Source organism: Helianthus annuus, chromosome 4 (assembly GCF_002127325.2).
Source record: "Helianthus annuus cultivar XRQ/B chromosome 4, HanXRQr2.0-SUNRISE, whole genome shotgun sequence".
NCBI lineage: Eukaryota > Viridiplantae > Streptophyta > Magnoliopsida > Asterales > Asteraceae > Helianthus > Helianthus annuus.
Window position 1 is genome coordinate 73,193,125 of NC_035436.2, and position 144,179 is coordinate 73,337,303.

A 144,179-nucleotide genomic window follows, 5' to 3' on the forward strand; every position below is an offset into this window, starting at 1 on the left:
AAAAATTAGGCATAACTATATTCGAGCTAATTGAGCGAGTTAACAAGTGAGCCATGAGTCAAGCTTACTTTGGCTTGGGCTTGGCTTGTTTACAAACTTAGTCGGGCCAGGCTAGATCGTTTAAAAACCGGGTCAATTTCGAGCGGGCTTTTTTTAGCGTATTTCGAACGAGCTTTGAGCAAGCCACGAAGCGTGGACTTTTTGAACAACCCACTTAAAAGAAGCTGGAACAAAGCATTTATGAAAATGAGAAATTTCTTATGAAACATTTAGTAAGTATTAGTTCTAATACAACTTTTTTTAATATAATATAGAAAAAATTACATAAATGATTATGGCATGTTCAAATTACGGGTTTATTCCTAGTTTTTAGAAATTACATGTTTGATCCTTGTTTACCAATTTTTAACACTTTTGGTCTTTGGTACTTAACTCATGACCTCAAAAGCTTTAAATAGGTTATGTTCGGATTGATCACAATTTATATGTGTGTGAATTAATCCTGAAATTTTTTATAGGAACATTAATATCTTATTATCTAGTCATGTCACATCAGATTTTAAATTTAAATATAGTTAACAAACATAAACATAAGTCGTTAGTTGTTGTTCATGTTATTATCCATATTATTATGAGCTATTTACAAAAATAGTCATTGACTCACACTATTTACGAAAATAGCCACTTAAAGCGTTCATATACAGACTCATCAAGTATTTGATGCGTCTCCCAATAAAAAATAGACAAGTGGCATTTCAATAAATGAGACTTGCAGCTTTTTCTTGTGTGCAGCTTTTAATAAAGGAATGCATTCCCAATAAAACCATATCCTTTCACCTTCATATTTGTCGTTCAAAAAAAATTTGAATTCAACTGGTTTTTCATATCCTCTCACCATATCCTTTCAACATGACTTAAAAACTCAAACTTAAATTTAAATTTTAAAGGGTGGTAGCCTCAAACACAACAAATGCCGGAAAAAAAAAATGGCGAAAACATCCAACTCGCCGGAAAAAATGGCGAAAACCTGCAACTCGCCGGAAAAAAATGGCGAAAACCTGCAACTCGCCGGAGAAAATGGCGGAAACCTGCAACTCAACGGAAAACATCCCCGGAAACTTGCCCGACGCATCCCGTGCATGATGCCTCGCTCCAAGGACGCATCCCGTGGCACGTGTCCATTTTTTATTGGATTTTTGCTCCAAAGACGCATCCCGTGCTTGAAGGACGCATCCCACTCCAAGACGCATCCCACATCCCATCTTCATATCAGACGCATCCCATCTTCATCTCAGACGCTTCAAGTTTTCAAGACGCATCCCGCGCACTTTCAGACGCATCCCGTGCACTTTCAGACGCATCGTCAGTGAATTATTTTCAAAGACGCATCCCGTGGACTTTAGACGCATCCCGCGCATTTGAATCCGTGATGCGCCTCTCCAAAGACGCATGAGGTGGCCAATTTCGTAAGTCAACACTATTCTTGGCCAATTTCGTAAGTTTCTCTATTATTATTATATGAAACTGTATTACATGTAAGACCATCAACTCTTTTTTTAATTAGTTTACCACTCCTATATAGTATCTATAGAATGACAAAAATAATGTATATTTAAGGTAACAAATATGTAGATGTTATCAATAAACAAGAACTTTGAAATATTCAAAGTCGACTTGCGTGACATTGGGGGTGTTTGGGATTCCTTTTCAACTTCTCCTTCTCAAGAAGTCCTCAAATTCAATAAGTCAGAAATTCTAACTTCTCAAAATCTCCTTTTTGAAGACATAATCTGCTCTAAAAGTCCTTTTTTTCATGGTGTTTGGGATTGCTTCTACTTCAAAAGTGCTTCTCAGATTGTGTTTGGGATTCCTTGTCTTCTTAAATGTCCTTCTTAGCTCAAAAAGTCACTTTTAAAAGGAATCCCAAACACCCCTATTGCTTCTTATTACATAAACAATCAAAATTATTATATTGGAAAATATAAAAATATAATATCTTTCATTATACAAATTGACAAGGAAACGAACTTGTTTATGAAACCAATGCTAAGTAAGGTGAATTTGAAAAGATACAAAGTATACATGGCTAGACGATTGGATCGATGTGGAAGAGACCACAAGGGATACTTGTGTAGTTGTGTGTAGTTAAATCCATATTGACCTTTAAGGATCGATCTACAACTAAAAATCTTTAGAGCTCTAATTAAGTTTTGTGGTGTGGTTTTGTTAGATCATCAAAACTATGTCTCATCTAAAACAATTTGAACACCTCAAAATGCATCTTGAAGGTATAAAGTCAATAACCAACAACTTTGCTGACGAAAATTACATTGGGATGGGAGGATTCGGGAGAGTGTATAAGGGAGAGATTGTCCATTCTATAGGGCTGCGGAGCCAGAAATTTTTTCTTATGCTGTCATTTTTTATGGATACCCCGGTTTATAGTAACCCAGAGTTGAACCTCTTGGATCGGTTGAGATCTAGTCGGGTCAAATCACATAATAAAAACAAATATTACAGTAAAAGTACAATGTCATTGAATAAAAACGCATAATAAAATTACAAAGTCATTTGAAATATATAAAAAATGAATTTAATAGTTGCTCTGTATGCATTTTCATGTTTTGAAAACGATTCCTAATGTTTTCAATGGCAACTTGCAAAAAAATAACCTCTTTTTCATTATAACAAAGTAACAAACAAGTGCATGCATCATTCAAATGATTATCAAATATCCTGTTAGGTTAAACAATTGAAACAAAACCAATAGACATTGGGCTATAACGCTTACTGGATTAGAAAAAAAATAAAAATTTAGCATGGACCTTTAATGATTTAAAATATACTAATTAAATTCAAGTAACTGGGCTTAATTTTTGAAATATAAATTTGTTTATTATGTAATTCTTTTAGAAGAAAACAAAACAATTGTATCATTTGTAAAAAGACAATGGTGTCGCTCGTAAAAAAACAATGGTGTCGGTCAAATTTTTCCTATTATACGTTGTATTTGCTACACAAAATTCAATGGTGTCGGACGACACCGTTATTCAAAGTGTGGCTCCGCCACTACGAGCACCATTAAATCAAAGTAGACCAGGAGATAGGTCAACAAAGTCGTTGATGGGGAAATATGAATCAATAACAATTGTATCATTTGTAAAAAGACAATGGTGTCGCTCGTAAAAAAACAATGGTGTCGGTCAAATTTTTCCTATTATACGTTGTATTTGCTACACAAAATTCAATGGTGTCGGACGACACCGTTATTCAAAGTGTGGCTCCGCCACTGACAGGGCAGATAATGGTTGCCGTGAAGCGTTTAGATCGTACATTTGGTCAAGGAGATCCAGAATTTTGGAAGGAGATCATGACACTGTCTCTTTACAAACATGAAAATATTCTCTCTCTCGTAGGGTATTGTGATGATAATGGCGAGAAGATCCTTGTTTACGAGTATGCACATAACGGTAGCCTTGACATGTATCTCAATAGTACTGAGCTAACATGGATTCAACGCCTCAAGATTTGCATTGGAGCGGCTCGTGGACTTGCATACCTTCATAATTCAGTTGGAACCCATCAAAGGGTATTGCACCGCGATATCAAAAGTTCCAACATCCTTCTAGATGAAAACTAGAAGGCCAAAATCTTAGATTTTGGCCTATCCAAATTTGCTCCCGTCAATCAAAAATATTCATTTATTTACTCCAACGTTGTAGGTACTTTTGGGTATTGTGACCCACTCTACATAGAGACGGGGTTATTAACAAAAGAGTCTGATGTTTATTCTTTTGGTGTCGTGTTATTCGAAGTATTATGCGGGAGGTTGTGTATGGACAATAACAACGCTGAGCATCGACCTTTAATAGGATTGGCACGTCAATCCTACGAACAAAATACGATAGACGATATTGTTTTTGAAAGAATTAAGGATGAAGTAGATCCCGAGGCTTTGAAGGTTTTTATGACAATCTCTTATCAATGTTTGAATAGGGACCGTGAACAACGTCCATTAGTGACCAACATTGTGAGCGCACTTGAAACTGCACTTCAGTGTCAAGTAAGCTTAGTTTTCAAAAACAAAAGGAAGATTGGATTTTAATAGTCTCAACTATTCGTCGTTGGCCGCCAACAGTCCCAACTTTAAAAATAACCACTGCCAGTCCTAACTTTTAACATATTAGCCTCCAATGGACCCTGACTAACAGACCATGACGCCGTTAGTCTCCGTTCCCGGAAAAAGGTTTTTTGGCCGGAAAACTCAACATTTTTTTCCCGAACCTTTTTTGTAACCTTATTATGGACCTTTGGTAACCTTTTTATAGTAAAAGCCCAATTATTAAAGTCACCGGAAAACTTTTTTTTCGCCGGAAAACTTTTTTTACTCAACTTTTTGGCCGGAGAACTCAACATTTTCGTCCCAAGCCTCTTTGTAACCTTAGATCGGACCTTTAGAAACCCTTTCCTGGACAAAAGCGGTTTTCCGGCGACCGGAGACTAACGACGTTATAAGGTTCTGTTAGTCAGGGTCCATTGGGGTCAATATATCAATAGTTGGGACTGCCAGTGGTTATTCTTGAAGTTGAGACAGTTGGCGGCCAATGGCGAATAGTTGGGATTATTAAAATCCAATATTCCAAAACAAAATACTAACTGGTTTTCTGTAGAACTTTGCTTCAAGAAAATTAATTGCAGTTTGACCTATCTTATTGCAGTTAAACAAGCTGAAGCTTGCTATTTTTAGGTCCGGTGACTTCCAACCACTCGGTCGGAAATCTCAAGCTTCGTCACTCCTATCAATCTTGCCAAACAAGGAAACGTTGCTGCTTCAAGGAAATATTAAAAATAATCTCAATAGAGCCTTATTTAGATATTTAAGTAAGTAGGTGGCATGATGTGGCCGAGTATGCTTTTCCCAGTCCCATTCTTATACAACAGCTTCAGCAATCATTAGTAGGATGCATGTTTCTTCTTTCTAAGTGTTTTTCTGCAGAGTAAAACAAAAAGAACGTATATGATTTGTTGAAAACTTGTTGCCCGTTTACATTCTATCTCTCGATGTAATTTTTTATTTAATATTTTTTAATAAAAGTGGAACAGGTCGAATGGTTTTAAAGATAGTTTATTTGTAGTTTTTACTTTAGACCATCCATCGATTCAACTTGTTTATTGTCGTTATGCAGTTATTACTAGTGTTTGGGCTGTGTTAATCTTACATGAGTTACAAGAATTTTGGATGTGTTTTTACCAAAACTTTCACCGTATAATTGCGCAAGTCATGATAGTTATTTACATTACATATACATGCATTACACATAAAGTGAATAAGAATAAAATACAAACAACCAAAATTGTTGGAAATCAGACCCTTGATCAAACATGCAAAACACAAGATTGAACGAACTGTTCGACTCTTCATATCATACTTAATAGTTAATATATACCCACTTAAAAAGAGCTTTACCCTTACTATTCCTACCTGGAGATTTTGTCCTACACATGATTACTTCCCATATTCGCTACCACTGTCATATTAATAGGATGCATGCACATTAATACACATTTCGATTACGATCAATTCATGACTGACTTGACCGTTAGAGGGCGGTCTCAAAAGGCCCTTTCTAACGTGCTTTTCCATGGTGTTTTAAAACCTTAATAGAAGACGAAGTATGTCTGGTCCATATTGGCGCAATGATAATTTTCCTTCTTTTATTTTCTGAAAGTTACATGTTGATATTTCGACCACTAAACATATACAATTAGGTGGTGTTTTCGCCATTTTGACGGAATATGGTTATATGGTGTAGCAACACCGGTTTAGAAGTTTTAGTTAGGGGCTGTTTGGCAACCTCTGACTGGGTAAGTGTTGAACCAATAAGAGGTATGAATTGTTAAGAGACTCTGAGTCAGTAAGTGCTGTTTGGTTGGACCTCTGAATGACAATTTTACACCTATGAACTATTTATTATGTGTTAAATGAAATGTATATGTTTGGTCAGAAATCTGAATGATTGTAGAGAATGATTAATAATTATAAAAGGAAAAATACAAAATCCATGAGAAATACTAAAATACAAAACAAAATTAATACTTTGCGTACAGTTTTAATCGAAATCATGCTGCTTATTCTTTCTTCTAAAAAAATTAAAAGGATTTATTTTTATTTAACCCAAAGCCTATGGGATTTATTTATTGGAACCAATTTGTATCAACCAAAACGATTCTTTTTTTGTTCGGATATTATACTAATAACTTGTAGGGGGAGTTCATAAACCGTTAAAACTGCCCAATGTTAAGTATAAAAATTAAGCACAACATAGTGATCATGATCAACTCACACAATCAACTAATCAAGAGTCACATAGGTAATTCTAATGAAGATAATAAAATTATTATGTGCATATATTAACTATCTCTTCTTCTATTATCTTCAGCCATTTTTTAAAATAAAAAAAATAGCGAAGGTTTCAAATGAGGAAAATACCAGCCATGGAGATTGGTATGGTTGTGTGTGTTGCACATGCTTGTGCAAAAAACTTGAATTTGCATTCCCTAAAAAATAGTCAACTCCATTTGTATATGATAAAACTCCATTCTTACATACCAAAAGCTACACCAACAGTTTCAGCTACCCCAAAGAATCATAAAAACAGTTGCTTTCATTGAGAGTCGAACTCAAGACCTCCCGCTTACTAAACTAAACGGGTGCTCTGAATGTTTTAAAATGACCGAGATATGGTTTCTTAAAGTCGGCTTTAAATTCTGCCAGCATCGTTTAAAACCTTGTTGTGTCCTCTTTTGACGTGATGTTACTCATGGATTTTAGTTAAAACGACGACACACATGATAATGAGTGAAAATGGCACAAACCCAATCAACTACAAGAAAACTAAAGAATTGAACACATTTTTAATCCAATCAAACTCAAAGATTGCAGCAGGAACATGTATAACAAAACCAATCCCTAGATGTTGAATTTGACCTTAAAACCTCCTAGACAAGTGAATAAATCCAATCCAATAAATGTTTAGTTAGACTCTTGACATAGAGAAGAAACAAAACAAATACGTACTCTTTTGCACTGATGAAACAATTTTCATCCTAACTTATCACTATCACTCTGAAAATCATGGTACATAGTTCAATCATCAGGGTTAATTAGATAAAACAAATTATACAAATTTGCATCAGAAACAAAACTAGGTGCAATGAATGGCAGAGATTAATTAGGGTTTGAAAGGGTATGGTCCCAAAAAGCCGCGCAAACCTCCGCTCAGGTTGCGCGTGAGACCATACTCCTTATTTCAGTAAACTTATTAATAAGACCCTCGCGCGGCTTACACAGCGTTCTGATCTATCCCGTGCAAGGCACCGCCCACAAGAGGCCTAGATATCAGCACTTAGCATGAAACGTTGGAACAAATGAGCATACTAACCCCGCGCGGGTTAGTTTGCTGTCCAACAAGAACCACACAGTAAGGAAGCGCACAGCTACCTACAGTGGTACACAAGGTACAAGTGGCAGTAAAAGGAGCCAATGAGCGTCCAGCAGACTCTGGTCAATCGTGCGCCACGATCGTCTGACGAGAAGTACACAAGGACGCCTATGTGGCACCAATCAGAGGACGGAGACAACTGTCCCACGATCTCCATTTGTCTGCTGATGGCAGAAGGACAACAAGGCCGACAACAATGACACGTGGCTCCAATCAAGGTGCGCCAGCACCGAGGAACGTCTAGAAGCCACTAAGCGGTCGACGCCAGTGAGACAAAGAGCATATCCGTTATGTTGTCCGTTTCCGGCCCAAGGCCCATCAGCCCATAACCCCTTACACCTCTCCGGCTATAAATAGAGACCTCATTCCACAGGTTAAACATTCTATTCCCTCTACTCTCACTCTTAGCACTTAATTACTCTCAAAGTAGTCGCTTATTCTCACGCCGGAGCCTGGTTAAGAGGGAAACCCCCACATTCCCCTCTTAACGAGTAACGGTGTTCTGTTTTGCAGGATCAAACCATTCAGGTCGGAGCTCAAATATCCATAAGAAGATTAACCACTATGATAGAAACATAAACCAATCTAAATTAATTCCCTAATTAGATCAGTGTTTCTTCATTGGCGCCCACCGATTTTCTCTATAACCACCCTCATCTTCTTTTATTTGAGCCTTTGACATCTTTTTTATCCTTCGACTATGGCTGGTCAAGGAACCATTCCAGAGTTCGGTTTCGGAACCAACTCTAACGCGGCGTTGGGTGAAGGAATCCAAAACTTCCAAGCCCAACAAATCGAAGAAATCGGCGAAGTTGAAATCACCAATACTGGGGGTCCGCGCGGGAGCATCACCCGCATCACCCAAGTGGTCACCCCAGGGAACAACGGAGAAGGACCTTCGAACACAGCGCCAGTTCAAAATGTATCGGCATTACTAGGCTTACCAGAAGGCGAAACCCCAGCCTCGTGGTATGCTAAGAACATCGCCACCATCAATGCAGCATACCAATCGCTGATCGCGCAGCAAGCAGTTTTGACGGCAGAATCGTCCTTGGTCACCCCTCAGAGTCAGGGGGTGCGCCAAATGCCCCCGCCAGCCAATCTACAAGGCAGAATCAACAGGCCTCCCCCTACAAGACGTTTAAGCGTACAAGACACGCGCGATACAAGAGGGTAAACGGATAGTTACTACGACTACCCGTCGAACCTTCAACGAGGCCCTGTTCACAGCCGGCTCACGCCGCGCAACATGAACAACGAATGGGAAGAAACGGACCCATATGATCCCACATGGGAAGGTGACGAGGAATCGTCAGTCTTTAATCGTTTACCAAAAAACCATGAGTACTACAAGCCAAGACAACACATTGGCTACACAGAAGAAGCTGAAAGAGATTTCCGCCTGGCATACCGACCAGCGGAAGCTGCGGAGCACTCCAAGTTCATCCCGAAAATTGCACTCGCGCCGCTTTCACGAGAGAAGCTACCCCCGACTGTTGGGAAATTCAATGGATTGACTGATCCAAACGATCACGTCAGAACGTTCACGAGTGTGGGCTGCATGGGAGGTTGGAACATGCCCATGTGGTGTCATTTGTTCATTCAAACTCTTACCGGGGCGGCTCGCGCCTGGTTCGACAGCCTTCCGCCTGGAAAGATCAAATCATGGACAGATTTCAAGACGCAATTCCTGAGCTACTTTAGCCAACAACGTCGCTACCAGCGCGACACAGCCGAAGTAGAAGATATTTGGCGAAGAGATGGTGAAGGTCTTGACGACTTCATCACCCGGTTTAACAAAGAATGTCTGGAAATAGGCGGCGTCAGTGAACAACTGATGCGTTGTCACTTCAAGAAGGCCATACGCTGCGATAGTCTCATTAGAACTATCACAGGTAAAGATGGAATGCCGAAGGAGTGGGATAAACTAATGGAGGCCGCAAAAATCGTCGCGCAAACTGAGGAGTCCCTTGCTGGTGGCAAGGGTTACTATTCTGAAGATCGATTCTCCAGACAAAACACGCGCGACAACAACAACAAGCGTAACAAATACAAGAGTAATGACTGGAAATCTGGGAGATCAAGAGGCCACGACGACAGGCCGCGCTACAGAGAAGATGCGCGAGAAACAATTGACCGAATTGGTTACAAGAAAACGGTCAGAGACGACAATCGTGACAAGCACTGGACTCCGCTCACAAAAACACCAAAGGAGGTATTGATGACGGAGAATCACGATTTCAAGGCTCCCAGGCCAATGACAAACAAGAAAGGGCAAGACCCCAACTTGTACTGCGATTTTCACAAAGATTCAGGGCACCTGACCGACGACTGTTATAGCTTGCGCCAAGAAATCGAGAGAGCGCTCAAAAGCGGTAAGCTAAGCCATTTGGTGAAGAATGTACGCAAGGAAACCCGTCAACTCCAGCGCCACGATGAAGGGAACCACAAAAAGGTCCGACGACTAGAGACTCACATGGTCAACGGACCCAGGTATAGCGCGAAAGAGAAAGGCAAACGCCCCTATGAACCTTCTTGGCAAGAGCAGCAGGTTATATTTCCGGTAGTGCGCGGCGGACCTCGCGCCACACGTCCCGTCGTCATTACCGGTATAATCGGGCATTATGAAACTGACTACATATTCATCGACCCGGGAAGTACAGCCGACATCATTTACGAACAGTGTTTCAATCAGTTGGATGAGGAGGATAAAGCGAGACTCGAGCCAGTCGATTATCCTTTGTCTGGATTTTGCAACGAGATGGTTTTTCCACTCGGCCAGATCAGTTTCCCCGTCACGTTTTCTGACGGGAAACATTCAAGAACGACGAATGTGAATTTCATGGTGATGCCGGTAAAATCAAGGCATGATGTGCTAATTGGGAGGGAAACCCAGGGCGAGTTAAACATGGTAACCTCAACGCCCCATTCTGCGATAGGGTTCCCAACCAAAACAGGAGTGGCAATCATCTATGCGAAGAAGGAAGTGATGTCAACCGAAGAAATGCGCCCAACGAAAGCGGCGAAGGTCTCCACGACCGAGCCAGAGAAATGGGTTTTAAACCGCAAATACCCAGAGAAGACTGTGACAATTGGCCACGCCATTTCGTCAGACATCCGAACGCGTTTAAAGCAATTATTGTTTCGAAACATGGATATATTTGCCTGGACCCCGGCAGACATGACCGGTGTCCCGCGCAACATCACCGAGCATTGCTTAAACACGTACCCCTCTGTCGAGCCAAAGGTCCAAAGAAGGCGCAGCCTAGGAGCAGACAAGACGAAAGCAATGAACGAGCAAGTATGTGAGCTGCTCAAAGCCGGGATCTTGCGAGAGGTAAGATATCAGAGTTGGGTTGCGAACCCAGTGATGGTTGAAAAGTCAAACGGCGGATGGCGCATGTGCGTAGATTACACCGATCTCAACAAGGCGTGCCCAAAGGATTGCTATTCCTTGCCTGAGATCGATAAAAAAATAGATTCTCTCGCGCCATACCGATGGAAGTGCTTTTTGGATTGCTACAAAGGATACCATCAAGTTCAGATGAAGCTAGAAGATGAAGACAAGACAGCGTTCAGAACTGATCTCGGAATCTTCTGCTACACAAAGATGCCTTTCGGCCTGAAGAATGCGGGCGCGACATATCAACGCTTGATGGACAAGACCTTCGCAGGTGACATCGGAAAGCATATTGAGGTTTACATCGATGATCTAGTGGTTAAAAGTCCCGAGGAGGACCAAATGTTGAAAGACATCGAAAAAACGTTCAACTCATTGCGCAGCGTAAATATGAAGCTAAATCCAGCCAAGTGTTCTTTTGGCATGGAAGAAGGGAAGTTTCTAGGCTTCATTGTCACAAACGGCGGTTTCAAGGTGAATCCAGAGAAAGTACAAGCTATAGAACGAATGCCCTCACCGCGAAACATCAAAGAAATGCAACGACTGGCCGGCCGACTGGCCGCGCTTAATCGTTTTCTCTCCAATCACGCCGCAAAGTCGTATCCCTTCATTAGCACGTTGCGCAATTGTGTGAAGAAACAAGAGTTCAAATGGACCCCGGAGGCCGAAACAGCTTTTCAACAAATGAAAGCGTGTCTGATTGAACTCCCTACCCTGACTGCACCATTTGAAAAAGAGCCTCTCGTACTGTACTTGTCCTCCTCGGATAAGGCAGTAGGGTCAGTATTGTTGGTCGACAGAAACGGAGTGCAAACCCCGATCTACTATGTCAGCAGGGTACTCACTGACCCCGAGACAAGATATTCCACAATGGAAAAACTGGTTCTTGCGCTACTACACGCCTCCCGAAGGCTGCGCCGATACTTCACAGGCCATGTGATAACTGTGCTTACAAACTTCCACATCGGCACTATACTACAGAAGCCTGAGACATCAGGCAGGTTGGCAAAATGGGCCATTGAACTGGGAGGCCATAACATCTTGTACAGGCCGCGCCCAGCCATTAAGGGTCAGGTCCTAGCCGACTTCATCACAGAAGTGCCGGCCGATAAAATTAAAGAGTGCGAGCTGATAGAAACTCCCGAGAAAGATGCAACGGATGAGACTTGGATGCTTTACACCGATGGGGCATCAAATGAAGATGGCGCGGGGGCAGGATTGCGCCTAGTAAGCCCAGAGAACCACGAGTTTACTTACGCCATTAAGTTGGACTTCAAAAACACCAACAACGAGGCGGAGTATGAAGCTTTTTTGGCAGGCTTACGCCTCGCCATCAAAATGGGAGCCAAAAGCTTGCGCGCACATGTTGACTCACTCCTGATAGCCAGTCAAGTCAATGGCATATACGATACGAAGGGAGAAGTCATGGCTTTGTACCTGGAGCAAGCAAGAGAATTGCTTCAACAATTCAAATCGCACAAGGTTATCCACATCAATCGCTCCGAAAACAAGCCAGCTGATGCCTTGAGCAAACTTGCCTCGACTTCTTTTCAACATCTTGCCAAGGATGTAAGGATAGAGGTGCTCAAGAATCCATCCGTGCTATTGCGACAAGTAAACGTGATCGAAACGGGGCAACCATCGTGGATGACCCCAATAATCCAGTACTTGCAAGAAGGGGTACTCCCTGAAAACAGAGCGGAAGCGAGAAAGATCCAAAACAAAGCCCTACACTATGAAATGAACGGTGGTATTTTGTACCGAAAATCCTTCCTGGGGCCACTACTGCGCTGTGTGGACCCCCAGGATGCGAACTACCTAATAAGGGAGATCCATGAGGGGATCTGCGGCATTCACTCCGGACCACGGATGGTTGTCGCGAAGATCATGAGCGCCGGTTACTACTGGCCTGGTATGCATGTCGACGCACTGAAAGAGATTCGCAAATGTGACTCTTGTCAGAGACATTCTCCAAAAACACTGCGCCCTAAGAACGATCTTATCCCTGTATCCACTGCATGGCCTTTCCAACAGTGGGGAATCGACATGGTGGGACCCTTCCCGGATGCTCCCGGCGCCGTCAAGTTCATCATAGTGGCCGTTGATTACTTCACAAAGTGGGTGGAGGCCAAAGCCCTTGCTTCAACCACAGCTATGATGGTGCGCAAGTTCATCTGGGAGCACATCATATGCAGATTTGGCCTCCCGCTCAAGATTGTAACTGACAATGGCACCAACTTTGCTTCGGAAGACCTCAAGAAGTGGATGAAGGAGATGAAAATTGAACACACTTTCACATCTGTTGCGCACCCCCAAGGCAACGGACAAGTGGAAAGCGTGAACAAATGCATTGTCGAGGGAATAAAGGCCAGACTGGGCACAAGGCGACGAGGCTGGGTAGATGAGCTCCCTAGCATCCTATGGGCTCACCGAACCATGCCTAAAACGAGTACCGGCGAGACCCCTTTTAGCCTAGTCTATGTTTCAGAGGCGGTTATCCCGGCGGAGATTGGCCTACCCTCACCACGCATGACAGCGGTCAACACAGTCGACAATGAAACGGAGAGACGCCTTGACTTGGACCTGTTAGAAGAAAGGCGCGAAATCGCGCGAATCAGAGAAGCCAAGTACAAGACCCAGCTGGAAAGGTACTACAACACAAGGGTCCGCATTTGTACCTTCACTCCAGGGGAATACGTCTTTCGCGACAATGAAGCGTCAAATGCAGAGCGCCCAGGGAAGTTGGCACCCAAATGGGAAGGCCCGTATCTGGTCCACGAGGTGCTGGGCAAAGGGGCCTACAAGTTACGTACCTTAGATGGCCACATCTTACCGCGAACATGGAACGCGCAATAACTGCGCAAATGTTATATGTAATCTACTTCGGCCTTGCGCCCCCTTTACTTTCCTACGTCGGCTATACGCCATTAGCAATCAATGTATGAAGGCCTAAGCGCCAATTTCTGATTTAATGAAAGCATACGACATGTTTTCTATTACATTTTTTCGTTACAAATGCATGCTAAACTTTTGATTAGCGCGAAAACACTCCAGCATTTCAGAGTTTGTGAAACAAGAACCGCCTCCAAGGTCCTCCGCGAACAAAGCGCGAGACCGGGCGGTCACCTTTTACTTAAAAGACACTTCCATTTATTCGAGCTAATTTAACCTAAGTTTTGACAGCAATGCAATAATTGCAACGGAAAAAACGAAAACGATTCATATAATGTAAACATGCGCAACAGCGCAGCATTTTACAATCAAAGTTGCAAAAGAAAATTACAAGGCATAAACGCCTATCAACAGCCTACTCTATTCATCGCGTCGATCACCATCATCATCTCCGTCATCATCGCCATCATCATCGTTGCCATCATCATCACCATCTCCACCGTCATCACCAGCCGGCTCTTCATCGGACAATTCGACGGTAACTGGTGGATCGAGAACTGCTTTAAGACGCTGACACCAGTCGTCTTTCTTCAAAGATTCCACAACTAGATCCATAACAGGCAAAGTAAGGTTGTCATATGAGTTTTCAGCATGCGCAAGCGCAGCATCAGCCTGTTCAGTCACCGAGCAATGGCTCACATCAAATTCTTGCCCAAGCATCTGCTCAACATGACTGGCACATTCCAGGTAGCCCCCTCGATGACCCACCGCACGCGCGGCATCCGTGAGTGCAGCAACGGCGCAATCTAATTCCCCAGTATTAAGAATGGAGTTGGCAACCTTCAACAAAAGCGGAACATCAGAGGCAACTCAGACGAAAGTAGAAAGCACATAACAAAATTACAAACTTACCAGCACTACTCCACGAGTGCGCATCCACTCCGCCTCAGACACAAGCGTGTCAACGATGCCTTGGGCCTCGGAGTAGTTGGTCTGGGCCACATTAAGCGCGGCAGTGCTAACATCACGCGCCTCTTCAGCTGTGGCAGCCTTAACCTTCTCGGCCCCCAGGTCGATCTCCAAAGACTCACATTTGTCAATCTGCTCATTCAAGCGACGTTTGAGCTCAGCAATCTCAATGTCCTTAGCTTGGAGATCTTTATCCTTGCGGGACAACTGCACCTTCGCCTCAGACAACTCAACCTGGAAATTGACAAACGACTTATGCCATTTTGTAAACAACATAGCAAGAAAAAGTGTTTTAAATAAACTAACCTCCATCTGCTGCTTGGCAGCCTTCTCACCATGCGCCTCTTCAACCTTCGATGTCAACTCAGCAACCTTCGCTTCGAGGTCAACAATCTTCTGTCGAGCCGCGTAGGCGCGCTCGTTATCCTGGGCACAAATGCGCTTGAACTCGGCCTTCTCCTTGGCCAGTTGCTGTTCAGCATTTTGGAGTTTATTTTTCAGGCCCTCGCGCCCCCATTCTTCGGCCTTCTTATCAGCATCAAATTTGGCCTTCTCCTCATCTAAGGCAGCTTTCGATTTGTCAAAATCAGCAATGCGCTTTATCATGCGCTCGCGATAACCCTCCCAGTCTGCTCGCTCCCTAACCATCGTTCGCCACTCGCGAACTATCTGATGATTGGCAGCGCGAGCATTGGCCTCTCCAAGCACAAAGGTTCAATACAACAATTCATGAGGTTTCGCCCTTTGCCGGTTAACCTCTGCAGGGGTGAACGAGTTCAAGAACCACTCGCGGCAAGGGACGAATTCCGAAAAAGTATCCTTTTGCTTCAAGCTCCAGGGAGCTCGGTGAGGGGCGTCACCGCGTTCTTCTTCGGTATAAGTTTTGTAATATATGTCACCAACAGTGTCCTTCGCCCCAATCACGTTTGGGTTATAACCCCCAGCTCCACCAGAGCTCGCGCCGCTAGAAGTAAACCGACCCGACCCCTTAGAAGTAGTGACCTTGGATCGATCATGGGTCTCGACATGCGCGGAGTGGGTAGGTTTGGCGACCTCAGGCCCCTGAACATTGACAGGCTGATCCATAGCCTTCTTCTGTGCCAGCTCCTTCTCCAAGGCCTTCTTCTTCGCCTCTTCGGCTGCCTTCTCCTCCTCCGCCTTCTTCTTTCTCTCTTCTTCATCTTTCCTCCTCTTCTCCTCCTCAATTTTCTTTTTCCTTTCTTCTTCTCTCTTCTGACTCTCCTCTGCCTTTCGCTGCGCCTCGGCAGCCTTCGCAGCGTCCTGAGCAGCAGTATCAGAAGACTTGATGGTAATCTTCGGCCTCTTCGACCCCGGCTCACTGAACTTGACACCCTTCTCAGGGGTCTTCTTCTTGATCTCTGTGAAAATAATACAAGTACATTAAGCAAGGAAGGTAAAAAGTAAGGAGAAGCAAAAAACATACCAGGAGAAAACTTATACAACGAGCGCAGGTTGCTCGTTTTCCTAACCACGGGAATCACAACAGCAGTAGCCGCGGAAGCCACACCAGTCGTGGCCTCGCTTCTACCCCTTTTCCTGCCAATCAACTGGGCAGCAGCATCTTCTTCTTCAGCCTCATCATCTTCAGGCACAGATGGGGTCGCGCCAGCATCAGGGTTACGAGAACCCACGCTCCCAGAACTCTTTGAGCCGCCCGCTCTAGTTTTTGTTTTAGCTGTGCGCGATAAGCCTTCAAGTGAGTCACTGACTATAACAAAATCGTCTAAGTCACTTTGTCGAAGGCGAAGAGTACCTTTATCAGCAGCAGCGGTTGCGCGACTAGTGCCAGTCCCCTTGCTGGTCACTTCAGAATCTACCTTCGTCTTCTTCTTCTTCGGAGGTTTCTTCTTCTTCTCTTCTGGGTCAATCCCCAGGTCGCGCAACACACCTGCAAAGATGTTAGACCACGAACTTAGCTTGCCGCTGGAAGACCCTACTGACTCCTCGCTGGAAAGATAGAGAATCTCTTTCCCAGCAGAAGTCACAGAGCGCAAAGGACGAGGTTTAGGAAATTGCGCACCTTCAGTCGTGGTTGGCGGCGAAGCAAAGGCACCATCAACCGGATGCATGAAGTTGCCCTTGATCTGGTCATACCAGCTCTCTTCATCATCGCGCAATGGACGCACGCCCATAGAACCACCAAACGTGGCGAAGGCAGCTTGATACAGTTGCGCCTCTAAACATGAATGTAAATAAGTAACAATTAAAGCAAAGCACTTGGAAAAAGAAAAAGGAGATAACTGACCTTGATCGCCGATCTTCAACACCGGAACCTCCCTGCTGTTGGGTGACCACTGGTCACTCATCTTAGCCGCTACTAACACGTTTTCCCCAAACACCCGATTTGGGGTTGGGTTCAACTGCTGATACCACCGGGCATTCTTAGGAATCGGAAGGTCTTCCTTCGGTATTGCTTCAGTCCAATCCCTGAAGGGCATGGCAATCGGCAACACCTCTTCACGGATGAAGAAGAACTTGGGTTTCCAGTCATGGAAACTCTTAGGGGGGTTTAGCAGAATTTTCTTCGCCGCACCACGGCTTGCAAAAGAGAAGAAACCCATCGTCCTCTGCAACTGGTAGAAGGCCCGGAACTTATCCACAGATGGCTCGATGCCATGAGAATGACACAAGAACTCGAAGTGACGAACCCTAACCATCCCAGGTGGGCTCATCTGTGACAGATGGAAGTTGTAATTGTCACACCCCCAAAATCCCACCTGCGGAGTACTACCGCTTGGAGGCGTGACTGCCCAGGATCCAGCCACCAATCATACTGAACAAGCATATAAATAGTTATAAAAGTTTAACCATTCACGATTGGTGTTCCAAAACAAATAAGTTTAAGTTGCAAGCGGAAGCATAAGTTTAAAGTATAACATAAGTTCCAAAAGTTTCAAGTTTAACATAGTCTTGTAGCAATCCCTGTCCCACAACGATCTTCCTCCATGCAAGCTCCCACTGAGTACCTATGGTCCTGCAAAGCATGTAGTAACGAGTCAACAACTAGTTGAGTGAGTTCACGGGTGGGCGTTCGTTTTAGTTGTTTCGAAAACAGTTTACTTTATCTGGCATCCTGCCGTGGGGGTTACCCCATAGTTTTAAAAACGTGACCAGTTCGTTCCCAGTTACTCCGGCACTCCGGCCGTGGGGGCTACCCCATGTAGTTATCAGGCATTTCGGCCGTGGGGGCTACCCCATGTACATCATCTGGCTCTCCAGCCGTGGGGGCTACCCCATGTGTATACTAGACTCGTTACCGTATCGATTGCTGACTGTAGTCATGTTTATGTGCCCTGAAAACATCAATGTCTATCATCATTGACGTGCCACAGATCCATTAGTTCACGCCCGTCCTCTGCGGCACGGTGTGAGGCTTGTCAGACCTAAATAGCGCTATCTAACTAATGACCCGCTCGCCATTGGCCCGGCGATTAGTCGATACAAAAAGGAGGGACTTCGTGATAGAGTTTTAGTCTAGTACGTTTATCTGTCCATCCGGACGAGGAATCACATTCCTGAACCACTGACGTCCTACCCAAGGTAGACGAGGAACCCACGTTCCTGAATCCCGTTCCCAACCCAGGGAATCCCATGCTTTGTAAAGGGTGTGAACTCACCTTGGTTTGCTCGGCAGTCAAACACAGAAAGTCAATCAAGTCGCAAGTAGTCAATAACGTCCTAACACGGATATCACATATAATCAGATTCGAACCAAGTAGTGCACAAATGTTCAACACGTTTGGCAAGCACGTTTAGCAGTAACAGTTAACAGTCAACAGTAGCACATACGGTTCATAGGTTCAGCCCAACTACTTAGGCCCAAACACGTAAAAGCAGTTAACACAGAAGCCCATCAGTCTGGCCCATTAACTAAGGCCCAAAAAGTGTGGTCTCGAGTCGCAACCGGACTCGCAAGCATGGTCTCGAGTCATGCTGTGTGTGTTGATCTCAGGTGGTTGCGAGTCGCAACCGGTGTCGCAACCGTAGTCTCGGTTCATCATGCTAAGGTCTCGAGTCGCAACCGGACTCGTAACCTGTGGTTTCGGCTTGTCCTGTTATGGTTGCGAGTCGCAACCGCGTGGTCTCGAGTCATCACGCTGTGGTTGCGAGTCGCAACGGGTGATTGCGAGTCGGTAAGCTGTCATTTTCAAGTTCACGTGTTGATGCAGATATGGTCAGATTAATGGTACATTATAATCAGGCCCAAATCAGGAAACTACCAATAGCATTCCACTAACAGTTTTCCTAATCAGGTTACTAGTCAAAGATGGATCAAAATCACAAGGGTTTTCACATTCTTAACTATCATTCAAAGTGTTCTTCAAATGTTCAAACTCATATTCATCAAGTTCATAGCATATTTAACACTTATTTCAACCACAACTATGAACAATCATCAAGACATGATTTACTAGCATGCATTCTAACATGACAAACATACTCCTTAGCCGATTTGTTTAGTTTAAACACCCATTTTTTCGGATCCAAACCCAAGTGTAACCAATATCATTATTCACCTTTTTTTAACATACAATGAACCCATTTTTAACATCAAGCATTTATGCAAATTTTCAACACATAACAAGAACATTCATGAACCGATTTCTATGTATAACTCAACAACTTAACATATTGTCACATAATCTCATACAAACATAACATGAACACACTAACATTCAACAAAACATTAAGAACACTAACCGGTTATGGGTTTCGAGGGTGTGTGAAAAGCTTCCAACCGGGTGTGTGTGTGAGCCGATCCAAGTCCAAAGATCCAAGAATGATGGAGTGTGTTTGTGTTCTAGAGTTTAGGTGAGAGAGAGAAGTAGGAGAGTGTGTGGGTGTAATGTTTCAACAAAATGGCAAAGTTAACTAAGGATGGTGTATTTATAGTCAAGTTCCAAATGGTGCACCCTTAGTGGGTTTCGAGTGGGGTTCACGGCCCAAAGGCCTAACCGGCCAAAGGTTCTCGGCCCAAGGTCCAAAACCGATTACTAGTCACTCGAGACCTCATGGTCTCGAGTCGGGTTCCTTGTTGTTTCGTGTCGGGTTCTCGGTTCACATTTAACACGTACACATATATACACAATACACACATAACAAAGCACTTATCACATAAAAAGGTTCACGTTATCATTTTAACTAGTCACATAACGTTCAAGCAAGTTACAACGAAAGGTTCTAAATTTCGAGTTGTCACATCATCCCCAAGTTGAAAGAAATTTCGTCCCGAAATTTGATGGCACTCACTGAGGAAGCTAGTCAAGTTGTAAGGTTTTCCCGGTTATCCTGGGGTGTCACATCCACCCCCCGTTGATCTGGAATTTCGTCCCGAAATTCCGTAGCTTCAGCCTCAGTAGCGTTTGTACTGTTCTCAAACAGTTGGGGATACTTTTGTTTCATCCGATCTTCGCGCTCCCAGGTAAACTCTGGGCCGCGACGTGAGTTCCAACGAACTCGAACAAGAGGTATTCTAGTGTTCTTGAGGACCTTAACATCCCGGTCCGTGATCTCGACAGGTTCTTCGACGAATTTCAACTGTTCGTCGATCGTAAGTTCCTTCAGAGGAACTACGTGCGTCTCATCTGACAGACACTTCTTCAGATTCGACACATGGAAAACGTTGTGAACTGCACCGAGTTCTGTTGGTAATTTCAGTCGGTAGGCCACCTTGCCTATTTTCTCAAGAATCTCAAAAGGTCCAACGTACCGTGGGTTGAGTTTCCCTCGTTTACCAAAACGAACCACACCCTTCCAGGGTGAAACTTTGAGTAATACCCGCTCCCCAACCTGGAGCTCAAGTGGTTTCCTGCCCTTATCGGCGTATGCCTTCTGACGGTCACGAGCGGCCGCCATGCGTTGTCGTATTTGAGCGATCCGCTCAGTAGTGTCTACCACATGTTCTGGACCAGTGATTTGACTATCCCCCACCTCTGCCCAACAGAGGGGTGACCGGCATTTACGTCCGTACAATGCCTCAAACGGAGCAGCTTTAATGCTGGTGTGGTAGCTGTTATTGTACGAGAATTCTACGAGTGGCAGATGCTTTTCCCAGCTGTTGCCAAAGTCGATTACACAAGCGCGAAGCATGTCTTCTAGTGTTTGGATAGTACGCTCGGACTGCCCGTCCGTCTGCGGGTGGTACGCTGTGCTCATATCAAGACGTGAGCCAAAAGACTTGTGCATTGCCTGCCACAGTTCCGAAGTAAAACGTGCATCTCGATCAGAGATAATAGAAGTGGGCACCCCGTGCCTCGAAACAACTTCCTTGAGGTATATTTCTGCTAAAGTGGAGAATTTATCCGTCTCCTTGATTGCCAAAAAGTGTGCGGATTTTGTGAGTCGATCCACGATCACCCAAATAGTATCGTTCCCGCGCTGTGATCTAGGTAAGCCAGTAACGAAATCCATGGAAATTTGCTCCCATTTCCATTGTGGTATCTCTGGTTGCTGAAGTAGGCCTGAAGGTTTCTGATATTCCGTCTTGACTCGCGCACAAGTCAAACACTTGCTGACGTAAGTTGCTATGTGGGCCTTCATGCTAGGCCACCAATACGTGGTTTTAATATCGTGGTACATCTTGTCCGAACCAGGGTGTACCGAGTAGCGAGATTTGTGCGCTTCATCCATCACAAGTTCTCGTAATTTGCCATAGAGTGGGACCCAAATGCGTCCTGTTACATAATAAGCACCGTCTTCCTTCTGTTCTAAGCGTTGCCTTGACCCGCGTAGAGCTTCGGCTCTAATGTTTTCTGGTTTCAGTGCTTCTATCTGAGCAGCTCGTATTTGCGAAGGTAGACTAGAATGGATCGTGAGTTGTAGAGCTCTTACGCGCTTAGGCGTAGTGTCCTTTCGACTGAGGGCGTCCGCCACTACATTGGCCTTGCCCGGGTGATACCTGATAGAGCACTCGTAATCATTCAGCAGCTCGACCCATCGTCGCTGCCGCATATTCAGTTCCTTCTGCTTGAATATGTGTTCTAAACTTCTGTGGTCGGTGTAGATGGCGCACTTGGTTCCGTACAGGTAATGCCGCCATAGTTTAAGTGCGAAAACAACAGCTCCCAGCTCTAAATCATGTGTCGTGTAGTTCTTCTCGTGAACTTTAAGTTGTCGTGAGGCGTAAGCTATGACTTTATCTCGTTGCATCAATACACAACCAAGACCTTGAATTGATGCATCACAGTAAACCACAAAATCTTCTGTGCCCTCTGGCAGTGAAAGGATAGGTGCACTGCAAAGTCTATCCTTTAGATGCTGAAAAGCTAACTCTTGAGCATTTCCCCAATGATAAACAACGCCTTTCTGCGTTAGTAAGGTGAGAGGCTGCGCAATCTTAGAGAAATCCTTAATGAATCTCCTGTAGTAACCTGCCAATCCCAAAAATTGGCGAATTTCCTTCGGCGTACGAGGTGCAGGCCAGTTCTTAATAGATTCCACTTTGGATGGATCAACGTGAATCCCATCCTTGTTCACCACATGCCCTAGGAAATGGACTTCACGAAGCCAGAAGTCGCATTTCGAGAACTTTGCGTAAAGCTGTTCCTTCCGAAGGAGTTCCAAAATAAGTCGTAGATGCTGTTCGTGCTCTTCTTTGCTCTTAGAATAGATCAGGATGTCGTCGATAAAGACTATAACAAACTTGTCCAGGTACGGTTTGCACACTCGATTCATCAAATCCATAAATACTGCCGGTGCGTTCGTCAGCCCAAACGGCATGACCAGAAACTCATAGTGCCCATAACGAGTTCTAAAGGCCGTCTTAGAGACATCCTCTTCCCGAACTCTCAGCTGGTGATATCCCGATCTCAGATCGATCTTTGAATAGTAGCTCGACCCCTGCAACTGGTCGAACAAGTCGTCAATACGCGGTAGAGGATAACGATTCTTCACAGTCACCTTGTTGAGTTCGCGATAGTCGATACACATTCTGAAGGTACCATCCTTCTTTTTCACAAAAAGTACTGGAGCTCCCCAAGGCGATGAGCTAGGACGAATAAAACCCTTATCCAAGAGTTCTTGTAGTTGCGTGGAGAGTTCTTCCAACTCTGATGGCGCTAAACGATAAGGTGCACGGGCTACAGGCGCGGCTCCAGGAGCTAAATCAATCTGAAACTCGACTTGGCGATGGGGCGGAAGACCAGGTAATTCCTCAGGGAATACCTCAGGATAGTCGCGTACAACGGGAAAATCTTCTAACTTCTTCTCCTTTTCTGTGGTATCAGTAACTAAAGCCAAAATCGCAGTGTGGCCCTTTCGTAAGCATTTCTGAGCCTTAAGAAGAGAGATGATGTTCTCAACAGCACTTCTCTTGTCGCCACGAATCATGAGAGGTTCACTACCTAAACCAGGAATACGAACGATCTTCTCGTTGCAAAGAATCTCTGCTCGGTGTTGGGATAACCAATCCATCCCAATGACAACGTCGAAACTACCCAAGATAATAGGAATAAGATCGATAGAGAAGGTCTGGTTAGCGAGAATAAGCTGACAACCCTTGACTACGTGCGAGGCTTCCAAACTCTTACCATTAGCTAGCTCTACGGTGTGCTTGTCGCTCAGGGGTGTAGGAATACGCTTAAGCATCTTACTAACTTCTAGTGACACATAGCTAGTATCGGCACCCGAATCAAATAAGACTGTAACATAAAAGTCGTCGAGAAGGAACTTACCCGTCACCACGTTGGGATCATTCCTTGCTTCACCTTGACCAATCACGAACACACGTCCCCTAGCACCATTGTTGTTGTTGTTCCCATTGTTACCATTCCCCTGATTGTTGTTGTTCTGGTTCAGTTGGGGACAATCCTTCTTGAAGTGGCCTTCAGCTCCACACTGAAAGCACCCTTTGTTGTTACCCTGCTGCTGTCGCTGGTTCTGCTGAGGTTGCTGACGATTCTGGTTGACGGGGTATGCGCTTCTGCAATCCTTTGCAACATGACCAGGCTTGTTGCATCGATGACAGTTGCCCCTGGTGCATGGCCCACTGTGGTGTAGGCTGCAGCGATTGCACTTGGGGTGATTCCCCTTGTATCCACCATGACTTTGACCACCAGACGACTGCTGACTGGGGGCTCTTGTGATCGTCCGTCTTTCTCTGCTGAGACTGAGTTTGCACTGAAGTTGAACCCCTGCTTGAAGTTCCATCCCATTTCCGTTTATCCCCACTAGAAGTACCAGAAGTAGTTGCAGCACCTATACGCTTCGGTAACTTGTTCTGCTCCACCGCTTGGTCAGTGAGACGGTGAGCCAACTGTACAACCTGCTGGATAGTAGTCAACCTCGCTGAAGTCACATGACTTTGGATCTCTGGCACCAAGCCCTTGAGATAGAGTTCAATTCGCTTATACGGAGGATCCACCATAGTAGGACACAACAAGGCAAGCTCATGCGATCTCTTAGTGTATGCCTCAATCTCCGATCCCGACATCTTAAGATTGTAGAACTCATCTTCCAGTTTGTGAATGTCGTCACGACTGCAGTATTCCTCCCTGATCATTTCCTTGAAGTTTTCCCATGGGGTGGCGTTGGCAGCAACCAACCCTAACATTTGTACTTGAGCATTCCACCACGTGAGAGCCAAACCCTCGAGAGTGCCAGTAGCATACTTCACCCTGCGCGCTTCAGGGCATTCGCACATTTCGAACACAGACTCCAGTTTCTCAAACCAGTGTAGGAGACCTACTGCTCCTTCAGTGCCGCTAAAAGTTGTGGGTCGACAGTCCATAAAGGTCTTAAAAGTGCACACCGGTGCCTGAGCATACTGACCTAAGGTATGTGAAAGAAAAGACAGAGATTATCACAAAGGTTGGTTCACGAGAGTAGGATCCAAATGATCCTAGAACAATTTCGGACTGCAGGATATACCTCCTGCGTGTGCAGCTGCGAGCGCTGCGGCAACTCGTTCGTTGATCAAAGCCGTCAACTGGGCTTGTGTCATGTTAACGCGTCCAGACATGGTTCTTCATAACAAGAGTAACACGTGTGAGAGAGGTTCGCGAAAGCACGATAGTAGGACAGAGTAAGCACGCACGTGTTCAAACAACAGTAGCTATACTAATCAAGCATACCATGAGCAGTGTACTACGCAACTAACAAGTAGGCAATATACATACATCATATTACCTAGAACGTCGAGCCTTGCATGAGGAGCGAAGTGTCGTTGTGGACCGTCGAGCGCTATACCGGTTATAGTCTGGTTTTAACAAAAACGTTTCTCCTTTATTAAAACCAAGTTCACTATAACCAATGGCTCTGATACCAATCTGTCACACCCCCAAAATCCCACCTGCGGAGTACTACCGCTTGGAGGCGTGACTGCCCAGGATCCAGCCACCAATCATACTGAACAAGCATATAAATAGTTATAAAAGTTTAACCATTCACGATTGGTGTTCCAAAACAAATAAGTTTAAGTTGCAAGCGGAAGCATAAGTTTAAAGTATAACATAAGTTCCAAAAGTTTCAAGTTTAACATAGTCTTGTAGCAATCCCTGTCCCACAACGATCTTCCTCCATGCAAGCTCCCACTGAGTACCTATGGTCCTGCAAAGCATGTAGTAACGAGTCAACAACTAGTTGAGTGAGTTCACGGGTGGGCGTTCGTTTTAGTTGTTTCGAAAACAGTTTACTTTATCTGGCATCCTGCCGTGGGGGTTACCCCATAGTTTTAAAAACGTGACCAGTTCGTTCCCAGTTACTCCGGCACTCCGGCCGTGGGGGCTACCCCATGTAGTTATCAGGCATTTCGGCCGTGGGGGCTACCCCATGTACATCATCTGGCTCTCCAGCCGTGGGGGCTACCCCATGTGTATACTAGACTCGTTACCGTATCGATTGCTGACTGTAGTCATGTTTATGTGCCCTGAAAACATCAATGTCTATCATCATTGACGTGCCACAGATCCATTAGTTCACGCCCGTCCTCTGCGGCACGGTGTGAGGCTTGTCAGACCTAAATAGCGCTATCTAACTAATGACCCGCTCGCCATTGGCCCGGCGATTAGTCGATACAAAAAGGAGGGACTTCGTGATAGAGTTTTAGTCTAGTACGTTTATCTGTCCATCCGGACGAGGAATCACATTCCTGAACCACTGACGTCCTACCCAAGGTAGACGAGGAACCCACGTTCCTGAATCCCGTTCCCAACCCAGGGAATCCCATGCTTTGTAAAGGGTGTGAACTCACCTTGGTTTGCTCGGCAGTCAAACACAGAAAGTCAATCAAGTCGCAAGTAGTCAATAACGTCCTAACACGGATATCACATATAATCAGATTCGAACCAAGTAGTGCACAAATGTTCAACACGTTTGGCAAGCACGTTTAGCAGTAACAGTTAACAGTCAACAGTAGCACATACGGTTCATAGGTTCAGCCCAACTACTTAGGCCCAAACACGTAAAAGCAGTTAACACAGAAGCCCATCAGTCTGGCCCATTAACTAAGGCCCAAAAAGTGTGGTCTCGAGTCGCAACCGGACTCGCAAGCATGGTCTCGAGTCATGCTGTGTGTGTTGATCTCAGGTGGTTGCGAGTCGCAACCGGTGTCGCAACCGTAGTCTCGGTTCATCATGCTAAGGTCTCGAGTCGCAACCGGACTCGTAACCTGTGGTTTCGGCTTGTCCTGTTATGGTTGCGAGTCGCAACCGCGTGGTCTCGAGTCATCACGCTGTGGTTGCGAGTCGCAACGGGTGATTGCGAGTCGGTAAGCTGTCATTTTCAAGTTCACGTGTTGATGCAGATATGGTCAGATTAATGGTACATTATAATCAGGCCCAAATCAGGAAACTACCAATAGCATTCCACTAACAGTTTTCCTAATCAGGTTACTAGTCAAAGATGGATCAAAATCACAAGGGTTTTCACATTCTTAACTATCATTCAAAGTGTTCTTCAAATGTTCAAACTCATATTCATCAAGTTCATAGCATATTTAACACTTATTTCAACCACAACTATGAACAATCATCAAGACATGATTTACTAGCATGCATTCTAACATGACAAACATACTCCTTAGCCGATTTGTTTAGTTTAAACACCCATTTTTTCGGATCCAAACCCAAGTGTAACCAATATCATTATTCACCTTTTTTTAACATACAATGAACCCATTTTTAACATCAAGCATTTATGCAAATTTTCAACACATAACAAGAACATTCATGAACCGATTTCTATGTATAACTCAACAACTTAACATATTGTCACATAATCTCATACAAACATAACATGAACACACTAACATTCAACAAAACATTAAGAACACTAACCGGTTATGGGTTTCGAGGGTGTGTGAAAAGCTTCCAACCGGGTGTGTGTGTGAGCCGATCCAAGTCCAAAGATCCAAGAATGATGGAGTGTGTTTGTGTTCTAGAGTTTAGGTGAGAGAGAGAAGTAGGAGAGTGTGTGGGTGTAATGTTTCAACAAAATGGCAAAGTTAACTAAGGATGGTGTATTTATAGTCAAGTTCCAAATGGTGCACCCTTAGTGGGTTTCGAGTGGGGTTCACGGCCCAAAGGCCTAACCGGCCAAAGGTTCTCGGCCCAAGGTCCAAAACCGATTACTAGTCACTCGAGACCTCATGGTCTCGAGTCGGGTTCCTTGTTGTTTCGTGTCGGGTTCTCGGTTCACATTTAACACGTACACATATATACACAATACACACATAACAAAGCACTTATCACATAAAAAGGTTCACGTTATCATTTTAACTAGTCACATAACGTTCAAGCAAGTTACAACGAAAGGTTCTAAATTTCGAGTTGTCACAGTAATGATGAAGAATATGCCCCATAAAGTTTGTAGCCGGTAACCTAAAGTTACCTTGGAGAAAGAAATCCTCATATAAGGTAATATAACCAGGTGGTGCATCAGCCGCGGTCTGGCCCTGAGCCGGATACCGGGCATCCCACTCTGGTGGGAATCGGAAACTCCGAACAATCTGTTCGAAGAGCCCGAGATCCCATTTGAGGACAGGAACTGGACCTTCCTCAGCAGCAGCAACTTCTTGATGTTCTTCACTCATATCGGAAAAGAATTTCTGGAAAAAACTTGAAGGTTTGAAGAAATCTTGAAGATGTGAAGAACAACTTTGAAGATTCAAAGAAGGAAGTTTGAGAGAGAGTAAGAAAGCAACGAAGAGAAGTGAGGATCTCTCACATCTCTTCGGATATATATACCCATCGCATTTAATGCGATGGGTAACCGTGCCGCTTTCGCCGCTAGGCTAGCCAACGAGAGGCTGCCACGTCAAGCGGAAAACCAGGGGTGACGGTTACCACGCGCGCGTGGGCCTCACTCTCCTGACACGAAGTGCAACCGTCGCAGTCGGCATGACGACATCCGTGCCAGGGGTCAACTCAAACGTCGCACTCAACGACTTATCCCACCAACTTGTCAGGGTTCAAATTTCGAAGTTTCCCGCCATAAAAAGTATAAGTAACTTTAGGCAGAAGTTACATGAGCCGCGCAAGCTAAACGTCCCCTTTAATAGCCTTGCGCGCTTGATCAGACAAACAAAAAAGTTCCTCAAGACCCGCCTTGGTAGCGGCGCAATTGGAACCAACAATTTCCACATGCGCCACACCAATCAAGATCAAAGGAACATTTCCCCTTTACTCTTATTTCTCTTATTTTTATTAAGTCCAGAGCTCCAACCACTTGCGTTGCGCATGGTGCAGCACTGGACTGGGGGGACTTGAAGGGGTATGGTCCCAAAAAGCTGCGCAAACCTCCGCTCAGGTTGCGCGTGAGACCATACTCCTTATTTCAGTAAACTTATTAATAAGACCCTCGCGCGGCTTACACAGCGTTCTGATCTATCCCGCGCAAGGCACCGCCCACAAGAGGCCCAGATATCAGCACTTAGCATGAAACGTTGGAACAAATGAGCATACTAACCCCGCGCGGGTTAGTTTGCTGTCCAACAAGAACCACACAGTAAGGAAGCGCACAGCTACCTACAGTGGTACACAAGGTACAAGTGGCAGTAAAAGGAGCCAATGAGCGTCCAGCAGACTCTGGTCAATCGTGCGCCACGATCGTCTGACGAGAAGTACACAAGGACGCCTACGTGGCACCAATCAGAGGACGGAGACAACTGTCCCACGATCTCCATTTGTTTGCTGATGGCAGAAGGACAACAAGGCCGACAACAATGACACGTGGCTCCAATCAAGGTGCGCCAGCACCGAGGAACGTCTAGAAGCCACTAAGCGGTCGACGCCAGTGAGACAAAGAGCATATCCATTATGTTGTCCGTTTCCGGCCCAAGGCCCATCAGCCCATAACCCCTTACACCTCTCCGGCTATAAATAGAGACCTCATTCCACAGGTTAAACATTCTATTCCCTCTACTCTCACTCTTAGCACTTAATTACTCTCAAAGCAGTCGCTTATTCTCACGCCGGAGCCTGGTTAAGAGGGAAACCCCCACATTCCCCTCTTAACGAGTAACGGTGTTCTGTTTTGCAGGATCAAACCATTCAGGTCGGAGCTCAAATATCCATAAGAAGATTAACCACTATGATAGAAACATAAACCAATCTAAATTAATTCCCTAATTAGATCAGTGTTTCTTCAGGGTTTGAAAACCGTTTAGGGCTGAAAACAGAGATGGGGAGAAGATTGTACATACCTGCGTGAGTGGCTGGCGCCAGATTAGCAGTGGTGACGAGTGATTAGGGCTATAACTTGTCATCGAGCAGTGTTGATGTGTTTGAGAGAAGGCGTGCTGAGTTACAGGGTAAAGTAAAGGTATGCATGTCTAATTTTTCATTCAGACTTTTTAAAACTGAACCGTTAAAGAGGTTACTGAACCATTAAGTTGTTTTTTTAATTTATTGAACTAAACACTCTTAACTCTCACTCATTAAGAGAGAGCCTTTTAATGGAATCATTAAGTGGCCATCAAACAGCCCCTTACTATTTAGTAGGGTTATAAATGAATCGAACAAACACAAACGAGACAATGTTCGTGTTCGTTCGTTAAGGAAATTAACATATTCGCGAACTGTTCACGAACGGCTATCGAACATAAGTTTATGTCCGTGTTCATTTGTTAGGGAAATTTAGTTGTTCACGAACAGTTCGTGAACACTGGTCTCCAACACAAACGAACGCAAGTAAATAAAAACGAACGTAAAGGAATATTCAGCTTGAAAATGAAAACAAAAACATTGTTATCCTTAAACATTGGACATAAGTAGTTAAATACAACCATCAAATGATAAATTAAAACACAAGAGTCTACTACAACCACCAAACGATGAATCAAATTTAACTAACTTAAACATTATTATTCAAAGTTTAACTAACCTAGACATAATTATCCCAAAAAATGTCTTAGAATGTCGAAATTTTAGCCAACTCATAAAAAATAGGGTTTCAAGTTTTTAATATGTTTAAATGATAGGCTTATTTTTATTTTTTTAATATAAACGAACGTAAAACATAACACCGAACGTTCACGAACGCAGTCGAACGAATGAGACATGTGTTCGTGTTTGTTCGCTAAGCTAACCGGACCAAATTTTTTGTTTGTGTTCATTGTTTAAGCTAGTCGAACAAAAATAAACGAACTTCTCACCGAACGGTTCACGAACTGTTCGCTGAACGTTCGGTTCATTTACAACCCTACTATTTAGTCCATGGCATTATAGTCTAGTGACATGTTGGGGGTTGGATAAGACTTATGGACCATGAGGTCTTGGGTTCGATTCCCACAACGGGGTTTTCCCAGATTGAGTTTACTCATGAATTTGTGTATATGTATTATAGCCTAGTGGAGATGAATATGATTGGGTGGTTCAACTAGTGGCACGATGATAGTATGATACTCCAGTGGTCCGTCAGTGATCCAAAGTTACCATTTAATATATAAAAAGGAAGTTTTATACTATTTAACAAGCTACTTGTCTTTTCCATAAATATTTACAAGTTAATAGTTCACTACTTCAATTCAATCCAACTCACTTGGGTTACAAAAATAGATGACATAGAAGGATTTAAAAAGCCCAATTTCAAAAGGCTCACATACATACTTTTCGGTTTAATCAATGTTAGGCCCATATACATATTTCCAAATTTGTCAAAATTGGCTTATGAAACAGCTAAATTGTAAACTGAATTCATGAACTTCAACAGCTTTGGCTTTGATTTTAGTGGCAAATCTGAACTTTCCCATTGCAACTCCACATGAATCCGAGTATTTCCAATGTTGTACATATTGTTCATCTGTTTTTCTTTTACCACGTCAGCAAGACTTATATCCACATCACCCAAAATGTCCTAATCAAAAATTGAAAATCATATTCTATTAATTATTATTCACAATAATTAAAAACCAAAGATAATAATATACATGGTGTAAATCGTGCCGGGTTAGCAGGTTGACATGACAAAGATTTTATCTAGACCGGTTACATAGCTGAACCCGAACACGACTCATATATTATTATTTGTGTCAAAAGAAAAGACGGTGTCAATTTTCATGTTTAGGATTTGATGTACCTTTTTACTCCACGAGTCAGAACAAACTACCAAATGCAATATTGCTTTTGTAGGCTTTTCTAAGGTAAACTTCCATACCGGATTTTGATTGTTCTTCATAGTCTGCAAAACCCAAAAATTCACAAAAATGTAGTAAAACTTTTGAAACAATAATATTGTCACCAAAAACATTATATATAGTTAGTTCAGAACACAAACCGTAGTTCGTTTAATGTCATGTCCAACAACACGCAATATGACGAATGGATGTTTCCCTTTTACTAGATCATTTCCTTGTAACCACAAGCAACCCTCCACCCTCGGAGCTAGCATACTCTTCGATATCTATGGGATGCGTAGCCCTAACAATTCGATGTTTGAATGGTTTGTTACAAATGTCTTCATGCAACAAAAATAAATACAGGGGGATACTTACTTCCCACGATCCGGTTGAGGGTGATTTTGGCGGTAAGTAAGTGTTTGCATCTTGATCACTTTTGGGTTCCTGAAAGTGTTAGAAAGTAATCAATGATACTATCAACAATTCTGTCAAAAACCAAATTGTTTTGCTAAAAAAAAAAAAAAAACAAGTTACTTGATAACTAAGTGCGGTTGTTTCTAGTGCCCGCACAACGTCACTCATTAATGGGTGTTCCTCACGTTTCATCTTTAAACATTGGTAGGCGATCTTAACATACACCTGCAAAGATTCAGGATTTATTTCTTCTTTTATACTACCATAAACGATTTCCTCTATTGTGTTGTTTTCGCACTAATCTTATTAAAGCTGGTTGTCCAGCGTCTTTGTTTTCGATCCCACACAATACTACTTCAAACAATACAACACCAAAAGAGTAAACATCTGACTCTTCTTTTGTTAATAACCCAGCCTCCTCTGCGTAAAGTGGATCGAGATATCCAAGCGTGCCTACAGCATTAGAGTAATAAAATGTGTACTTGTGATTGGCAGATACGAACTTGGCGAGACCAAAATCTGAGATCTTGGCGTTCCAATCTTGATCTAATAAAATATTAGAACTCTTGATATCCCGATGCAATACTCTTTCTTGGACTATGAAGGTACGCCAATCCACGAGCCGCCCCAATGCATATCTTAAGGCGTCTAATCCATCTTAGATTATCACTCGCGAGATAATAGTCAAGACTTTTGTTGGGTACATACAAGGATCTTCTCGCCACAATCATCACAAAACCCTAAGAGAGACACAATATTATCATGTTTGTATAGTGGAAGCATCATGATCTCCTTCCAAAACTCGATATCAGTTAGACGGCGATCTAAACGCTTCAAAGCAACCATCGAAACCCGCAATCGTTCCCTTGTACACCCTTCCGAATCCCCCACTCCCAATGCAACTTTCATCGGCGAAGTTGTTGGTTGCGGATATTATAGCATCCAATTGTATTTAGAGGTTTTTCAAGTGAGCCATTTTTTAATGGATTGAACTCCAAATTAGTCTTGTTAAAGAAGATCTACTTGAAAGAGGGATGAATTTAACAATAGGAAGGCAACCCTACCAGCCCACTAGTCAATTGTCATGGACACTTACATTTACAATAATCCAAATCGTATGTCAACTTGACACAACTTTTTTTTTATTCTCATATGAATAGCTTTAAATGTTTTTTTTTTTTTTTTTTTTTTTGAAACGTATACTTCATTAACGGAACCACCGACCCAAATCGGGCCGGCAAAAACAAACAAAACAAAGAGAACTTACATATTTACAAACGAGCACCACTCCCCCCAATCAATCCCTTTGAATCTCGATCTATTCGAAAACCAAAAAAAACCTAACGCCTTAACTTCACTTATAATGCTATCTATTTTGATCGGGACGTTGGAGAACTTGAAATTATTCCTCGCACGCCAAATACACCAACACACTAACAAAATAATACCTTGAACCGCGACCATCTTCCTCTCCTATGACCTTAACGTCTCGTGAAAATCCAAAAGATCCTTGACTGAAAAGGCATAAATATTGGGGATCTTGCACCACACACTTACACCATTCCAAATAATCGCAGCCATTCTACACGAGATAAAAAGGTGCTCCGTTGTCTCGTCTTCCGAGCCACAGAAAGGGCATGAAATGTCTTCAATCGCAACGTTTCTTCTTCTTAGCGCATCACCTGTAGGAATTCGATCCATTTCCATCCGCCACGCGTGAATATTACACTTGTTCAGGATCCATCGGCACCAATCCAACACAAATTCTGGGCCGACAGCAAGGTCCCCACGCAGAAGCGTCTTGACTTCTTTGACCGAGAAAGAACCATTTGAACCGGGTTGCCACTTCCAACTGTCAGCAGCGTCGCTGATCCGGACACCATCAAGCAGCGAACACAGCTGCTGGAGATCACTAGCCGCCTCCGCAGAAAGATCCGAAACACTCCAGTCCCACTTCGACGTTGAAACAGAACCATGTCTCACAAACCTTTCAGCAACCTTGCATTTCTTGGCCCTTTCCAGCGCAAACAAAACCGGGAACTTCAATTTGAGCGGCTCTTCGATAATCCAGGAATCCAGCCAGAAGGCGATGTCTTCACCATTACCCACCATACCTCTAAGAAAGTTTCGCAACGGAACACCACCTGCCTTAGTGTTAATAAACACCTTGGCGATATTACTCCAAGTTCCACTAAGCGTCTTCTTGAAGCTAATTCCTTCCCAGCAGACTCTACTATAATGAAGGGCATCAACCACTTTTTTCCAAAGGTTACCGCTTTCCGTCTTGTACCTCCATCCCCATTTGGACAGAAGAGAGATATTGACCTCTCCTAATTTACTGAGCCCCAAGCCACCATCCTTCTTCTGGCGAGCCACCCGATCCCATTTGACCCAGTGCATTTTCCTTTCCTCCACCGAACCGCCCCACAGATAGGGGTGAGCAAGAAAACCGAAATAACCGAACCGTAACCGAATAACCGAAATAACTGAACCGAAAAAACCGAACCGAAACAAAAACCGACGGTTCGGTTTTCGGATTTTTAATAACCGAAAATTTCGGTTCGGTTTTCGGATAAACCTTTTCAATAACCGAAAAAAACCGAACCAAACCGATAAGTTACAATCCATATATTTTTAGTTTAAGTTTAAATTAAGTGTTTAACCCAATGCTAGTAGAAAATGTTAATTTTATTCTTGAATGTTAAGTGTTTATAATATAAACATTATAACTGAAATGATTTATTATTACCTATAAGATATAACAAAATTTAATAAAAACTTTGAAGAAACATAAAAAATATTAGAAGGTTAGGTTTATGTAAACAATATTAATTAAAGAGGTTAACTATAATAATTTAAATGTAAACATATAAAAAGATTGTTATAATATAAATTATACTTTTTATTTTTTGAATCTTACATAATTTTGTTCCAAAAACCGAAATAACCGAAAAACCGAACCGAACCGACGTAAAAACCGAAAAACCGAAACCGAAAAAAATCGAAACCGAACGGTTTTGAAAACCCGAAAACCGACATTTCGGTTTCGGTTTTGATTTTACCCAAAAACCGAACCGAACCGAACCGTGCACACCCCTACCCACAGGAACCTCTTAATCATCTTCTCCAAGTCCGATGACCTTCTTGGGAGCCTTATATAAAGAGAAATAAAAGGAAGGTAGACTCTCCAGGACCGACTTGATGAGAACAACTCTTCCCCCAATCGATAAAAGATGACCTTTCCAACTGGAGAGACGACTCCGGAACGCCTCATACACCGGTTGCCAATTGGAGATCCGATTCATGTTAGCTCCAACTTTTAACCCAAGGTAAATAAACGGGAGCGAGTCCGGTTTACAACCAAACTCAAAGGCCATCTCCTTGGTATCGTCCGAATTCACCCCAATGCCGAATAAGCTGGATTTGTCTAGATTTATCTTGAGCCCCGAACAAAGAAAGAAACATCTCAGAATCCTCAAGACATTCCCCAACTCCTCCCTACACCACTCCCCTAAGACGATGGCGTCGTCCGCATAGAGAAGGTGAGAAATGACCGGCCCATTATTGGGAGTAGGGATTCCCTTAATAATACCCGCCTCCTTCGCCCGAGATAGCATACGAGAAAGAGCTTCCATAACAACAAGGAACAAGAACGGGGAGAGCGGATCGCCTTGTCTCATCCCTTTCTCGCAACGGAACTGGAAAGTAGTTGCTCCGTTAACTAAGACAGAAGATCTGGCCGACTTGAGAATACCCGAAATCCATTTAACCCAAGTGCTCGGGAAGCCCATCTGATGGAGAACATTGACCACAAAAGACCATCTAACATTATCGAAAGCTTTTTCAAAGTCTATCTTGAACAAAAACGCTCTATCTTTCCTCTTCTTGACCCAAGTAATAAGTTCGTTAACAATGAGAGGCCCATCAAGAATGTATCTACCGGAAAGAAAAGCCGACTGAGAATTAGATATAACCCCATCCAGAACTTTTCTAAACCGATTCGCTATGACTTTCGAAATCACTTTGCTGATGACTCCCACCAGGCTAATAGGTCTAAAATTGCCAAGCGACACCGGGTCTTTAACCTTTGGGATGAGAGCGATAAAAGACGAGCTACTCCCATTACTTATTTCTCCATTCTCATGGAACCAAGAGAAAATTCTGGAAAAAATCATCTTCAAAAAGGTCCCAGAAATGTTTAATGAACTTAAAGTTCATACCATCCGGGCCCGGGGCACGATCGTCCCCACACTGAAAAACCGCTTCTTTTATTTCTGGAACCGAGAACTCTTCCACCAACATATTGCTTTCCCATTCAGAGATTTTACTAAAGTTGACCTCCGACAACTCAGGCATGGTCGAATTAACTTCTTTGAAACGGTCACGAAAAAAAGAGAAAATCTCCTTCTTGACTTTAGACGGCTTGGTGCACCATTCTCCATTAACGTTAAGACCATGGATAGAGTTCGCTGCCCTTCTACTATTAACAATAGCATGGAAGTACTTAGAGTTTTCATCGCCCTCCACGGCCCACTTGGACCGCGATCTCTGAAGAAGATCCAAATTCCTCCTGAATTCCACATCTTTTAATATTTTTAAGTTCTCCGCCACAATCCAATCTTCCTCTTCGGAGAGGTCCCTATTTTCTCTTTCCACTTCCAAAAGCTCTAACTCAGCCAGCGCCCCTAGCTCGGTTTCGCGCTCCTTAGATAAAAATGCATCTCTCCAAACTTTCACAGAAGACCTAATTATGGCGAACTTGTGTGACAAGCACGAGTCTGGGGGGTCAAAACTCACGAACCCATCTAAGGGGGACCGAACCGCGGACTCGAACCCATCCTTACCAATCCACGAGCTAAATATACGAAAAGGACGAGGCCCAAAGTTCATATCCACCGTCTCTAAGATGATAGGGCAGTGATCGGAGATGCAACACGGGATCACTCTCACGCAAGCCGAAGGCCATTTGTTAAAAAACTCGCTACAAACCAAGAACCGGTCCAACTTACTGAGCTTTTTGCCCCCGTCCCTGACACACGTAAAACGCCTCCCCTGCAGAGGATACTCCACCAACCCGTTATTGAAAATGAACTCGTTGAAGTTATTTGCACATACCGGTTTGAAGTTCGAGTGTCTCCTTTCTTCGGTGGACCTAACTGCGTTGAAATCCCCGGCCAAGACCCAAAAACCAACATCCGGGTCCAGAATGCTAGATAATTCCTCCCATAAATTCTTCTTTGCAGCGGTACTTTGCGGAGCGTAGACGTTCAGCAAATTAATTGGGACCCCACTGCCAACAACAGAACCCTTTTATGAGCAGATAATGCCTGTTTTTGGACACTGAATCAATCTTCAGAATTTTCGGATCCCACACCCACAATAATCCCCCCGAGTGACCAACTGAGTCAACACAAGCATGAACAAAATTATTGTCACCCCAAACTTTAGTTAGCACATCCGTCGGAATCGACTCGGCCAACGTCTCCTGTAAGGCTAAAATACCGATGTTGTTCCTTTTTCTAATATCCTTAACCCAAGAGGCCTTACCAATACCTCTAATACCCCTGATGTTGAAAGACATAATATTCATTTAAACACCCCATTAATACCTTCACCGCTGACGACGTTCCGGACAATCTGTTCATGATTGGTCAAGTTGACTCCAATCACCTTCCCTATAGTGATAGTGGCGTCAACCTCTTTCCTGATCCGAGATTCCCCTGAATCGCCCGCTTCTACATCCTTAGACAAACCGACCTCAGCTGACCCGCCCACGGCCTCAACCTCTGAGAGCGCCCGAACCGGAGAAGACGAAGGAACATCAGAAGTTCCAGCCGGTTCTGAATCCAGGTTAAGATCGAGATAGCTCCCATCCTCGGGGATATCAGAAGATAGGACAGCCACTTGTTCATTAAGATCAAAAAGGAACTCACCGGTTTCTCTGTTTCTTTTCCTTGGTCTTTCTCCCGAGATAGGGCTAGGGAAACCCTTGCGTCCGGGCCTCACAGATCTGGGCCTCAGCCTTATCGCTTTCTTATTGGGCCTATTCTTGCTCACATCCTCAGAGTGGAAAAAAAACACTCCAGAAGTGTTAACCGGACCGGGCCCACTAACCTTCTTCACTCCAGAAACATTACCACATTGCACGTGATCCTCCTGTGACAGAGGGAAAAAGGGGGACCCACTAGCCAATCTTCTATTTCCAGAACCAGCACCGCCATCGTCTTTTAGATTCCCTAATCCATCTCTCTCCTCCATCTGGCATTCCGCCACCTCAAAAACATTCAAGCCAACATTTTCTCTTACCTCATGCATGGGAAAAGGAACTGCATGGGAAGAATTAACTCCTAGCGTCCCGCCGTCTTCCTCCCCTCCTACCTTCTCCTGCACCCCTTCGTTACCCATCTCCCCGGAGCTTTGCAAGTCCACCACCGGAGACGACATCGTGGACTTCCGATCATCCGATCCCTTGGAGGCCAGGCAATCCGGAACCCAAACCTCCAACTCCTCCTCAACCCAAACTCTGAAAGATCTATTGTTCCACCTTAAAGAAACGGAATCCATGATCCTCCCAGACTCACCACAAAGCACCCCTATCCTACAGAAGGACAGGTCAGCATCATCTTCGACAACTTTTGGAACGTGCAGGACTTTCCCAAAGATCTCCCCGACAAGAGTCATGACTTCCGGATCGTAGAGGTGCAAGGGGATTTCGTTCAGCCGAAGCCAAGCCATTCTTTCAAAGGGGAGCGTCTGGCCGCTCCATGGATCGAGCTTGGAAAACCACAGGCCCCAGATGCCCTTCGAGTCAAAAAACTTTCTAGCCGAGTCACCATCATGGAAGGAAATTAGAAGAGACAGACCTCCAAGATATTGAAAGTTTGCAACTGGAATTATAGCAATGGCAATCAGCTTGTCAAAATCCACCAATGTTTCAAGGTCCACAGTTCTCCCAATAAAAGCCACACCGAACAAACTCCTGAGCGCTCCAGCTCTGTCCGGCACCACGACATACTTCCTCGAATCCTGCAAACCGACTGACTTAGGCACGTCGGGGACCAAACCGAAACCACCCGCTGCACAAGACTTCCCCACCACATCACTGTAACTCCTAGCACCCCTGAGGTTAAAAACTCTCCCAGAATGATCCTGGCCAGAGGCCTTATGAGAATTCTTCATGACTTCCGGCCGATCATCAGAACCCGAGTTTTCCACCGCATACCTTGCAATGTTGACCTTCAACTTGAAATCTCCCATCTTGACCCCTGTGAGACTCTTCAGCAGTTCCTTCCTATCTTTAACCTCTTTGAAACTAGCAAACCCGAATCTGCAACCGTCTTTATCTCTTTTCTTCGCCACATACGTGCCTGCGATCTCCCCGTAGTCTTCCATACACTTCCTCAATTCCCATGGGGTACAACCTTCAGGAAGGTTAGAGACGAACAACTTTGTGATAACACTTTGGGCAAGAACCATGGCGGCCGAAACACAGGACTCCCAGCCAATGACACAACTTCAAAGGAGTGTTAATGGGATTCGAATCGGTCAAGCGGGCTTACCAGAAGCAGCAACCAATATCAGACCCACTAAGCCAACTTGAAGAAGATCCGGCAGGGAGAATGGATCAGAGACCGCAACGAAGAGCAACGGAGCACACCCCTCCCGGAAAGCGAATGGAAGATGCAAGGAGCAAAGAATTAGGATGAAAGGTCAAGCCCACAAACGGCGACCTCGCACACTAATCCCGGCAACTGCCTTCGTCGAGCCTCCGGCGAGACGGAATCCTCCGGCGAAAACGGGAGAGAAAAAAGGACTAGAAAGTAAAAACCTAATAATAATAAGGTTGTTGTTAATGTAACTTGCTTGTTGCTAATGTCACATGCCACAACGTCAAATGTGTTGTTATCTTGTGTTGAAACTTGTTAATAGCTTTAAATGTTACAATTAATTATATTTGGTAGGTTGTGGTGTAAGAAGAAGCAATTTTTTAATTTTTTTTTTATTTTCATATGAATAGCTTTAAATGTTTGCTCGCACAATTAATTATATTTGGTAGGTAGTGGGCGGTGTAAGAAGAAGCAATGTAGGTTCATTGATCACACCAACTATGTTAAGAGGAAGCAACCTTGAATATGCAAAGAAAGTTGGATAATTCGAGTGATCTATAAGCGTTTTCCATGGTGAGTTCCCTTTGATGTGTGTGTGAATGCAACACAAGAAGATTCAAGAAAAATATTATCATAGTGTTAAACGGGTTGTGGACTTGTGGACAACTTTTAGGTGGTGTGTGGTATTTTGGAATGAAAATCAGGATGAAATGTAACGTTGTTTTTTTTAATGGCCAACTAAATCAACGGATAAATATTTTGGGATGCTCTCAATCGAGCAAATATATCCCCTCCTTCATAACGTTCAGAGTTGGATGCATACCCGAGCCACAAAATCACCAGTTTCGAGGAAAATCCGCCCACCCAAAGGCCCACTGCGGTAAAACCCAGTTCGGCTCGGTTTCGAACTGCCAACCTCCAAAGTGGCATAGTTCTAAACTTCATTGTCACCACCAATGTCCTTCAAAGTGATGCTAGTGGGAGTTGAACTTGGGAGCTTAAGTAGAGAAACCAAATGACTAACCACTAGATCAACTTGTCAGGACCATATGGTGAGGTATACCGCCCCTGCCAAATCAGCTAAAATGGCGCCCTATAGCGCCCGTCCCCCATTTTCTAGGCGCCAAAGGGGGGCGTTATGGAGGGGGCTCCATCCCAGTAACGAGCGCCAATTGAATGTGCAGGTGGGGCTCAATGATTCCAACCAATCAATTTTTTCCATCTTTAATTTTCTTCTTTTTATATTTTGTTTAATAGAGGGCTTTAAATGGGCACTATCCCACACCGTGCAAGTTAACGATAAAGACCCTGGCTTATGTGGTGCATACGTGGCACTATAAAGCCCCTGTGAGCTTTATATCACACCACCCAGCCTTAATAGAATGGAATCACGTGTTGCGTATGGTTATTATAAGTTAAATTTGTTCTATGATAATTCTATATAATACAATTACCAACCACTCTGAACAGTGGTTTGACCATTTTTTTTATTTGTCCTTTTGTATGTTTGTATATTTTTACTCCTTAAATTTTAGCATTAACACGTATAACCCTTTAATTTCCTTAAGACTATGTAGGCGAGTTTTACGTGTTTATTTTTATGTACGTATGGGTATAAAAATTCAAGTTGATTTACGTTTCGACGAAAAATTTTCCAGAAATGAGTCGGGTCAAATATAATACGTTTTCGTGTTTTTTTTATGTACGTTTTCTGTTGGTCCATATTTTAACGTAATTTTTTTACGAAACGCCGCAGCAACGCACGGGGCAATTTACTAGTTTTATACATTTATAACTTCTTTTTATTCTTTTTCTTTTTGCTTTGTAAACTTATTGATTTATATGTGTGCTATGTTACATTGTTTAAAACTAGTTCTATATAAAACTTTGCAGTGTTGCGATAATGAAATCTGTCATTTATATCACCAAGATGCCCCTTTGGAAGCTTAGCAAATTTAGTATTCACATTTCTGAACATAGCTTGAACCTCAATATCATATTATAAATATCTTTCACGCATTATAAAAGTTTTCTTGGTTTCTTTTTAAGATTTGAAGTATTGATTAAGATCTGTTGAACATAGCTATTTAATGAGTGGTTAGTTAAACCATTACACTCTTGTGAATGTGTGGTTTAGCTATAGCCTCAAGGCCAATAATGAAGGCCTATGTAATAATGACGTAACAATAGCTTTTGCACTTTTTAGTTATTCTACTACAAATGGTCGAACAGTAGTCAAGCAAAGCTTGATTATCAATGCAAGCAATCTGTTTTTTTTTTTTCCGGTTATTCCTTTTGTCAATCTACAAGTAACCAAGGATGATTAAATTAAAGATTACAACAGTCCTATTTTAATTCATTTTAATATTATTAACAATGGTTTGAGAAAGCGTAAATTATGAACCTATGTTAAATGAATGGTAAGCAGGCCCAGAATAGGCCCAAACAGGCGGGTTAGGCACTAGGAGGGTCCTATACTTGACCTCTAATTGATGGGCCAAAACAATTAGCAAATAAGAATCCATATTTTTTCAAACTCATAGTGAAGTATTAGAAGTTGACGGTGTGGAGCTTCTGTAATTTGAAGTTGACTTTAAATAACAAATCTATGTATAGACTATTTTAGATTTGTTAATTAAATATTATTGCTGCTTACAAATAATGGTTGGTTTTATTAGGGATTAGTAATGGTTGGTTTTATTTGGGATGAGCCATAGCTACAAGGTACCAAAAAATATTCGGTACCGATTGCATTTTGGTACCTAATTTTTTTTTGGCGTTTTTTTAGAATTGGTACTTTTGTTTGGTACAGTACAATATTTTATCTTCGAATGTCGTACCATATCGAGCACTTTTGGTATCGGTAGCGGCATCAATTTTTGGCAATTTTCAGGATCAGTATTTTCAGTACCAATACTGTGAGCACTTTCGGTATCGATAGCGGTATCCATTTTTGGCAATTTTCAGGATCAGTATTTTCAGTACTAATACTCTACCGAGCTCATCCTTAGTTTTGTAAATACAAGTATTAAATGAAGTTTTTAATAGAAAAAGACAGGAATGTATTAAAATATTAAGGTTTTCTTATGTAAATAATTAATATATCTAAATAAAATAGTTTTATTGAATAGTAAAAGCCACATAAAGTTAGATTTACAAATGTGCTTTTTTTATTTAAAAAAGGTTAAATTTGGTGGTTCAAGAGAAAATTGCGAAACCTTATTTTTCAATGCGTTAATAAAGCATACAACTTTTTTTATTTAAAAAAGGTTAAATTGGATTGTATCGTAAATCTACTTTTCCTTTAATATCCGACTTAAATCGTCCTAATTTTTTATTTTATTTTTTTACTGGCTAATCCATACATCACTCGTTAATTCTATTTATAAATTTATATAGTTGCAAAATGTGGGAGTTAAACTTTCAACCTTATAGAGAGTGTCACATTTTCTTTAGAACCTTATACCGCTAGGCTACAACCCGTTTAGTTGAATACATGTTTATATTCACGTAAATTGTATTCCCTGTATCATAGATGAATCTAGGATTAAGATCAAATACAAAGGACAAAATAAATAAGAAGAAGAGATGGATTCCAATCCATTGATCTTAGATTTGGAGAGTTGAGATTAATTTTAGGGAAATAAATAATAGTGTAAGGGTATAAAAGGCCACCCGTAGTCGGGCTTGATCCGGCGCCATACATCACCATAGCGCGGGGGTACACCGCCCCCCGAGCGCTATGAGGTGAAAATTTTGAGTCCCGCGATGTGTATAACAACGCCAAACAAGAAACATCTCTCACACACACATATATACATACATATATAACCCCACATCTTCATAATCCCCCACTACACACTCAAGTTATATAACCTTCATTTTTACACATTTTGTCACTTGTAACACAAACCCCCATTGAGGGCTCCATAAGGCTTGACCACTACACATGATCTAATCTAATCGTAAAACTTGTAACTTGCAACATCACCAAACATGAATTTTAACTTTGGATTTTATACATAACAGCAACTCACATTAAACTATCAAATTTTCATATAACCATGAACCATACAAATCAAGTAAAGATTAAACATCATAAATATCAACGACAACTTAAACATTTAAACATCTAGCAAAAACAATCCAAGAGTCGTAAACAATAACATCTGGGCCAACCCGAACGAGTAACGGTAACTCGCGTTAATAAACGTTTGCTCCATTGGTTTCATACCGTACAAATGTACAGCACATCCAATATCATCATCATTAAGCTCAACTTTCCGAACACCCGAAGGCATCGTCGGAAACATAACCGCATCTTCCACCGACGAGTGACCGAGCCCTAACACATGCCCGATCTCATGCACCACAACAGTTTCCAAATCGATTGCTGTTCCAGACCCTGAACCAGAAGCAAAATCACCGTCAATGATCCATTGTTCAGCATTATCCAGATGCAACACACAACTCTTTGCATCCGCGTGGGCTAAGGTTCCCAACACTCCGTCAAACGGTTCACTGTCTCCATGATCACTAGCGTAAAATCCGATCTTAATATCAGCACCAAAGTAGGAACTGTCTTCTATAAACATTAACTGAGACCACTTCGACCACTGCTTGAATGCGTTAGCGAAAACTTGCTTGATGTCATTGGAAAGTTTATTTTTCGGCTCGAAAGCGTAAGTGAAATTTCTCGCTTCCGGAATTTCAGGATAAATACATGAGCGCGGTTCCATTAACAATGTCAGGCACTCCGCATCTCGGTTTAACCATCTGGTTAATCGTTGAGCTGTCGAGTATGCCTGTGGTGTTTAAGTTGAAGCTTTTTTGGTAAATTTTTATGGCGTGTTCAAGCGCGTCATCAAAGTAATCGTTGAATTTGGTGGGCTGATTGTTACTGTTATTGTTAGTGATGTATCCGAACTGATTGAGGTAGGATTTCAGCTTAGAGATGCCAGCAACTTCTTGACCGGAGTGGCTGCCGGAGAGGTTGTATAACGTATTCCAGTCACTGGTGGGGCTGTTGGGTAAAGCATTGCTTGAAAGTGAGAAGACTGCAACAATGATGAGAAGTATGACACAATGCAGAGGACTGGCGTTCAACACCTGAAGCAAACGCATCAAAAGCAGCAACAACGATACAACTAAAATAAACAACAAAACAAACACATAACATATTTCAAATTTCATACATACCTGACCAGATGATGCCATCTAAATAAATACCTGAAACATAGATGCAAAAACCATTAGCATAGAGCATCCAGCGCATACGGAATTGAATATACGTCTAAATATAAAAAGACTGTATAAACCAAATTTTCATTTTCAATACATACAATTCCAAGATGATTACGTCATCCGGACCCCAATCGGGTGAAATGGGCGGCAGATGCCTGGCACTCCCTTATTGGCCAAACAAATTTACGATTTTGTCCCATCTTAAAATTACGACTTTGTCATCAGTATAAAATTATGTTTTTGCCCCCACTTAAAAATAAAATTGCGCTTTTACTCTTAGCTAAAAATTTCGATTTCGCCCTCGGTTAAAAATTACGATTTTACCCCGTTTAGTTTTACACTTTTGCCATTAGTTTTTTCCCCTTAAAATTACGATTTTGCCATCAGTTCAAAATTATGTTCTTACCCCCACTTAAAAAAAATTCCCTTTTACTCCCAGCTAAAAATTTTGATTTTGCTCTCGGTTCAAAATTACGATTTTGCCCCGTATAAATTTATAGTTTTACCATTAGTTTTTTTTCTCACAGCCAAGTTACGATTTTACCCTCAACTTAACTTTACATTTTCCCAATCGTTTTTGTTTGTTTTCCCGGTGACATTACAATTTTGCCCCCAGTGTAAAATTACAGTCGTGCCGATAATTTCCTGGCACTCCCCCGTTGGTCCATTTAGTTTACAATTTATCCCCGAATCAAATTTATGATTTGGCCCTGAGTTAAAAATTACGTTTTTCCCATCGTTTTAGTTTTTTTTTTTACCAAAATTATAAAGGTTTTTTGTTTTAATTGGTTTACTACGGTCTTATCATCGTTTTTGGTTCTTTTTCCTAGGAAAATTATAGTAGTCTTTTTTTAATTGGTTGAAAATTATTCGGCACTCGCCCCGCAACGCGGGCGGGGCATCTACTAGTATATATACATAGGATGTTGCAGCTTTAACTTATCTTATCTTATGGTGATTAACTTTAACAATCCAACGAACGTGTTAGTTATCGCCCAAGCAATAGCTTAGCTTGGGGGAGGTTTACAACCAACAACGCCTAGGTGCGGATGCAACGTTCAGCGGTTTTCTCAGAGCTCATGTAATAGTTTTGTTTTGTGGTGTTTGTAGACAACTTTCCATTTTGCCATATAATATATAGAGTTAAATGTCCGGTTTGGGCTATTTTGACAGTTTAGTCTAAACGTTTCATTTTTCATCTTTGGGTTCAGAAAGGTTTCACCGTTATCATTTTAGTCCACTGGATTAACTTCATCCATTTTTTCTGTTAAGAAGAAGGGCAATTTGGTCATTTTATATGGTCAAATTGCCCTCCTAGTTAACAAAATTACATATAAAATGGCCGAATTATCCTTCTTGTTAACATAAAAAATGTATGATGTTAACCGAATGGACTAAAATGACAACGGTAAAACCTTTTTTGACTCACATACGAAAAATGAAACATTTAGACTAAACTAATAAAATAACCCAAATCACAAGACTAAATTGGCATTTAACTCTAATACATAGGTAACATGTTTCAGTTTTTCCCCTTAGTTTTAGATGGTTTAATATATAAACCTTATAGTTTGATACAATTTTGAATACCTACCCAAATAATAATTAGGTTACTTATAATAAGTGGGTTAACTGATCTAAATAGTTTTTGATTAAATCTTTTAATAATAGTTTATAATTAATTATCTTTGTTGTTTTCTTTGACTCGGTCTTAACTTTTGCTAGTTTTAATGTAAATAACCCACCTCAAAAGCCCATAGTTAAATGTAATGTTAAGAGCACCCGGGCTCGTACGTTAATGTATCACGGGAACATATTATAACGCGTTATACACGGCCGCCGGTCACCACCATCACGCGTTAACTTGACAACGCGTGGCCACTATCACGCGTTGTATATTGAACTTGTTTGTGGTTTTGTGAGTGGATTTGTTGGTTGGGGGAAATTGTTGGGTGTGGTGATGAGTGATGACCACCCCCACTTAAAAATGGTTGTGAGTGATGGAAAAATGGTCGATAACATGGCGAAACTTGATTGGTGCTTGTGAGTGATAAATTCTATCACTAGTGAACCACCCCCCCTCCCCTAATAGCCCACCTCATAAGGCATAGGCAGTTGGACCTAGAGGTGCACAAACTGGTTAATTTTAATAACCGGTTATACAAGTTAATTTGACTTTAATTGGTTAGTACTTTAACTGGTTATTACTTTTATCAGCTAATTACTTTAACCGGTTCGGTTAATTAACCGGTTATTTTGTTTTTTTTTCGGTGAACCGGGTCTATCGGATAAAAAACCGGTTCCTATACCAAATACTCATAACCGCTTACTAACTTATGGTTAAAAATAACCACTAACCAGTTATTTCTAAATCAGTTATTAACAGGTTACGGTTTCGGTTAATAACCGATTACAGTTAATTAACCGGTTATTTTTTGCACCTCTAGTTGGACCCGGTCCAACCTTATAAATTTACTATTTTAATTTTTATATTATTTTATTCCAAAATATTTATAAGAAAAAGGTGATTTTAATATATTTGCCAAACTGTTTCTTTTCAATCCACTATATTTTCAGTAGGGCTGTAAACGAGCCAAGTCGAGCCGAGCTTGACCCAGCTCGAGCTCGGCTCGAGCTCGAATTTTAAATCGAGCTGAGATTTGAGGCTCGAGCTCGACTCAATTAGAATTCGAGCTAGCTCGGCTCGGCTCGATCTAGCTCGAACTAACAAAAAACCGCAAAATTTACTACTTAAAAAGCATTTAAAAATGAATTTCTTCATAGACTAAGGGCCATAATTGCCATTTAATTTAACCATATGGCTAAATATGCAAGTATAAATAGTTAATTCACTTTGTACATTGTCTTTATCTTCTTTTATAGGGGGAATACTCTCTTAGTTATTGTTTTTTAAGCGATGTGGGACAAAAAATGAAGGATGTAAACCTTATCGAGCCAGCTCACGAGCCGAGCCAGACCAAGCTCGAGCTCGGCTCGTTTACAAACCGAGCCGAGCCGAGCTGGCTCGTTAACAGCCGAGCCAATTTCGAGCCGAGCTTTCTTCGAGCGAGTTCGAGCGAGCTGCGAGTCACGAGTTTTTTGAACACCCCTAATTTTCAGTAATCACGTTTCAACTGCACGACTCTACTTTTATTTCAAATATTTATAAGAAAAAGGTGATTTTAATATATTTGCCCAACTGTTTCTTTTCAATCCAATATATTTTCAGTAATCACGTTTCAACTACACGAGTCTATAACAAAAACTAGAGCTACACGTATAAAAACAATTTTCCATTGTCATATCATGACAATGAATCTACTCAATATATTTTATAGAAATCCAAATGACGATCTGGATAGTCACTAATTCATATTTGTCATACTAATTATGAACATAAGCTTCATCGTGACAAATTAATAAGTGATGGAACCAAAAGTAAAGTTGTGATTTGAACTTTAAGTAAAAGCGCTAAAATATTTATCAAATACATATACTAAACCTGGCTTTGTGTACCTTTAAGTTCTTATAGATGTTATTCCCTTGCTAAAAATGATCTTACGTGATTGGTTTATGACTTGTAAAGTGTTCTTATGATACTCTTGAATTTGTATATCAATGGAACTCACTCGATTTATAACATAGTGGCATTTTGGGGTGTGATAAAACTTAGAGATCATGAGGTCCTGGTTTGATTCTCACAAGGTGGTTTTTCTGAGATTTTTAGGTTTTCTCCTGAATTAGTGTATATGAATTATAGCCTAGTGGAGATGGACATGATTGGTTGACTCCCTTTGTTTTACAACCACTTAAGCACAACTTACAACCTATTTAATCTGTGTAATACACATGGTTTTTTAAAGATATAACTCTTTTTTAGATCTATTCAATATGTGTAATATTACGGGATTTTTAAAGGATATAATTTTTTTTTATCATTTGGTAGATTTATTCAACCCGATTATGCAAGGGTTTTTTAAAGATACGCTGTTTTTAGTATTTGGTATACAAAATTACATTTATTTAATTTGTGTAATACACATGGTTTTTAAATATATAACTTTTTTTTATTATTTGATATATAAAATTACATTTATTTAACCCGTACAATATACGAGATTCATAAAGATATTACTTTTTATTATTTAATATATAAAATTACATTTATTCAACCCGTGTAATACACGGGGTTTGAACCTAGTAATACTAATATTCAAATTATGACAAGTAGATAAACATCTAGAAAAAATAGGGATATTTCCTAATACAAATTTTCAAAAAATAGAAAATACAAGGGTTGATTGTATTTATTTACAAACTTCAAAGGGGGGGGGTACAATCAGTAAAATTAAAAAAAAATGCATTTAGCAACACCCTTTTATAACAGTATTAATAATAACAAAATCGACAGTTGTTGACAGTGAAAAAATCGACAGTTGTTGAAAGTGATTAAATTGATATCATTTTGACTCTACGTACCAATCTAGGTGATTAAACTTTTTTTCACTTATTTACAAGATGAGTTCTTTTTCTCAAGCATATAACTTTATATGCTTTACTTTAGATTTTATACAATGAATCTACTTTGATAGTTGTTGCACCCACTGGATTAGATATGCTATGGAAATGTATATTTCTATAAATATATGTTTCTTAGGCTATAGGGTGTGGTCATGACCCTCATGACCATCATGACCCTCCATGTTAGTGTCATGTAACTCATCTTTAATCCACCATCCAAAACCACTACCCTAAGGGTATGGTCATGACCCAAACCATTAGCCCCTTATTTATTATCTTTGTCTAAACAAAAAGAAAATGATTTGTTGAAAAATGGAAATGAGGACCATGGTTGCCATGGTTTAATCCATGCAAACCATGGTGGATCAATCAAGGAGGTGGTGTAGCCTTCCATTCATGTTCCTAGGTGGCAAATCATGTCTCAACCATGATCCCCACACCCTATAGCCTTATCCTAAACAAACATATATATAGAGAGAGAAAAAAAGATTGATTTAAGATCTTGACCATTTTTATATAAGTATATGGATGTTTTTACCCATCGTATCACATAAATCTTTTATATTACTAAAGAAAAGAAATAATATATATTTCCTTGACTTTAAGTTAAAATTTATTCTTTTTTATCTTTAAATAATTAAAACAAGATATCGTTCTTCATACAATAAATTATTTACTTTATTAAAAATATCATGTGACATTACATGATGCCTTTACTTATAAATTGAATTACAACTTATATATGAGTCTTTTAATTTTTTAAAGTTTGAGTTTGAGAATTCGTGAATAGGTAAAAGAAACCTTTGTTGCTTGTGTGCGTAGGGAAGAATCCATGCTTTCAAATTCAAAGTGAAGTAAATTCATAAGTCCTTTTTAGCAATTAAGAATCCATACTTTTTTCATACTCAAAGTGAAGTAACTAAAACACTAACTAAAAGGTTAAAAGACATTTAAAATATGTATATAATATCATTAATTTTATTATGTAGTTACTAGGTTATCTATAATTTTAAAACTTAATAAACATTTAGAATCATATTCTAAAACCTCAAATGCCTCACAACCTTTGTTAAACAACTATAATCATACCTTAATGACGAAAGAGATAACTATAGAAGATCGTAAGGTTAACTAACCGTAGAAGATCGTAAGATTGAGCCAACCGTCACGAAAACCTACACCATCATCATGTTTTAATTTATGAGTTTAAACGGTCAAAACAACAAAGCCTTTCAAGGAATTACTGGTGTCATTAACCATCTAGATTAAGATCTTATCCCCAAATTAAACTTAATATTTACTAAATAAAAGAAATGTTTATTCTAATATTTTCTATAGAGATGACATATATCGTCTCTATAGGTTCTTTTTAAAAAAATTAAAAAAAAAAACAATTAAGCCCTATAGAGACGACTTGTCGTTTCTGTAGGTTTTTCTTTATAATAAATAAAAAAATATTTTTACTTATAGAGACGACATGTCGTCTCTATAAATTCTCTTTAAAAAATAAAAATAACAATATATAAGCCATATAGAGACGACTTACTATTTCTATATGTTTTTCTTTATAAAAATTAAAAAAAAAAAGATTTTCACCTATAGAGACGAGTTGTTGGGGTTGTTATTATTATTATTATTATTATTATTATTATTATTATTATTATTATTATTATTATTATTATTATTATTATTATTATTATTATTGAATCATAACAAGGTGGAACAGGGTTAGAACATGCACAACGATATTATATATGCCTAACAAATGCAGCAACTGTAGATCCGACCAGAAATGTTGGTGGATTTTACAAGAAACAGAGCAAAATATGAAGATCAGTTTACCACTGTTTCAATAACTACCGATTCAACTACACAGCGATGTTCATAAGTTACATGACTTAGAACGTTTTGAACACAGTTTCAACAACATATATACATACAACACGAAACGAAACGTATCATATTCATCAGAAATTTCATTCGAATGCAAGCGAAGTAAGTTAAAGCAAAATATGAAGAAGATCAGTTTACCACTGTTAGAGCTTGTGAAGAGAGAATTTGAACCTTTGAAGGTGTGTGTGAGAATGAAGAATGAATGAGTTAAGTAGCCCGAGACGTTGAGTTTATATAGCGTTCAGTAGACCTAACCATGGTTAAATAAGGTCTTAACTGGCTGGGGTTAGTGTACCATCTAGAAGACGTTAGTGAAGGGTTAAACTATGTCATGCATAGCTAATTGCACCTTTTCTTGTACATAATAATAACTAGGATTAAGCTCCCCCGCGTTGCGGGGGGGGGGGGGGGGGGCGTGAAACTGTGCCAACACGTACTTTGTGAAGGATAAATACAAAGCGTAGTTTAATTTAGTGTTAAAATAACCGTCTTGGCATGTCTATCTTCCAATAAGCTGAACTAAAGCACGAATTAGTCTCTTGACACCTTTTCCAACCTACATGACAAGAAATTCTTGCTTGATGTTGGAATCATGTGCCTAGAAAACTATTTGCAAAAAGCACTTGTTAGCTTTGCCACATGCAGAAGCCATCTGATCTGATCCATCACCCCACATGCCTACATGTAAAATAAGGTTCATTAAGATAAAAATTGTACAAACCTATAAGTGAAGGTTGTTTACAAAGCAGTTAAAAAACAAAAAGAAAAAAGAAAAGATCCATATTAGATTTGTCTTTTTACCTGTTATAGGTTATTTTATCATCATCAGCGGACATACACATACCAATAACCCTAACACTATAAACCGTCTCTTAACTTGATGACCCTTTTGTTATGACCCGTTGACAGAGAAGGTGGACCTGAAAAACAAAAAAGAAAAAAACCAAAATGTGTCAACTGTTCATATAATTTGCCATCATTGTCTAAAACGTTACCTATATACATATAGTGTAACTCAAACACACCAAATTGACATATTTAAGATTGGAAAGATAACTATGCGGAGTTATGAACATTGGTAACCCACCTAATAAGTCAGTACGTTAAGGTAATAGAACAGTTTTGACACTCCTATTGTTCATGTAACATGTGAATTAAAAATAAAGAACCAAACCTTGTATTACTAAAGAAGTCGAAGTCAAACTTAGATATTTTAGTTTAACGGTTAATACTTGCAGGAGGATACTTCGATGAATAATTAATGGATTTAAATAATATCCCCAGATTTACAAAATATCCTCATATAGGCTGTGTTCTTCCATGAAAACAATGATGAAATTCCGATTAAAATTTTTTTCCTCGTTTGGATACAAAGTTGTGTGTTGGTGTATTGATTGGTCTTTTAGCTTTCCTTACATCTGATGTGTGGGCCGAGGGATTGAGTCTTGGCCCACTCGTTTTTTTCTCTTTTTTCGCCTCAACTAATAAGAAATCCAAAAGGCTAACCACTACACCAATGCACAACTTTGTATCCAAATGTGGAAAAATATATATAAAACATCGACTTTAAATGGGTTTGATAAATACCCAACTACCTAACATAATATCCAAATCTGCAGCAGCACAGTTTGATGGGTTCCACTCCTCATCTAAATGATAAATATTTGACACAATCATTAAAAATTGGCGTTAAGTTGATAAAGCTTGGCTAGTCGAACACCTCAACTTCATCAAGTTTGCCTAGTGGCATTAAGTTGATAAAGCCTTTTATTTCACACAAAATGGTAGAAAGATACTGAGATTAACGCCACTACTCACTCACGCATAGTCCTCTTCGCATCAATTTTATTATCTAAATAACTTGGAACCCAGAAATCAGCATTCTTACCTTGATTTTCATTGGATTTGAAGTCCGAAACAACCATGTTAGACACCAGCTCTTAGTCAGACTCGGATGATCAGTCCAAACCAGTCTCTTAAACAGCCTCAAAACACATGCATGTTCCTACAATCACAAAAATCTAAATATGTAAACAAAACCAACAATCAACTTGTATGACAAACAGGGGCTGGATTCAGATAATTCATCACTGATTCATTAATTTTGTATCAAATTCCAATACAGTACGTAGCTAGTTGTATCCAACAATATTTCAATCCAAAGACAGTCCAAGCCAAAATCAATCTAAAATCGAGAATAGTTGATGAGATGAAGATTCGCACCCTATCTACACACTGGTTAAACTGAAAAAAGTGTCGACCATTGTTGCATTTATCCATGTGGAACCTGTTTTAAGCTCAAAAACACAAATACATAAATAAATAAATAGCTCAATTTATAAAAAAAAATAATAAACCATAAATTCAATTCTAACACATAGGAATGCAAATTAATTCCGAAAATCTCAGGACCCGATGGAGATCGATCAAGCCAACAATAATAAACCATAAAGTCAATTTTAACACAGTGGTTTTTTTCAGGGTAATCGGGTTTCTTGAGTCTTTTCAGGTTGGGCATTGGGGTAGGACCAAAACCAAATAAGAGGGAAAATGAGAACCAAGAACCGAACTGACAAAAAGTATTAGTGGTTTCACGGGTCGGTCCTGGTCTGTTTCACTGACAGAACCTCAACCCAGATCTTGCTCACCCCCACGTACCCCAGTGAATTTGATTGTTTACTTATTGAAGTTTAAAAGGAAAGGGAGTTTGGTAGTCATGCAAGATTTTAAGTTATTTGCAAAATACTAAACGATCTTAATTTAAGAGGAAAAGAATATAGACGGGGTTGCAGTCCCTTATTGGACCTGGTTTTGATACACTTATATTTCTTCTAAGAAAACAAATGAACTTAGTGCCCGCCACCTCTTTTTCTTCTAAAAGAAACCACGGTCCAGTAATCTGCATCAATAGTCGTTGTGTGTGCCTATGGTGGTTCACTAAGAGTCATTCATACCAGAGAGGTTTGAAGATGGGTCTAGTTCATCCGCCATCTCCATTGATTCATCTTCTGAACAGGAATCGTCATCACAGCCTGTAGATTGCTTTATAAATTCCAATGGGCTAGTCCTCTTTTTGAAAAATTAACAAAGTGAAATGGATATTTGGATTTGCTCAAGTGATTTGTAACGATGATAATGCTCAAATATGTAATTATAAAATCTATGACAATTTAAATTGGTCTTATATAGATCAATAACTACACTATAACTATAAATTTTCAAATCATTATCATATACCAAAAACAAAGCCATCCATCAGAATATAAATTCCAATAAAATTATAACTATAAATTTTCCTTTGCCTCGTTTAATCTTGGATATAACACCTGGTGATTAAAAGCAAAAATATATGAATTCCAATAAAATGAAAGCTAATTGCATAACATCGACAAAACAAAAGGTTTCAAAACAAATCCCTAACATCTACTGTAATCACGAAAACACAAACACTTATTGAACAGATATTATCAACCAGGGGAAAGAAAATTTGAAATGTTATATGCCTGCAATGTGTTTAAAGAACACCACCGCCACTTCTCAACAAAAAAACACCATCGGCTGCGTGGTGGAGAAGGAGGAGACGACGTCGCTGATTCAATTCCAAACCGCCATCGCCGGAGTGAAGTCAGTGGCGTGGTGGAGAGGGAGGAGGAAGCAGTGGCAGTGCAAGGACACGCTGTCCCTGGTTCAGGTCCAAACCGCCATCGCCGGAGTGCTCACCAACGTGTTCTGTCGCTCCTTATTTTTGCTGTGCAAATCTAGGGCTCATATTTGTATTGTCTATGTCAAAGCACCAGCGGTGGTTTTTGGTGGGTATTGTCGGATATCCCCGTTAACTGACCGACCACCATGGAGAAGCCACAACCGGCGACCAATTGAGAGATCGGGACTCTAGAACTCGCCATCGTCATCACAGACTCTGGTTCAGTCGGTGGCGGTTGGTGACGTCGGAACAACAGTTCCCGCTTCCTCGATGGCGGTTGGCGCCGGTTCCTCCATCACAGTCGCTCAGTTCTCTCTACCTCTCTACTTTGTCTCTCTTACTCCTCTCTCTATCTCCCTGCTGTGTGTTGATGTGGAGGCAACAACAACAACTATCAAGACATGTGGGGAAAAGTGAAAAATCAATTTTTTAAAACACTCCCAAAGCCAAATGTACAACATGCACATGCATTACCAGGTTGCTGATTCATAATTCATAATTCATAATTCCAACATTATATTAAAAAACCAACATAATCTTAAAAAAATTATAAAAACTACTAGTCTTCATCCGGCGTCATTAGGTTCGTTTTATGCGTTGTTCCAAATGTACTCCACTAAGTCCGCTTGTAGGTTTTAATGTGTGTACTCGTTACGTGAAACAGACAGACCAAAAAAAACATGCCAAATCCAGAGATTCTGTGACGCAACAACCTCTAGTATTATAGTGGGATGACCATGATCGCCCCGAGTATATTGACCTTGCCAGACCGTAGGGCAGTTCTGCCACGACCAGTGCATGCAACCAAAGCTTCCGAGCATTCCTGGAAAACCATGTCTTTCTTCGTGTGCTTGATATAATTTTTGGACGTCGTTTGCGTTTGGTTTCCGCAGGTATTTCTTTCTATATAACTTCACGATCTATTCGCATAACATGTGCAAACATTCATGTGAAGTTCTTTCGGACATCCTTAAATACTCGTCCAACGAATCGGGTGTCGTCCCGTATGCCATTTGACGAATGGCCGACGTACATTTCTGTAAAGTGATGAATCCCTTACGGCCCCTAGCGTCGTATCGTAGTGTGAAAAACGAATCAGACTGCGCCAAGTTGTGTCAGCGATACGTAAGAACAGTCGACGACTCACTCGGAACCGACGTCTAAACATCACGTCCTTGTACACAGGTTTGTCGGCAAAATAATCGGCCACTAAATTATCATGGCCGGCTATATATTAACAACGAAAAATAGATTAAATTCATTATTAATACCGAAAAAATTAAAAACATTATTAAATTTAAATAAAGATACATTAAAAAAAATAAAATAACTTCTCGATCTCGTTTTAAGGCGGCTGCCCTAGTTTGCGGTTGTGACGACGTTTCTGCCTCCTCCATGATCATATGCACTGCGTGCATAATGAAGTTTGCAAAAAATAATTCGCCCTTACCCGCAAATGACGAACACCACGATGAAGAAGAAGAAAACATGCCTATATTTTTATAAAAGTATGATATTGTATAAAGAAATGAGAGAGATTGAGAGAATAAAGGTGTATATTTATAAAGTATGATTGAAAAACTAATTTTTTTATCACAGCTAGTAGCATAAAACGGTCAAAATTTTTGTCATTTAATGCCCGTCCTCATACGTCGACAATGCTAGGGGGAAATGGTGTTGAGACTCGACGACGGGCCAGGATGGACCAAGCCGAGTGGCCTTACGCCCGCCACTAAGACTAGAGGGTATGGTTCGGCTCATCCCCACGGGGATGAGCCTCCACGTAGGCGCCACGTAGGCGGCTCGTGAGGGATGAGCCAAATGAAGGATGGAGGGGGATGGAGGATGGGCCCCACCTCATTATTTTATAATTTCTTTTGTTTTAATTTAATAACCCAAGTTAATAAAAACTTTATAAAATTTTAAAAACACAACATAAAACAACATAAATAATTTCATTTCATAACATAAATAAAAATTACATTTCCTAAAAAAAGAAAATACCGAAAATAAAAATAAAAAATTACGTTTCCTAAAAAAAATACCGAAAATAAAAATTAAAAATAAACCTACGACGTCCATTTTTTTTTCACCTCTTCCTTCATCCTCCGATAAACCTCGCGTTCATCCTCCGGAACCGAGTCGAGATCCAACCTCATTATCCTAAAATCTTCCGCTCGAGCATAGTCGGACGACACGGTTTTCTTGTGAGTATACTTTTCAGCCGCGAACTCTTTGAACGAACGGAATTCGTTTATCAAGTCGTCCATTTTTGACGATGCCTTCTCGCCCCTACCTCCACTCGAGCCGCCACCTCCACTCGAGCCGGCCACTTTTCGCTTTCCGGCCGCTTCTTTTTTTGCTTTGTCCCTCCCGGGGGGACGTTCCGACTCGTGAACGGGCAACACATCCTCGTTATCTTCCGGGTCGTCGTTTATGTCGATTTGACAACGAGCGGTGGAGCCTCCCGCACTATAACTTCCGGACTCGGAAGTTTTAGTGCGTTTGGCCGTTGCGACCTCATTTGGAACCGGCCTCCATTTTTGTTCTTTCCTTACAACGTTCCATGCTCGGAAGTGCGGGAAAGGCGTTGGATTTTGAGAGTCCCACTTGGCGATAGCAAGGTTAAGAATGTCATCGTCGTTACTCCCGCTAGGAGGAGAAAGGTAAATTTGGTTATAAATTTGGTTAAAAGCGTTGACGACCTTGATCATTTTTCGCCACTTGCCCGAGACGGATTCGACATCACGAGCCGGACCATGCTCCATAATCGCGTTAAATCTATCCGTTGTCTTCTTCCAAAAACTACTACGCGATTGGTTGTTTCCTAAATTTTAAAAAATAGTGCATTAGTAAAAAAAAATTAAATTTCCTAAAAAAAAAGAAACCGAAAATAAAAATAAAAAAATTATACCGACTATCGGGCAAGTAGAGGCCTTAACATACGCCATAGCTAGCGCCTCCTCTTCTACTTTCGTCCAAGGTCTCCCCTTTGCTCTCGGTTTTGGCGCGGTTTCGGGTTCAACCTTCTTTCCCTTCCCCTTGTTTTTTTTTTGCGCGTGAGCTCTTGCGGTGGTGATTCGGGGACGACTTCTTCATCATCATCTTCAAGTTGAACCGGGGGTTGCGATTGCGATTGGAGTTGTTCAAACGTGTTGCGTTGCATGATTTGTTGGAGCGCTTGATATTGTTGAACTTGTTGAAGTTGAGACATTTGTGAGAAGGCGTTGGGTGTTTGTTGGAAACCCGAAAACGGAAATTGTGAAGCCCCCCACGAAGGATCCATAGTCGGAGTGTAAGCGGGACTCGAAAAAAAATTAGGTTGGTTCGGATTGGGATTATTCGGGTTGGGGTTGTTTGGGTTGAATGGATTCATGATTGGGAGAGAATGGTATAAAAATTATAGAGTGTTTTTATAAAAAAGGAAGAGAATTGGAGAAGAATGGGAGTAGAATGAGAGAGAATGGTATAAAAATGGATTAGATTGTGGTATTTATTTAAAATGAAAATGATTTTTTTTTATTAAAACTGCCGTTGAATAACGGCTATTTTTTGAAAGCGTGGAGCGGCAACCCCGGTTGTGTGGTGCCGGGTTGGACCAGCCGAACCCAGGGGGGCGGTGTGGGGGTCCGGCGCCGGGCCAAGCCGGGCATCAGCCGGCCCCCATACCTTCCAGTCTAACCAAACCAAAAGGGCCACTAATGAAACTTACATTTCCCATGCAAACTTCATCATATATATGGACTGTTTACAGAAAACTTTTCGAAACTCAACAAACAATGGGCGGCATCAACGAATCGGAAAAGTATCTACTCAACCGGCACAAGGAGCACCACTTCACCGCCGGTGAAATCGTCCGTGACGTCATCATCGGTGTCTCTGACGGCCTCACCGTCCCGTTCGCGCTTGCCGCTGGTCTTTCCGGTGCTAACGTTTCGTCTTCCATCATCCTCACCGCCGGTATAGCGGAGGTTGCTGCCGGTGCTATCTCTATGGGACTCGGAGGGTAATTTAACCGATTTTTGTTAGTTCGCTTGCTTTTTTAGGTTTAATTTGTTGATTTTGTAGTTATATTCTGGTTTTGAATTTGCGATAGGATTGTAATACTAATTGTTACAAGTTTACGATGCTTCGTTGAGATTTGCATGTGATTGTTGTTAGGTTGTAGGATTTAGGTTTTGGTTGTACCTAGTGTTATTGATTTTCACTATTTGATATGGATTTGTGATGAATTTAGCTTTAATAACTTGTTACTTTTCGTTTTTGTTAATAACTCGAATGATTCGATTTTGAGATAGAATTATAATACTACTCACATTGTGAATTTACGATACTCCGTTTCGAATTGCTTTTGAGGTCAAACCTAGTGTTATTTGTGACAACTGGCAAATAACTGGTAATTCCGTACAAACTAATCACTATTTATTTACAAAATCGCATGCATTTAGCGTAATTTAATTACGTAACTGTGTCGTATACTGAATATCAGTGTTAGGACAAGAAAACGAAGCTAAAACATATGCTGGTTTTCGTTATATTTCGAAACCAGTCAAACAATGTCCTAAAAGTGTTGGTAAAAAGTGTTGCGTGCACTATTCACGGTCACACTATTCATGCCAGCAAAACCCTGAAAACAGATCGAAACTATGAAAAACGACACACGAACAACATGACTGGGTCCATTTATATAAGAAAACATTATTATGAAAACACATCTTGCAAATAAACAAGACTTTTCGGTATAACGCCCAAATCTCAAAAATGTCTATTTCGGCTAAAAATATAGCACTTTTAACTTGTCCGAACCTATAACAAAGCATTTCCGGGACTTCAGAATTATGTCACTTGATGAAAAATACACTAAAACATTTTAAGGATATCAATGAGATGACCAGAATCATAAGCTTCCGATATTATATCGCTATGCATTAAACTAGTCCGTTAGCGAACCGACGAACTAGTAAGCAATTTTTCCAACGCCAAAACAACCAAACGGACAACATGGCGAACTAGTTAAGCTTAATTTGGAACTCAAAATCACTTCGTACATCATTTGGTTGCGGGATAACAACTTGCGGCAAACCTACGTCGGTACGAAATAAAAGTTTCATTAACTAGCCGACGCCTAAACGGAAAGCGTTTAAGGTATCCAAATACAACTTACACTAGTCCAGCGAGCTAGTTAACCATATTTTGGCATCATAAACGCCTTAAATAGATGCCATAACATCGATGGTAAAATAAAACCATAGCTCCCGGTACTACACTACAACTTTCGTATATCACCCGATATCGAATGGGTGAGCGAACTAGCGGTATTTTTTACCATCCAAAACTTATACCTACTAATTTAATAAACTAATTGGACTTCATTTAACACCCTAAACTAATATTAGTGGGCTAATGGCACAAGACTTCTAGTAAATGCCTAAACATCCAAATTAACATTTATGTTTAAACATGTTATTTTTTTTATTAAAAATATATATATATCTTTCTATGCTACATCAACAAAACAATCGGCTCACATGGGGGCCCACCCAAATCAACTCAAAACTTGAAAGATGATAGAAAATGATGGATTCAAGTATGGCTAGGAGAAATCTTTCTTGACTTTGTTGACATGCAAATCTTCTACAATAATAACTACAACACCTCCACTATGATTTGCAAAATCTCACAAACCAAACACTTTTCTTTCCCTTCCTCACCTCACGGATCACACATACACACACATAACACCCACTTTGATTTAAAGAACACGACATTTTAGGCATCAAAATCCCATTTCAAGAACATCTCAATATAGTTTAAGCAATGGAGGATCACTAGGAGCACTTTGGAGCTTAATCTTCTTCTTATTTCCTTATCTTGTCTTGTGCAAAGTTGTAAGATTTCTTAAACCCATATTTAAGCTTCTTATTATGTATAGATTATGGAAGTACAAGTTGATCATCAAAAAGACTAATAAAAATCACACCAAAAACCCTAATCTCAAAGCTAATAATCTACTAATCTAAACTTATTATGTGGTTATTTGTGTAGATTAGTGCAACTAGTTAGTGTAATCTTGTTGATTATGTTGATTACGTCAAGATTAGTTATTTAAAGATGAGATTTATGATGATCTTCATGTTTATTTGTTGTAGTATTTCATAGATATGTTAATCTAGCCATAATAAACTTGAAAATGTGATTTAAACATATATATGTTTAAATCCTACAAGATCATCACCTTCAAATTCATGAGTATTACATACATGAAGCTTTGATTAGTGTTCTTGAAAGATAGAACATGAGAATGAACTTGAATCAAGACTTTTAAAACACTAGTAACTTGGTTTTTACATAAAACAAGTTTATATAAAATTGTTTATAAAAGGTGTTACATAAAAAGTCTTGGTATTCTTAATAAACTTGAAATATGTAAGACTTGGGGATTTCTAAAAGCATAAAACAAGCATAATCAAGTTTATGTGAAGGATTAACTTGAAAAGTGATTAACTTTAAAGTCTTGAAATTTAACATAAGTAATGCTCATGAGAAATTTGAAGGAAAGAGTGTTGACTAATGTTGTAAAAATGATATTTGGTGAAACTTGGTAAATTGTGGTGATTTAGAAACTTGATTTGGTGATTTAAATGCGTTTTTATAACGTGGGAAAACGTCATAGTTTAGGGGAAACTATGGCGAATTTTTCTAAAAATCTAATCGCGATTAAAGAGGGGATTAAAAGGTGATTAACAAGGTTAAACGCGATTAGTGGTCTTAAACGTCATTATGGAAACTTTGATGGGAATATTTAAGGTTTAAATATTCAAGAAGTTCTTATGAACGTAAACTTATATTTTTACAAAAATAAATGGGTAAAAATATAACAATGTGTGAGTATAATTTTTGGTAAGAAAAATTATATATTTTGAGACATATCAAGTATGTGTATATGTGCTATATATGTGTATGTATTAGATACCTATAGGGCGATCAAAATAAATACATAAACATGTTCCTACATGGTCCAAGAAATGCTAGTAAAATCGGACAATTAAATAAAATGGCCGAAATGGAAATACATAACACTTGATGATGACAATTTGGGCGTATCGACACCGTAAACAAGTTACTGCAAAGTCGAGTCTAAAATAACATATTTTGGACGTTTAAACGAGCACATATGTAAGTGACCTATAACAAGAATCCGGAAAGTCGAAAACTATAAAAATTACCAAGTATTTTTCACAGGAAAAATGAACTTATTTAAAGTTTGCTACTTGGTAACATTTTGGTAAAAATTGCAAGATTTTGTTAATGGACTCATAAAGTTAGAATTAGACCTATCAAAGTTAGTAATGGGCTAGGCCCAAATTCCTTAATACATGGGCTAGGGCCCAATGGCAATATAACATGGGCTCGGCCCAATAACAATAAAACATGGGTTAGGCCCGATAACATAGATAACATGGGCTCGGCCCAATGACATGGGCTCGGCCCAATAACATTAAAACATGGGTTAGATATGATAACGTAGATGACATGGGCTCAGCCCAATGACATGGGCTCGGCCCAATGACATGAGCAAAGGCTCAATGGCATGCGTGCACTGCATGAGGACGTGTGAAGAACGAAGTCGATCACACATAAGTCAATACACATAGAATACATGAATACGCTTATGAACTCTATACGAATAGAATACATGTATACACATAACAATCGAGCGAGTAAACTATCAACGCTCTAAAATACAAAGTTGTTCCAAAGATAACAAATGAGAACATAATAAAGAATTCAAGATGAACAACTTGTACGAGGTCCGAAAGACCTAGTGTCTAACGAGATCGGTACACATGTAGGTTATTGACACGTACGGACGCTCACTTCGATATCATAACACAGGAACGCAAACTTGTGAGTTCATGTCCCTCCTTTCACTGTTTTCAATGTTTTGTTTTCAAAAACATCGAGGGGAAATACATGCTAAAACTATTGGTATGTTAGTTACGGAGTAGTAGATAACATGATCAATGTGCATAAGTAAGGAGATAACATTAGTAACCATTAATCACTTAGTGACCAAGGTGCAAAAGGTGTAGATCTATTGGGCTTGAGGCACGCCCCACTCCTGGTTGGTATACCCTGGAGTGCTTTTGTGATCCCAAATGATGACAAAGTGTTCTCGGTTTGGTTATTTACTTATGGTACATTATGTCAGGGGCTCGCTACCCACTGATAGATCCTTAACAGACTCCATGTATGAATCAGAACATACCATGATGACAAGATTTCATTTTCATGAATACTATGATTACAAGATTTCATTTTCATGAATACTACGATTACATATGATAACAAAAACTACATGAACTCGCTCAACTTTTGTTGACTTTTTAAAACTACATGTATTTCAGGAAACAAGTCTTGAGCCAGTGATACATGATTGGATGCAATGATTACCTTTCTTACGTCACACGCAACACGCTTCCGCAACTAGCAGGGTGTGACAGATTGGTATCAGAGCTCCGATTGTAGTGAACCGGGGACAAACTTTTATAAAGTTTGGTCTACAATCACCAAGGGCTCTCACATGAAAACAAATTTGATAACATTACAAAGATGATTTCAAAAAGTATGACAAAATGACAAAAGGTTTTCATTGTGTCACTATAACATGAGGATCTATCACGTGGGCTTAATCATAAGTAACTGATATGGTTGAATACGTGTTTAGTCTATAAGGAATAGACTTGAAAACACTAAGGCTTACATGTGAAACACGAGAACAAAAAAAAAATAGCATGAGATTTAGTGATTATATAGATACATATATATTTATATATGTGTTGTACGGAATATTTTGCCATGAACGAAAATACCTTTGACTACGAATTCTATTATTACACTTGACCCACGCGATGAGAATGATGACCTCGCGTCTATTACGAAGCTTATGGCGGTCGTGGTCCCTAAGCGAGACCCTAAAGAATTGATCCCGTGGAAGATGTTTATTTTCCCTTGGATGGGTATAAGTCTGGCTTCGATAGTGACAAAGACAATAACTCTACTTGTGGGATGAGGTCCATGAGGCTCATACTAATCGTGATTGATGACACTCTTGTCCAGAAAAGGAAGATGAAGTACTCATCTTAAAGTTGCCCCTCAAGTTGCTATTGTTACGGATTCTCTATATTTCTATTCTGTCTTACGTTGTGCCCTTTCACGAGTAATGATAAGGGGCATTGGCACGTGGACCAACACGAAGGTCCCATCTATGTTGAAGGTATGTAGACAATATACTCCTTTCTCTGACTGTTCGTCTGCTTTGAACGAGAGACACTGGGGTGACCATGCAAGGCAATTTATTATTACGGGGGCCCACGTAATAACAACTTGTAGTGCATGGGAATCCTGGTGGGCTCTGCGGGTCAAACCAAGAGATCACTATCCATTCGAAATTCTTAAGTTGTTCAAATTTCTATCTAGTGGAACACTAACCAGAACGGTTACTATAACACTCTACAATACAGGAAGACTATACGTATTGTTTGCACTTAACATTCGATCTATAACACGAGTCGTCTGAGACTAGTCATCGAAAGCAAACAAAACTCGTTAGCCACTCATGGAGGATTTTTCCTTAACATTCTTGAAATTCTTGTACATGGGCTGGTTCTTTGGTGTCTATGACACCTTACCTTATCTTAGTTATCAGAGATGATTACACTAAACTCCACCAATTGATATTTATCTTATTCCAAGGGATAATATGGCATGAGCCAAGCTACAACCCCTTCATTGTATTATTCGACATCTACGGAAATTATAACAATTTTGTCGAAGCTCGTGGAGCTCAAGGAGTATCAACGTATTCGTCACACGGGCTAGTGCGGCGAAGGATTTTTCCTACTTTGGGCGATCGAGATCCATGAAGTATGGGATACACGTTGTAAAAATTGGAGACGACCGTTTGGTTTCTCCATCTCAACGAATTACTTCTTTTCCCATTTAGGCACATGGCTAATACACTCAAGAGGTACTATGCATTTTGGAATGCATTTATTCATGTATATCATTTTTCAAACACACTAGAGCAACGCTGTCTTGAGTTTTCCATGACCAATCACATTCTTAATTCTTAGGCGCATGATAGGCTATATCTATCCAAATAAAGGCCTAGACCCAATGATACTATGTATCGGAAACAACGTGGCATCGACAAGAAAATCTACGCCTAGAAGAGGGTCAGTTAATCAGCGCCCTACTATTAAAGTTGAACTAGAGGTCATATGGAACAACATGAGGTTGTCGAGTCAACACTAGTGATGGTACTGATGGTACCGGTAGTTCAAGTGGTTCAAATCCCGATGGGACGAGAATGAGTGGCAGTGCCACACTTGGAGATGCAGTCACACCAGATTTTAATCCTAAGGCTTTTTCGGATTTTAAGCCGCTAGACCTCATTGATACGGAAGGTGCGGTGAGTTCTATCCGCTAGATAAAGACAAGGAAGTCAGTTAATCTTGCTAATAAATGTACTCCTAAGTAAACGTTTTGGTAAACGAATAGCCTTCTGTTGAATGAGGCGTTAACTTGGTGGAATCTCCAAGTGCAAACTATAGGGAGTAATACAACAAAGAGGTTATTGTGGGAAGAACTCAAGAATCTTAAGCGAGAAGAGTATTGCTCGCTAGTGGAAAAATTCCAAGTTTGGGAACCGAGCTTTAGAACTCGATCATGATTAGAACTTTTGTTGTTAGTTACCCCCACGCCTCTACAATCTGTCAAGGATTGACTGCATATTGGACAACACTCGAATCCAAACGCACTGAGCACTACATTTGGGGTTTAGCCCTGAGATCCGAATCATGATCACTTCATGTCACCCTACCTAGATTTATTTTCAAGTAACTCTCTCAGTTAGTCTCGCCAAGGGTATGGTGAGGATGGGGGACTGCCCAAGGAGGGTATTAAGAGAAAGAGAAATCCCGTGACACGCAAAGTGAAGGCGATTACTGCCATAATCGATGATCGCATTAGAAGTATGCTAATAACTTGTCAAAATTCGGAATGAGATAGGTGAAACTTTCATCATGAGGGCACTTGCAAAAGTGACAAGAGTAGCAGTGTGGTGAGACTTGGCACAAAACAGAAACTAATGAGTTAGCTATATTTAAGAATGAACGAGGTGGTTTTTACTGTGGCAAGGAGGTGACTACGAGCATGGATGGTTAAGGATGAATCAAGCTAGTGAGTAAGCAAGTCTAGGGGTATGCTCTACTCTACAACCATCATGTATCAATTCTTTGGATACCAACGTCGGCTTAACTTAGTGTCTTTAGATACTAAGCATATACACGAATTAGAGTCATGTAGGTTAAACATGTCTTGCTCTATCAACTTAGCTAATGAGGAATTAGCGAAGTCATGTGAAGTCATTAAGGGTCACGGATACGTTCCTATCAACCGACCTGTTGCATCCGTGTTGTTTAACACCGGTGTCGGTATTAGCTTCATCCCCATAAAATTCAAAGTATGCTTGGCCGAGTCAAGTAAACAAGACGTCATCCCATTCAATAGGATTGACCAATGGTAAATTATTCAAGTCAGGAATGACATCAAAGGATGCACACTCGAACTTGGAGCACGAAAATTCAGTAACGACTTTTTACTCATTCAATTAGGTTGTTACGACTTAACTTCTGGCATAGACTGGTTGGCCGACAACCGAGCAGAAGTAGTTGTCCTGCGAAAACTATTATTCTTTTCCCCCCTGTCTGACGAGAGAACATCTTTTGGTTCACAGAGAAAAACACGACCGACGGTTGCTGACCAACAACTGTATGAAGGCTCGGAAGAGTCTGAAAACAGGATGCATCGCCTTTTCTGTCCATGTGGTCTACAAGAAGGCCGAGTAGCGCAAGGTGGAGGACATCCCTGTGGTAAGGGAATACCGTGAAGTTTTTTCCAGAAGACTTGTCGGGACTACCTCCGCAGCGACAAGTCGAATTCAGTATCGATCTTGTGCCAGGAGCTGCACCGGTGGTGAAAGCTTAATATAGACTCGCACCCTCGGAGATGCAGGAATTATCTACTCAGCTTCAGGAATTGTTTGATAAAGGATTCAATAGACCAAGTTTCTCACCTTGGGGAGCTCCGGTGCTATTTGTCAAGAAGAAAGACGGAACCTTTCGGATGTGTATAGATTACCGAGAACTGAACAAGTTAACCATAAAGAACCGCTATCCTTTACCAAGGATTGACGACTTGTTTGATCAGTTACAATTTTCTAGCTTCTATTCCAAAATTGATCTAAGATTCGGACATCATCAGCTGAGGATTCAAGAGGAAAGCATTACTAAGACAGTATTTAGGACTCGCTATGGGCATTACGAGTTACTTGTTATGCCTTTCGGCTTAACAAACGCCCCCATCATGTTCATGGATTTGATGAACCAGGTATGTGAGCCATACCTTGACAGGTTCGTGATCATATTCATTAAGGACATATTAATATATTTACGAACCGAGGTAGAACATGAACAACATTTGAGAACTATTCCGAAGCTGCTTAAGAAAGAACAATTGTATGTCAAATTCTCAAAATACGAATTTTGGATTCGCGAGGTACCATTTCTCGGTCACGTGGTGAACGAGAACGGAATACATGTTGATCCAGCTAAGATAGAGGCCATAAAGAACTGGAACACTCCAAAGACCCCAACGGAAGTAAGACAATTACTGGGTTTAGTGGGATACTATCGAAGATTCATTGAGAATTTTTCTAAAATTTCTCAACTGCTAACCTCACTCACTCAAAAGGATAAAAAGTTTGATTGGGGTGAAAAACAAGAAATGGCATTCCAAACGCTCAAAGATAAACTATGCCAAGCGCCAATCTTATCACTCCCTGACGGCACCGATGGCTTTGTGGTGTATTGTGATGCATCGCACCAAGGCTTGGGTTGTGTATTGATGCAACGTGAAAAAGTCATCGCGTACACATCACGACAGTTGAAAGTTCATGAAAAGAATCATACCACTCACGACCTAGAGTTGGGCGCAGTGGTATTCGCTTTAAAGATTTGGCGTCACTATCTCTATGGCACTAAGTGTACCATATTCACTGATCATAGAAGGCTTCAACATATATTCAATCAAAAAGAATTAAACATGCGCCAGTGGCGATGGGTAGAATTGTTGAATGACTATGACTGTGAAATCAGGTACCACCCGGGCAAAGCAAACGTTGTAGCGGATGCTTTGAGCCAGCAAGAAAGAGTTAAAACATTACGAGTACGGGCTTTAGAGTTGACAATCCAGACAAACTTTACAACTCGAGTGCGCGACGCACAACGGGAAGCCCTAAATCCAGGAAATATTCGAGCAGAATACTTGCGAGGAGCAAGGAAACACATGGAAACAAACAAAGATGACACTTTATATTTCAGGGGAAGGATCTGGATTCCCTATTTTGGTGGCTTACGAGACTTAGTGCTGGATGAAGCACACAAGTCCAGATATTCAATACACCCAGGATCTGATAAGATGTACCAGGATCTGAGAGAATATTATTGGTGGCCTAAACTCAAGAAAGATATTGGGATCTACGTGGGGAATTGCCTAACTTGTGCAAAGGTCAAGGCCGAATACCAAAAGCCATCTAGGTTATTACAACAACCCGTGATTCCTGGTTGGAAATGGGAGCAGATATCAATGGATTTCGTTACAGGACTCCCATGAACCTCTCGAGGTCATGACATGATATGGGTTATCATTGATCGATTAACTAAGTCAGCTCACTTCCTACCTATTCGTGAAAAAGACAGTACCGCGAAGTTAGCCGAAATCTACCTCAACGAGATTGTGGCACGTCATGGAGTGCCTACTTCGATAATCTCGGATCGTGATGGTCGCTTTGTATCAAGAATATGGCAATCATTTCAAGAATCACTTGGATCTCGTCTGGATCTGAGCACCGCTTTTCATCCGCAAACCGATGGGCAAAGTGAGCGAACCATCCAAACGATGGAAGACATGCTTCGCGCCTGTGTGATGGACTTGGGCGGAAATTGGGATAAGCATTTACCGCTGGTAGAGTTCTCATATAATAACAGTTATCACACAAGCATTAAAGCCGCCCCATTCGAAGCACTATACGGACGGAAGTGCCGATCACCACTGTGTTGGGCGGAAGTCGGAGACAGACAACTCGTTGGCCCTGAACTAGTCCAAGAGACTACTGACAAGATAGCAAAGATACGAGACCGTATCAAAGCGGCTCGTGACAGACAAAAGAGCTATGCGGACAGAAGACGCAAACCATTATCCTTCGAGGTCGGAGACAAAGTCTTACTGAAAGTCTCGCCTTGGAAAGGCGTAGCTAGATTCAGGAAACGCGGAAAGCTAAACCCGAGATACATTGGGCCATTTGAGATTCTGGAAAAGATCGGTACCGTTGCGTACAAGTTGAAACTGCCAGAGGAACTCAGCAACATACATGACACATTTAATGTGTCGAACCTCAGGAAAAGTCCTACCGTTGATACAGTTATCATTCCAGCGGATGAAATTCATGTAGACGACACGCTCCAGTTTACCAAAGAACCCGTAGAGATTATGGACCGGAAGGTCCACAAGACAAGGAGAAGTAATATCGAACTAATCAAGGTCCGCTGGAATTCACGTCACGGACCCGAGTACACATGGGAACGTGAAGATCAGATTAAAGCAAAGTATCCCCATCTGTTTAAGAAGACCCCTGCAAAGGGTGGCTCAACTTGAATTTCGGGACGAAATTCTTTTTAACAGGGGGAGAATGTGACAAATGGCAAATAACTGGTAATTCCGTACAAACTAATCACTATTTATTTACAAAATCGCATGCATTTAGCGTAATTTAATTACGTAACTGTGTCGTATACTGAATATCAGTGTTAGGACAAGAAAACGAAGCTAAAACATATGCTGGTTTTCGTTATATTTCGAAACCAGTCAAACAATGTCCTAAAAGTGTTGGTAAAAAGTGTTGCGTGCACTATTCACGGTCACACTATTCATGCCAGCAAAACCCTGAAAACAGATCGAAACTATGAAAAACGACACACGAACAACATGACTGGGTCCATTTATATAAGAAAACATTATTATGAAAACACATCTTGCAAATAAACAAGACTTTTCGGTATAACGCCCAAATCTCAAAAATGTCTATTTCGGCTAAAAATATAGCACTTTTAACTTGTCCGAACCTATAACAAAGCATTTCCGGGACTTCAGAATTATGTCACTTGATGAAAAATACACTAAAACATTTTAAGGATATCAATGAGATGACCAGAATCATAAGCTTCCGATATTATATCGCTATGCATTAAACTAGTCCGTTAGCGAACCGACGAACTAGTAAGCAATTTTTCCAACGCCAAAACAACCAAACGGACAACATGGCGAACTAGTTAAGCTTAATTTGGAACTCAAAATCACTTCGTACATCATTTGGTTGCGGGATAACAACTTGCGGCAAACCTACGTCGGTACGAAATAAAAGTGTCATTAACTAGCCGACGCCTAAACGGAAAGCGTTTAAGGTATCCAAATACAACTTACACTAGTCCAACGAGCTAGTTAACCATATTTTGGCATCATAAACGCCTTAAATAGATGCCATAACATCGATGGTAAAATAAAACCATAGCTCCCGGTACTACACTACAACTTTCGTATATCACCCGATATCGAATGGGTGAGCGAACTAGCGGTATTTTTTACCATCCAAAACTTATACCTACTAATTTAATAAACTAATTGGACTTCATTTAACACCCTAAACTAATATTAGTGGGCTAATGGCACAAGACTTCTAGTAAATGCCTAAACATCCAAATTAACATTTATGTTTAAACATGTTATTTTTTTTATTAAAAATATATATATATATATCTTTCTATGCTACATCAACAAAACAATCGGCTCACATGGGGGCCCACCCAAATCAACTCAAAACTTGAAAGATGATAGAAAATGATGGATTCAAGTATGGCTAGGAGAAATCTTTCTTGACTTTGTTGACATGCAAATCTTCTACAATAATAACTACAACACCTCCACTATGATTTGCAAAATCTCACAAACCAAACACTTTTCTTTCCCTTCCTCACCTCACGGATCACACATACACACACATAACACCCACTTTGATTTAAAGAACACGACATTTTAGGCATCAAAATCCCATTTCAAGAACATCTCAATATAGTTTAAGCAATGGAGGATCACTAGGAGCACTTTGGAGCTTAATCTTCTTCTTATTTCCTTATCTTGTCTTGTGCAAAGTTGTAAGATTTCTTAAACCCATATTTAAGCTTCTTATTATGTATAGATTATGGAAGTACAAGTTGATCATCAAAAAGACTAATAAAAATCACACCAAAAACCCTAATCTCAAAGCTAATAATCTACTAATCTAAACTTATTATGTGGTTATTTGTGTAGATTAGTGCAACTAGTTAGTGTAATCTTGTTGATTATGTTGATTACGTCAAGATTAGTTATTTAAAGATGAGATTTATGATGATCTTCATGTTTATTTGTTGTAGTATTTCATAGATATGTTAATCTAGCCATAATAAACTTGAAAATGTGATTTAAACATATATATGTTTAAATCCTACAAGATCATCACCTTCAAATTCATGAGTATTACATACATGAAGCTTTGATTAGTGTTCTTGAAAGATAGAACATGAGAATGAACTTGAATCAAGACTTTTAAAACACTACTAACTTGGTTTTTACATAAAACAAGTTTATATAAAATTGTTTATAAAAGGTGTTACATAAAAAGTCTTGGTATTCTTAATAAACTTGAAATATGTAAGACTTGGGGATTTCTAAAAGCATAAAACAAGCATAATCAAGTTTATGTGAAGGATTAACTTGAAAAGTGATTAACTTTAAAGTCTTGAAATTTAACATAAGTAATGCTCATGAGAAATTTGAAGGAAAGAGTGTTGATTAATGTTGTAAAAATGATATTTGGTGAAACTTGGTAAATTGTGGTGATTTAGAAACTTGATTTGGTGATTTAAATGCGTTTTTATAACGTGGGAAAACGTCATAGTTTAGGGGAAACTATGGCGAATTTTTCTAAAAATCTAATCGCGATTAAAGAGGGGATTAAAAGGTGATTAACAAGGTTAAACGCGATTAGTGGTCTTAAACGTCATTATGGAAACTTTGATGGGAATATTTAAGGTTTAAATATTCAAGAAGTTCTTATGAACTTAAACTTATATTTTTACAAAAATAAATGGGTAAAAATATAACAATGTGTGAGTATAATTTTTGGTAAGAAAAATTATATATTTTGAGACATATCAAGTATGTGTATATGTGCTATATATGTGTATGTATTAGATACCTATAGGGCGATCAAAATAAATACATAAACATGTTCCTACATGGTCCAAGAAATGCTAGTAAAATCGGACAATTAAATAAAATGGCCGAAATGGAAATACATAACACTTGATGACGACAATTTGGGCGTATCGACACCGTAAACAAGTTACTGCAAAGTCGAGTCTAAAATAACATATTTTGGACGTTTAAACGAGCACATATGTAAGTGACCTATAACAAGAATCCGGAAAGTCGAAAAGTATAAAAATTACCAAGTATTTTTCATAGGAAAAATGAACTTATTTAAAGTTTGCTACTTGGTAACATTTTGGTAAAAATTGCAAGATTTTGTTAATGGACTCATAAAGTTAGAATTAGACCTATCAAAGTTAGTAATGGGCTAGGCCCAAATTCCTTAATACATGGGCTAGGGCCCAATGGCAATATAACATGGGCTCGGCCCAATAACAATAAAACATGGGTTAGGCCCGATAACATAGATAACATGGGCTCGGCCCAATGACATGGGCTCGGCCCAATGACATGGGCTCGGCCCAATAACATTAAAACATGGGTTAGATATGATAACGTAGATGACATGGGCTCAGCCCAATGACATGGGCTCGGCCCAATGACATGAGCAAAGGCTCAATGGCATGCGTGCACTGCATGAGGACGTGTGAAGAACGAAGCCGATAACACATAAGTCAATACACATAGAATACATGAATACGCTTATGAACTCAATACGAATAGAATACATGTATACACATAACAATCGAGCGAGTAAACTATCAACGCTCTAAAATACAAAGTTGTTCTAAAGATAACAAATGAGAACATAATAAAGAATTCAAGATGAACAACTTGTACGAGGTCCGAAAGACCTAGTGTCTAACGAGATCGGTACACATGTAGGTTATTGACACGTACGGACGCTCACTTCGATATCATAACACAGGAACGCAAACTTGTGAGTTCATGTCCCTCCTTTCACTGTTTTCAATGTTTTGTTTTCAAAAACATCGAGGGGAAATACATGCTAAAACTATTGGTATGTTAGTTACGGAGTAGTAGATAACATGATCAATGTGCATAAGTAAGGAGATAACATTAGTAACCATTAATCACTTAGTGACCAAGGTGCAAAAGGTGTAGATCTATTGGGCTTGAGGCACGCCCCACTCCTGGTTGGTATACCCTGGAGTGCTTTTGTGATCCCAAATGATGACAAAGTGTTCTCGGTTTGGTTATTTACTTATGGTACATTATGTCAGGGGCTCGCTACCCACTGATAGATCCTTAACAGACTCCATGTATGAATCAGAACATACCATGATGACAAGATTTCATTTTCATGAATACTATGATTACAAGATTTCATTTTCATGAATACTACGATTACATATGATAACAAAAACTGCATGAACTCGCTCAACTTTTGTTGACTTTTTAAAACTACATGTATTTCAGGAAACAAGTCTTGAGCCAGTGATACATGATTGGATGCAATGATTACCTTTCTTACGTCACACGCAACACGCTTCCGCAACTAGCAGGGTGTGACATTATTGATATTCAGTATTTGATTTGGATTTATGATGAATTAAGCTCCAATAACTTGTTAGGTTTTGTTTTTGTGTTATGATTTGATGCCGTATCAAATGCTGATCAATAATTTGCAAATGCTGATCAATAATTTGAATGATCCGAATTTGTGACAGAATCATAATAATTCTTATCATTACGACATAATTCTAATCATTACGAATTTGCGATACTCTATTGTGAATTGCATGCGAATGTTGTTAGGTTATAGAATTCAGGTTTTGAGGTACAACCTAGCGTTATTGATTTTCAAAATTTGATATGGATTTAAGATGATTTTAGCTCCAATAACTCGTTACTTTTTCGTTTTGTATCATGACTTAATGCCGATATCATACTCTGATCAATAATTTGAATGTGTAGGTATTTGGCTGCAAAAAGTGAAGCTGATCATTACGATAGAGAGCTACGTAGAGAACAAGAAGAAATTGACACCATACCTGATTCAGGTTATTTCATAATTTCATTCAAAAAATTAGATGCATACTCGATAGTACGGAATTGATAATTGGTGATCTGATTATGTATACAAACTGTAGAGGCGGCTGAAGTGGCGGAGTATGGGGTGGAGCCACATGAGTACGGGCCTGTGGTGAATGCTTTGAGGAAGAACCCGCAAGCATGGCTTGATTTCATGATGAAGTAAGTGTTATTACATATCCTCAAATTAACTGTTTAGAACAAAGTAATGGAAGCTTGAGGGCTAGATTAGTAAATTTGCTTCTTATTTCTTGATTTTAGACAATTGGAATCTTAGTAGGACATGGTTAGGAAACTTTTAATCGTTTCTTGGAGTATTATATGTAAGCTAGCCATCGATAAGCTAAACATCGTCTTTTCATTACGTCTTTCTCAAGAATGTTTTGTCTTTTACAGTTTTACTTTTAAGGAGAGTTTATGCATGTCAGCATGTGGTGTTTGGCAAACCAGAAGCAATCTGCCATTCAATTAGAACAATTATAAACAATACTTAATTAACTTTGTTGTTTAGTGTTTTAGGTATATATAAAATTGATCATAAGTTATCTTTTATGTGTAACATTTTGGCTGTTTTAGCACGTTGGCCACACTTTATGATGGTCAAAATAAAATAAGTTTATTGGAGACAAAAAATCAGTCACCATGATATACTTTTAGCCAAAGAAGAGTTATAAGGAATATTACAAAAGCAGATCTGAGGCCTCCATGCATGTTGTCTTATTACTTGAAGGCTATGCAGTTAATTCGGTGATATATCACCGATATATCGGTTATCGGTCCCCATGTAAAATATTGGTCAGAATATGGTACCGATATTATGGGCGATATTGACCGATTATCCCAATAACAGCATCTTTCTTTTTAGTTCTACCATTCGTCTTTCTTCTTATTGCTGCCATGAGTGTTGTAAGTCTTAGTTATTAATTGTTTTTGTTAAATGTTAGTGTTTTAAGTCTTAGTCAGTTCCTACTTGCTACAGTTGTTAGTGTTTTGCAAGTTGCAAAAGGTTAATATGTTAATGGTGGGAGAATATACTGAATTGTTAGTGTTAAATTGCTATATATAAATTTTGCATGATATTAAAATTACCGATATCGCACCGCGATAACCGATATCTCAAATATCGGTCCTTGACCGATATCTGATTTTTTACCGCATTAACTGCTTAGCTTGAAGGGATGCCATTTGTACGCTAACACCATACTTTATGTTTTGGACCAACTGAAGCCTCCATTAGACCCGACCCACATAATTATCACGTATTTTGACTTGAATCCGCAACCTAATCTGCTCATTTGCTACCTCTAATACAAAACGTCAACAACTTATAGAAAATGTTAATGGATATGGTTGTATGTGATCTTTGGTCATTATGAATGAATAACAATTTCTCATATTTTTATTATCCAGATTTGAACTTGGACTTGAAAAGCCCGATCCAAAAAGAGCACTTCAAAGCGCACTAACAATCGCGATCGCTTATGTATTGGGTGGATTGGTCCCGCTTCTACCTTACATGCTCATCCCAGTGGCCCAAAAAGCTTTGGTTGCATCTGTCATGGTGACCATATTAGCCCTGCTGATCTTTGGGTTTGCCAAAGGTTACTTCACCGGGGACAGACCAGTTTGGAGTGCCCTACAAACAGCCCTGATTGGAGCCATAGCGTCTGCAGCCGCTTTTGGCATGGCTAAGGCGGTGCAAGGGTAGTAAATGGTTACATTGTTATTGCTTCTATTTTGATTTGACTTTTAAAGTCAAACATGTCGGTTTTTGACTTTCGATATTATAACTGAGCTCTATGGTTTTTTTTTAACGAAAATCGATTGTTATAACATGGTAAGACTAATTTGATTTTAGAAAGAAAATATTGAAATATGTAATGTAACTAAATTTAATTTTTTTTCCTGATGTAATCAAATAACAAAAAAATTTTATCGAAAATTGTTACATTTGAAATTTATGTTTTTAAACCGATAAATGAAATAACATTAGAATTTATTACAGGAACTTTGATGTATGCACATTACATAGTTTTAATTTTTTTAATCCGATAAATGAATATTAGAATTGATTACAGGAACATTGTTGTAAGCACATTATACAGACTTAATATATATATATATATATATATATATATATATATATATATACGACAAAGATCTGTTAGGAACCACTCTTTATTGCGAGAACTGCGAGAACCAGTATGAACACAAACAGTAATACCTAAAAAAAATCTAAAAAAACCCCAAAAAAAAATTTAGTATTTTTTTTTTGTAAAAATCGCTATATTTTGTTTACAATAAAAAAAAATTTCAAAAAAAAAATAATTTTTTTTGTTTCGAGTCACAGTTGTCCATGCACATGTGCATTTGTGTCATTTCTTTGACAAATTCCGTAATTCATTACAAATATTAGACAATTGCACTTTCATTTACACTACCACGTGTAATACACTACTTTTTACGTTACCAATATTATAAATGCACATGTGCATCTATACATATCAACATGAAATAAGGTGTGTTGGTACACTACTTTCTCTTTCATCTATCATTCCATCCATAATACACAAGCATGCACATGTGCATTTTGTCATTTATTTGACAAATTTCGTAATTCATTACACATATTAGACAATTGCACTTTCATTTACACTACCATATGTAATACATTACTTTTTACATTACCAATATTAGAAATGCACATGTGCATTTATATGTATCAACATGAAATAAAGTGTTCTGGTACACTACTTTGAATACACTTTCCCTTTCATCTATCATACCATCCATAATACACTACCATTACCTCCTACCATCCATAATACAATACCATTACCGATATTTTCACTTTATTACATGTATGTAAACACCATTTATACCATCCAATCAACATATTACATCATAAATTGACAACTATAACCAAACCATCAACTACTAGATATAACTAACCAAAAAACATGTATATGAGCCTACTTCTCCATTTAAAATCATAAACTTTTTGTACCAAAACACGTTATATCATGGTTATACCTAATGATGCAAATGTGCATTTTAAATATTGGTAATGTAAAAAGTAGTGTATTACGAATAGTATTGTAAATTAAAGTGCAATTGTCTATTCCTGATAACGTATTATCGAATTTGTCGAAGTAATGATACATATGCACATGTGCATAGATATCAGTTACTCGAAAAAAAAAATTTAATGGTAACGAAATATAGCGATTTTTTGAAAAAAAAAACATTAAAAAAATTTGAGTGCTTTTTTGATTTTTTTTAGAATTTATTTTGTGTTCACATTGGTTCTCGCAATAAGGGTGGTTCTCGCATGAACCTTACCCTATATATATATATATATATATATATATATATATATTGAAATTCCTGTAAAAAAGACCAAAAGCGTGAGAGGGTAAGAAAGAATCTCAGCCATTAGATCTTTGATCTAATGGTTGAGATCAGTAGGGACCAAATTGTAAAATGTGTTTTATTTTTTTGGACTAATTTGCAAATTGTAGGGGTAATAGAGTCTTTTAAATCCACTTGAAATAGGAAACTGTAATCAAATCCCTACATTTTCGAATTCTCTTTCTTCTCCAGATCTTCGAATCTTCTTTCTTCTTTAGATTTTCGAATCCTTCTTCTCCAGATCAGTCCATCTCGAATCATCATCATCACCAGTCCATCTCGAATCAGCATCATCAGCGGTGGTGCCGACAGTGGAACGACGGCAATGTGGTGTAGGTACTTCTCATTTATAACATTATTTATTTGATTTTTTATATCATATGACAGACACCTACTTTCTAGTTTGTAACATACAAATTTACTCTTATTCTTTTCGATGATGTAATCTATATACCTTTATTAAGAGAAATGGGTTTTTTGCCCTTTAGGTAATTTGCCACACATACAAATTTTAAAGCATTGTGTACAAGAAGAAAAAGAAAAAGAAGCTATGTTATGTTAGAGGGGGTGAAATGAGAAATTATTCAAAGTAGTTTTAAGACGCCTAAAGGGGCAATCTAGGGATTTCACCTCTGCGTCCTTTCCCCTCATCATCATTCATTCATTCAATGGGCTTCAGGGCATGTTTGGCTAAGCTTTTCAAAACAACTTATTGGCTTATTGACTTATCAAAAAGCCAATAAGTTGTTTTTGTGTTTGGCTAAGTCAAAAGTCCTTTTAGAAATGACTTTTTGCAAAGAAGAAAAAGGAGGCTTCAATAAGTCACAATATTGTGACTTTTTGGTCAGCTTTTAACTTTTCAAACTACAAATTACCAATATACCCTTTCTTTACCCCCTTATATCTAAAAGAATGCCCATTTTAGTAATTTTACATCAATAAGCTAATCCAAACACTTTTTTTAAAAACTACTTTTCAAAAAGTCCTTTTCCCAAAAATCCTTTTCCAAAAGTCCTTTTTAACTATAATAAGCTTAGCCAAACATGCCCTCATTGCCAGTAATTGAAGGAGGCATTTGATCCTACCATCATCGAGACCCCTCTCATTCTCTTCCGGTACACACGTCCACATCTTAGGAGAACAAGCTTTGTACTCATAAATTCCCCTAATCTGGTTCCCAAAACATTACTGATGATCGGAGCCAGTGGTCATGGCTTGTAAGTAGTATCTGTTGATGTTATTGTATGATTGATGATTGATTTGTTTGTAAGTATCTGTTTATAGATAGTTTCAATTGGTGATTTTAGGCAGGCAGGGGTTTCTTGACCTAACAATGAAGCCATCTCTGAACCAATAATATTCTACAACAATTTTGCTTTTCAAATTTTAATTATGTGTCTTACAATCTGTCACAATTTCCTCTTCATCGACTCCAAATCAATTCCTTTAAGTTTTGCTTCAATTTTAGCACACGCAAAAGTAAGTTTTCTTAGGGTTTCGTTTTGCTTCAGATTTCGTTTGTAAACTAATGTTTGTGTTTCCTCCATTAATGGTAATGGATCATGTTTCGATTTGTTCGATATTCGTGTTCGCTGATGATAGAAAAGTGTGTTTTGATCGTATGCTTTATCGACAGAGGGAACTTCAGGATTTGACAGGATAACGGGCGGTTTCTGAATTTGCACTTAGCAACCGTATTCAGGTTACTTTTGTTTTAATTTCCTCCTGAAGCCATATATGACCATGTTGGCATATGAAGTTGATTTCAAGGTTGTAGGGATACCTCCGGCCGCGGAAATTAATGTGTGTATGGACATCGATGCTTCGAATATGCTGCTGAGAGTTATGATGCCTGGATCTGGAACCAAAAATCCAGTGTGGTTCCACTAATGGAAGTTAAGTTAGAATGCCAACGGCTGATGATGGGCCTGGATTGTGCATTGATGCTCTACTCTAGACTTGGTAACTCTCCATAACAAGCTTAACGCTTAATAATAGTTAATGTTCATCCCCTGTTTCTTGTTTGCGACATCTTTCATTTTATGGTTGTATTACAGTCAGTTGGGGTCTTGTCCTACTGTGAAAGCTTTATGTAATATATATATATATATATATATGTGGTTGTAAAACACTGGTTGTTTTGAAGGTATTTTGGTTTATATGTGGTTGTAAAACAAGAATAATGCTGGTTGTTTTGAAGGTATTTTGGTTTTAGTTATTTTTTTGTGGAAAATATTTGTGTTGAATAAATTAAAGATCTGTTGCTACAGGAGGAGGTGAAGGTGTTCAATGAGCTTGTTCTTTCGGACACATTGAAAGGTCTTCTTCATGTATTCTTTGCACAACGTGCAATCTCAAAGGTACGATTATCGTTCCAAACTTTACAAAAATATTTCCTATTTGAGTAAAATGCCAAATTCGTCCCTAAGGTTTAGTCATTTTTGCTTGCTCCATCCAAAATGACTTTTTTGTGCATTTGAGTCCTTCGGGTTTGCGTTTCATTGCCATTTTCATCCTTGAGTATGACAGTTTATTGTGACTTTCGTCCCTCGAAATTTGGCCCTTAGGGATGAAAATGGCAAGTTTTAAAACTTTTCGATGAAAATGGCACCTCAGAGTCAGAGACGAAAGTCGCAAAAGTGGGCAATCCTCAGGGATGAAAATGGCATTTTACTTCTTTTTTCTTCAAAATAGTTGATTTTTTTTACAAAATCTCGACTTTATTTTTGTCAATGAAAAGGTGCCTAAAGTTACCGATTTGGTATAATCCATCATATGCTTAATGAAGTATCTTTGTTGAAATATTGTCTTTTTCAACATGTGGCATTCATGTATATCCATATAAGTACCCATATTTGGCGAATTTCAGTACGGATACCTTGCTCATCCCTACGATTGCGTATTCGCCTGATTCGCAACTTTTGCCTATGGGCGCATATGATAATAAAAAATCAAGATGTGTTACGGAGTATACGTTTTTTAGATTGGAAGAACACATTACATCATTTGCTTTTATATCGATATTCGTATTTTAACAAAATGATTTTTTGTATAGGTTTGGAACGTAGTTTATGATGTAAACATTTGCTCATCCCTATGAAATGAACCCGGTACCATTTGTAGTTAGAAATTCGGTACCGAGAATGTTTACGTTCGGGAAATTCGGTACCGGCACCTGGTATGGCGGTACCATTTGCTCATCCCTATGAACGAACATTTAATTAAACAAACGAACTAAATTTCTTGTTCGTGCCCATTTATCTATTAAAATTAAAAGAAGAAACATAAACGAACTTCCCGCTACGCTTCACGAAGTGTTTGATGAATGTCCGGTTCGCAGGGAAACTATCATAGATATGTTATTTGATTCCTTATCATTGTGTGATGGAATAGGTGAGACTGTAAGAAGGATTCTGGAGGGAGAGATGTTGAGAGTGACACTTTCAAACCCTAGGAATGGCAATGCACAGCATCTGCGTATTGTTTCGGTTGTTTTCGTCCTATAATGGATAGTTTAAGTGAGCTGTATGGAGTAAGATCTGATCGTTAACTGCCTACTTTTTCGATTTTGTGCTGCCAATGTTTGATGATGGTTAATTACATATAGACAAGTTTCTTCTATAAGATTATATGTTTATCTTGTTTTGTTTTGTTTTGTGTAGTGTAGACCTGTCAGTTAGATATAGAGATCATTTTCTTTTTAGTTAAGTGTCTGTCTATCCACATATTTACCTTTATTATGCTGCCAATGTTTTTAGTAAACTACACATAGACAGACAACATTGTAGAAGATCATATATTCATAATGGTTTGTGTAGACCTGTCATTCACACATAGAAAACAGTCTCTTTTAGTTAAGTGTTCCATCCATCCACATCTGCAGTGAAGCCTTTGGTTGATCCATCATGCACCTGTTTCGACAGTTGACACAAACGGTCAATTTTTGAAACTAGAATGCTTCTTTAGTAGTAAAATTGATGGGGAGTTAATATTATTATTAACACGCACTAACCGTAAGGAAAGTGAGTGGACCATGGTTCTTTAGCTCTCCCGCTTCTTTGCCATCTTGACAATCCTTGATGTTTCAAATTCTTTTCGACCGGACCATTTCATGGCCTCAACCCATCTATAGTTCCCTGTACCGTGTCCATTTCAGAAAGAAACATTATTCTATTTTGTTTTTAAGTTCAGCATGATAGAGGTGTTCAAAGAGATCGCGACTCGAGGCTCGCTTGTAAAAAGCTCGTTTTGTTTTCGAGCCTGGCTCGGCTCGATTAGCATGAAAGAGTCTTACCAATCCAGTTACAAAAATAATCATATTCTACGACGTATAATACAAGCATCTTAAAACCATCTTCCAAAACCTCTGGAAAGGTTTCGCATGATGTCTTCCATCAGTGCATTATACACCACTACTAATCGACACAAAATCTATCCCGTGTACCCCTAATTCTTTTTTCACTGATGCCTTGTTCACCAACTCTTTGATTTTGGAGTTGTTATAACATTGTGGCCTCCTAATCCTAATATCATAACCCTGTCACATAACCCCAAAATTGTTTCGAGTTCAGTATGGTTGTAGCCTTGTATGATGTTTGAGTGCTTACATATATATGGTTGATGCTCAAAATCTCTTTATGAATCTGACTACATATATGTTGGGCTTCAAGCCAGCTGTTATGGCCATTAGTCCCTAGAAATAAAATGTAAAAAACACATGATTCTATATTGATTAAGGTAGGCCTGTAAAAGAATCGGACATTATGAACTGTTCGTGAATTTTTTCGACGATTTATTTAATAAACGAACGAACATGAACACACGTTTTGTTCATTCACTTATGTTCGAGAACGTCCGTTTATGTTCGTTCATTTATGTTGGAGGGAGTGATAAAATTAATTTTGCTTTGTAATACCAATTAGAGTAAAATGCCATTTCGTCCCCTGAGGTTTGGCAAAACTTTGATCCGAACGTTTGTTTTTTCGCGTCTGGATTCAAAAGGTTTAAAATCTTCTTATTTTCATCCAGCTCGTTAACTCCATGCATTTTTCTCCTTGGGGTATATCCGTCTTTTTTGTTAACTTAAAGGGCAATTCAGTCTTTTGAATAATTGTACATTATGCTATATGCTTGTACGTAAAGTGAAAAAGAGATAATTGCCCTTTAAGTTAACAAAAAAGACAGAAATACCCCTGAATTAGCGGAGAAAATGGATGGAGTTAACGAGCCGGATGAAAATGGCAAGATTTCAAACCTTTTGGGTCCAAATGCGAAATACCCGCAGCAACGCGCGGGCCTTCCCACTAGTTATCTCTAATGAACTTTAAACTTTCACCATAATATATATAATGCTAGACATAAAATTGAAAAAAAAAACATTGATGGCATCAATAACTTAAGACATAATATAATTATATGTATAATATGCACTTTTTAATAAAATAATACCAAACAAAATTACAAATATAAAATCATTGATTTTACTAATAATAAAAAGTCTTAATTTCTTAAGAGTTAATTGCCCGGATGGTCCCCGTGGTTTCACGTTTTTTCACATTTAGTCCACACCTTTTGAAAATAGCAGGTCTGCTCCCTATGTTTTGTCATTTTGTTACATTTATTCAACCTGTATAATACACGTGATTTTAAAGATATAATTTTTTTATTATTTCGAATATAAAATTACATTTATTAAACATGTACAATATGGTTCCTATGAATATAATTTTTTATTATTTAATATATAAAATTACATTTATTCAACCCGTACAATAAAAAGGGTTTTTAAAGATATATATTGTTTTATCATTTAGTATATAAAATTTAGAGTAAATTACTTTTTGAGTCTCTGTGTTTTAGTAGTTTTAACCACTTAAGTCCAAAATCAAAAAGTTTAACGCTCTGAGTCCCTAGCCATTTATTTTATAACGTTTTGAGTCCAATTTTGCTAATTTTATAACGATTTGAGTCCAAAAAATTGGACTCAAAAGGTTAAAATTTGGACCCAAAAGGACTCAAATGGTTAATGAAAATGCTTATAGGGACTCAGGTTGTTAAACTTTTTGCTTTTGGACTCAATTAGTTAAAACCACTGAAACACAAGGACTCAAAAAGTAATTTACCCTAAAATTTATTTATTAGTTTATATTATGAAAATATAAATAACAATAAAACTGGGATTATCAAAGGAACGCCGCCCGGTTCAAAAAACCCAATCGGTTAGGGTTCTTCAAGAAGTATCATTTTAACCTTCACATCCTCACAATCAACAATGGCGCTTGGTTCACAGCCGCTTGATATTCTCGGAGATCGTCAATCTGGTCAAGATGTTCGCACTCAAAACAGTAAGTGTTTGTCTTCATCTTTTAAAACCCTAATTTCTGCACTCGATTGATCCTTAATAATGTTTTGGTGCAGTTACTGCTTGTCAGTCTGTTTCGAATATCGTCAAGACTTCACTTGGTCCCGTTGGACTCGACAAGGTATTTGTTGTTTTGTTATAACAGATTTAGGTTTTTAGGGTTTTGTATACCATAGATCTATTATGTCTGTGCTGGATAGATTTGAGTATGCACAAAGTTTTTACAAACCCTAACTCAAGATATGTGATTTGCCTACCAAAGTTAAGGGAAAAAGTTTGCTGGTAGATGACAATATGGTGGTGACATTGTCAAAGTTTAAAAGATGATGAATTGTTGGTAGAATATATAGTTAATAGTTTGTGATAAAGTTTGAGGACAGGCAAGTCTGTGATCTTGTGGTTTCGGTCGGGATTTTTATAGTTTAATCGTCTGTTTTAGTATGCGACTGAGCTCTTGTAGATGTTTCAAAGGATGAGTATGTTTTGTGAATGCGGTTTAGTAGCGTTTGTCGTTGCTATTGCGTTTATAAAATGTTATGCTACAGACTACAAAGTCAGTGCATAGGAAACAGTAAACCTTTTGCTTACGAATTAGTGATGGATTAAGTTGAAGTAAAAGAGACAATAAACCTTTTTCTCTTGTATTGTACATAGCATCCAGTTTCGCTTCTTATAACTCATTATAGTACTTTGGCAATTGTAATTGCTTCTCTATTCTGTTTTGTTTTTATGCTTCTATTATTTTCCGATTAAATCAAACCTTGTGAGTGTAACTAATGTAAGCTCATGTTTCAGATGTTGGTTGATGACATTGGGGATGTAACCATCACAAATGATGGTGCTACAATTCTCAAGATGTTAGACGTTGAGCATCCAGCTGCCAAGGTTAGAAAAAAAAGTTTATCTTTTTAGCCTTTTGTAGTTTTTTTTTAATTTTCTTGCTATTTGTCTGTTCAATATGTCATTTTTTTTTGCAACTTATGGTTATTTATATAATATAGGTTCTTGTTGAACTGGCCGAGCTTCAAGATAGAGAAGTAGGAGATGGCACTACTTCTGTCGTCATTGTAGCAGCTGAATTACTCAAGGTATTAATATACATATTCTAGTAAATACATCTTTGTATTTACTATTTTTCATAAAAGAATTCGACCCCTGTTGTAAAAATTTTATTAATATATTCTTATGATAATTTTGCAGAGAGCAAATGATCTTGTGAAAAACAAGATTCACCCAACATCTGTAATTAGTGGATACAGAGTGAGTGTTAATCAATTCTTCGTCTTCTATATAATATTGTTTTGTTAATTCTTGCTCATGGGCATGTATACTTTTTTTTTTTTTTGTTTTTATGTTCGCAGCTTGCAATGAGAGAAGCATGCAAATATATTGAAGAGAAGCTCGCGATTAAGGTAATACTATTATAGAGTAATATGTGAAAATGGCAAAAGTACGTCTACAAGAATTGGATTTTCTTACATTTATGTTGAAGAAGCTATATTATCTTTTGATTATCTTAAGTAGGGGTGTGCACGGCTCGGTTTTATGGTAAAACCAAAACCACAACCACAACCAAAATGTTTGGTTTTTGGTTATTGAAAACCGTTCGGTTTTGGTTTTTTTGGTTCTAGTAACGGTTCGGTTTTATGGTAAAACTAAAACCGCAACTGAAATTTTTGGTTTTCAGTTATTGAAAACCGTTCGGTTTCGGTTTTAGCAACGGTTCAGTTTTCCGTTTTTTGGAACAAAATTTCGCAAGATTCAAAAAAAGTATAATCCAAGATTCAAGAATCTTTCTTAGATGTTTACATTTAAGTTATTGTATCTAACCTTTTTAATTTTTAATTAATATTGTTCACGTAAACCTAACCTTCTAATCTGTTTTTATGTTTCTCCAAAGTTTTTATTAAGACATTTTCTATTATAATACTTTGAAAATCATTTTAGTTGTATCTTAAATTTTGTTATTTTTTAAGCAATGGATAAATTATTTCAAAGATAGATAAACATGTTAATGTTTTTATTATAAATACTCAACATTCAAGATTGAAACTAATAATTCCTATAACCAATACATAACAACCATTAAAAATGATTTTTTTTCGGTTCTAAAAAATGTAAAACTGTAACTGAATTATAAATTTTGATTTGGTTATTTCGGTTTCTTGTGCAATTCTGTTTTTTGGATGGGGTTTTCTGCTCGCCCGTAACCTTAAGTGTTCTTTTGTTTTTCTTTAGGTTGACAAGCTTGGAAAGGATTCTCTTGTGAATTGTGCAAAGACAAGCATGTCTTCTAAATTGTTATCCGGTGACTCTGACTTTTTTGCAAATCTGGTACGCTTTTATTATTTTTCTAAAAGTTTTCAGTTTTGTTTTTTAATTGAATAAAATAAGAATCACGGGTTACACATCATCAGGTGGTCGATGCAGTGCAAGCTGTTAAAATGACCAATGCACGTGGTGAAATCAAGTATCCAATCAAGGTTTGTGACTTTGTTCATAATAACGTCATTACTTTGTCCTTGATGTATATCAGTACCGTATTTTTTCAATATCTCACGCCTGAAACGCTTTTAATATCGTTAGGGGATTAACATCCTTAAAGCTCATGGAAAAAGCGCTAAAGAGAGCTACTTGTTAAAAGGTTACGCTCTTAATACCGGGCGCGCAGCACAAGGAATGCCGATGAAAGTTTCTCCCGCAAGAATCGCATGCCTCGACTTTAATCTCCAAAAGACGAAAATGCAATTAGGTGTTCAGGTTTTAGTCACCGACCCACGCGAGTTGGAGAAAATTCGTCAAAGGTAATAAAATCTATTATTTCATGCATTTACGTGTTTTGTGTTTCTATTAAATCAAAGTATTGATGTATAAACTTACAGAGAAGCTGATATGACAAAAGAGCGTATCGAAAAGATTCTAAAAGCTGGTGCTAATGTTGTTTTAACGACCAAGGGGATTGATGACATGGCACTCAAGGTGAATTTGCTTATTTTTTTTGATTATATAACATTATAAATGTATATTTCCTTTAATTCTAACAATTTTTATTGTATCAACTCAGTATTTTGTGGAAGCTGGTGCCATTGCTGTGAGGCGAGTTCGAAAAGAAGATTTACGCCATGTTGCCAAAGCAACAGGCGCAACTGCGGTAATATGCACATATGTATTTATAAATTATAGTTTTTTTTTTCAATGAACACATTAAAAGTATTACAATTTGTGGAAAAGTGTTTCACTGTAGCAACAATCAAAGCAAGGTTTTTAAAAAAATTTCCAACTTTTTTTGGGTTTTGTACCCTCAACATTCAGCATTGTCATTTACACCCCTTAGCTTTATAAAAACTTTGTAAAATGTCTTTTTGACCTTCTTAAGTTTTACGTGCTAATTCATATGTATGTGGGTCAAATATAATACATTTTCGTGCTTATTTTTATGTATGTTTTAGGTTGGTCTACATTTTATCAATTTGTTTTCCTGCTTATTTTTATGTATGTTTTTAGTTGGTTTACGTTTTGTCATATATAATACGTTTTCACTAGGCGGTATTGATTCCAGTTACTTTACGTTTCAAATTCCGCCATGCGTGGTACTATTTAAAAAAAAATACTATTTTCTTACGTGCTTTTTAAGTACATTTCGATATAGATCCAAGTTGGTTTGCGTTTTGACATAAATGGTCTACTTTTTGTCATAAATTTTGTTCGAAAACAAGTCTAGTCAAACATAATACGTTTTCACTAGGCGGTATATAAGTTTGATTTACTTTACGTTTCAACACCTTCCCAACACGCGGTACCGCTCCTTAACTTAAAAGATACTATTTTCTTACGTGCTTTTTTTAGATATGTTTCCGTATGGTGGTTTATGTTTTGACGTAATTTTTTCTCAACAACGAGTCAAAATACTAGTTAGTTTATATTAAAAGTAAGTTTATTACCATGTACAGGTGTCAACATTTGCTGACATGGAAGGAGAAGAAACTTTCGATTCGTCATTCCTCGGATCCGCAGATGAAGTAGTGGAGGAACGCATTGCAGACGATGACGTCATACTGATCAAAGGAACCAAAACATCAAGTGCAGTACGTTATTCAACTTGTTTTTTAAAAATCGTTTCCATCCACAACATAATAATTTTAATATTTATATTATTTGTGATTATTCCAACAGGTTTCTGTCATTCTTCGAGGTGCTAATGACTTCATGCTTGATGAAATGGATAGAGCTTTACATGATGCTTTATGCATAGTCAAGAGGACCTTGGAATCTAATTCCGTAATGCCCCATTAATTTGATTTGTATTGATATATACATATATATATTGATGAGCGTTGGAATGTTTAATCAGGTGGTGGCTGGCGGTGGCGCGGTTGAGGCGGCGTTGTCAGTGTATTTAGAGTACCTTGCTACAACGTTAGGATCTCGTGAACAGCTGGCAATTGCGGAGTTTGCTGAAGCGTTGCTGATCATTCCAAAGGTGTTGACTTTTGTGTAGTCAAAGATTGATTTATTCCCAATGTTACTGATTGTAATACTATTTTATGAAAGGTTCTTGCTGTCAATGCTGCCAAGGATGCAACTGATTTGGTAGCCAAATTGCGTGCGTATCACCACACCGCGCAAACTAAAGCAGATAAGAAACATTTATCAAGGTATGTTTATTTTTAATTCATACCTACCAGTTAACCGAAAAAACCGAACCGCATAAAAATCCGAACCTAAATTTATGGTTTGGTTTAACAAAAAATTAAATGATTTTCAAAGTAATTTGCTCCGTTGAAACAAATATCTATTTTGATTAAAAAAAAGTATAGTAAAAGAAAACGTCTTAATAAAAACCTTGGATAAACATAATAAAAATAGATTAGAAGGTTAGGTTGATGTGAACTATATTAATTAAAAAGGTTAAATATATTATTAACGTAGATCTAAGAAAGATTCTTAAATCTTGGATTGTTTTTTAATCTTAGGTAATTTCCATTTGGATTTTGCTTTAATTGATTTTGATTCGCAGTATGGGGTTGGACCTGATAAACGGTACGGTTCGCAACAACTTAGAAGCCGGTGTAATTGAACCTGCAATGAGCAAAGTCAAGATACTACAAGTAAGTGATAAATCTACTCTCTTATGTACATAAATTTGTATTTAATTTTACGAGGTAAATTCAACTGTTTTATGTATCACAGTTTGCAACGGAAGCAGCTATAACGATTCTTCGAATTGATGACATGATCAAACTAGCCAAAGATGAGAGTCAGGATGGTCAAGATTAGATCTTTTTTTTTTTTTTGGGAATGATGTTACGGTTAATCTTTCTTTTTTGGCTTGTTTATTTGGGAAGTTTTGATGATGAGATTTATGTTTACTGTAAGTTGATTTTGTTAAAACTAGTGGTGATATATCATCAGTATGTAGCTTTGGATTTTTGAGAGCTTTGATATTTTCGTGTGGGAAGTTTCTAACAAAGCTTGGTTTAGAATAGGTTTTTTTTTTAATTATTTATTTAACTAGTGGCACAGGTCGAACATTCAAACGTTTCAGCCTTGCACATCAAAACGTGACGTCGATAACATTCAAAACCAGCCAACCTGTGCGTTATTAACATATGTATGTTGATAAAAATAAAATCACATACAACAGCAATGAAGAAAACAATTAGGTAGTTCTGGTATGTAGGAATGAGAGAAGTAATAGAATGGACTATTACGAGGGAATGAAAAAAAATGTATTTGGTTGGTCAAGGTAATGGAATCATTCATTACATATGACATTTCATTCCTTCAAATTCATTCCATCCACACCCTTTGTTTTTTTTTTCCATTTCATTCCCTTTCCCATCTTCATCACCAACATCTCCCACCACTAGCCACCCACAAATGCCACCACCACCTGCTGCCGCCACTTTATGCCGTCGACCACCGGCGCCGCCATCGTCTCCACCCATCGTGCCACCGCCGACCACCGCCACCGAACACCGGTGCCACCGCCACCACCCGTCGCCACAACCACCCTCTCCGCCACCGAACATTGGCACCAACGCCACCATCAACCACCAAACACCACCGACCACCGCCACCACAACCCACCACCATCGCCACCCTCCGCCACCGAACACCGGCGCCACCACCGGCCACCACCACTAACACCGCCCACCCGCCGCCACAACATCAGCACCACTTCCGACCATCGCCTCCCTCCGCCACCGAACACCAGCATCACTGCCGCCACAACCTACCACCGCCACTGCCACCAACCACCACCGCCGCCATCGACTACCACCACCCATCCCCAATTTTATTCCTTCTTCTGTTCCTGCCCACCAAACGCTACAAGGTAACTATTCATTCCATTCCCACATGCTAACCAAACAAGACCATGGAATTGAATGATCCATTTCATTCCTTTGTCCATTCCATTACCTCGTCTATTCCATTCTTCCGTCCATTCCATTACCCCATACCAAACAGACCCTTAGTTTCAAAGACACGACACAAAATGTTAACGTCTCCAAATTTATTTTGTTGGAATGGGTAATTAACACTTTTGGTTGGGAGTGATATTTTTAAAAGCAATTGTAACTTCAATGAACTTTTCCAGAAATTAACAAACACTTCATGTATTTAAATATTACCAAATCAAAATTTGATTACGAAAATCATTTTCCTAGGGTCTTTTGATTACGGGAAAAAATTAGTTTTAAAATTATGCATTAGTCTATCTAAAATATGAGACAAAATTGAGCATAGATATTTTTTTAGAAAATAAAAATAAGGAAGAAAGTGTTTTAAGGTATCTGTACTTCCCACGGCCACATGGTAGGCAACGATTAGAGTTTCAGGTCACCTACAAATCAAGTTATCGATTATTGTAGGTAAGAGATTGTTCTAGTATATAGTAAAGACTGGAAGTATATAACTAACCTATGACAAATTAGATTGGTTACATCATTTATATAATTGTACTTTAAAAGTTGTATTGATTGGAGAAAATTTGGAGTTACAAGTGATTTGACAATAGGTTGTCACTTTTAAAAGATTGAAGTTTTTGGTGATACATCTTGATCATGGGTAACAAATGTCCCAAACCTACCTGCAAAAGTGATTTCGCCGGGGTGATGATGGGTGTGGAGAAATCCAATTCATCACCCCGACGAAATTACTTTTGCAGGTTTGGGACTTGTACACCGCACATGTGGAGTGTGGAAGGGAAGGCGTGACCCTAGTTAGTCAGTAGTCATGCTTGAAGGGGCGGATTGCATCAATGTGGCTCTCAAGTGGTGTGATGATCACGCCTTGGGTATGGACATTACACTTGGTTTAATACGATTAGCATGAGATAGATAAATCTTGTAAATTACAAATAAAATACGCCGGTCAGGATAAAGTAGCTAGTATAAACAAAACTTATTTATACATGTCTTGAATGCCTAACTATAATCCTTAGGGTTTAACAAGCAATATTAAACGAAACTTATTTTCCTTTGATAATTTTTAAGTGTGAGTTTATTCAAACAAATTTATAATGGTAGGCTAGGCAATGTGACTCGACTTTTCTTTTTAGATTACTTTTCATCATCACATTTTTATATAGCGTGATTGATTTTGAAATAGCAGATTTGAGTAGTTTTCACAATCTCGGAATCTGTAATAATGAAAGTTTTAAATCATGACTAATAGGTCAAAAGCTTTCTAAAATAAGTCATACTTGTGTTCTTAATATATAAAATAAGAATTCTTATAGGAACTTTATGAAAACTTTCATATCAACTTTTCCATAAAAAATTATCATATACAAAAAGGGTTTATATAAATTATCATATACAAAAAGGGTTATATGATAGATTTGTCATTACATACAATTTTCTAAAACGTATCATCCTAAAGGTAGTAGCCACGTTATCTCTCGTGTGTTTAAGAAAAATTAAAATTATTGTTAATAATTATATAAATAGCTACACCAAGTTGAAAAAAGAAAAAAAAAATAAGAACAGTTGCGTAAAACTTTATTAACAAGTTTATTTTATCTAGTTTTGTGTCACAGCAAATTAAGATCACTGACGGACATCTAAAATATCATTAGTTTTTTTGTAACAGCAAAACCACTGACGGGCTACTGAAATATCATTGTGTCATCAGCGGGAATTGGCCTCGCTAGGCTCTTTAATAAACCGAACTAGTTTTTTTCTTATCGCCGCACGTTTTTTGTTGTTTAGTCTGTGTTTACATGTGTTTTGAAATCACTACAAGCGCGTTGCGCACGGAAACCGTTGACAAGAATAAAAAGAAAATATAGGAAAAACACTAAAAGATAACCAAAAGAAAATCAACCAAAAAAGTTGTATGGTAATAATGTTGTTCGTATGAAGAAAATCAACCAAAAAAGTTGTATGGTAATAATGTTGTTCGTATGAAACCTGTTGTCAGAGATGAGCAAATGATACCGGGTACCGGTACCAAATTTTCTGAACCGAAATATCTTAAGTACCAATTCGGTACGACTTTTGGCGTTCCTGGTACCGGTTCGCTACCGGTTTTACCTTTATATACCGATACCGTAACTGGTATTTCAGTACCGGTACCGTAACTGGTATTTTGGTACCAGTACCGATTAAGTATTGGTTGGTACCGAGCTCATCCTTACCCCTGAAACTAAAAAAAGAAGTCATTAAAAGTTGAAGAAAATCAACAAAAGTCTGGTGCCGGTTTTTACCTTCATGTACCGATAACCGTATTGGTATTTTCGATACCAGTACCAGTTAACATAAATTTATCTAACTTAAAAAGTAAAGACAATAATAAAAATAATTAAAAACCTATATTTATTATTATAACATTTTCTATTTAAAAATTGCCTTTTTAATATACTAATATTATATTATAATTTTTACTTCCTTTTCAATATATAGGAGAATAATATACTAATTTTTAATAACCTTACTTGTAAAAAAAAATTTAATTTACAAATAAAAACTACCATTTAACAACAGATAAAAAAAACTAGGGTCAACAATAATTATCTATAGCTATACTATATAATAAAAGAAACCTGTTTTGGGACACTTGTCATTCTCTCATTTAATTGATTAAAATTATTAATAATATACTAATAATAATATTATTTAATCTAAATTAATACAAATTTTTATCAAACCAACCGTGTAATTAATTCTAACAAATATTTTAGTTTAGAAATGCAAATTGGATAGGGTGTATTATTTTCTTCCAAAAATCCCAATTTTGACTTCAAATTCATAAGTCCAATGTACACGAGAGGAAGAAATGGGCCCGAAACCAATATTTTCATAGCAAATCGGTTATCCAACTTAATGATTTACTGGTCCATTGGACCATTGGTCGGACCAATTATGTTACAAATTATCTAAAACTGCTATTTATATAACTAATTTAAAAGAAAATACTAAATTACTTTATCTTTTTTATCTTTTCGTATTGATACTAGGTTATACCCCCATGTATTACACAGGTTACGTAAATAAAATATTAAATAGTTAATAACGAAGATTTAATAACTATAAAACGATATTTTAAGACACTTTTCTGATATCCAAACAAAATTTTGTTTTATGTATGATCAAAATTTGTGATGTTTGTCAAGTTTATAAATATGAAAGCATAATCTAATACAAATTTTTATTATCAATAATATTTAATCAAATCTAATAAGAATTCATACGAATTCCAAAGTTGATATTAACTTTCAAATAATTAAAAAAAATCCACCTAACATCACAAATGTTTCTGTTAAATTCGATTAATTAACTTGCTCAACAGTCACTATTATCTTTATCATTCAGTACGGTTAACCGATTTATCATCATACAACCTCCCACCTATTCAATCATATGATTTTTCAATCTTATATTAACTAGATAAATAAAGATTAATATTCAATCTTATCCTACTTTAAATATAAAAAAATTCGTTAGTTCAGATTAATATTCAATCTTATCCTACTTTAAATATAAAAAAATACGTTAGTTTTTTTAAATATATTTTTTTATTATTTGGTATATGAAATCATATTTATTCAACCCATGTAATACACGGGGGATTTTAAAAATATAACTTTTTTATTATTTGGTAAACAATATTACATTTATTCAACCCGTATAATACAATGGTTTTAAAAATATAATTTTTTTTTTATTATTTGGTATACAATATACATTTATTCAACCCGTACAATACATATGGTTCTTATAGATATAACTTATTTTATTATTTAATATATAAAATTACATTTCAATAAAGGAGACTTTTAAAAAGATAATATTTTATTATTTGTTATATAAAGTTCATTTATTCAACCCGTGTAATACAAGGGGTTATAACCTAGTAATTAAATAAACAAAAGTGAAAAAGGGTTGCATGATGGATTTGTCGTGTACGGTGTATTCATCAACCAAAATCTCATATTTCTCCACATAATCATCATCACAAACAAATTATATGCTTTCCCACCATTGTCCTCTGTTCACATAAAAATTAACCAAAAAAAAAAAAAAAGATCAAAGATGATCAACAAAATAAGAAACTTAAAAAAAAAAAAGAAAAAGAAAATGATAGTAACATAATAAGAGAACCAACCACCATGCTTAAATCGCCACCGCACGGCGGTGTCTCTTCCCATGGTGGTGACCCCGACCGCCACCAAACGTCACAGGATCAAACTTCTTCAACCTCTCTGCTTCTTTCGGGTTAATCACACACTCGGAAGGTGGCGTTTTGTACCTTATTTTGTCATAACAATATGAATATTGCATGTGTTTCTTTCTAAAACCTTCCATTTTCGCCCTTTGTGAGGTCGTGATACCCTTTGGGATTACGTTGGCGTTTGATGCGTCGTCGCATTTGAGCGACGTGAGGGGGTCCGCGGTGCATCCGTGGAGAACAAAGTTGGAAAACTTAGCGATGTAAGGGGCGTAGTTGTAATTAACCTTGTAATTTCCGCCATTTGTAGCCCACTCGGAAGTGTCCCATATTGTCGCGTTCGCGTATAAAGTCATTGGTTTTGATGGGTAATCCCCACCCATTGATTCGGTTCTTTTGATCTCTCTTATCGGAACATCATCAACATAGAATCTGAACCGAAAATTAAAACATCAAGAATTAAAATAATAAAATTTACAAAAAAAAAAAAAACTTTACCAAATTACCCTCCCTTTTTATAAAAAAGCTATGATTGAAGTAAGGCAGAGAGATGTCACTAGGGGATGGTTCAAATGAAAACCACTTTTATTGTGAAAACTCGAAAACTAACTAAAAAAGCCTAAAAAAACCTAAAAAACATACAAATTTTTTTTTTTTTTTACAATTTTTTTTAGAAAAATCGCTACTTTTTATATATGGAAAAAAATTTCAAAAAAAAAAAAAAATTTTTTTTTTGGTTGTACTGCACATGTGCACTAATACGGAAAGCCTAAACCACTTAACCCACCCCCCACCGACACCCCCCAAAAACCTAAACCCCCCACCCCCCCCAAACCTAAATTCACCCTCCCACCAAAAGCCTAACCCCCCCTCCCCCCCCCCCCAAAAAAAAAAAAAAAAAAAAACCTAAACCCCCCCACCCCCCACCCTCCCGAAAACCTAAAACTAAACCCTAAACATAAACCCGAAAAAAACCTAACCCCCCACCCCCACCCCCACCCCCAAAAACCTAAACCCCCTCCCCCCCACACCCAAAAACCTAATCCTAATCCTAAACCTCCAAAAAAACTAACCCTAAAAGCTAAACTAGAATAAAAAAACTAATTTTAAGCATGTAATGCACATTGTAGTACATGTTATATTGCACATGTGCACTACTATAATAATAGTATTGAAAACAAGACGACACCATAAATCTTTTTTTATGTCATAAAAAATATGCTTGAATATACTTGAATGAAAGATAAGAAAATTTGTGATCTTATGGTGCCATTTTTGTTTTAAAATGATAACGTATGGAGAAATGAGAAATGTTTGAAAAGTTATATATTTTTTGTTCCAATTTTACCCCTCCTTCATTAAAAGTCTTCCCTCCCTCCTTTTTAGTGGGTTTTAGTTAGTTTTCTAGTTTTCACAATAACTAGTGGTTTTCATTTGAACCTTCCCCGATGTCACTATTGCTATATATATATATATATATATATATATATATATATAGGGGACTGCTAGAATGAGAACCACCCCGAGTTGTAAGAACCGCGAGAACCACACCGTACGGGGCGAGGTGGACCAAATTTTTTTTTCAAAAACGTAGATGCATGTATTATAAACACATTCGTAAAAAAAAAATTTAAAAAAAAAATGCCGTGCGTGTAGTTTTTTACACCACAAGTTTGTGGTTTACGAGTTCCGTAGTAGTTCTCGCGGTTCTTACAACTCGAGGTGGTTCTCATTCTAGCGGCCCACTATATATATATATATATATATATATATATATATATATATATATATATATATAGGTAAAGGATCCTATAAAAAGTGCCCAAAGTGTGAGAAAGGTAAGAAATAATATGGTGATGACAAGTGTCCTATATCTAAATTAATTCAAAAGGGTGAATTAGTAATTTTCTATTTTCTTTCAATTAATTGATTTAAAGATAACTGCCCAAAATAACTTCCACCCTTTATTATAGCAATTCGATTTTAGGATTTAATCTACGAATCTGTGTAGTGTTATATAATTTTGTAGTGCAACAACCATTCAGAACTGCATAGTGTTACTTGGTGTTATATGGTGTTATAATATGGTTTTTGGTGTTATATAGTTTTGTAGTGTTATATAACTCATCAAAAAACACTATATAACACCTTCAATTATTAATTCTGTAGTGCAACCACAATTTAGAACTGTATAGTGTTATATATTTTTTATATAGTATTATATAATGTTACATGGTGTTATATAGTGTTATATGATGGATGCATAGTGTTATATAGTGTTATATTTTTCTGGTAGCATGCCTATGATGGATATATAGTGTTATATATTGTTATATAGTGTTATATGATAGATGTATAGTGTTATATGACGGATGTATAGTGTTATACGTTTCTTTGCAGCAGTTACATATTTTTCTATTTTTAGAATTTAGGATCGAGATAATTTAGCAATTAAATTTGAATAGCTAGTTTTTAGGAGATTGATGGTGGTTACCATATTTGAAACATTGGAAAAGACACTATTGTCCTTTAATTTTACATAAGGTCCTTCTAATTAAAACACAATTTACATTTTATACCCTATTGATCTCAACCATTAGATCAAATATCCAATGGTTTAAAACACTTCTTACCCTTCTCACATTTTAGACACTTTTTACCATATCCCTACCCTATATATATATATATATATATATATATATATATATATATATATATATATATATATATATATATATATATATATAAAAGCTAACTAGTGTTTCTATTACTACGTACAATGTACCAGTAAAACAATTATACCTGCAGCTTTAAATAATAAAGAAAATCATATTGTAGCTATGGACCATTTGGGTACGTATTCAAACAGGTTCTATAGCTAGCACCCATAAAGTAGTTGAGATACCATGACATATTATATCACATGCAACATCATGAAATGTTCTAAACATATATGATATCATGCCACCTTAGGAATGCATTATAACAAACAAATATATTAACATAATGTGTTTTTTCATAACAAAATGATTAGTTTTGTGGCTTTCGTCCAAAGGTTTGTTTTCCCATATGGAGATCCGAAAGATTTGAAGTCTTGTCATTTTCACCCAGCACGTTAACTCCATCGATCTTTCTTTGTCATGTCAGAGGTATTTTCGTGTTTTTTTTTTGTTAACTCAAAGGGCAATTCGGTCTTTTTCATTTTATGTATAAGCATTTTGCATAATGTGTACAAGTATTCAAAATACCCTTGACGAAGAAAAATACAAAAATACCTCCGACTTAAAGGAGAAAAATGAATGGAGTTAACGAGCCAAATGAAAATGACAAAATTTCAAACCTTTTGAATCCAGATGCGTAAAAACAAACCTTTGCACGAAAGTCGCAAAACTGGCCAAACCTCATGGACGAAAATCGCATTTTACTCTTTTATAAAATATATACATATAAATACCATGTTATCAAAAATAATAATAATCAAACATTCAGACAATATGGAGTGGTGTCATATCAACATCTTTTAAAAGCTCTCATCAAAGTAAGGAGATGACACCTTCAGAAATGTAAAAAAAACTTTTGCAGAAAGAGATACAAATTTGTGCACTTTTTCAAGAGTAAAATTAAGCTAAAATTACCATTACTTTCAAACAGTCATCGTATACAATCAGTTAACATAACATAATTACGTGTTATCAATTTACATCGAGATAGATGGCAAACGGGTAACAAACTGCACCGCTAAATCAATGTTATATTACCAATCAAAAATACCCTTTTTTTTTTATTCTTGATAGCTTGTGGTCCATTAAAATAAACCTATTAAATGAAAAAATATACATGTATCTAGGGTGTTAATTAACTTACATGATGTGGGTGTGAGTCCAAAGGATGCTATATTGATAAAAATCATCAGTAGGATCAAACCAGAGGCCATATCTCTCTTCTCTGCCAACTTTTGTGCTTCCATTTCCATAAATATTTGTCTGAATTCTCCATTCTTTTCCTCTGATATTTCCCAAAAATTCAAAATCAATTTCATCATGATTCTTCTCAAATATATCTCCATTTGACATCTGCAAAAATGTAATGTGAACAAAAAGGTATGAGAATTTTCGCGTTCTATTTCAATCCTTGTAATCCGATATTTTGATCAATGGGAAACGTATTTTATATCAATCTTGTTTGATCATAGTCGCACAATATGTAATCAATCACAAATACGCACTTTTTATACAAACTGAACCATACTTTAAGTTTATATACGCTTCAGAGTGTGATCATACATGTTTTATACTTACACATACTTGCATACACCTTAGATACCCAAAAACATGCTTAATCATGGTTCTAGCTTAAAAAACCAATAAAATCAATTGCAGGGGGTAAAATGAACATTTTGCCAAATTTGGATAAAAGTGCTTCTTTGCGCCACGCGACGAAGCACTAGGGCATTGTCGTGTTGCGCGATAGAGCACGTTTTTCAACCAGATATTTTAATTCGTAAATTAAGTCTGGTTTTCACTTTCCAACTACTCTAACACCCAACTACCCCAATTAAACCCCAAACCCTAATACCACATTACAAATACCCCTCCTCCACACCTCCTAAAAAAATTCCACACTCACTAATCACTCTTAAATCCTCCCAAATCATCAAAACTTCCAAGTGTTGGTAGATTCTACCAAGGTCAATACAAAGAAACAGAAGACTGACCACGGGGCCGTGCCCACTGGACACGGGGGCGTGGTCAGCTGCCTGCAGAAAAGACAAAGCTGTTGAAGCTTCTACGCCCACCACGGGGGCGTGCCCAGCTCAGCATGGGGCGTGGTTGATATGTGCAAAATGTAACATATAAATTACATCAAATGAGGCATAAAACTAACCATTTTTAGTACTAATGTTGGAAAAAGTGTGTTTTTGTCTTCCTTTTGAATTTACAGGACCAAATGAGCTCAAACGAGCAAAAGGAACAAATATGCAGCCAAAACCAACATAAATACAAAGAAAAGGAATAAATGTGACATGTCCAACCCCTCGACAACATCCCCAAAGGCAAAAATAAGAAACAAAAGACTGACCACGGGGCCATGCCCACTGGACACGGGGGCGTGGTCAGCTGCCTGCAGAAAAGACAAAGCTGTGGAAGCTTCTACGCCCACCATGGGGGCGTGCCCAGCTCAGCACGGGACGTGGTCAACGCTAAGATATGCAGAATTTTGCAAAATTTTGGTAGTACAGATACGCTTCTGCCCACGGGGCCGTGCCCGCTAAACACGGGTCGTGGGGAGCCCTATGCTGACAAATGCAATCAATGAATGAAGAGAAAAGGATGGCCACAGGGGCGTGCCCGCTAGACATGGGGCCGTGGCCGGGGTTCTGTTCAAGCTATAAATAGGGGTGCTTGGCTCACTTTAAAGTCATCCCTTGGCAAACCACAACTCTCCCACTTTGCCACCACTACAACACCCACATCCACCACCATCATCCACCTTAGAATGTGTGTAGTAGTTTTGGGATCCAAGATTGATCGTAAGAGCTCTTGCCAATCAAAGGCCATGTTTGGTTAAGCCTCTTACATCACTTGGTGAAGACAAGTCTTTTATGTATTACTTTTGATTTTTAATCTTTCGGCACTTTTTATTTGGTTTTGTATTAATGACTTTAATAACCAGTTTCTTATGTTGAAGGTGAATTTTCTTTATCATTTGTCCGTGGTGTCTTGGCATTACTTTACTGTCTATTTACATCATTCATGTCTCTACGGTCTATATAGATATGTTGGCTACCTGGTCGGGGGTTAAGGGAATGGTTTATTAAGGTTCTTGCCTTGTTCAGTGTATAGAACCTGCAAGGACCTGGGTCAAGCTTACTAGGACTTCCTTCAATACCCACTGGTATTGGATGGCGAGGGTGCGAATGGCCTGATCCCCTCATGTGTAAACTACTATTAATGCATTAAACCGGCTACTTGGGATTGTATCTCTGCTAACTCAAACCACTTAGCCGATGGTAACGTCACCTTCAAAATAGGGGCCTACCACTTTTTGCATTAATAACTTAATTAATTATCTTTCAATATTCCGACCCTTTGAGATTGTATCCTTGCTGACTCAAACCACTGGGTTGAGGGTAACGTCACCTTCAAAATAGGGGCCAACTACTATAACTAAGATAATCTCTTAAAAAGTCCGAAAGTGCAAAAATCATCAAAGGATACATTAAAGGCGGGTCGGATCCAAGTGATTCATCTAGTCTATCTGTTTTATTTTATTTTTATTTCTGCATTTTTTAGTTTTTATTTTCATGTTTTGAAATCTTTTCTCAAAAAATTTTAGATTGATTAGACGTTGAGGATAAACCGGTACTAAAAGCTCTTGTGTCCTTGGACGACCTCGGTATCTTACCAACGCTATACTACGCTCACGATGGGTGCACTTGACCAAGTGTGTGTTTAGTGTTAGTAGAATATCGTGTTTTATAAATTTAAAACTTGACTAATGTGTAAAATAGGCTTAAAATATCAATAAAAATATATCACGCTTTGCACATACCACCCATCGACCAGGGCATGATTATACAGGGTTAAGCTACCTTACCAACTACTAACTAACTCTGTAATTACTGAAACCCTAAACTTGTTACAATATAGTTAGGCTACTTCTCTAATTTGCTTTGTAACGAACCAAAAACCTAAACTCATTATGATAGCATTGATGTACCTCTCTAATATGCTTTGTATAAGGGTGAGGCACCTCTTAATTCGTTCTACACAAGGTTGAGCTACCTCTCTGATTTGCTATTTATAGGGTGTGTTAACTCTCTTATTTGCTTTGTATAGGTTTGAAATTAGGCATGTAAACGAATCAAACTTAACGAAGCCTTGTTTAATTTTGTTTCTTTAGCAATAAATTTGTTCATGAACACATATCGAACACAATTTCTTGTTCATGTTCATTCATTAAGGAATCGAACTTGTTTAAGAATACAGACGAACATATATCGTTTTAATAAATAAAAAACAACATTTTTAATACCAAACATTAGATACATTCACCTTCTTAAGCACTTGATATTATAATCATAAAGATAATAATCCCAAAGAAAGCCACAAGTTAGACATAATAAGCATAAATATAATTATCCCAAATAATGTTTCAAATATCTAAGTTTCTTTTACTGGCCATAAACTAAACTAAACTGAACAAACATAACCTTTGTTCGTCTTTTTTCATTTAATTAATCAAATGGAATTCACTGTTCATGTTCCTTCATTTAGGAGATTTTAGATTCGAAATTATACTACAATAATAAAACAATCAATTATATTGACGAAATTACCATGCCATTCATTAATCTTTCCGTGCTGAATGACAGCCATTACAGACTCAGTCGGGTTTTTTATATCCAAGAAATCTTTGAACTGTTGGACGTATTCATTCCACAATGTACAACCCACTATATTATCACTGAAGAAGAAAAAAAAAACAGATGTAAACATGGTTGTTATTACAAAAAAAATTCACATAACTTCAAAATTAACTAAAGCTGAATTACAATAGCAAGTAATCTCCAACATACAATATTTTTTTTAATATACCATGATAGTTGTAATAAATAAGAGAACCCTAACAACAATTAATACATCTTCATACTTTAAGTGATATATGACAAATAGACAACAATCATTGATAATAAATACCAATCTTGTTACATATAAATAACAATTCTCTTACAAATCTCAAAAATACAAACAAAAGGGGATAATTGCTTATCTACTTTAAGTGATATATGACAAATAGACAACTTGTAATGATTTTGTAATTGTTGGAAAGTTATTGCAAGGAAGACAAATACATACAAATCATTTTTAATAAATGCAAATCATTTAAATCCAAAACATTTGCATTAATTTCGGATGAATGGACCTACATATATCTAAATATTTGCATCTAAATAATACCAATGAAATTAAATATGCAAATGATTGTACAGAACATATATCTAATAACGCATACAAAAGAACAAAAATCTAAACAATATTCATGGTGAACAAACTTAAGAAACGAACTGAATCTATGTTCATATATGTTCACAAATATGTCCACATATGTTTATATCACATAAATATGTTCACAAAAATCTAAACATCTACATTATCAAACAAATATGTTCACATATGTTTATATCACAGAAAAATACTTACTCCACATCTTGGAGTTCAAAGTTGATCCTTTTCCTTTCTTTAGGAGCTTTTCCATATATGTCCATATCACTACAGGAAAGGACAGTACCAGCAACATATGCAATAAAATAAGGACGATCACTTCCCAACCAAAATACAGACCAAATTTAACAAATGTTTCGGAAAAGTTACAAAAACTGGAAGTAAACAAAATACATACCAACAGTCAAAAGGTCTTGGCATTCTCCTTTGTCAATAAGTGAATGTGAGATCAGCTTAAAACCGTATTCAACACCTTCCCAACCAACAACAGGTCTAACAGTTGTACAACGATAAAAGTTAATCTTATAAGCATGATTCACAACTTTGTATGGGTCCAGGTTTTCACCAACACCAAACCTGGACAAAACAACAACCGAATCTTCCTGAAGTTGGGAGTCAAAAAAAGATATCAAAGGGCCCTTGATACCAGCCTGAATCTTACAACCCTGAAATTTAAGAAAAAAACCGTAACATCAAAATACATTACAAAGCTAAAAAACCTAATATCATAATGCACCCAAACCCTAACTCGAATAAATGAATCTCACAAAGATGATTTGTAGCCTGAAACTTTCAACCGAATCTTACAACACGGAACAATAGTCATGATTTGAAGTCTGGATCTTTCATCCCAGAATACATTACAAAGTTTTATTAAAAAACATAATATCATACCCAAACACAAACTCGAACAAATGAATCTTACAAAGATGATTTGTAGTCTGAATTATTGTCCCGAATGTTACAACCCAGAATACAGGAAGGTGTTTAATACTTTAATCTTTCAAAAGAGAATACACCACGGAACAATACTCATTTGTTTACATCCTTAGAACAACAAACAGAAATAAATACAAATAACTTCTCATACAAATCATTTTTAATAAATGAAAATCATTTAAATCCATTACAACCCTGAAATGTAAGAAAAAAACCGTAATATCAAAATACATTACAAAGTTAAAAAAACCTAATATCATAATGTACCCAAACGCTAACTCGAATAAACGAATCTTACAAAGATGATTTGTAACCTGAATCTTTCAACCGAATCTTACAACATGAAACAATAGTCAAGATTTGAAGCCTGGATCCTTCATCCCAGAATACATCACGGAACAATAGTCATGGAAAAGAAAGTTAAAAAGTATATACCTTCTCATCCAGCAAGATCAGTTCCATCCGAAACATTTGCATCCATTTTCTGATAATTCGAGCCTTTAGGTTCCACATATCTTTCGACGGATTGAGATCATCGATGAAACTGAGAGAACAAGTCGATCCAGAAGCTTCAAACATGTCCGATTTTGACATCTCCGTGTGTTATTGATGATGAAGATCTGTAGAGAAAGAAAAAAGAAGAGAGTAATGAAGAAGAAGAAGTTCCGGGGATTTGAAGAGAGATGAGAGATTTAGGTGAAGTGAGAGATGTGAAGAGAAATGTGATGATGATATTCAGAATCATTAAATGCAATAACCTTTCCCCCATGCAATTCAAATTTCCCCCCAATCTACTTATTATTATTTAATTTCGAAAATTACAAACTAAATACAATATCTATTAATCTTTAACATTTTAATTGATATATTTATAACATCATAATATTGATATATTTATGACATCATCAAATCCTATGTGGCATGCCTCTATGATTGACAAGTACCCAAATTTACATCATCCTTACTTCTCCTTTTATAGATAAGTAGATAGATTATGTAAATATAAATATGTACATAATAATAAAACTAGGATTAACAAAGAAACGGTCCAACTCGGCCCAGTTAAAAAACCCAATCGGTTAATAAATAAGCCGGAGATAGAAAACCCTCCATAACAAGCAGACATCAAGGGCTCACACACTCACAGTATTAGGGTTCTTCCAAAACTATCATTTTAAGCTTCACATCCCTCAAGAATCAAAATCAACAATGGCGCTTGGTTCACAACCGCTTTGTCACACCCCTAATTTCCACGTGTCACCGGTAGGCCCGGTGGGGGATTATCGTGACGTAGTTGATATCGTCATAGTCAAACAACACAAATTATAATGCACAGCAGAAGCAAAGATAGATTTATTTCAACTTAAAATTTATTGTAATATCCAAGTATCACAAAATGTCGAAATAATATCCACAGGCAGAATCAAACAAACAGGAACTTCATTTCAACAGACTTCATGCATCCTAAGCTTGCGAGACTTCTATGGATGCTTAAGGAGTAACCAGCCTATTACGCGTAGTACCTGCACTTAGTCTTTTTGGAAAATACGTCAGTTTACACTGGTAAATACAATTTAACTGACTCATTTTTGAAAAGGTTTAAAATTGATTTAACTGCACGTGGCATAAAACTTTTTATAACTTGGGATAATTATTTGCTTAATAATCTTGTAAAAGAATTACATGTTCATTCTGCGTTCAGTAGCCCGGGTTCGTTCCGGGTTAAGGATTAATAGACACACCACTTAATATAATTCCCCGCGAGACTTCTCTCGTACCGACGATTATACATGTTATACAGCGCTACGGGTGTGCGCCTACACCCGAGTGCTAAGGTCGTGGCCATTCTTTGAATGATGCCAAGGATATCCGGGACATGGTCATTAAGCCCCCAAAGGCGTTAAACAAACAAAAGAACAATTTCAAACGGGTTCATTTGACGGCACATAACCAAGACCGGTTATGGTCAATTTCCCGACCAAGCGGTATTTTATATACCGTACCCCAAGCCCGTATAGGGAAAATAAGTTAAACGTATTTACCTGAGCAAAGTATAAACCAAAATAACGAGGGCAAGTAGCTTTTACTGGGCTCCTAGATCTGGAAATTAAGGTTTTAATAACCTATTAGAATCCTAACGGGTCTTAAGCTTAGACCGGTTAGTCTTATATAAAGATTACGGTTTTAAACGCACAATAAGGCGAAGACCGTTTAAGAATGTGGTTTTGACCCAACAAGCTTGCACACTTGTTTTATATGGGTAGTATAATCACATTCTGAATTTTGAGACCAAAAAGATATGGTTTGACCCGTTTCGGCTATTAGGGTCAAATTAGCCACATAAGCTGATCCGAACGCGTATAATGCGTAACGAGTAACCATAGGAGTCAAATACAAGTTTCTGAAGTTATTATACTTAAAATATGTTGTGATATCAGAATGATACCTTCCATTATGCCCCAAATGATTTTAAACCAAAACTATGCCTCATAAGGGTGTTTTGGTCATTTTCTAAGGTGTAAAAGAGTTAAATTAATAACCTGAGTTACAGGTCTGATTACATTAGTAAATATACTTAATTTACTAAGTTATAACAGTAGGGTATCAAAATTTTGTGAAATTTATTATCTTTAACCTTACTATGCACCGTAGGGGCATTTTGGTAATTCACAAGTGCCTAAAAGGTCAATTATGGAATTCTGAGTTCAAAACATTTGCCTACTGTTTAAAAATATAAAAGTATACTAATTACATCAGTAGGTTCAAACCCTTATGCTAAATAAGGTCCTAGTGCACACTTATGTGTTAAAAATGCCTAAAAAGGCGATTTGGAGCCATTTCCGGGTTTTCTGTAAAAAGCTGATATTTTTAATATTCCAGAAGGCTCAAAATAATTTATTTATCATAACAAATCAGTAGAAATTGGTTTGAGGTCAAAAGGTTTTGTAAAACTCATTTTATGGCGAAAAAGGGCAAAACCGGCATAAACCGAATAAACCTTAGAACACTAAGTTATGCTCAGCCTAAAAATAAATAAAAATCTTCAAAATTCCCAAAATATTATTTTATAACAGTGGGTAAAAAGTTTGGTATAAAAATTTGGGTTTTGGTAGGCTATATGTAATTTACGCCAATTAATTAGTAAAGAAGCTCTTAATTACGCTATTGAGCATAACTCTTAATCTAGACCTCAATCTGACTTCAAATTTTGGGTGCAAGTTTATAAATCAGCAACTAAGGTGCCTACCCTTTTACATTTTCAAAAATCACGTTTTAAGGTCAAATGGGCATAATGGTCAACATATAAGCGATTAACGGAAACATCCACGTGAATAGGATATCCAATGAACCAAGTTGTATAATCTCAGAGAGTTATACTAACATGTAAATAGGTTCAAAAGAAGCTCTAAGGCAATCCTAATCTTGGCTTAAACGGGTCAGAACTGAAAGTCAAAGCAGAAGTCAAACCTTGCGACATTCGGTTCCAAACCGAGCCTAAACTGAAAATTGTCGAGTTGAACATGTTGGAACATGTTCTTACATTAATTACCAAGTTATTTTAATGATCAAACAGATTGCATGTAACCTACATTGCTAATTATGCATTAATTTGCAAATAGTCATTTCTGTTGACTTTTTATAATGTACTTTGACTCGACAATTAGCATAGTTAGAATGGGATTCTGGAATTACCCTTTTAAGGGTTTGTTACCCACATAATTACCTACTTATAGGTATTTTTAATTCGGGATATTAGTGAGTAATTATGGACTAATCCCGAAGTCAAACCTTAATTACGATGGTTTGACTTTTAGCTAATTAACTAAGCTAAAAGTAATTAGAGGGGATTAAGGACACTTACAAGAGTCCTAAGAATGCTTATGAGGCCTAAGAAAGATTTGTTGTAATCCAGGAGCTCCAGAGAAGTCTTGAACCAAAGTTGCAAATGAGCAAGTCTAAATGGTCACAACTTAGCTTCTTATATAGTGGTCCAAATGGTCCAAGATCATGACAAGCAACTCTATATTTGATGTGAGATGGTTCCAGGTGCCCCTATGTGGCTAAATACTGCCTAGCAAGCCCCTGGTTTCAAATATTTACGTTTTAAGTCGGTTAACAGGTTGAACAGGCAGCTGTCCAAAATCTGCTGCCAGCGACCTCCTTACGGACCGTAAGCATATGGCCTTGCGGTCCGTAAGCACCTCTTGCGGACCGTAAGCTGAAATGGTTACGGTCCGTAACCGCCCTTGCTGAAACATGCCCAGGTACCCTTCTTACGGACCGTAAGCCTCAGGCTTTGCGGTCCGTAACCGATGGTCAGAGGACAAAAATTTGCAAACTTTTAAGTCATGACCATGCAACTTTCAAATGTCGAAACATCAGACTTTTACTGCAATGTAGGGTCCACCATTTTCAGGTTTTGCATGCTTGCATGAATGTTGACACCTTGGAATCTTATGGCAACTTTAATTGACGGAAACATCAAGAATAAGTCCTTGGATTCTCATAATTAACTAACAAGCTTCATATTTTTATTCTTGGTTCTTTCTTATGAGAATTTTATTCAGCATTATCATTAGTAACAATCCTGTCAAATCCCAAGTTTACATAACAGATGGAACTTTATTTATTTGGGACAACCGGTTATCATATAGGATGATTTTCAAAAGATTTAAGGATCTTGGGATTTATATAAAAAGAAATTTCGGGTCGCTCAGAGGTGTTTTAATAACATGTCGCCCTTGGGTCGTTCAGAGGTATTTAAATAACATGACGCCCCTTAAAACCCTACCAAACATCTTTTATTTAAACCCGGTTTCTCTGACACGTCTGTCTCTCATGACACGTGTCTTTATTTCAATGGACAGGAATTTCCGAGGTGTTACATCCTCACCCCCTTAAAAGAAATCTCGACCTCGAGATTTATTGAAACAATTTAGGGTATTTCTCTTGCATTTTCGACTCTAACTCCCATGTATATTCAGGACCTCTACGAGCATCCCATTTTACCTTGACAATAGGCACAAGCTTCCTCCGAAGCTTCTTTACCTGTCGATCCTCAATCGACACAGGTTTTTCCACAAATTTTAAGCTATCGTCTATATGCACATCCGTGTGTGGTATGACTAGCGACTCGTCAGCTAGACATTTCTTTAGATTGCAGTCGTGGAATACATTATGAATACCATCGAGCTCTTTAGGTAAGTTCAACTTATAAGTCACTGATCCTACACATTCGATGATCTCGAAAGGTCCTATATACCTTGGGCTTAACTTACCTTTCTTGCCAAATCGCATCACCCCCTTCCAAGGTGATACTTTGAGCAAAACCTTATCGCCAACCTCAAACTTGAGAGGCTTTCGCCTTTCATCCGCATAGCTCTTCTGCCTATCTCGAGCAGCTTTCAGGCGGTCGCGAATTTGGACAATCTTGTCCGTTGTCTCGAAGACTAAGTCAGGACCTGATAATTGCGTATCTCCCACTTCTGCCCAGCAAATGGGCGTTCTGCACTTTCTACCATATAGTGCCTCGAAAGGCGCAGCCTTAATGCTAGTATGGTAGCTATTATTGTAGGAGAATTCGACTAACGGTAAATGCCTCTCCCAACTTCCTCCTAGATCAATCACACATGCACGCAGCATGTCTTCCAACGTCTGAATGGTACGCTCACTCTGCCCATCCGTCTGAGGGTGGTAAGCCGTACTGAAATTCAATTGAGTTCCCAGAGACTGTTGGAAACTCTTCCAGAAATGAGATGTGTATCTAGTATCCCGATCCGAGATAATAGATGCTGGCACACCATGCAAGGCCACGATTTTATCCACGTATAGTTGGGCTAGCATGTCAGAGTTGAAGGTCTCTCTAATGGGCAGGAAGTGTGTTGACTTAGTCAGTCTATTAACTATGACCCATATAGTATCATTTCCCTTCTGCGTCTTAGGCAATTTGGTGATGAAGTCCATCGTCACCATTTCCCATTTCCAAGTGGGAATTTCAGGCTGTTGCAGCAAACCTGACGGCTTCTGATGTTCAGCCTTGACTTTAGCACACGTCAAGCATTTAGCTACATAAGCAGCTATAGACTTTTTCAAGCCTATCCACCAATAATTCGCCTTTAAATCCTGGTACATCTTATCAGCTCCAGGATGGACAGAATACTTGGAATTGTGGGCTTCCTTGAGGATAACATCACGAAGTCCTCCATATACAGGAACCCATATTCGTCCATTTAATCTCAACATTCCGTCTTTATCGTAGGACAAATGTTCTTCAGTTACTCGTAATTTCTCTTCGGAATAGTTAGCTTCCAACACAGCTTCCTTTTGTGCAGCTAACAACCTTTCATTCAAGCTGCTCTTAATTTCAATGCTCTTGGCATTGATCCTTATTGGCTTCACTCTCTCCTTCCTGCTTAAAGCATCTGCGACTACATTGGCCTTGCCTGGATGGTACCTTATTTCACAATCATAATCGTTTAAGGTTTCCATCCATCGTCGCTGCCTCATGTTCAAATCCTTCTGATTGAACAGGTGTTGAAGGCTCTTATGGTCGGAATAGATTACACACTTCGTCCCATACAAATAATGCCTCCAAAGTTTTAGTGCAAATACAATGGCACCCAACTCTAAGTCATGGGTGGTGTAATTCTTTTCGTGCACCTTTAATTGACGTGAAGCGTAGGCTATGACCTTCCCTTTTTGCATTAACACACAACCCATTCCGGTGTGTGACGCATCACAATATACCACAAATTCTTCAATGCCTTCTGGTAGGGTCAGCACTGGTGCGTTACTCAACTTCTGTTTCAAGATATCAAAAGATTCTTGCTGCTTAGGCCCCCAATTAAACTTAATGTTCTTACGTGTTAACGACGTCAGGGGTGCAGCAATTCTTGAGAAGTTTTCAATAAAACGCCTGTAGTATCCAGCCAAACCTAGGAAGCTACGAATCTCTGAAGGTGTCTTTGGCTCTTGCCAGTTCATAATAGCTTCTATCTTTGCGGGATCCACTTGAATTCCACGTTCGCTTACAACATGACCAAGGAACTGGACTTCGCGAAGCCAAAACTCACACTTTGAAAATTTGGCATAGAGCTTCTCTTGATGAAGCAGCTTAAGAATGCACCGAAGATGCCTCTCATGGTCAGCTTGGTTCTTTGAATAGATGAGGATGTCGTTAATGAAGACGATGACAAATTTATCCAGATAAGGCTTGCATACGCGATTCATGAGATCCATGAATGCGGCAGGCGCGTTAGTGAGCCCAAAAGGCATCACTAGGAACTCGTAATGACCATAACGAGTCCTAAACGCGGTCTTATGTACATCCTCCTCCTTGACTTTCAATTGATGATAGCCAGACCTGAGATCTATTTTGGAAAAGTAACTCGCTCCCTGTAGCTGGTCGAATAGATCATCGATTCTAGGCAAAGGATATCTGTTCTTGATAGTAACCTTGTTTAGCTCACGGTAGTCAATGCATAGACGCATTGATCCATCCTTCTTTTTGACAAACAGAATTGGCGCTCCCCATGGAGATGAACTAGGTCTAATAAAGCCTTTAGCTAGCAAATCATCAAGCTTTGTCCTTAATTCCTTCATCTCTGTTGGTGCTAATCTATATGGTGCTCTGGCCACTGGTGCAGCTCCGGGGATGATGTCAATCCTAAATTCCACCTGCCTGTCTGGCGGCAAACCAGGTAGTTCCTCCGGAAAAACCTCGGGATAGTCAGAAATGACCGGTATGTCTTCGATCCTGGGCATCTTCTCGTTAATGGTTACTCTTGCCATATAAATGACACAACCCCTACTCGTGCACCCGGATGCCTTAAGCATGGCCACATGTTCTGGCATTCCGTGTTGAGTATCTCCCTGAATAGTGAGTGGCTCACCAGATGGGGTCTTGATTACTACCTGTTTCTTGTTGCACACTATCTGGGCTTGGTTACGCGATAACCAATCCATTCCTATCACTACATCAAAGCCTGCTAGCTTAAAGGGTAACAAGGACAATGGAAAAGAGTGGTTCCTAATGGATAAGACACATCCATCTAACACAGTCGAAACTGTTTCTATTGTTCCATCAGCTAATTCCACTTCATATTTCATACTTAGAATTTTAACAGGTAATTTCAACAGTTCACAGAACTTATTATCTACAAAGGACCTATCCGCCCCAGAGTCAAATAATACCCTTGCGTAGACATCATTTATGAGAAAAGTACCTGTTATGACATTATCGTCCTGAATAGCTTCCTTTGCATCCATGCGGAAGACTCTTGCATTAGTCTTCTTTCCCTCCTCCGTTTTCTTGGCAAGCTTCGGGCAGTTGGGTTTAATATGTCCCTTCTCGTTACAGTTGTAGCAGGTGGCATCCTTAAGCTTCTTGCAGTCTAATGCCTTATGATCCGGGGACTTGCAAATCCCACATAGCTTCTGCTGAGATTGGGACCTAGACTCCTGCCTGCATTTCCCAAAATGGTGCTTCCTACAAACTTTGCACCTGGGTTTTTCACCTGTCTGATGATCTCCTTTCTTGGATCCCGACCCCTTCTTGTGGTCGTCATTGCCCTTACGCTTCTTTTCTGAGCGTCGCGAACCATCATCTTCACGTTTTCGCTTCTCGGCATCTGCGGCCCTCAGTGATCTCTGTCTAACTGCGTCCTTTGTAAGGGACAGAGATATGTCAGCCACTGATCGAAAAGTAGTGGGCCGAGAGGCCTTGACGATTGCTTTAATTTCTGGGGCTAGACCCCCAATGAAACGGGCTATCCTTTTTGGTTCAGGTGTTACAAGGTAGGGAACTAGCCTTGACAAGGAATTGAAGGTGGTGAGGTAAGCCTGGCAGTCCAGGTTCTTCATCACCAAAGACAGAAAATCAGACTCTATTCCTTCGACCTCGTGCTGGGGACAGTAATTTTCCTTGATTAGGGCAACAAATTGTTCCCAAGACATGTTGTATAGCTGTATCTTTCCGGTGGCTTGAATCAGCGACTTCCACCATTGAAGTGCATCACCTTTGAAGGATTGTGTCACAAACTTCACAATATCCCTTTCAGCACAGCCACTTATATCCACTACTGTCTCCATCTCATCAAGCCAAGTCATACAGTCTACTGCCCCTTTTTCCCCAGTGAAATCCCGGGGTTTACAAGACACAAAGTATTTATACGTGCAACCCTTGGCTCGTGGGGCATTATAAAGCACAATCTTCTTGGAATGATTATCATTTTCATTCGAAGAGTGTCTATCATCCTCCTTCTTGGATTCCTCCTTCTTAGACTTGGGTTGGACAGAAGGTGGCTTGCTGTGAGCCTCTGAATGAGTCTTAGATTTATTATACGGTGTAGACAGGGTTTTACTGTGGGTCCCACTATACTCACTGTACTGTCTTTCTAAAGCCTTAGTAACCGCATCATCTACCAGTGCTTTCAACTCCGCACCAGTTAACTGTATCTTTGCATTATCGTGGTTCTCCACCGGACGACTATTCACTTCATCCGACCCCGCCATGTAGCTTCAATTGCTACATATAAACAATAATGGGCAAGGTTTTATTTAATAGCTAATACAGTATTTTATGTATTTTATTAACCATGGTTTTAAATGTCCATTGCAGGTTAAATTATTAATTAAACATAAATTCAGGGTTTGCATTATAACCCTATATTATAGTTAAGAATTAACATATAACTTAGTCACAAGGACAGTGTTAGCTTATAACCCGGATTCTTACCGAATCAAGGCATTAGGGTTTGAATCACAGTTCATTTCCCTATTCTAGACAGTGAGTTGCAGACTCTAACTGTCTCTTAGTCCCTAGGACATTAATTATTACCCGTAGGCACTTCATTCCCAAGGAATGGACATTTACTTACAGGGAATTTCAAATTAACCCAATTTTCAATGATGGCCTGTGTGACTTTTATTGTGTCACAAATTGCCCACTATGTTAACATACTTACAGATGTTAACAGAATTTGGAATCTTCTAGACAGGTTCTACCATCTTGGCCATATCTGCAACGACACGTGGCTAGGTCTTACCCCTTAGATTCTCTTTATAACGCAGATCAATCCTAAGTTGAGACGTTAATTATGGACCTGAATCTAATTATGGAGATACCATCTTGGCCTTGTCTCAAAATGACATGTGGCTAGGTCTTGTCTCTTTTTAGATTTTGCCATTTTACACAAATGGTAGGTCTTCTTTATTTTAGGAAATGTTATTTTCATTTTATTTTAAGTTTATTCATATACTTATTTATAACAACAATCATGAAAATTTAAATGCAACATTTCACTAAATCAAGATTTAACAGTACATCATTTTGCCCAAAACGGGACTTCTACAACAACATGCCCACGCAGGGGCGAAATACAACAAATAAAACAACAAACAAACCCACGCAGGGGTCAACTGAAAGACATGCCCACGCAGGGGCAGAATACTAAAAGACAAGCTTACGCAGGAGCTGAATACAGAAACATAAAGTCCACGCAGGGACTGATTACAACTAAGCAGACAAACATCAAAGGTCCTTAATGACCCCTCCTCTTAGACTTTCCCTTTAGCAAGTCTGACAGGCCCTTGAAGAAGCCTTGCCGCTCCCTGCGGTCTTCTCGAACTTCCTGTTCGACTTGATGCAACCTCTCAAGAACCTCCTGCTGATGTTCCGGCGGAATCAGCTGTGGCTGCGGCGGCTGGTACATGGGTTGAGGAGGTGGTGGATGCTGGTACCCATAAGTCGGGTAACCAGTGGTCCATGGTCCTCCGTATGGTCCTTCAGGATGAAGAGCGTTGTAGTCCCGAGCTACTTGATATGGATCGACCTCCGCATAGCCGAAGTTGTAGTGAGTATGCGCTGGCTGCTCAAAGGGGTTATACGCTGCCGAACCAGCGTATGCAGGGATTGGGTTGTCAAAACCCAACGGAGGTGCCATAGGCACTGAGTTGATTTCTGGAATGGGGCTTGATGGACCCCCCAATTGTGGTTCTTCCTCTTCCTCCTGAAGTGGCGGATAATGGCTGCCACTTGATGGTTGGGGTGTGCTGATGCGGACACCCCCTCCCACGGACATTCGTGCGTTCGATCTCCTCCGCCTCGGTGGCTCTGGAGGCGGCTGCTGTTCCACTGGTGGTGGTGGTGGTGGAGTAACTGCCACGGAACGAGAATCCTGAGAAGGATCCTGTTGCTGTTGCTGCTGCTGCTGGTATGGGGACGAGTGGTGTGAGGGGGTAAAATACCAGTCGATGTTTCGGAACCTCTCCTCGTAGCTGTCTGGACCGCGATAAGGCGATCCGTGAAAAGATGATCCGTCAGAGATCTCTATCGGGTGGTTGGGCGTCCCTGTAGCAGGCTCCATAGGGTCAGTATCCTCGTCCATATCGTTTTCCCCAGAGAAGTGGTCTTCCGGTCCAAGTGGGTTAAAACCCACGGGTTCTGGAAAAATGTTGGCCGGGTTGAACCGGCTCTGGAAGGTTGGGGTTGGGTCACCAAAGGAGTGGTGAGAGTTGGATCTCTGCAGAGGTATGAAAGAGGGTGGTTGCTCGTTGGGCTCATTTTCTGACTGGGGCCCAAATGAATGCTGGTAAGAAGGTGAAGAGCTGAGGGAAACTGATCATCTCCCGGGTTCAACATAGAGCCTCCACGGCTCTTGTGGACTAGTACTCATGGTGATGGACGGGGTACGCTGGTGCGAAGGCCCGGCTTCGTGGTCGTGACACGTGACAGGGGCCTTGCCTCGTCCGCGAAGAAATCTTGGTGGCATGTTGACCTACATATAAGTTTTAGATAACCACAATATAATAAAATAAGACCCAAAAATAAAACAAAATAGAGTTTGTCCTATGTTCTTTGTCTAGACATCAGAACTCGAAGAATGTGCAATTCGTGCACTGAGACTAAACACAAAAGGCTAGTGTTTAATTCACTCAGTGTTGGCTCTGATACCAACCTGTCACACCCCTAATTTCCATGTGTCACCGGTGGGCCCGGTGGGGGATTATCGTGACGTAGTTGATATCGTCATAGTCAAACAACACAAATTATAATGCACAGCGGAAGCAAAGATATATTTATTTCAACTTAAAATTTATTGTAATATCCAAGTATCACAAAATGTCGAAATAATATCCACAGGCAGAATCAAACAAACAGGAACTTCATTTCAACAGACTTCATGCATCCTAAGCTTGCGAGACTTCTATGGATGCTTAAGGAGTAACCAGCCTATTACGCGTAGTACCTGCACTTAGTCTTTTTGGAAAATACGTCAGTTTACACTGGTAAATACAATTTAACTGACTCATTTTTGAAAAGGTTTAAAATTGATTTAAATGCACGTGGCATAAAACTTTTTATAACTTGGGATAATTATTTGCTTAATAATCTTGTAAAAGAATTACATGTTCATTCTGCGTTCAGTAGCCCGGGTTCGTTCTGGGTTAAGGATTAATAGACACACCACTTAATATAATTCCGCCGCGAGACTTCTCTCGTACCGACGATTATACATGTTATACAGCGCTACGGGTGTACGCCTACACCCGAGTGCTAAGGTCGTGTCCATTCTTTGAATGATGCCAAGGATATCCGGGACATGGTCATTAAGCCCCCAAAGGCGTTAAACAAACAAAACAACATTTTCAAACGGGTTCATTTGACGGCACATAACCAAGACCGGTTATGGTCAATTTCCCGACCAAGCGGTATTTTATATACCGTACCCCAAGCCCGTATAGGGAAAATAAGTTAAACGTATTTACCAGAGCAAAGTATAAACCAATATAAGGAGGGCAAGTAGCTTTTACTGGGCTCCTAGATCTGGAAATTAAGGTTTTAATAACCTATTAGAATCCTAACGGGTCTTAAGCTTAGACCGGTTAGTCTTATATAAAGATTACGGTTTTAAACGCACAATAAGGCGAAGACCGTTTAAGAATGTGGTTTTGACCCAACAAGCTTGCACACTTGTTTTATATGGGTAATATAATCACATTCTGAATTTTGAGACCAAAAAGATATGGTTTGACCCGTTTCGGCTATTAGGGTCAAATTAGCCACATAAGCCGATCCAAACACGTATAATGCGTAACGAGTAACCATAGGAGTCAAATACAAGTTTCTGAAGTTATTATGCTTAAAATATGTTGTGATATCAGAATGATACCTTCCATTATGCCCCAAATGATTTTAAACCAAAACTATGCCTCATAAGGGTGTTTTGGTCATTTTCTAAGGTGTAAAAGAGTTAAATTAATAACCTGAGTTACAGGTCTGATTACATTAGTAAATATACTTAATTTACTAAGTTATAACAGTAGGGTATCAAAATTTTGTGAAATTTATTATCTTTAACCTTATTATGCACCGTAGGGGCATTTTGGTAATTCACAAGTGCCTAAAAGGTCAATTCTGGAATTCTGAGTTCAAAACATTTGCCTACTGTTTAAAAATATAAAAGTATACTAATTACATCAGTAGGTTCAAACCCTTATGCTAAATAAGGTCCTAGTGCACACTTATGTGTTAAAAATGCCTAAAAAGGCGATTTGGAGCCATTTCCGGGTTTTCTGTAAAAAGATGATATTTTTAATATTCCAGAAGACTCAAAATAATTTATTTATCATAACAAATCAGTAGAAATTGGTTTGAGGTCAAAAGGTTTTGTAAAACTCATTTTATGGCGAAAAAGGGCAAAACCGGCATAAACCGAATAAACCTTAGAACACTAAGTTATGCTCAGCCTAAAAATAAATAAAAATCTTCAAAATTCCCAAAATATTATTTTATAACAGTGGGTAAAAATTTTGGTATAAAAATTTGGGTTTTGGTAGGCTATATGTAATTTACGCCAATTAATTAGTAAAGAAGCTCTTGATTACGCTATTGAGCATAACTCTTAATCTAGACCTCAATCTGACTTCAAATTTTGGGTGCAAGTTTATAAATCAGCAACTAAGGTGCCTATCCTTTTACATTTTCAAAAATCACGTTTTAAGGTCAAATGGGCATAATGGTCAACATATAAGCGATTAACGGAAACATGCACGTGAATAGGATATCCAATGAACCAAGTTGTATAATCTCAGAGAGTTATACTAACATGTAAATAGGTTCAAAAGAAGCTCTAAGGCAATCCTAATCTTGGCTTATACGGGTCAGAACTGAAAGTCAAAGCAGAAGTCAAACCTTGCGACATTCGGTTCCAAACCGAGCCTAAACTGAAAATTGTCGAGTTGAACATGTTGGAACATGTTCTTACATTAATTACCAAGTTATTTTAATGATCAAACAGATTGCATGTAACCTACATTGCTAATTATGCATTAATTTGCAAATAGTCATTTCTGTTGACTTTTTATAATGTACTTTGACTCGACAATTAGCATAGTTAGAGTGGGATTCTGGAATTACCCTTTTAAGGGTTTGTTACCCACATAATTACCTACTTATAGGTATTTTTAATTCGGGATATTAGTGAGTAATTATGGACTAATCCCGAAGTCAAACCTTAATTACGATGGTTTGACTTTTAGCTAATTAACTAAGCTAAAAGTAATTAGAGGGGATTAAGGACACTTACAAGAGTCCTAAGAATGCTTATGAGGCCTAAGAAAGATTTGTTGTAATCCAGGAGCTCCAGAGAAGTCTTGAACCAAAGTTGCAAATGAGCAAGTCTAAATGGTCACAACTTAGCTTCTTATATAGTGGTCCAAATGGTCCAAGATCATGACAAGCAACTCTATATTTGATGTGAGATGGTTCCAGGTGCCCCTATGTGGCTAAATACTGCCTAGCAAGCCCCTGGTTTCAAATATTTACGTTTTAAGTCGGTTAACAGGTTGAACAGGCAGCTGTCCAAAATCTGCTGCCAGCGACCTCCTTACGGACCGTAAGCATATGGCCTTGCGGTCCGTAAGCACCTCTTGCAGACCGTAAGCTAAAATGGTTACGGTCCGTAACCGCCCTTGCTGAAACATGCCCAGGTACCCTTCTTACGGACCGTAAGCCTCAGGCTTTGCGGTCCGTAACCGATGGTCAGAGGACAAAAATTTGCAAACTTTTAAGTCTTGACCATGCAACTTTCAAATGTCGAAACATCAGACTTTTACTGCAATGTAGGGTCCACCATTTTCAGGTTTTGCATGCTTGCATGAATGTTGACACCTTGGAATCTTATGGCAACTTTAATTGACGGAAACATCAAGAATAAGTCCTTGGATTCTCATAATTAACTAACAAGCTTCATATTTTTATTCTTGGTTCTTTCTTATGAGAATTTTATTCAGCATTATCATTAGTAACAATCCTGTCAAATCCCAAGTTCACATAACAGATGGAACTTTATTTATTTGGGACAACCGGTTATCATATAGGATGATTTTCAAAAGATTTAAGGATCTTGGGATTTATATAAAAAGAAATTTCGGGTCGCTCAGAGGTGTTTTAATAACATGTCGCCCTTGGGTCGTTCAGAGGTATTTAAATAACATGACGCCCCTTAAAACCCTACCAAACATCTTTTATTTAAACCCGGTTTCTCTGACACGTCTGTTTCTCATGACACGTGTCTTTATTTCAATGGACAGGAATTTCCGAGGTGTTACACGCTTGATATTCTCGGAGATCGTCAATCTGGTCAAGATGTTCGCACTCAAAACAGTAAGTGTTTGTGTTCATCTTTTAAAACCCTAATTTCTTCACTCGATAGATAATCACTCAATTGATCCTTACTGTTTTGGTGCAGTTACTGCTTGTCAATCTGTTTCGAATATCGTCAAGACTTCACTTGGTCCCGTTGGACTCGACAAGGTATTTGTTGTTTTGTTATAACAGATTTAGGTTTTTAGGGTTTTGTGTACCGTAGATCTATTATGTCTGTGCTGTAAAAATTGGATAGATTTGAGTATGCACAAAGTTTTTACAAACCCTAAATCAAGATATATGATTTATGAATTTAACATGACTAGTATTATTTTCCTACCAAAGTTAAGGGATAAAGTTTGCTGCTTTATGTGGTAGATGGCAATATGGTGATAACATTGTCAAAATTTAAAAGATGATGAATTTTTGGTAGCATATGTAGTTAATAGTTTGTGATAAAGTTTGAGGATAGGCAAGTCTGTGATCTTGTGGTTTCGGTCGTGGTTTTTATAGTACGCGACCGATGAGGCTGAGCTCACGTACATGTTTCAAAGTATGAATGTGTTTTGTGAATGCGGTTTAGTAGCGTTTGTCGTTGCTCTTGTGTTTATAAAATGTTATGTTACCGACTACAGAATCAGTGCATAGGAAACATAAACCTTTTGCTTACGAATTAGTGATGGATTAACATTAAGTTGAAGTAAAGGAAACAATAAACCTTTTTCTCTTGTATTGTACATAGTATCCGGTTTCGCTTCTTATAACTCGTTATAGTACTTTGGCAATTGTAATTGCTTCTCTATTCTGTTTTGTTTTTATGCTTCTATTATTTTCTGATTAAATCAAACCTTGTGAGTGTAACTAATGTAAGCTCATGTTTCAGATGTTGGTCGATGTGTAAGACCCCAAAATCCGGGTGTCTCACAGTTGGGACATCATTGCATAAATAATCCAAACACTTGAAATTTTTAATTATTATTATTTTCTTCATTTGAAAAAAAAACTACGCAGCGGAAAACGTTTAAGTCAAATTACCAAAACATGGGAAACTTCCAAACTAAAAATACAAAACTTTAATGTTAAAAATTTATTAAAGCCGCGTCTTCAACTAGAAATGCCAACGTCAATGTCGGGTAGCTTCGTGCAACATCCAAGTTGTCTCGCGCTCATATGTCTAACCTGAAATAAAACTAACGTGCATGCAAAAAGTCAGCTACGCTGAGTGAGTTCAAGTTTATAATTTAACAAATAAACACTTGTAAAACATCTTCATCATGGAAATAAATAAAATATTTATTTTATCCTCAAAATCTAAAATTCATCTCAATGAGTCAAGCACACAACACAGATTTCCTCACCTTAAATCCCAAATACAAAGTAGGGGATAAAGGAATTTTTCATCTCATCTCGCCCCAAGGGCAGTTAAACTGCTAGGGGACTTCCTCTTACCCCAAGGACAGATAAACTGTTAGGGGACTTCCTCTTGCCCCAAGGACAGATAAACTGTTAGGGGACTTCCTCTGTTCGACCTGGTTGTAGCATGACCCAACACATCACACGCAAGCACATAAAAGGGCAAGCAAATAATCCTCATGTATAGTTGGTATGTAAGTACAAATAAACTATACAACTTCATAAAAAAAAGGTCTTCATCCAGGTAATACATCTAACATGTGTGATTACCCTAAACTTTGAAAAAGTTTAAAGAGGGCATCATCAACTCACACATAAATACATACGTTTATGTGTGTGTATATTTATATATATATATATATAGATGTGATATATAGATATGCTTAATTCTTCATATTTCTTTGGTATATATCTTCCCTTCATAGACTCGAGTACATAAATATATATATATATAAATATACTTATATATAAGTATAATCAATGCTCTCCTTCACACAAATAGGTATATAAAAATATATAAACCTACTTATTTTTCATTCTTAAAAACCATCCAAGTAAACATTAATTTCATATGTACGTAACAAGCTTCACAACTTCCATCATAAAAATAATCATACGAGTTTAGCATGCACATTAGCCCAAAATATTTAAAAAAAACATTTAAAAGAGTGGGCTCAAGAACTCACTTCGTCAAAGTAATCATCTCACAACAAGCTAGAAGCCCCTAGTGAAGTGTAAGCAATCAAAGGCTGGTTGCCAAGCCTCTATTCCACATGATAACCATCTCGAACTGCGTCCTTAAGCGAAACATCCAAGCTAAACCTTAACCCGTGCATTATCAATGTCTGATCTCCCATGACCTATTTGAATTCGTGAATCCGAACCGAATACCCCATGCACGTCTGCCACCATTCCTATGCATACTGCTATGTATACATGGCAAAAAGAGACCAATATGAAGATCTGTTGACATCATCCATGCGATGCATGGATTGCCATGCAAACTAACTCTAGTGCACTTGTTTCAACTTTTTTTGTTCTTTCCAAGCCATGACCACCACGCACAAGCTTATGAATTATAAATTATGAATTTGTATAACCATCTTAATAAAGAATCAAGCACCCTCATTATTATTATTATAATCTTTCGTCAAACTCAAGCCCCATGCTAAACTTTAAATTTGACATAATCCCTTCATTTAAACCATCGTAGTATACATTTTTCTGATAAAACATGGTTCATAATATTATCCCATACCGCGACCCACTGCGTGATCAGTAATTACTCCATAACCCATAGGTAAGTTGTGGATTACCCTCTTATTACAACACTTCAACAGACTCGTACATGTGCTTGAGCCGTCCGTTTCGTGTTCACCCGATTACCGAGGTCACCACCATAGCCGCAAACCATTGCAACCAAACCACCAGACCTCTAAACCAAGCTTCTAGTTAATATTTATTTTCGGATCAAAAATATAAAGACGAACCCATTAATGGTCATGGTTACCAGCATGATTAACCAACCCATTCGTGACCCCATAACCAGCCTCGCCTTCCCGAACAAAAGTCATCGTTACGGTCTCGCGTGTCGCCATGATAACCCATATGCTTCCATTAACATAACACCATGATGCTCACCATTATCATTATCTTCATACGCAAATCTCTAATCCATAATCAGTTTAGGCCCACATTTAATCTATAATGATTCATGCACACACACAACATTCGATCCCAAAAAAAACAACTATAGAGTTGTTTAATTTAATTTATTATCAACAGACATGAAACAACTCCATAATCAGGCATGGTCGATTCCCATCCTACTCCGCGCATCGCTCGGTCACAGCCTCCACCATCGATCACATCGCAACCACAAACTCCACCACTGTTCACCCGCCAATCACCACCAGCTTCACCTTGCGTCACCACCCACGTGTAGGATACACCTCCATGCACACCATCATTCCTTTCGTAACCCATTACCATCTATATTACCCTACATACAATTGCAACCCATCGTCACCACCGCTACACTACGTCAACATCACTAAGCACAATCACTCGTAGCAACCCACCACTACACGTTCCGCCGGTCGTTACCCCCATGACCGGACTACAATAATCACATTCGCACCTCACATCCCAAAACCAAAATAATCATAATAACGCAACGAGAATGGAAACGGAGATTACCTTCTCGCGTGACAAACCGGCTGGCGTTACAAGGACCGAACTCCAACCCGTGCTCCTCCTTCACCTCGTCGCCGCCTCCTTATTTTCCAGTTATCATGTCGCACCACTCTCTAAAACCTGATCGCATATGCTAGACTACACAAGTCAACAAGGACTAGCTGGACATGATTTGAGCATATTGCTGAAACTTTTGAAGTTCTTGTTTGCGATAAAAAGATGAATGGAGGCTGCTCTTTAACTCAACGACACTAGGGCTTTTTTTTATACGAGGATGATGATGATCTGATGGTAGCGATTGTGTGGTTTTTAATGGAAGGAATTAATTGTCATGTTACACCAAGGCTCCTCCACTTATCATAATTATGATTATTGGTCCCTCATGTTGCCCAGAATCTTCTTAGCGAACAATGAAAATCACAATGAACGAATAAACATACCTTTATTTCTGAATGAATACAAATTGTGAATATGTACAAGTGAATGATATTTTTACAATATAAATCTAACCCTATTTATACTAATTGAAGAGGTGCGAATCCAATAGACGTGTCCCTTGACGAAGAGTCGTGTCTTTTAATCTTGTGGCTCTTAATCGATTTGAATAGGTATGTCTCCTTGAATAGTCACGTCCCTGTATTTTCTTGTTTCCTGATGTTTGCCGCCAAACTTGAAGGGGTGCGACCAGAGGATGTGTCGCATCCTTTGATGTTGTAGGTTATTATCTTTCAAGTTGTCATATCTAGTCCCCGCACTTCTATCATTAATCTAAATCTAATAAAAACTAACTTTAAACTAATTACATAATGAACCCTAATACTTATAGGATGTGAAGAGATTATGATTTCATTCACCCCCCTAATCTCGAACATCCTTAAGTTGCACCTTGATCTTTCTCCCTATCTTGCTTGCCATCGTGTGCTTGTTGAAGTAGATCATTGCAGTCTTCTTTGATTGCCATTAGGAGAGTTGGTTCCTCGTCTTCCTCCACGAGATTTGATTCTGCTTCTCTTTGGTTTGACTCAGGACAATCTGAGGCATAATGACCAAACTTTTGGCAATTGTAGCATTTAATCTTGCTTAAATCCTTCCCAAACTTCCTTTGGTTGCTTCTACTCTTGTAAGCATCATGTGATGAATCTTCATCATCTTTTTCTTCTTGTTTGAACTTTCCATCACGCCTTTTGTCTTGCGATGAGTTGAACCTTCCTTGTCCATCATTCCCAAAACGCCTTCCACGACCATAGTTCTTGTCGCGTCGCGTATACATAAGTTTCTCTTGATTGTATACCGGGTTTTCATCCATCAAACTGGTCCTTTCTTCATAGGCTTTCAACCTTCCAATTGTCTCGTCTAGCGTCGTTGTTTCTAAATCAGCGAATTGTTCAATGGTTGCAACAATTTGAACAAACCTTTTCGGTACAGAACTCAGAAGTTTCCGTACTAAAGTCGGTTGATCAAATGTTGATCCAAGACCACTTGCCCTCGTGACAATACTATTTAGTCTAGCAGTGAACGAATCGATAGTGTCTTCCTCCTTCATTTTTAACATCTCAAACTCTGTTTTGAGCGTTTGAAGACGTGCCTTTTGCACTCGATCTGCACCGACGTGCCTAGTCTTTAATGCATCCCAAATTTCTTTTGCATTCTTGCAACTTGCAACTTGTATTATCATATCTTCCGGTAGTGCTTGATATAAATAAGCGGTCGCCATCATATCCTTCTTTTCATCCGCTTGCGTATTTTCTTTTGGTTCTATCATTTCCCATAACCCGTTTGCCCTCAAAATGGTTTTTATACGGATTGCCCATACCGTATAGTTTGTAGACTTTAAGATAAGACACTGAAACTGGGAGAACGAACTACCATCTTTAATCACTACCGCGTTTGACGGAGAGGCTCCTCCTGAATCCGCCATAATTTGTTTTCCAACAATTTTCACTTTCTAAACTTTGGTTTTCTCCTAAAACCGAAGTCTATAATTCCAAAAATTCACACTAACTTTCTAACGTGGAATCAAACCAATTTCTAAACCTTATATAAATTCCAGAAAAATAGAACGTAGAACCTGGAATTTGCGAACCGACCGACTTCTCTTATCGTGATTCTCCGCATGGTTTTCTGACTTTTCTTAACAACCCTCTTGGCTGCGTTTTTTTTCTTCCTGCTTGATTCTCGACTCTCTAAACACAAACAAAAAAATCAGCCCCAAACCCGCTTGATTTGCGTCTAAACTTCTCAACCGAACACCCTCTTGATGCTTTGATATCATAAAACTTCTCAGATTTTGTGTCTTTTGCAAACTTCAAACAACCCAAACTTCTCAGATTTGCGATTGCTTCTTAACCCGAATCGTAGCCTCTTGCCGTGATTTGAATTAAAAAAAAAACTCAGAATCTGAACACCCTCAGTGATGATCAGATAAAAATCGAACACCCTCCTGATGAACGATTAATGAACGAACAACAATCGTACCCGCTTGATGCGATTGGTGTTAAAACTTAACAAAAACAACCTAATCGACGCCTCCTGCGTAATCAGAATTGTTAGGGAAGTCAACCACCTGCCTAATGATTGTTTTCCGAAACGAATTTGAGCCCTAGGCTCTGATACCACTGTTGCCCAGAATCTTCTTAACGAACAATGAAAATCACAATGAACGAATAAACGTACCTTTATTTCTGAATGAATACAAATTGTGAATATGTATGTAATACCCCGAATCTTAATGTGCTGGTGATAAACGTGTGAAATATGTAATTTATATTTCATATATTATTAAACGAGTAAGATGATTGTGTGAAAGGTGAAATATCTTGACAAACCTTGGCTAATATAGGAGACCGTTAATATTAATAATTAAATATATTATTTTATTTACCTTACTCCGTTTTTAATGAAACTTAGGTTAAAACGTAGATAAAAATATGCTCGTTCGAATGACATATTCGTCGTTTTATAAAACGTCATATTTTAAAAGTTATACAAGAAAAACGAGTTAAGCAGCTGAATTAATATATATAAGCAAGCAAGCTAGCAGGTCAAGCAGGTAGGTAGGCACGTCAATTGAATCCCACATCGACCAGAAAAGGATTTGAGGTGCCTGCTTGCTTGCTTTAAATAAGAGTCTCAGTAGTTTGTTTAGGTACCAGTTTCTTTAACGGGAATGCTCTAGAATAGAGAATCCCGAGTATACGATACCCCGTTGGGTGTTGTTAGTAGTCGTTTTTGGAGCGCGAGTAGGAGCAGGAGTAGGGAAACTCTACATCAACGTGCCGTAGATAGTTTTGAGGTATACTCTCGTTTAAGTTTATGTTTAGTTATTTATTATTTATTTTTAGTAGTTAATATTAGTTTTATTATTAGTAATAATATATTAGTAGTAGTAGTGTTAGAATTATTTTTAGGTACTAGGGTTATTGTCAGGGGCGGGTATTGGGTAGCCTAGCCTTAGTTAGGCATGGACTGATCACCCATGCTTAAACAAGGCAGTGTTAACCAATATCCAACCATGATAATGACTAGTTAGGTGTACCATTACCTAACCTAGGATTATGTAATTGTGTCAGGACCTTGAGACATAACCCATTACCAGTAGGGGGATTGTTTCTTGAAGTGCCACCGCTGTGCTCGGAGTGGTTGGCTTCGTGCTGCGCCATCGCCAGTGAGATGCGCTTATAAAGTTCGGCTTCTGTCCTTGGTAGTGGGTTTGAGTTGGTGTTTCGTCTTGGCGGCATTGTCTTCTATCAAGAAGTATCGGGTAGGTTAGATAGCTGTTAAGCAATTGCTAATCAGGTGAGTCATCATACTTGTCTTTTAAACTGTGATAGTATACTCGTCCATAACTGGTAATAATGAGAATGCTGCAGTATGCATGTGTCAGTAGGGGTATATGGGATCCTGTTATGCTTAATGAGGTGTGTCACTCTGGGAAGGGTAATAAGGTGTTGTACCCACAGGCACTTCGTGCTTATAAGGTCCAGCGACACACACTCATACCTATGTGACGGCCATAGGGGGACACAGCTGGAGGACCAGTATGTCTCTTGTACGGTGGTTTGTGACAAGTCAAATGTGACCTATAAGGTTCAATGAGGCCCAACCTGACTATAATGTGGTCACATGCCCATATTGTGTATGCATATAATGTAAACTGTGGCCTGTCTTTATAAAAATTGTATAGTATGAGCTCACCAGTATATATCTGACGTCGTTTTGAGTATACTTATCTCAGGTGAGTCGTGAGGAAAGCTATAGGAACCACTTGATAGTTGTGGAGTTTTAGAAGATCAAGGAGTTCTTAGTTGCCAAAAGTTTGTAAATAAATAAAGTGTTGTACTCAGACTATTATAAGTTTTAATGAAAGTTTAGTTTGTTTCCGCTGTAAGTGTATCAATTGTGCACAATCACCCGGGTTACGGGGTGGGTGTTACAATGTACAAGTGAATGATATTTTTAAAATAGAAATCTAACCCTATTTATACTAATTGAAGAGGTGCGAATCCAATAGACGTGTTCCTTGACGAAGAGTCGTGTCCTTTAATCTTGTGGCTCTTAATCGATTTGAATAGGTATGTCTCCTTGAATAGTCACGTCCCTGTGTTTTCTTGTTTCCTGATGTTTGCCGCCAAACTTGAAGGGGTGCGACCAGAGGATGTGTCGCATCCTTTGATGTTGTAGGTTATTATCTTTCAAGTTGTCATATCTAGTCCCCGCACTTCTATCACTAATCTAAATCTAATAAAAACTAACTTTTAACTAATTACATAATGAACCCTAATACTTATAGGATGTGAAGAGATTATGATTTCACCTCATTCCATAAAAGACATAAGGTCTAACCTTTTTATTTATGACAGTATACAAAAAGGCCCTCCAAGATTATATCCTATAACTTTAATTCCTGAATTTAACTTGGTGTGTCATTACTTAGATGGCATTACTATACACTGTGTTGGATCAGGAATAAAGGAAAATTTGGGGCGTTACACGATGACATTGGGGATGTAACCATCACAAATGATGGTGCTACAATTCTCAAGATGTTAGACGTTGAGCATCAAGCTGCCAAGGTTAGACAAAAAAAGTTTATCTTTTTCGTCTTTTGTAGTTTTTTATTTCTTGCTATTTGTCTGTTCAATATGTCACTTTTTGTAACGTATGATTATATTATAGGTTCTTGTTGAACTGGCCGAGCTCCAAGATAGAGAAGTAGGAGATGGCACTACTTCTGTCGTCATTGTAGCAGCTGAATTACTCAAGGTATTAATATACATATTCTAGTAAATACATCTTTGTATTTGCTATTTTTCATACAAGAATTCGACCCCTGATGTAAAATGTTTATTAATATATTCTTATGATAATTTTGCAGAGAGCAAATGATCTTGTGAAAAACAAGATTCACCCAACATCTGTAATTAGCGGATACAGAGTGAGTGTTAATCAATTTTTCGTCTTCTATATAATATTGTTTTGTTAATTTTTGCTCATGGGCATGTATATTTTTTTTTGTTTTAATGTTCGTAGCTTGCAATGAGAGAAGCATGCAAATATATTGAAGAGAAGCTCGCGATTAAGGTAATACTATTGTATAGTAATATGTGAAAATGCCGAAAGTACGTCTAAAAGAATTGGATTTTCTTACGTTTATGTTGAAGAAGCTATATTATCTTTTGATTATCTTAAGTAGGGGTGTGCACGGTTCAGTTTTACGGTAAAACCAAAACCACAACCAAAATGTTTGGTTTTTGGTTATTTAAAACCGTTTGGTTTTGTTTTTTTTTTGGGTTCTAGTAACGGTTCGGTTTTATGGTAAAACCAAAAACGCAACTGAAATTTTTGGTTTTCGGTAATTGAAAACCGTTCGGTTTCTGTTTTTTCGGTTTTAGCAACGGTTCAGTTTTCCCCGGTTTTTGGAACAAAATTTCGTAAGATTCAAAAAAAAAAGTTAAAACCAAGTTTCAAGAATCTTTCTTAGATGTTTACATTTTAGTTATTGTATCTAACCTTTTTAGTATTTAATTAATATTGTTCACATAAACCTAACCTTCTAATCTATTTTTATGTTTCTCCAAATTTTTTATTAAGACATTTTCTTTTATAATACTTTGAAAATCATATTAGTTATATCTTAAATTTTGTTATTTTTTAAGCAATGGATAAATCATTTCAAAGATAGATAAAGATGTTAATGTTTTTATTATAAATACTCAACATTCAAGATTGAAACTAATAATTCCTATAACCAATATACAACAACCATTAAAAATGATTTTTTTGGTTTTAAAAAGTGTAAAACTGTAACTTAACCATAAATTTTGGTTTGGTTTTTTCGGTTTCTTGTGCAATTCTGTTTTTTGGATCAGTTTTTTCGGTTTTCTGCTCGCCCCTAACCTTAAGTATTCTTTTGTTTTTCTTTAGGTTGACAAGCTTGGAAAGGATTCTCTTGTGAATTGTGCAAAGACAAGAATGTCTTCTAAATTGTTATCCGGTGACTCTGACTTTTTCGCAAATCTGGTACGCTTTTATTATTTTTCTAAAGTTTCCAGTTTTGTTTTTTACTTCATCTAAATTGAATAAAATAACAATCACGAGTTACACATCATCATTATGTTGAAGGTGAATATTCTTTATCATTTGTCCGTGGTGTCTTAGCATTACTTTAATGTCTATTTACATCATTCATGTCTCTACGGTCTATATAGAGATATGTTGGCTACCTGGTCGGGGGTTAAGGGAATGGTTTATTAAGGTTGTTGCCTTGTTCAGTGTATAGAACCTGTAAGGACCTGGGTCAAGCTTACCAGGACTTCCTTCAATACCCACTGGTATTGGATGGCGAGGGTGCGAATGGCCTGATCCCCTCATATGTAAACTACTATTAATACATTAAACCGGCTACTTGGGATTGTATCTCTGCTGACTTAAACCACTTAGCCGATGGTAACGTCACCTTCAAAATAGGGGCCTACCACTTTTCGCATTAATAACTTAATTAATTATCTTTCAATATTCCGACCCTTTGAGATTGTATCCTTGCTGACTCAAACCACTGGGTTGAGGGTAACGTCACCTTCAAAAGAGGGGCCAACTACTATAACTAAGATAATCTCTTAAAAAGTCTGAAATTGCAAAAATCATCAAAGGATACATTAAAGGCGAGTCGGATCCAAGTGATTCATCTTGTCTATCTGTTTTATTTTATTTTTATTTCTGCATTTTTTAGTTTTTATTTTCATGTTTTGAAATCTTTTCTCAAAAATTTTTAGATTGATTAGACGTTGAGGATAAACCGGTACTAAAAGCTCTTGTGTCCTTGGACGACCTCGATATCTTACCAATGCTATACTACGCTCACGATGGGTGCACTTGACCAAGTGTGTGTAGTGTTAGTAGAATATCGTGTTTTATAAATTTAAAACTTGACTAATGTGTAAAATGGGCTTAAAATATCAATAACAATATATCACGCTTTGCACATACCACCCATCTACCAGGGCATGATTATACAGGGTTAAGCTACCTTACCAACTACTAACTAACTCTATAATTACTGAAACCCTAAACTTGTTACAATATAGTTAGGCTACTTCTCTAATTTGCTTTGTAACGAATCAAAAACCTAAACTCATTATGATAGCATTGATGTACCTCTCTAATATGCTTTGTATAAGGGTGAGGCACCTCTTAATTCGTTCTACATAAGGTTGAGCTACCTCTCTGATTTGCTATTTATAGGGTGTGTTAACTCTCTTATTTGCTTTGTATAGGTTTGAAATTAGGCATGTAAACGAATCAAACTTAACGAAGCCTTGTTCAATTTTGTTTCTTTAGCAATAAATTTGTTCATGAACACATATCGAACACAATTTCTTGTTCGTGTTCATTCATTAAGGAATCGAACTTGTTTAAGAATACAGACGAACATATATCGTTTTAATAAATATAAAACAACATTTTTAATACCAAACATTAGATACATTCACCTTCTTAAGCACTTGATATTATAATCATAAAGATAATAATCCCAAAGAAAGCCACAAGTTAGACATAATAAGCATAAATATAATTATCCCAAATAATGTTTCAAATATCTAAGTTTCTTTTACTGGCCATAAACTAAACTAAATTGAACAAACGCAACCTTTGTTCGTCTTTATTCATTTAATTAATCAAATGGAATTCATTGTTCATGTTCCTTCATTTAGGAGATTTTGGATTCGAAATTATACTACAATAATAAAACAATCAATTATATTGACGAAATTACCATGCCACTCATTAATCTTTCCGTGCTGAATGACAGCCATTACAGACTCAGTCGGGTTTTTTATATCCAAGAAATCTTTGAACTGTTGGGCGTATTCATTCCACAATGTACAACCCACTATATTACCACTGAAGAAGAAAAAAAAAAAACAGATGTAAACATGGTTGTTATTACAAAAAAAATTCACATAACTTAAAAATTAACTAAAGGTGAATTACAATAGCAAGTAATCTCCAACATACAATATTTTTTTTAATATACCATGATAGTTGTAATAAATAAGAGAACCCTAACAGTAATTAATACATCTTCATACTTTAAGTGATATATGACAAATAGACAACAATCATTGATAATAAATACCAATCTTGTTACATATAAATAACAATTCTCTTACAAATCTCAAAAATACAAACAAAAGGGATAATTGCTTATCTACTTTAAGTGATATATGACAAATAGACAATTTGTAATGATTTTGTAATTGTTGGAAAGTTATTGCAAGGAAGACAAATACATACAAATCATTTTTAATAAATGCAAATCATTTAAATCCAAAACATTTGCATTAATTTCGGATGAACGAACCTACATATATCTAAATATTTGCATCTAAATAATACCAATGAAATCCAAAACATTTGCATCTAAATAATACCAATGAAATTAAAAATGCAAATGATTTTACAGAACATATATCTAATAACGCATACAAAAGAACAAAAATCTAAACAATATTCATGGTGAACAAACTTAAGAAACGAACTGAATCTATGTTCATATATGTTCACAAATATGTTCACATATGTTTATATCACAGAAATATGTTCACAAAAATCTAAACATCTACATTATCAAACAAATATGTTCACATATGTTTATATCACAGAAAAATACTTACTCCACATCTTGGAGTTCAAAGTTGATCCTTTTCCTTTCTTTAGGAGCTTTTCCATATATGTCCATATCACTACAGGAAAGGACAGTACCAGCAACATTTGCAATAAAATAAGGACGATCACTTCCCAACCAAAATACAGACCAAATTTAACAAATGTTTTGGAAAAGTTATAAACACTGGAAGTAAACAAAATACATACCAACAGTCAAAAGGTCTTGGCATTCTCCTTTGTCAATAAGTGAATGTGAGATCAGCTTAAAACCGTATTCAACACCTTCCCAACCAACAGCAGGTCTAACAGTTGTACAACGATAAAAGTTAATCTTATAAACATGATTCACAACTTTGTATGGGTCCAGGTTTTCACCAACACCAAACTTGGACAAAACAACAACCGAATCTTCCTGAAGTTGGGAGTCAAAAAAAAGATATCAAAGGGCCCTTGATACCAGCCTGAATCTTACAACCCTGAAATGTAAGAAAAAAACCGTAACATCAAAATACATTACAAAGCTAAAAAACCTAATATCATAATGTACCCAAACCCTAACTCGAATAAATGAATCTTACAAAGATGATATGTAGCCTGAAACTTTCAACCGAATCTTACAACACGGAACAATAGTCATGATTTGAAGTCTGGATCTTTCATCCCAGAATACATTACAAAGTTTTATTAAAAAGCATAATATCATAATGTACCCAAACACTAACTCGAACAAATGAATCTTACAAAGATGATTTGTAGTCTGAATTATTGTCCCGAATGTTACAACCCAGAATACAGGAAGGTGTTGAATACTTTAATCTTTCAAAAGAGAATACACCACGGAACAATACTCATTTGTTTACATCCTTAGAACAACAAACATAAATAAATACAAATAACTTCTCATACAAATCATTTTTAATAAATGAAAATCATTTAAATTGTAAGACCCCAAAATCCGGGTGTCTCACAGTTGAGACATCAATGCATAACGGTCCAAACACTTAAAAGTTTTAATTATTAATATTAATTTCGTAATTTGAAGAATAGCAGCGGAAACATTTAAGTCAAATTCCCAATTATGGGAACATTCAAACTAAAAATACAAAATTTTAATGTTTAAACTTTATTTATTAAAGCATGGTCTTCAACTAGAAATGCCATTTCCAAATGTCGGGTAGCTTCATGCAACATCCAAGAGACCATCGTTCATCCAGCTAACCTGAAATCAATCTAACATGCATGCAAAAGTCAGCTAGGCTGAGTGAATTCTAGTTTTTAATGTTGTAATACAATAAAATAGTTGCAAAACATTTTCATCACAACGTCTTAAATAAACATCAACTTCTTTGAAACATTCTTTAAGATAACCTCAAACTGTTAAATGGGTCAAGCACATAACAATGGGTCTCCTCGACCTTTAAAGCCAAACACAAAGTAAGGAAAAAGGACCCTTTTTGCCCCAAGGACCTGTAAACTGTGAGGGGTATTCCCACCAAGACAGATAGATACGGTTAGGGGACTTCCTCTGCCCCAAGGACTGTTAAGCTGCGAAGACTACTTCTGCCCACATAAATCAACTAAACAGTTAGGGGACTTTTCGACCCAGTCATGGCAATACCCAAAAACCTACACATTCAAATTCATATTCATATTCACATACATATTAATGCAGTATAATAACTTACATCACGATCATAAATAAATAATTGTATTTAATTTATCCTCATAATTAAAATTCATCTTTTAATGAGTCGAGCACACAACACAAATCTCCTCACCTTAAATCCCAAACATAAAGTTGGGGATAAAGGAATTTTTTCTTCTCCTCTTTCCCCAAGGGAAAATAAACTGCTAGGGGACTTCCTCTTGCCCCAAGAACATATAAACTGTTAGGGGACTTCCTCTGTTCGACCTGGTTGTGGCATGACCCAACACATCACACGCAAGCACATACAAGGGCAAGCAAATAATCCTCATGTATAGTTAAAATGTAGATTAAAAGTAACTATACAAACATCTTAGAAGTTTATCAACAATTTAATACATCAATTTAACAACCATAAATTTTATTTAGTGATTTCTGTAAATAATCGCAAATTACTGAGTATTAATATTTAAACATTCATGCTCAATTACGGGTTTATTAAAACTTTACTAAACTTGAAAGCAAAACAACATAATGTAATTTAATTCATCGTTTTAGAATAACGACGAAACAACTTGCGGAAGCTTCATTTAACGCGTGTTCGGTTCTTGCTCGATGCTTGATCTTCATCCGGGACTCTTGACATTCACCTGAGATCAAAACCAACTTAAAAGTTAGTTTTGATAATTAAATAACTAGTACAACAAGGGTGATTGGGTCGAATAATCGAATTAAATAAGGAAATCAAGAAATTCCAACATGGGTATCTTGATCCCAAAAACAAGGATTTGAAACTGGCCTCCACCGTAACTTACGGTGGGCACCGTAAGTTACGGTGGCCCCTGGTATAACATGCCCCTACCGTAGATTAGTAGGCAGCTGTTGTAATGCTTTCAACTCCACCGTAACTTACGGTGGGCACCGCAAGTTACGGTGGCCCCTGTATCAGAACTCCCATTTTGCCGTTTTTTTTACACAAAACCTTTCGTATCTTTCAATCCGCTCGTTCGTTTGACGTAGAGTTTCTTCCTACGTAATTGTAATTTGATTCTCCACCTTATGGAGTTAAAATCCAACATTCAAACTAATAAAATTCTGGATTTCTAAGTATTCGGCTTATTGTTCAAAATTAACATTTGACCCGTTTGTATTTAAGACCTCCCAAACTTGATTCTAGTTAATCAAAATTCTTAGACCAAGGTATTTAACTAAAAATATCTATCTTGGATTCATAAGTTTTGTGAATTACGCGGCAAACACCCAAGCTACGCGCGTAATTCATTTTGACCCGTTTGGGGGTTTTTATGCATTTAAGTACCAAATCCGCTCTTCTCTTTTCACGCCTTATATTTCCAAATTTAAGTGTCTACTTATTTTCCACCACAACTATTTTTGCGGTGGATTTAACTTAAGAAAACCCGAAATCCCAATCTACCCTTCATTTAGTTACTTTACGCTAATGACCTCTTTAGGGCGTTTAACTCACAAAAGGTTTTGGCCTAAGACTCATATACGTATCTAAGGGCTACATAATCACAACACAAGTTCCTAAACAACCTCTAAGGGTAGTTTACCCGGTTTATCTAATAAGGGCCTTTTGGTCAATTTTAGTCCCTCATTTTACGACAAAGGACTTTCGCTATAATTTTGACCAAAATATCACTTCTACTAGAACTCTAAATATGCGTACCTGGCTCGGGTCATAGCATCGACCCGTATACATACTTTTTGCTTTAAAATTTTCTAGTTAAAGCAACACAAATACATGTTATTTCCTGTTATACAAAAACTCAACAAGTAGTCGTTAGTTATTATTGTTAAATGGTATTTGCACACTATTTGACCCGTTTAGTCGACATGACCATTTGTCAACGTATGATGGTAGATTAATACCATAATGCCCCTTGAACCTATTCCGGTTCGCGCCATGGTTCTTATTACTTAAAAACAATATTTTTAAATTGTTCGACCCATTATAACTTTTACCAAATGGTGTCTTCATTTTGATCACTTTTATTTTTAACTAATAATTTGACCCATTTGGTTGTCGAGTGAATCCCATCAATTCAATGACATAGCAACACAACCATTTTCGCTACTATATACATTACACATATTTAAACTAAGCCCGTCTACATAAATGTAACGAGATAATAAGCCGCGTACCTTTAAAGCATTCCCTTCAAGCGCGTGTCCACTCCGGTTTGTCCGCTTAAAGACTCGATTCCTTTGTCTATAGAGTTCAATCAACGATTTGTTTAGAACTCCATTCATGACATATAACACATATTTCACTATGTTATTCGAATATGCGTTTTTATTTGAAACTTAACATTTTAGCTTTCTCTTAGGCATTCTAACAAACACCTTATGTGCATCGTTTTACAAAATTATTGTCTAGTTTCAAGACTAGTTATTTAACCACTTTTAACATCCTCCTTAAGTTCATATGTCTAATTTTATTCATTAACATTCTAAGCTTGCTTCATAGAGCTCAAATAACACTAGTTTGACAATTTTAATTCTAGTGTTCATCCTATTTCTACAAGACCCATTTAACCCATGAGTGGATGATCATGAATCTCATAATTTGAACATCAATTCAACAAGATATTGACTAGGGTTTACTCCTAGTCATGATTTCATTCCTAATTTCATTCGAACATCAACCATGCAGACCCAATTTTCGACTTCAATTATTATCAAGAATTCAAGATGAAATCAAACAATGAAATTAAGCATACCTTATGATCCCTTTACTGGGGTGATCACGAATTTAGTTAAAGCCCCAATTCTCTAGCTCTATTTCCCTTTGATTTTGTTGAATTTTTGGGTTTTAGGGTTTTGAAGGAACCCTTCTTGTGCTCCTGATGATGTACGACCAAACACACACTCAAGTGTGTGTTTTGGTGTTTATTTATTTTAATCAAAAATAATCTTTCATCTTTGCCTCCTTTTGGTCCCTTTAGTTTCAAACGTTATTTAAAAGGCTTACAAGTTCATGCTTATATATTGTCTTAAAAGAAATAACTAACCAGGTTGATTATTCCTAGATAACTTAGTGGGTTCCGGGAGTTATAACCCATTTATTTTAAGTCCCGTTAACCCGGGCTCCTTATGACTTTGTTTTTCTCAAAACATTTATTCTCCTTTTTTTATATTAGGATTATTTGTTTAAGTTCTAATATTCACGGGGTTAATTTTACCATTAACGGTATTTTACCCGTTCATCACTATTAGCGAAGTTTGATTACCAAACCCGATTTTGGGGTGTTACAAGTCTACCCCCTTTAAAGAGGTTTCGTCCCCGAAACCTTATTTACATAGTTCATCGAGTTTTAAACTCAATGCTTTTGACCTGGGTAATCTTTTAAGCATTACTCATACCTTAAACAATTATTAGCGTTACCCGAAAAATACGGTAATAGCTTTTTGGTTACAAAACATCTACGTACCTCATACGACATAATGTAACTCGAAATAACGTAATTTCGTTATTTCTACTAGTTTAGTTAACTTAGTGATATGTAACATTTGTGCTTGTAATCATTATGAACAGTTCTATTATCAATAAAAAAATGTTATTTGATCCCAATGTTTGTTTGGTTGTGTTTTACATTTTTCATGTTTTGACTTTTGTTCGATTTTAAACTCTACATCGCTTTCTGGAGAATTATACGCAAACTGGTGCGTAAACGTACTCAGTTTAACGCGACAAATACTCCGGAACATCAACATATACTCGACATACCTTAAATAACCTTTACATAACCTAGAAATAAGTTTTGAAGGCTTTGGTATGGCAAAAACAAGTTAATTTGCTTAAAGGGACTAAACTTGACAAACTGCGAAAGTATGCCAATTTGAACTGTAACAAACATTCCGGAACATGTCCATAAGTTAAACATACCATAAATATCCTTTACATAGCTTAGAAATAGGCTTTGAGGGGTTTTGGTATGCTAAAACAAACTTTTGGATCATTCAGGGGCTAAAAATGTCAAAAAGTGCACAAGTTTGCACTTTCGCGCATAACTTACGTTCTGAATACATCCGGACATCCAAAAATTTATGTAAGCATCCTTATATTATTCCTTAGTGTTTGGCATGAGAAAAATCCATTCGTCGCGTCATTTGGATCGTCTTTCGCGCTTATGCGCATTCCGTCGTAATTAAGCGAACATCGCGATCGTACGGCCAAACGAACCAACATCCGGAATATTTTCAAGCATGTTTCATGTCCACAATGTTTTGGCATCATTTTAGGGCCTTAAAGTTGGCTTTACGGGCCTTAGAAGTGTCGGAAATGGCTTAAACATGCAACAGGGACCTAAACTGTAAATTCTGCAAGTGGTGCAGATCAAACAGGGCCATACGGCCCGCATTAGTTTGGCCTGCACCTTGACGCGGGCCGCATCAGACATACAGATCAGATAAGATCAATTAGTCAGCAAATCTCAGCTGATTAAACCACAACCACATGATTTCACTTGCCCTTTCAGCTCACTAAGGGTCATTTTCAGTAACCACAACTTTTCGACAAGTGTACGCACAAGATTCGATCACGTTTTTCAAGAAACGATCCTAACGGTTCGGAAAATACTATAAATACCCCACCCCCATTCTTGTTAAAACCCACAAAAATCTGATCTAAGCTCTAAGTTGGAACCTTTGTTTCATACCTGAGCCATTCTGATCTAGATTAGCATTCGGGGACCCTTCGTAAGTGTTCTTTCATTCTTTTAATCGCTTACTAGTCCGAAAGTCAACGTTTTGTTTGACTTTCTGCGTTGACCAGCCTATGGCCAACACGAAGTTCATTGGAACTTCATAACGTGAGCGTGATCATGATGGTTATAGTCCATGGCGACTATACCTACTGATTACCACGTTATCTAGGCTCAGTGACGAGTCGTAGTTTCGGCCAAAATGCGCATTCTTGCGTATTTTGTAACCAAACTACTCGTGAGCATCAAAGCCGTTTGCTTTGATGCCAAACCTGTTTTCTAAACTTAGTTAAGCATGTCCTAACATGCTTAGCTCGTCACTTTTAATTTAGTGCATATATAGGGTCGTAAGGTAAGCGATCTAAACCATCGCTTATACTTTCGAACCCGACCCATTTGGTCGATCATTAGGATCTGACCAAACACATTAGGTGACCATAGCTGTAACCTTCTGAGGTTATACCTTGTGGTCACGATGTTAGGCGTTCCAAACGCGTTCTACGCGAACGGCGCGTTAAGGTAGCATAAGCTACCTAAACGGGCCGTAATGGATCGTAAGCACTTAGGTTAGGTTTCATTTTAGTATGTAGGCTTTGTTAAGACCATATTACACGAGTCTCCATACTCGTTTGGTTTACGAACCCGCATACTATCCGATCCTTCCGATTTTGGTCCGGTATATTAATATAGCTACCTATTAGGTGCCGTTTGATATCCGTGATCTCTAGCTTTATTTGGGTGTTATACAAGAATTTCAAAGCAACCTCAGGTGAGTACATAGAACCCCTCTTTTACTGTTTTCCAAACTGTTTTGGGGTGAAACACATGTGCCTACTTGTTACTTTCATGCTTTCCATGTTTTCACATCATATACCGGCTATGTTCGTTAGTACATTATAGTACATGTTTTCATTACATTTCATGCTATGTATGCCCATTGTGTGCGTACTTAGTACATTGCTTTTCATTACATTTCATGCTATGTATGCCCATTGTGTGCGTACTTAGTACATTGCTTTTCATTACATTTCATGCTATGTATGCCCATTGTGTGCGTACTTAGTACATTGCTTTACATTACATTTCATGCTATGTATGCCCATTGTGTGCGTACTTAGTACATTGTTTCACATTACATCTCATGTTATTTATGCCCATTGTGTGCATACTTAGTACAATTGTTTACATCACATGCCTTCATTTTGGTATGACATTTGGGTTGTTTAACATGGAACAATACAATCATTAACATTGATCACGCCATTCGATAGTAGGTAGTGGTACCATAGGAATTGACAACTCCCGTTCCTGAAATCCTGGGTTTGTTTGGATTGGAAGGAATGACCGAATTCGATATACATAACTTAGATAAACCTTTAATTTGTTTAGGGGTTTATCGCCACAGTCTCAAGGCTTGGATGTATGCATATTTCACAATACCGCATAAATGTTTATATCGGTAGAGCATGCATTATTCCACAAAACATAACGTTGATTTAAACCATGTTTTACTTCAACACCTTGTTTTGTGCATTTTACATATGGTTTAGTTGATACATCTCACTTACCATACAAGATATATTTTGGGTACACATTACATGATCTACATTAAACATAAACATTTTGACATTGATATCCATACTTGGTGGTTTACATTGAACATAGACATTTCGATATGGTTTACACAATAACACTTGACAATTGATTTATACATGAACAATTTACATGGTGGTTGGTTTGGGTAAATGGTTGGAGTAACGTGGCGTATGTAATATGATTCAAACATGGTGGATACGCCGCTGGTACTTCCTATATATAAATGCTTGTATAATATTACATATCGTAGCGTTATCTAAGTCATTTCAGTTTAGACACATTACATTTTACACAAATAACATATTCTTCACAAGACATTATTTTTACAAATAACTTATCTATACATATCATCTAATATTATCGTTTTTTAAAACGGTTTACAAAGCAAGACAAAGTACAAGGTTCATGACTGACTGTTATTAAACATTTCTTTAAACTCAAGTCATGAATCCCATTTTCACAAAACCTATGTATCTCACAGGCATTTTTATGCTGACGTACCTACTTTCACATGTGTTTTCAGGAGCTATTCCATAGGATGATGATCATGACACTAGGGCGGACCTGTGCCTTAGAGACTAAAAATGAAGATAGACTAGTTTATTTATGTTTTGAACTCTTTGTTTTCATGTTTAAGACAATATAACACTCTTGTTTATAAATAAAATACAACTTTGATTTTGCATGGTTATGAAACAATTAATTCTGTCCACAACACTCCCCGACGTTTCCGCCGCGGTTGCACGTTATACGCGGCCGGGGTGTGACATGATATTCATTGCTTTTATATATTATCGAACTCTTTATGAATCCGTTACTTTGATCCATTTAAAGGTCTTTAGTGAATTTTTTTTCACTTTTAGCAACTATTTCTTTTGTTTTCAAATTCATTTATTCGGTTCAGTTATACCGAATCCACCACTTACAAGCAACCAAATTTATTTAAATGACCTTAACCGGTCTCACTAACTAGACTTATTAGTCCAATTACTTTCTACCGCTTACCCGGGTTACAATGTGATTATAGTTCACATTACCTTTCTTGGCCGTGATCACGTCACGCCATGTTTGGGTTTATATTAACGTTTCATCATCGAAAATCCCCTTTTCGAATTATTGTTTTTACACCTATCGGTGTCTAGACCTAAATCCTTTAATATTAACCTTTTCTTAACTTTTCTCATAATACTTATATATTTGTTAAAACGTCATTTCTTACTAAAACTAAATTTTAGTTTAACGTTTTCTCTTCACCTTGTCTTATATCCTTTTATTACTTCTAGGAATTTTTTTTAAGTCCAAGGATTCATTCATTTCCGATATTATTTAATTCGTGGAATTAGAATCAGTTCCCACACTTAACTCAACCGACCCGTAGGTTCTTTTACTTAGCCTCGTAGGCTATTCCTTTAGATTTTTTTGCCCCTTTTCAATGTGAGATGTTAGCAGTTCGTTTCTTTCTACTTATAACCCAAGGGTCTTCTTGGTCCCGTAGACCTTATCACTACGTTTAATCCCATAGGTTATGATGATCCCGTAGATCATCTTTTATTCGTATTCTTTTTCAAATGTATATATACCTATATAGCTTCGAGGCATCCCTTGTTATGTTTGGAATCATTTGTTTTCGCTTTTTGAACCTTAGTTGGTCTTGACCGTAGTCTAAGACTTCATTCGTTTACTTTCGGACTAACCTTCCGACTTATGACTTCTGACATTGCTTATGCGTCAGTTTGTCCTACGCTCACCGTTTCCCCGATTTATAAATTTATTTCTTTGAAACCCTTTACATAGGTCCATTAATATTTCGCACTTTTATTTATTCGATTCACGCTTACTTACATTCGCAATCGTTATCATTTATTTAATTCTTTTGACTTGTTCGTATGAAATTTCATTGCTTATGAATGAAAATTTTCATTCTTTATTCAACCCGTTCGACCTTAAAATAGTTTAACATAATTTATCAAAATTTCAATTTACAGCTTCTTATCATCTTTTAGTCATGACCCGAAACCCGAGTCTTTTGAGTTTCCATCCGCGTTTCCGTTTCTCAGTCTCCGAATGTGTTTAGATCCTTACCCATCAACCGGGTATTTTACCGAAGTCGTTATTATTGCAACCCTCCCGGTATGCATTAAGACTTCGTTTCACTTTTATATTCCGACTTTGTCCTCAAGTTTGACGTTTTACAAAAACGGTCCGTTAAGAGACACATTTTCATTCTCTGGGTTCGAGTGTAAATACACCCCCTCCCAATGCATATCTTAATCATTTTACATGTTTCCATTCTCTGGGTTCGAGTGTAAGTACACCCCCCTCTCAATGCATATCTTAATCATTTTACATGATCACATTCTCCGGGTTCGAGTGTAAGTACACCCCCTCCCAATTCGTATCTTAATCATTTTACATTGATCTTTGTCCCTTCACTCGGGCTCATTATCCTAATTTAATACGCTTCCGTCACCCGGGTATGCATTTACATAATTATCAAATGTTTTGCTCATTTGACTCATTTGGGTACTTTTTAATTTGTCCCATTCACCCCATCCTTACTACATCGGACGTAAATGTGTCCGCTACAAGAAGTTCATGGTATCATATGCCACTACTTACTTGGCCAGAGTAAGCGATCGACACATGATACACATGACCTTTTTATAGTTTTCACATCACATCCTATGCAAGTAACACCTCTATTTATTTCATACCTTTTAGTTCATTTAGTGAAACTTTATTTAATTGCCAAAACAGCAATCATTAGTTTTACTAGTTTTACATTTGAACATATAAAATGTTTTTCTTTTCTATCAAACTATTATATAATCGCACCCGTTATTGTGATCGCTACTTTTCTCAATAGCATTATATTGAGAGTTTTCCACTTGGAATATTACCACCGTCCAAGTTTCCATATGAACTAATCCTGTTATTTCTTTGTTATTCATCATCGTGAATAACACATTTTCTATTAAATTTCTCTTGGAAATATGATCCTGAATAGGTATCCTATTCAGGTTTTCTAAATTCTATCATATATATACAACCGTCATTCTTTACGTGTTTGTTGCATATGACTACTTGTGCGAATAAATTTAAAGTGTGCACCTGTAATGCTTGCCCCGACGGGCGTTCCTTGCCATTATTCCTATTTGTTGGGATTGAACCCTATCAGAGGAACAGATAATTAAAGCCAAAACTGGATCAGAACAGTGGATTCTGAATAAGCAGATGCTGATATACAAATCTCTCCCCTTGAAAGTGATTACAACTACTGATAACCTCCTATCTGCTGATCTTACCAAACTGCTGACTCATAACTGCTGCTCAACTAAAGATCTGATGGAAGACTAAAGTCCTGCTGATTCAATCTACTGCCTTGAGTCAAGCACTGCTGATCCGGACAAGTGCTGCTGGGTTCACAACAGTAGAAGGTTGCAGCAGCTGTTCTAAAGTCTGTTTTGTAATAGAATGTATTAGCAGTAGTTAACACAAGCAGTGTCTGTATAGATCAGAGGTTAGAGTTTGTTAGGAGGTTAGATGTCACTTTCATGGTGACGTCAGCAAAGATGCTCAGTAGTTTGCAAGTGCCTATAAATAGTTCAGTACTTTGTACTGTTCTATTAGCTCTTCACATCATTCGTCTTCTTTGCACGAACAAACTACTGAGCTCGGGCTGAGGGGGAGTTTGCATTCATACATCTATCTTTGTAATCGTTGTTGAAATTAAATTCAATCATTCGGTTCTTTGTGTAAAAGATGTTTGATTAAAGTATTACTCTCATTTGATTGTATGCAAAGTTTGTTTTCATTTTAATTCCGCTGCACAACTCATCCATTTTCATCTTAACTTCAAACACAAAATACAATAAAAAAGAAACTCAGATCCAACAATTGGTATCAGAGCTTGGACAGTCAAATTTGATTTAACAATCATTTTGACGTAAATAGTTCAGCTCAAAACAGTTGATACTGATCGTTTGTTCGTCGTTGAAAAACAGAGTAAGGATTAATCACCACTAAAGTTGATTTCTCAGTACCTGTAAAACAACAAGAATGACGTCACAATCTCAGGACGATAAAAACAACATTGGTTCTCTCTTTAAACCACCTATGCTAAAAAGAAATGAGTACAACATCTGGCAGAGGAGGATGGGTCACATCCTCGCTCAACAAAGCACAGGTTGTTGG

At 38.2% G+C, this 144,179-nt stretch overlaps 8 protein-coding genes, 2 long non-coding RNA genes and 1 pseudogene across 10 annotated transcripts; 4 read left to right on the forward strand and 7 right to left on the reverse strand.

The window, feature by feature from the left end:
- Positions 1–3,193: 3,193 nt before the first annotated feature.
- LOC110874474 (receptor-like protein kinase HERK 1) lies at positions 3,194–3,640 on the forward strand. The gene has a single exon (XM_022123108.2). It carries the CDS (start codon positions 3,194–3,196, stop codon positions 3,638–3,640), a length of 447 nt encoding a protein of 148 aa, XP_021978800.1.
- A 27,150-nt stretch (positions 3,641–30,790) lies between these two features.
- LOC110878088 lies at positions 30,791–32,846 on the reverse strand. Its single transcript, XM_022126339.2, has 5 exons — positions 31,871–32,846; positions 31,712–31,780; positions 31,495–31,637; positions 31,297–31,398; positions 30,791–31,074 (listed from the first exon to the last, which is right to left on the reverse strand). Exons 3-5 carry the CDS (start codon positions 31,606–31,608, stop codon positions 30,886–30,888), a joined length of 405 nt encoding a protein of 134 aa, XP_021982031.1. The 5' UTR covers positions 31,609–31,637; positions 31,712–31,780; positions 31,871–32,846; the 3' UTR covers positions 30,791–30,885.
- Positions 32,847–43,442: 10,596 nt separating this feature from the next.
- LOC110876042 lies at positions 43,443–44,626 on the reverse strand (annotated as a pseudogene).
- A 6,446-nt stretch (positions 44,627–51,072) lies between these two features.
- Positions 51,073–55,109, reverse strand: LOC110878087. The gene is made up of 5 exons (XR_002557637.2): positions 53,970–55,109; positions 53,239–53,302; positions 52,904–53,020; positions 51,817–51,935; positions 51,073–51,693 (listed from the first exon to the last, which is right to left on the reverse strand). It is a non-coding gene; the product is annotated as an uncharacterized LOC110878087 (long non-coding RNA).
- A 1,678-nt stretch (positions 55,110–56,787) lies between these two features.
- LOC110876041 lies at positions 56,788–57,669 on the reverse strand. The gene is made up of 2 exons (XM_022124224.1): positions 57,633–57,669; positions 56,788–57,545 (listed from the first exon to the last, which is right to left on the reverse strand). The coding sequence occupies exons 1-2, from the start codon at positions 57,667–57,669 to the stop codon at positions 56,788–56,790; spliced, it is 795 nt and encodes a 264-aa protein (XP_021979916.1).
- Positions 57,670–58,489: 820 nt separating this feature from the next.
- LOC110874473 (vacuolar iron transporter 1) lies at positions 58,490–76,022 on the forward strand. The gene is made up of 4 exons (XM_022123107.2): positions 58,490–58,724; positions 74,087–74,172; positions 74,263–74,365; positions 75,614–76,022. The coding sequence occupies exons 1-4, from the start codon at positions 58,498–58,500 to the stop codon at positions 75,909–75,911; spliced, it is 714 nt and encodes a 237-aa protein (XP_021978799.1). The 5' UTR covers positions 58,490–58,497; the 3' UTR covers positions 75,912–76,022.
- A 7,758-nt stretch (positions 76,023–83,780) lies between these two features.
- On the forward strand, positions 83,781–89,417 carry LOC110878084 (T-complex protein 1 subunit alpha). The gene is made up of 17 exons (XM_022126337.2): positions 83,781–83,958; positions 84,032–84,096; positions 84,771–84,860; positions 84,977–85,063; positions 85,176–85,235; positions 85,337–85,387; positions 86,214–86,309; positions 86,393–86,458; positions 86,562–86,779; positions 86,858–86,954; positions 87,040–87,126; positions 87,926–88,060; positions 88,149–88,253; positions 88,327–88,455; positions 88,527–88,630; positions 88,993–89,083; positions 89,166–89,417. Exons 1-17 carry the CDS (start codon positions 83,886–83,888, stop codon positions 89,250–89,252), a joined length of 1,641 nt encoding a protein of 546 aa, XP_021982029.1. The 5' UTR covers positions 83,781–83,885; the 3' UTR covers positions 89,253–89,417.
- Positions 89,418–94,391: 4,974 nt separating this feature from the next.
- Positions 94,392–99,119, reverse strand: LOC110878086 (probable xyloglucan endotransglucosylase/hydrolase protein 28). The gene is made up of 3 exons (XM_022126338.2): positions 98,514–99,119; positions 94,587–95,081; positions 94,392–94,469 (listed from the first exon to the last, which is right to left on the reverse strand). The coding sequence occupies exons 1-2, from the start codon at positions 98,720–98,722 to the stop codon at positions 94,595–94,597; spliced, it is 696 nt and encodes a 231-aa protein (XP_021982030.1). The 5' UTR covers positions 98,723–99,119; the 3' UTR covers positions 94,392–94,469; positions 94,587–94,594.
- A 3,671-nt stretch (positions 99,120–102,790) lies between these two features.
- Positions 102,791–104,276, reverse strand: LOC118491513. Its single transcript, XM_035989350.1, has 4 exons — positions 104,030–104,276; positions 103,053–103,320; positions 102,854–102,922; positions 102,791–102,798 (listed from the first exon to the last, which is right to left on the reverse strand). The coding sequence occupies exons 1-4, from the start codon at positions 104,186–104,188 to the stop codon at positions 102,791–102,793; spliced, it is 504 nt and encodes a 167-aa protein (XP_035845243.1). The 5' UTR covers positions 104,189–104,276.
- A 14,052-nt stretch (positions 104,277–118,328) lies between these two features.
- On the forward strand, positions 118,329–130,630 carry LOC110876040 (T-complex protein 1 subunit alpha). Its single transcript, XM_022124223.1, has 10 exons — positions 118,329–118,367; positions 119,189–119,261; positions 119,347–119,411; positions 120,127–120,138; positions 127,847–127,924; positions 128,028–128,114; positions 128,227–128,286; positions 128,382–128,432; positions 129,276–129,371; positions 130,625–130,630. The coding sequence occupies exons 1-10, from the start codon at positions 118,329–118,331 to the stop codon at positions 130,628–130,630; spliced, it is 567 nt and encodes a 188-aa protein (XP_021979915.1).
- A 3,466-nt stretch (positions 130,631–134,096) lies between these two features.
- Positions 134,097–136,534, reverse strand: LOC110874472. The gene is made up of 3 exons (XR_002555980.2): positions 136,407–136,534; positions 135,829–135,895; positions 134,097–134,312 (listed from the first exon to the last, which is right to left on the reverse strand). It is a non-coding gene; the product is annotated as an uncharacterized LOC110874472 (long non-coding RNA).
- Positions 136,535–144,179: the final 7,645 nt, after the last annotated feature.

Coding starts and splice junctions, on each gene's coding strand:
- LOC110874474 (XM_022123108.2), top strand. CDS start 3,194: ATGGTGTCGGTCAAATTTTTCCTATTATACGTTGTATTTGCTACACAA.
- LOC110878088 (XM_022126339.2), bottom strand. CDS start 31,608: ATGCTAGCTCCGAGGGTGGAGGGTTGCTTGTGGTTACAAGGAAATGAT. Junction 31,399..31,494: donor ATGACATTAAACGAACTACG/GTTTGTGTTCTG, acceptor TGGGTTTTGCAG/ACTATGAAGAACAATCAAAA. Junction 31,075..31,296: donor CTGACTCGTGGAGTAAAAAG/GTACATCAAATC, acceptor ATTTTTGATTAG/GACATTTTGGGTGATGTGGA.
- LOC110876041 (XM_022124224.1), bottom strand. CDS start 57,669: ATGGCGTATGTTAAGGCCTCTACTTGCCCGATAGTCG. Junction 57,546..57,632: donor CTCTACTTGCCCGATAGTCG/GTATAATTTTTT, acceptor TTTAAAATTTAG/GAAACAACCAATCGCGTAGT.
- LOC110874473 (XM_022123107.2), top strand. CDS start 58,498: ATGGGCGGCATCAACGAATCGGAAAAGTATCTACTCAACCGGCACAAG. Junction 58,725..74,086: donor ATCTCTATGGGACTCGGAGG/GTAATTTAACCG, acceptor TTGAATGTGTAG/GTATTTGGCTGCAAAAAGTG. Junction 74,366..75,613: donor TGGCTTGATTTCATGATGAA/GTAAGTGTTATT, acceptor TTTATTATCCAG/ATTTGAACTTGGACTTGAAA.
- LOC110878084 (XM_022126337.2), top strand. CDS start 83,886: ATGGCGCTTGGTTCACAGCCGCTTGATATTCTCGGAGATCGTCAATCT. Junction 85,064..85,175: donor TAGCAGCTGAATTACTCAAG/GTATTAATATAC, acceptor ATAATTTTGCAG/AGAGCAAATGATCTTGTGAA. Junction 87,127..87,925: donor AAGCAACAGGCGCAACTGCG/GTAATATGCACA, acceptor TACCATGTACAG/GTGTCAACATTTGCTGACAT.
- LOC110878086 (XM_022126338.2), bottom strand. CDS start 98,722: ATGTCAAATGGAGATATATTTGAGAAGAATCATGATGAAATTGATTTT. Junction 95,082..98,513: donor TGGACTCACACCCACATCAT/GTAAGTTAATTA, acceptor TTTTCGGTTCAG/ATTCTATGTTGATGATGTTC.
- LOC118491513 (XM_035989350.1), bottom strand. CDS start 104,188: ATGTCAAAATCGGACATGTTTGAAGCTTCTGGATCGACTTGTTCTCTC. Junction 103,321..104,029: donor TGATCTTGCTGGATGAGAAG/GTATATACTTTT, acceptor CTTAAATTTCAG/GGTTGTAAGATTCAGGCTGG. Junction 102,923..103,052: donor CCAAGACCTTTTGACTGTTG/GTATGTATTTTG, acceptor CCTTTCCTGTAG/TGATATGGACATATATGGAA.
- LOC110876040 (XM_022124223.1), top strand. CDS start 118,329: ATGACAAGCAACTCTATATTTGATGTGAGATGGTTCCAG. Junction 118,368..119,188: donor TTGATGTGAGATGGTTCCAG/GTGCCCCTATGT, acceptor TTCAATGGACAG/GAATTTCCGAGGTGTTACAC. Junction 128,115..128,226: donor TAGCAGCTGAATTACTCAAG/GTATTAATATAC, acceptor ATAATTTTGCAG/AGAGCAAATGATCTTGTGAA.